At 33.6% G+C, this 126,981-nt stretch overlaps 1 protein-coding gene across 4 annotated transcripts; it reads right to left on the reverse strand.

Annotated features, from left to right (window-relative positions):
* Positions 1–928: 928 nt before the first annotated feature.
* On the reverse strand, positions 929–85,891 carry LOC105218572 (gamma-aminobutyric acid receptor subunit beta). 4 transcript variants are annotated; one of them, XM_054229471.1, is made up of 11 exons: positions 85,688–85,891; positions 78,609–79,244; positions 76,707–78,093; positions 57,330–57,427; positions 52,942–53,009; positions 39,999–40,225; positions 36,903–36,985; positions 26,193–26,330; positions 18,689–18,973; positions 11,640–12,151; positions 929–11,475 (listed from the first exon to the last, which is right to left on the reverse strand). In XM_054229471.1, the coding sequence occupies exons 3-11, from the start codon at positions 76,907–76,909 to the stop codon at positions 11,311–11,313; spliced, it is 1,779 nt and encodes a 592-aa protein (XP_054085446.1). In that variant the 5' UTR covers positions 76,910–78,093; positions 78,609–79,244; positions 85,688–85,891; the 3' UTR covers positions 929–11,310. The 4 variants fall into 4 exon arrangements, with proteins under 4 accessions (XP_054085446.1, XP_054085447.1, XP_054085444.1 ...); XM_054229472.1 differs by lacking the exon at positions 26,193–26,330 and adding an exon at positions 31,799–31,936; XM_054229469.1 differs by lacking the exon at positions 52,942–53,009 and adding an exon at positions 56,422–56,489.
* Between the last annotated feature and the right edge of the window lie 41,090 nt (positions 85,892–126,981).

A 126,981-nucleotide genomic window follows, 5' to 3' on the forward strand; every position in this document is an offset into this window, starting at 1 on the left:
TTGCATGCACACGGTATACCTACAATCCAAGCTTTGTGTAAGCGCTTTCCTCACAGATTAAAAAACCAAAGATTTTGAATTTTAACATAAGTTTTATTTCATTCATACTCATGTCACTTGACTTACGAAATAATTACGTTTTTTTTTCGTTTTGACATAAAGTTTTCTGCTGTTCTCATTAGAAATACGAATATTACGGTTTACTTTTGTTCCATTATTTTTGCAGTGTGTGTGAGTTTCTGTGTGACTCATTTATCAATCAGTTTACGTTAAGTTAATTAATTTATTTTCTTTTTTAATTCTTATCTTATGCATTTATTTCTTATTAATTCATATCTCACAATTTTGCAAAAATTATATATTTCCCATTATCAACTTATATTGTATGTATGTATATAATATGTATGTAGTTAGTTAACTGCATTCATTAATGCAAAATCGACAAATGAACAATTATATTAAGTTTGCAGTAATTTGTTATTTACTCAATTCAATTGCATTATATTCGCAATGCCTTGCAAACTTTGCAATATTTCCTTTAACATACATATATAACTATGTATATGCATGCGTATATATGTAGATATATGCATTTGCCAAAATAATTGCATGCACTAAAGTATTTGGTGCAATCTTTTAGAGTATTCTTTTAAATATTTTGCTAAATTGTTTTAAGTTTGTTATGAAATTAACACAGTCGAAAATTGTGATCCATGATCAAATATTTGCTAACAAGCACATACATATAACAAATGTACTTTTACATATGTATATATGTACATACATATGTCAGATGGTTTTGGTTTTTAATCGGTTGTATTTGATTTTGTATACGTGAAATAATATTATAATCAATAATTTAAAGAAACGATTTTTCAAAAAAAGGAATTTTCAAAAATTGTGTACTCAAGTTGTTTCCGTATTAGAAATTTTAATCTATAGCAAGAACGGTGTTTCAAAAGTACATAACCCATGCTATTCGAATACAGTTTGTATAGCGTCGAAGTGCCTATATATTCGAAACATTGCGCTCTTATCTGTACTTAGCAGACCTTCAGGGTTTATATGTACAAGAATTTTCCTCGAACAATATAAAAATAAGTTTTAAAGTACGCTAGATATCAGCTTTTTTACGAGTATGTCCCAAAAGGATACTACTTGAGATAAACTCAGCTAAAAGCCTTTTTCGTCATGAGTAATTGATAGGCCTAATCATTGAATCCGCAGCGAAATCGATTTCGATACGATAACGATTTTCGATCGAAAATGTTCATGCAATCATTGATTCCGTCGATAAACTACTTTACCACAAAGTGAGAACATAAAACCGTTATCGACCTTTATCGAATAATGCGACAAATTTAATAGTGTCTGTGCTTTTTGCTTTGTTCAAAAAAAATTAAAACTGACCTTTAACTGTTGTGAGATTTCTTCCATAAAAATATTTAATACGCCTGAGGCTCTTTGAGAAAATTCTTTCGCTTTTTCAAGGGTATTTCTTTTCTCTAAAATACAAATTTAAAACATAATTTAGTCCGTCATCAGTAATTATTTACATAAAAACTTCCAAATGGTTTATTTCTTTTACATTTCCGCAACTCATTCACCAACGGATAGATTTCGACCAAAATTTTCGATTTTGCGGACTCAATGATTTCGTAATTAGCGACATCTATTTGTAGCGGAATGTATTTTTTCGAGTCGGTAAGTGAGTTCAATCTGATCGTAAATTTTATTTTCGATACGGTTTCAATGATTCCGATGTAAAATTTTTCGATCGAAATGCATTTATTGATTAGGCCCAATATTCGTATATTCAATGCCTTGATTGTTGTTAGGGAACAATACTTCATGAATTAAATTAATCATCCATGGAAATGGAACACGATATTGAGTTCTCAAAATAGATTGAGTACAATTAACTAATTTTGTTAAAAATTAAGTAACGCAAAATTTAATTTTTTTAATATAATATTTTAAAATATTAAAAAAAAATCATGGATTTCAAAAAAAATTAACTCTTCAAAATTAGTTTATAAAATTCTTAAACTATATACCAGAAACTAACTTATACCATAAACACTGGTTTTGTGTAGATTTATTTACTTTTTGTTTAATATTTACACACATGTGCGTTATGTTTTAATTATATTAACTGCTGGTCTATTGTGTAATGCTAATCAATTCAAATATTGTATATTTATGTTTGGTATGAACTCAATTAATTTGCTTAATATTTATTGTATTTAAATAAATAGCAAGCGGACTTGAGTGTGTGTGCCTTATGTACTCTTATTTACTTAAATTGTTGTAATTTGCATATAAAAAGAAATAAATTACATATAATAACATACAACCATAATGTTTATCTGTTTGCTGACCTAAACTTGCCTGTGTGTGTGTGTGTTTAATTGTATTAGTTAAGCAATTAGATCATGTCCACTTACTTTTTACTATTTTCTGCATTCATTAAATTCATTTGAAAGTGTTTTGGTTTTTTTTTTTGCTAATTTCTTTATATATTTTATACTCATTATAATTCGTTATATCGTTACTTCTCGCTTATCATCACCCCATCTCCCCTTCTCAGTTAATCCTCAACCTCAACTTTAACAAATGTACCTACGCAATGACCGTAAACTCAGTTTTCACTCCTCATAATCGCTGCAAGTATTACTTCTATTTGTTTCTCTGCTAATTATGTAATTGCATTTAAATTGTTATTCTTTTCGTGTTTTTTTTTTTGTAGTTTTATTAAAACGTTCGTGCATTTTAAAACATTTAACATTAATTATATTTATTTATATTTCTGGTTTTAATTGTTTTAATTTTAGTTTATGCTTAGTTTTACTCTCACATAGGTTTTACTTAATAGCTGACTTAAACCTCTAGGTTCTTTAGAATTTCATTGTGTCTGTAATAATATTAATAATAATCATTAATTCTAGTATAACATACAACTAAGTATGTGATTTCATTAGTTATTTGGTTTTTCAACTCACATAATTTATATATGTACACATGTACGTATATATGTGTGTGTCTTATATACTTGACGATATACTCGCATAATTTGTATTATTTATTTATATATGTATGTATATATAGATTTGTTTGTAAAACCGTTGGAGCTTTTGTCTAAAACAAGTCCCCAGAAATGCTTTAATATCCTTTTTTCTTACATTAAATTTTGTAAACTTTTGGAAGAAAAAAACTATACCAAGAACTTAGCTATGAAGATTGTTACGTTATTTATATTAAAACTTAAAGTGACTCAATTAAGGTCATTAATGAAAGAAATTCATATTAAAATATATTTAAATTCAAAATATAATAATAACAAATAATTTAATCGGATTTTAATATACAATAAATTATTATAAATCACTATGTCAGAAATACCACAACTTAAAAAAAAATTTCTTAAGAACATATTGCAAACCATACTAACTAATTGAGAATAATTACTATAGAGTCATGCTATTCAACTTGAAACAGTCACATATTCTATTAAATTTCATTCCAGCATATGACTTTCAACTATAAGTTCAACATGAAGTGCATTTTTTACTGATAGTAGTCTGGACCCGACTCTACCGTGAATTACTCCAAATTGCTATAAACAACTTATGTAACCCAACTTTAAAGCAATTCAGCACTACAAATCTTTCCTGGAACACTTAATTTTCGTATTTCAGATCCCGATACTTGTTGTATTAATACAAATTGCATGAAATTGGTCTCAGCTTACTCGACTCCCCCCTGTATGCGTTAAACATCCATATTACGAGGGTTGGTTTAGTTGTAATAGAATTGAGGTTTTATGGCAGATATTATATTCAAAAGTGAAATGCAAGTTCTAATATATAATATATAAGGGATATTAAACATGTTTTTAGGAAATTGGTTATATTGGTAAAGAACTGTAAAAAAAATCAATTTATGAAAATAAGCATATTTGTAATAAACTAATTGACGAAATAATATATCGTTTTAATAGAAAACCAAAAGGATGCTTAAAAAGTTAAAAATAAGTATTTTTATTTCCCTAAATAAAGTGCTTCTAAAAAATATGAAAAATGCTTTAGAAACAGGGCTCCGAAACCGATGAGCTGTTTATTTTGTTCTTGTATCAATTGTTTTTTTTTTTGTAATTTTCCGCTTTTTGTCTTTTACTAAAAAGTTTTTTCACAGTGTTTTTTTATTTTTTTGTCGAAATTTCTAAGCGCTTATTTGTTTCATATTTTTTTCACCTCATTGCAACTAAAAATATTCATGTTGTTATACTCTTAATTGATTTTTAATTACCATTTACTATATTAACTTATGTATTATTTTCTATATAATAAACAATTTTTATCACCGATTTTTTCATTTTCATAACTTTTTTACGTTAGTAATGCTTTTTCGTTCGTTTTATTATTATTTATATATGCTTTTTGTATTAACAACTGTATTCCCTTTTCAATAATATTGGTTACATTGTGAAACGTCACGCATACTATTGAGTAATATATCTTATATGTTTTTTTTTTTAATTAAGTGGCTTCAATTACACGTGTTGGGTTACAGGTGTGTGTGTGTATTAGTAATGCTCCAGTCATTCAATTACTGGTAAGCTAAAGTATTTCCTTTTCAATTTTTAGGGTGTATATCTTGTTGTTGTGCCAATAACTGGGTGGTTAAGTAGAAGTTTTTGTGACTTTGCCTGATCAGATGTGAAACTCTCTTCTCCACTATAAATTAATTGAACTGTTTTTTTTTTTTTTCTTAATACTTCCTGTAGTGAGGTTTATAAACATACGTTTCTCCTTGTGTGATTCAAAAAGTTAAAATAATTTCTTTTAGCTGTGGAGTAAGGTTCAGAGTTAAGAAAATATTTGCTTTTATTCATATAATAATCATGTGAATGTAATGCAATGTGCTCTTCATTTTCGAATTTAGAATTAAGATTTCATTATTCATTTAATATTAACAAACTAAATATAAAATATAAAAATATGAGACCTCACTAAAGTGGCATTCTTCAATGGTACCAACAGTTTCAGAATAGTCTCAAATAAAATATAAATATTTATAAGAAACCGGGGCTATTAAAAGGATCTCCAACATTTAGCGAATCGAAGACAATAATAAAATATAAATACATAAATAAATTACTAGCTTACGATGTACTCAAATCTATCGCTACCAAATGTAAAAAAATATTGCTTTCTGTTCTCAACATTGATCGTTTTTCTTTAGAATTTCAAGATTAAAAAAAGGTTTGACTATACAATTGATAAAATAGAATTGAATAAACAAAAATATTATTAAAAGCACAGTCTTCATAGAAACATTTTATAACAAAATTCTTTGCTTTCAAATTATAAACACAGATTTACACACACCGATACAGGTTCCCCTTCAATATCTTAAATAATTCAGCTTTTTTTATAACATTGCTGCATATAATCCATAAATTATTATATGTAACCATATGTATTTGTGCAAACCGACCGCTATTAAATTCAAATTAGTAAACCTTATGAAATAAGTATACCACTACCTTGACAGTATACGTATTTATATGTATATTTACAAACCAAAAATATATAGTTAGTTACCTACTATTTTAAAATATTTTATAACTATTTTATGCACTTAACAATAACTTTAGTTTTATACATAATTTCTGCTTTGCGTTTAACGCTTTTTGAGCGTTAACACTACTATTTTTGACTAAGCATATATAAAAACTGTTTATTTACAACTTACCTATGACTACATATGTAATATGTACGAGCAAATATTTTAAGTTATGTATATATTTAAATAAAGGAACAAAAATGTAAGAAAAAATGTGAAAAATAATATATTAAAAGCAAGTTGTTTGGTTGAATTTTGTAATGTGTGGACTGCAAATTTTTTGACCAGAAACAACAATTTTTTTTACAAATGAAGGGATTTCATCTTTGAACATCAACCAGTACTCACCGTCTCCCCAGGGACTATTCTTTCCCAGTTTCAAAAACTGCCTCGCTCAAATGAAAAGGTCACAATGGAAACAAACGAATATTTTGCAGGCATTCAAAAAAGAAAGAATCGGAATCGAAAAATTTAAGAACCATTATCAATATTTTGATTAGCCTAAAGCTATATTTCAAAGCTATATTACAAGGTCGAAAACATGAAAAATCATTTCGTCCTCTAATTCATAATAATTGGTGTATGGCATATCCCTTATATTATCCTTAGGTGAAAATAAAATAAAAAGTTGACTTCAGTTTGCAGTATTTAATCCATTAGACAGATTGCTTTAAGAAAATCTTTAGCGATGTTTCCATAAAATGATTAAAATTGATGAAATTGCAGAATAAATAGAATTAGAAACTCTCATGAGTCAATGTATCCTGTACAAACTAAGAAATTGTCGAGCTAGCATTACAGAGATTCCAGATCAATCATAATCTCCTCTGGTCGTTTTCTTCTACAATATAGTAGGTGTCAAAAATAAGGTTTTGCTGAGAAATCAGATGATAAGTCATCGCTTGGTTGGGTGGTTGGGAGACGAAGAGAGCCTGACCGCAAGCGGCCGCACTTAAGCCATTATTAGGCCCATTGTGCTCCCTAAGGGTACCCTGATAAGCATCACCTGAACAACTCGGTCGATTAAACGAAGCTTTTGATTTTTTTCCATCCCAGCTGCCCAATTTCTCTCAGATTAGAGTAATGGGAACCAAGGAAGGTATCTCTTCTTAACCGACAGAAGGCTGGGCATTCGCAGAGATAATGCCCTAGTGTCTCGTCATCTTCCGCCGATCTACTATACCAAGTCTCTGCAGGTGGCCTCTTAGAGGTAGGTGCCCAGTGATGACCCCTGTGATACAGCTTATTTCTCTTATGCTTAAAGTAAAATGTTTTTTGGTCTGTCCAGTGTCAACACTACCCCATAGTAGTTTTGTGGTACAACCCGTGTTGCACATGTTCCAGGACCTGAGATGTTCCCCTAGCAACAATTGCTTTAGGCAGCGCTTGAGAGAACTGAAAGGTTCATATTGATCTATGTTGAAAGCGAAAACTTTATTTGAATTTCAAAAAATTATTAAAAAATGTTAAACATTTCCATCCCGATGGACTTGTTTTGCAAATAGAGGGTTCCTTGCCTGGCCTTGGTTATCGAGCAGTGGAATAATAATAATGTCAGATTTTAAAGTAAACAAAATAGACTAAACGCTTGCTTAATGAAACCAAAATCGAAATACATAGAATAAAAGATATATACAACTACTTGCTGTGAATGAGTATAAGTCTAAGTAAGTGTACACACTATAACTATTTTATAGTAAAACTTATAGTTTTACATTAAATTACATATGTATTTAGTTGCGAAGTTTTGCTCCTACTCAAGTTTTGTCTGTATTTATATTTATTTCTTCGTTTTGTTTTTGTTTTAATTTCTGTTTGGTTTTAAGTTATTTAAGATGTGCCAGTTGGTGTACGCTGCAACGGATGATGTACATACTGTAATTGCAATAATCATTAACGGCATAGCTGGAATTAGTAGTGAAAGCGCCGGTACTGTTATGCGTTCTGCTTAGTGATATTTAGGTTTTCTTGCTGATCCATAGATTATGGGCATATAATATACCCTTCAGCTATTGCATATTGCACCAATTGCCTCGCCAGCAGTTATTGTTGTTGTTGATAGTGATTCCATTATTTTGTGTGCAGTTGTAAGTTTTTATGTTTGTCCTTTAGCAATTCAATTTGCTGTACACACACACTACTATTTAATATACTATATATAGTATATTGTATATAAGTTTGTTTTGAGTATAATTTGCTTTTCGTTTAATTCTTTAAATATTTACTTGTAGTTTTTATTTCATTTTATATACATATATATGTTGCTATTTTTGTTTACTTGTTTGGTAAATATATGTGTAGGCAGTTTTATTTAGTCCAGAATTTCTTTTTTTAGCGGACCTTGTTGTTCATATATTCAAATTATTCTCAACTTATGTATCTCGAAAATGCTGTTTGCATTCGGATTTTGCATTTTAAACCTTTCAGTGTTTTTATTTTACTTTTTACAACATAATAAATTAGTTTGTTTAACATTTCACTACTTCATGTTGCTACTGCAATTTTTATCTTGTTTTTTCATGTTTTTATTTTTTGTTTCTTTTATGTTTTTTCTTTATATAAAATAGTATATGTACATACATTCAAGCCGTGTTTGGTGCTATAAAAGTGATTGAAATCATTCATATATGTATATCTAATGTGTGTGCAGAGATATTGTTTCACATAAAACCATTTACAGTTACAGCATGGAAACGTATTTAATTTCAACCACCGTAACTGCTACGGCATTTACGTGTACAAGTATTGAAAAAAATAAGAGTATTAGTTAGCGAGTTTTATATTTATTTTTTAGGATTGTTTGGTTAATATATACAAACTGGCATATCTAGTTAGTAGATATATGGTGTTTACACAAAAACCTATACATACTCATTGTCAGTTGGTTTTTTAAAGTAATTGGTTTAGTACACTGTCACTTGCAATGTTTGCAAATATTTTTGTATATATATATATATATTTTATTTTAGTTTTATTTTTCTATTTTTTTCAACACGTAAATATTACGAGTATATTGGGATATTGTTCATTTGCGTTTGGGTGTACATACAAATACATACATATATAGGTTGGGGGGGTTATGTCAAGTTTCATGTTAATTAGTCTAACACTGGTGCTGTTTATTACGTTGCAATTTACTAAAATACAGTTATTATTTAACAGTTCACTGTTATTTCTAATGGATTTTCGCTTCATTATTTCATCGAATTTCAATGATTTGTTTTTTTTTTTTTTCATCAATTCGTAGTTAAAGGGTGCATATGTTTGCTTGTGTTTTATTAACAAATTAAATAAATAAAATAAAAAAAAAAATAATTTTCTAACAAATTATTATTTTTATTATAGCTATTGCTTCAGATAACACTAAGTTACACTAACTTAAATATATTGCATAAGTATGTAAATGCTGAGCTTAACTACGCATACACATACTTCCGTCTATGTGTATGTGTGTATGTGCGCCTTCCGCCGTGACGACAACTCGTTTTGTGCTAATTTAAGGAGTTTCTTTCTTTGCAATTTTAAAAAATTTGGCAAATAGTTTTGGAAGCGCTAAAGTGTAGAAATTTATAAGTATGTATGTACATAAGTTTTTAATATTATAAATAAGTTAGCTAATTGTTTCAAAAATGTATTAACAACACTAACGAAAACAACAACAAAAAATTACAACTAGAAGCAATTGAATATAAATGAGTTACTAATTAACAATAAAGTTATGCTTTCGTGTTTTAAAAGTGTTTTCGAACTTGTGTTTGTATGTATTAACGAAGTTTACACTAAACAATTGAGCTTATTCTCCAATGCACATATTTTGTACTTAATTAATGAGTGAATTTCAAATAATTTAACGAGTTTTTTAACTTAATTATTATTATTTGCCAGCTAATTAAAAAAAATATTACTTTTGATCTTTCGCTTAAACTTTGTCAGCCTTTTTATTGACTGCTTGAAAGGGGAGCTCGGAGATCTGACCATATATGGCAGTACTTACACTATCATTACGCTGATTATGCTCCCAAGTAATTTCCAACTAAACACATTTCGCGCTAGATTTGAAAAAGTTACTAAATGTGTTCAACCCTTATTTGCACTAGACTGGTAATGGTAGAAAGTATTGTGTCTCAATTGGCAGAGGGTATTCGGACAAAAAATGTTCTACTGTTTCATCATACTCTCCTCCTCTCCCCCTCTGTTTTTTTCGCTTTACCAAGTTTCTGTAGATGAGATTGCATACATACATAAGTGCTCGGTTGGAAAAATACTACTTTGTTTCATACTCCCAGAGATCTCTTCTTCCCGTTCGCATTGCCATCCAAGTCTGAGCTTTGAGGTTTGGAGGTTTGTCATGTGAAACACACGCTCTATTCTTACTAAAAACCCATCGCAGGGATGCAGAATTTATGTGTGGATAATGTGAAAACTGTTAAATTTTCGGAGCATTTGCAAATACTTTTTGATAAGCCCCTTGCACGTTCATTACATCAGTAAGCCGAATATATCTTTTACACCAAAATTATTAGGTTTTCTAAGTCAAACATTGAAGAATCTGCGATGTGTATTTCTCCTAATATTTGAATGTGAATAGAAAGTGCTTACTTAATTAAAAATTGATACAGAATGGAACTAGTAGTAGTCAATACCTCCAATACCTCTCTTTCAGAGAGTGTAACTACATGGAAGTGTGCGTGCTTAGAAAAAGGATTCGGACCACGAAAGAGCTCTAAACCAACTATAATGGCTTGTAGTTGCAATTTTCCAAGGATTTATCGCGATAAAGCCGAAAAGTATTGAAAATCAAAATGGAAAGGGTTTCACATACCTTCGACAATCACTTTTGTAGCTAATGCAGGTGTAGATTGTTATTTTTATTGTAATATGAATGTGTGCTGAATTTATTTTTGCTTTTTCAAATTTGTTTAGTTAATTTATTTGTAAATTATTTTACGCATTTCACTGGCATTTCGTTAACTACTTATAATGCTTTCATTATTATGTGCACCGCTATTTTGTTATCATTTTTTGTTGTAAGTACTTTGAGCTTTCACCGCTTACAATAACAATATTTTGTTCCATTCTTCTACTTCATTTCTATTTAATTCATTTCTATTAATGAGCTTTAGCGCAACGCCGATTAATTACTCGTTAGTGAACTGTTATATACCTATAAAGTATTTAAGTTTTTTCCAGTGTATGTGCATGACTTTACTGTGTACGAACGTTGACATGCTTTCATTTAGAATTTAACAGAGTTTAATTTTGATTTTCTTTCCGTGTTTCCCCTTTTCTATTTTCCTATTTATTCATTTTTTTAATTGTAATTATTTTTAATAATTTTTTTGCTTTGCACAGTATAAATTATTATTAATTGTTTAACTAATACCATCGTCGTCTCTTGACTGTTTTCTAATGCTTTTACTAACTTTTTTTATACTAACTTCACGTGCGTGTATTATACTTTTGTTTTAATAATTATGCTAGTTTTGTTTTTGTTTTTCTGTTTTTGCTATGCTGTGTTGACTTAAAATATAAACTTAACTAAACTATTGCGATTCGCCATCGGTTATACTCCCTGCCTCCGTTTCTCTGCTGCGCTGCTACACGCCTAGCGTGTCTACAAGCCGCCAATGCTACATAAATCCGTTGCTTAGTAATAAGCTTGTGTGCTAGCCGTCGATTGCTTTACTTCTCCTCGCCCAGCAGCACCAGATCATCGGCGACCACATCGCTCACATGCAAATAGATGATCCAGTACATTAGATTGAAGCAAACGAAGCACACGGGGAACACTATACGCGAATATTTGTCAATGTCTGATGGCGTGATGCCCAACAGCTTGTTGATATCCTGTTGGATTGTGTTTAATTTATTTTGCAACAAATTGTAAATACATATTAGGCAAAAGGTGAATGAACAGAAAAAACGGAAAAAAAGAGTGTGGAAGAGAGAGAAATTATCGGTTAGTATGATCACACAATTCTTAATGTGTACATGTTTGGGTTGGAAATTACTTTTTTTACCTTGCCCGGGTGTAATAAATGGGATGGTACTGCCGCTTCGGCGTCCCCACCTTCGGGCGCTCCACCTCCACCGCCGCCGCCGCCTCCTCCGCCACCGCCTTGGGGTCCGGGTCCGGGTGGTCCAACCGGCGGTCCGCCACGTCCACCGTTCACAGTATTCTCCAGTGTACCGCCCTTGGAGTGTGCCTTCGGGTCATGCACCTTGAATCTCACCTCCTGGAACAAGGGTCCCACTATCGAGCAACCGCGCGAGCCAATGTTTTGTTGTATATTTGAAAAGCCAATTGGTCGGTTACTCACTGTTTGTTTAGGCCCATGAGGATGACCATGGCTATGGCCATGACCATGCCCATGTCCATGATCGCCCGCACTTGGATTCGGATTGGGCGGTGGTTGCACCCCATCCAGTTGCTGCTTTTTTTGTTCAGCTATCTTTTGGATCGCCATAAATCTTTGTTTTCGCATTTGAATTCGTTTTGCCATATAGCCGACGGTGGCGTATTCTATAGATTTTGTATTTTTTTTTAATTTTTCAATTTTTGTTTTAATTTATTTGAGAATTCATCGATCATCAAATAGTATATCAATTATAGTTTATGACATCAATAAGTATTGAAGACAATTAATTTGTAGTAAATATCAATTGATCAATGAAATGGTAGGTAGATAAGCAAGCATTTGAAATTGGTTGGTAATTTTGAGCAGATTTCGATTGCAGCAGTTTTTCGATTCGTTTGGCATTTGAAATTTTGATTTCAATTAATGGAAAATATAATTTGTTCAATTTGTTTAAATTCGAATTGTGTTTTTTCGGATTGTGCGGGGAGCAGGAGCATAAAATGGAAAATAGAAAAATAGAAAATTAAATATAATAACAAATAATCTGGCAAAATTTATATTAGCTAATTATGCAAAATTAAAACAGGGCGCACTAAAGTATTCGTGTTTATGTATAGTATATACAAGTACTGGTTTAGTAAAGTTATTTGAGGACTGGACAATTTACAATGTTTATATTTTTGCAAGAGGGTACTACTTTGTCTGTGTATGAGAAAAAACTAAGTATTGCATATACATATGAAATGATGAGATAGCATTTAATTATTACTTTTAAATAAACTATTTTTTAGATATTTTAAATAGTTCATAAATCTAGTTGTTGTTTCAATGCTGAACTAACTAACGAAACAAAAGTATTTTGAGAACTCGAGTCTGTAAAAAACAAAAGTTTAGGATACAGTAATACATGAACTATAGGAATTGTTTATATACTACCAAACCAAGACTAAATTAGTCTTATTCCGAGAGGTTCATTTAGAGTATAATAGGAATAGGATAGTTAAAACGAAAGTAGATCAAGCATGGAAAGGATAAATAGTTCTCAAATCTTTGTAACAACACCATAGGTTAGGTTAGGTTACTCTGGCAAGCTACAACGCCACACATAGACCAGTTTTGGTCCTTTGTGAAACCTGATGGAGTGCCGTCACTTTGTTGCGAATTTCAAAATGCTTTGTGGCTTTACCAACGAAATCTCTTCTAGATTGACGTAGTGTGTAGCCCCCAAATGCTGAAGCCTAACAACTCCATAACAACAGTAAAATTTATTCAACTTTCACTATATAATTTCAATTATTTGAACCTCTGTAATATAGTTCAGGTGGAAGAAATATTTGTATTATCTTCAAATTACTTAGAACTGCAAACAAAAAACAAAGCATGAACAGATTATAGAGTTATTAATTGCAAACTTTTCGAAACTCTTTTAGACATACTACCAAACTACTAATTTTTAAGAAATATGGTTAAAAGTTTAATTAATAAAGTGTCAGAGTGATACCACCAGTCCTGTCCATTAAAGTCATCAGAAAAACCGAAATAGTGTATTTTTCTAAGAAATTAATATCAACCCTCCATTACTAACCTTAGGGTCGAATCGACCCAGACACGCAACCTTTTTAAATTAACAAAAAATAAAGAATATTTTTTAACGCAAGATATATGTGTAATCTAAATTTGTACATATTTAAACGTTTATAAACAATAAGAATAAGAAACATGTAAAATATTATGCATAAAAAATTGTTTTAAAAAATAGCCTGGGTCGATTAGACATACATAATTGAAATATTTTTGCATTAGTCATTCCAATTTTTCTTTTTAACATTTTACTTTTATATTTCAGGTTTCAAATGCACTTTATTTGAAGTCAATATCTTTAAAACATATCATTTTATGCGGAATCCGACTGGATAACTTTTTTTTTAACTTTTTTAGCTATGTTGTAATGAATACAAACTTAATTTCAATTTAAGTATATAAATTAATTTTTTAACACATCATTTTATAAATTTAACAATAAAATACTACAATATACTAAAAGACGTATACGTTTTAGCAATTTATAAGTTTAAACGATTTTAATAGATAATACAAATGAGGGTCGATAAGACCCATGGTTAGTAACCATGCGACATGATTTGAGGTTAGTAATGCAGGGTTAAGAACTAGACAAAATAATAAACTACAGAGACATCAACGAAATATTTAGAACACATTTAGTGAGGGAACTTGTCCAGGCATATTGAAAACTGTTTCCTCGACCAATCAAAACAGGAAAGAAATAAAAAATTATTTAGAGCAGTTAATTTTTATTTATTGAATCATTGAAATTTAATATGAACCATATATTTTACCAAACATAACATGATATTTGGGGGACTTAGCCATATGAAAGATAGATTGGTAGCGAACCTAGCGTCACCAGGAGCGCGACAATCCAATGAGATCCCATGAGTGGAGGCTACTTTTCTGCAATTCCTCTATAATTTCTGGTGTTGTAGTTTATAGTGTTATTAACTACATTTTCTAGTTGAGTCGGCATAATTACTTCAAGGAGAAAATTGGAGGCGACCTTAACTTTAATTAGCGTATATAATTTCACGTTTTAAAAAAAGGGAATAATTTGCCTATATATATATGTATTAGGGATTATCACTAACAAAACTGATTTAAAGGAATAAAACAGTAACTCTCTATATTTTGAAATTATGTAAACTGTTTATAATAAAAAACTAATATGTTGCTTGTATTCGGCTTATTTAACTATGATTTTCTAAAAAAAGAAGAAACAATTAATATTTAAAACATTGATTATAAACAGCCTATGTGCAAATCTACTTTAACTAGCGTCCTTAACTTAAATGAAAAGATATACTTAATTACAATTTAATTCAATTTCTGAAACAAAACTTTAATATTCGGAACTATCCGAACAAATATAATGATCAATTTAAAATAAAAGACCTATCTCATCATTTACATATTTGAAATGGTGCATAGTTCTATTGGATTTTTAATGCTACTTAGTATTCTATTTACAACATTAAAAGCATAAATTAAGCAATCGAAATTTTATTGATATACAATTGTCAAATGTAGATAAGGCAGCAAAGAGTGTAATTATATATAAAACAATACATTTATAAAGAGTTGTGTATGTGTTATTAAATAAAAATTGGAAGCCAAATAAATATTACAAACTATAAATAATTTATTTCATAAAATACTTTAATCATTAAATATGAGAAGTATATTTTTATAAATATGAAGCAAAATTTATATTGTTTTCATTTTAAATTTTTGTTGTGTGTGAATTCAGTAGTGATTCTTCTCTCTTAAACATTATCATTTTGAGAAAATGCATTGTTATGTTTGCTCAGCTACACTGCGCTGAAGTGTGCTTTGCCTACATCACAATTTAAATGCACTTTTATCGAACAGACGCTTTTGTAAAGGGACGTAAAGCATAAAGGGATTTAATAATGCATTTTGAGGTATGACAGGAATGAATTTATGTCAATGCAAAAATAAACAAATTAGTGAATATTGTACTCTATATTATATGTGACGTTGTAAACCAGTCATTCATTATATATACTTATGAGAAGTATGGCCAATTAAATATATAAATTTCTCTTACATTTTTGGTATCAAAATATATTATTAGACAATATTTTTTTTTAAGTACTACTTACCTGTGGAAACGGCACATAAGTAAATGCAACAGGTACGTAAACTAACATTGAATAATATTATAATGTATATAACGTCGTACTTTCTGGTTATGGTCTGAGCTGATAAACTCGCTACTACTAAAAATAAAACGGAGTGTTAACTATAACAGTTATAAACCCGGGCCAAACGTAAATCGATAAGATGGGATACATAACGCTCAGTTTACTTAGTCAAAGTCCAAAATTATTCTGTAAACACTGTACCACATAAAGTACCACCAGTAAATGATTGCCGACTATTTTTAGCCTGAAATTGAAGGTCGTGATCTCGGCGACATTAAGTTTCAATAAGTTAGCGCCACTTCCCACACGTCGCATGAATCAATGTATTTATGGAAAGAACACTTCGGTGGGAAATAATTTCACATTTTGGACCGGTCGATTGGCCACCAAGATCGTGTGATATCACACTGTTAGTTTTATTCCTGTGGGAATATGAAAAGTCTAAAGTCTATGCGGACAATCTCGCTTCGATTAAGGTATTAGAACAAAACATCACGCGTGTCATTCGCCAGTTACCAGTTTTAATGCTCGAACGAGTCATCGAAAACTCAACCATCTGAGCGTAACCCCGGCAAATACTTGAAAGAGATAATCTTTAAAAAATAAATGTCAAAGAATGTTCTTTCGAATGATAAAAAGCTTTTCCCATTAAATTTGAATTTTTGTGTTTTTTTCTTTAAAAAAGTGAACCTCGAAATGGATTATCCTTCACAATGTAATTTGGTGTCAAAAACTTTAACATAGAATTAAGGAAATTCAAATATGTATATATTCATATTTATAGCGACACTTATGCAACCTTACTTATTAATTTTATATGGAATATGGACTAAATGCGCTAATTAAACTTCGAAACCTATTTTAAGTTTTACAATTTTTGTAACTCAAATGGTCGTTATGTTGTTGAAATATTCTTGAACGATTAAAACATATTGATACTAAGGCTGAGAGCTTCATTTTAGCTATCTAAATTTAATTTGTATAGAAATCCCTAACGGAATATAATATATTACACTTACCTGTATATTCGCTACAATTTATTCACACTTTTCGGGATCTGTAAAAAATTAAACTTTTAGATCAACATACTAAAACATGAGCTTTCATCCAATGAAAGCTTAAACTTTCAGCATTAAAGTAATAACTTCAAAGCTTATCGTGTGTCATGAACTGACTTGTGCTTTGTGGCTTAATCAGTTCTTAACACAGAAAAGCTTACTAAAAGCACAACAGCAAGCTAGCGTTATTAAGTGATATTCGTTGATGTGCGTAAATTCATATTTATGTAGAACACACTGTGACAGGTGTGTTACGTAGTGCTCCGTATTGTTTGCTTTGCTGTACAACTGTTGTTAAACTGAAGCTGGGCGTATATTAATATCTGGGTACCATTTAGGTGTTTGCTGGTGTCATTAAATATATATGCAGATAGATGCATTATTAGCAGTGCCGTTGGTCTATATTTTTTAATTAATCTGTAGTAGTGGTCTTTGCGATTGGAGAGTGCTAATGTGCTTTGAAAGTATCTCCATTTATAAGCGGAGCTTTCTTAATACTGTTATTATTACATATTGATGTATGTATATAATAAAATATATATATTTGAGGTGAGTGTGAATGAAATATGTTCGAGATATTTGAAAAATGCAACAACACAAAATATATAAAAAGTTTCATTTCATATATGTATGTATGTATATAAATATATGTGTTATGTGTATATAAGGTCAGTGGGGAAGGGAAAAGATTTACGAATGCTTTACGTTGACCTTACATTGGGAAGCGCGTATCAATGAACCTGCATTTACTTTCTTTCAAAATGATAATATTAGCCATTCAATGTATAATTTGCATTGAAAATTAACAATAACTAACAAATACGAAAAAAGAGATTTTTGTTTGGATTGGGTTTTGTTTGTTTAATTTTGTTTGAGCTGTTGTGTTTTCTTTTGTTTTAATATTATATTTTTTTGAAGGTGTTTCAATAGTTGGTAATAAAGTATTTTTTTATTTGTTAATATTTCTGTTAGTTTGAGCTTAAGAAATATGCATGTTTGTTTATCTGTTTGGTAAAGAATATCTTGTAACGGTAAATAAGTAAGGATAAGTTTTCAAAGTTATTAAAATATTCATATAATAAACTAAATTGTGTGAAGAAGTTGAAAAGTTGGTGATTAAAAGTTTTAAAACGGACAAAAGCGAAAAGCATTTTTGTAATAGTTGTTAGGTTTTGTAAACATAATTTTAATATTCGGCACATTTCATATAGAAAAATCATTAAAAAAAATTTATTTTTTGCAATTTGTGGTATAAATTTAATTTTCAAAATTGTTTTCATTATTATAGATTTTGAATAAATTATGAAGAAAATTAAAGATTTTATTTTATAAATTTATAATTTAATTCCGGCTAAACAGAACAATTTATATGTTTTTGGCACGCTAGGGGGAAAAATGTAGAGTTACGAATCTACATATCTTCGCCCATAGCTTTATAAATGGTGTTTTTAGACAAGAAGAAATAAAACGCATATGGTATACCCAAGAATTTAGCTTTTTTGTAAAGGAAAGGTTTTTAAAATGAGTTCAAGCTTTGCTCTGTAATGCAACAGCTTTTTGTATGTCTAACATTACTATTAACAATCTATTTAATAGCGTCAGATATATTTTCATCTATCCAAATCCAGCCATTTTACCGGTCGTACCAAAAACATATAACTTTTAAAATTTTTCTTTACGCAAGTACTAAAACATAGTACCGCTAGAACCTGTAATATCTTGTAGAATGTGGTAAAAACTAAAAACCCAAATTAAAGACATGTATGTATTGTAAAAATATGTACATATGCAAATACGAGTATAATCGAACACAAAAGTAATATACACACTGAGAACATTGTAATAGCTGTATGTGTCATAGTTTTTTTCTTTGTTTTGGTTTTTTATCGTTAAATTAGTTTACCCAAAAGACTGGCAAAGACCATAACGAAGCATGTTCCTAGATATACGTCAATCGATTTGACATAAGAAATCTTTGGCAATGCTGCATTTGTTGACGACATCAGTGTGGTCATTGTCAACACGGTGGTAACACCGAGCGCCACACGAGCTGGTGTGGCATTACGATTTAGCCAAAATGATACCCATGATATAATAACGATCAGTCCAGAGGGTATATATATTTGAATTAGATAGTAACCCATCGAACGCACGAACTGTATCTCACATGCGAGTCGTGAGTAATTTCCTGTTGACGAACGTGTAATATTGTAGACAACGGCATTAGCGTAGAGCAGTGCACAGTAGGCGCGCATGAAGAGAAAGAGAAATATATTAGTAAACTAGTATTGGCAATTGTTTATATTGTAGTTTTTGTACTTTTTGTATTTTTTGAAAATTCTAAGAAAGTTTCTTTGAGAATAACAAAAAATGAATAATTTACTGGAAGTATTGCATATCACATGGTTAGTAGTTAAAAATATTTCAATAAATGATAGCAAATAACATTTCAGAAAACTAAGAAAAATACTGTGTAATTCATCAAAATTAACAAAAACTTTTATTTTATGTATGTATTTTTACTTGCATAGAGAATTAATTAACAAAAAAATTCTTTGGCACTAATATATGAAAGTATATGTTGGAAAAAAGCAGCTGGTTTACTTTCAGATGGCAAATATTTCAATAAACTTTTGTGAGAATTTACTAGCTCACCTGTTGTTGCATGCAAACAGAATTGTGAATATTTGTATACTTAGTTCATCAGATAATTAACCCATTATGGTAAATAGCCTCGGAATTTTGAATTATTATTTTGGCTCATGGAACTTAAGCCTTGCTTTGATGTTATACAGAATAAACTACTCATATAAAACATGCTCTAAAACTTATTTTCACTTTGATTCTCAATTTTACATATTTATTAAACAATCTTATGTTGTCATGTCGTAATTCACGAAGGTACAATAATAAAAAAAAACACAATTTTAAGTATATATATATATTCTTTGATTCAGAATTAAGACCTTAACTGGGGGGGTGGGTTTAAAATTTTGGAAAAAAAATATATTTTGTCATATTAACAATATGTTTAAAATACTATTCAAAAATATTAAATCACAGTTCTATCCATTCTAAGCGATATACGCTTTGGAAGCTCCGCCCATCAGGCCACGGTAGTATGAATGTAAAACTTTAATCTCGTTTATTTTAAAACACGATTTTCAGGTCGGTGAACACGATTCCTCTTAGATCTGTCTCAGATCTCTCTTAGAAATACCTTATCTAGTGCTCATTTATCTAGAAATTCTAGTCAATTCAATTCAAATTTCTAAGATTTTCTTTTTTCTTCGTGCATTAACTAGATTTATCCATGTACTATCGAAATATTTTTGGTTTATTGTTTTTAGATCAACTAATCGTGAGTTATAATGTCCACCGCAAGTCCTGTTTTTGAGCACGTCAGGGGAGATCAAGTGCCAACATCTGAGTTTTCGGAATTTGTAAATTTCACAAAATATTGTTTAAATATGTATCTCTGATATTCTGAATTGTTTATATGAAATATATGTTTGTATATATTAAAAAAAAATTGTAAAAATACTCTTGTTGTTAACCTTTGGAACCCACCTAATCCCTTAAGTAGAACTATTAGATAATGTTCAGCATGTTATTTACTGTCGGTTATATTAAAGTAAACGCAGCAAATTATTGAATCAATTATTTATTCTAACAAATGAATCAAATATTATGATTCGATGGTTATCTTAAGTTTTAACAAAATATGTTTCATAAAGAAGGAATTTCACTTAATTTTATATGAAGTAGTATCCTCTTATAACAGAGAGTTACGAATGGCGTGATTTATGTCTCATGAGGGCATCGTATAATGTATGTACTTAAAAATGTCGACGATATGTAAATCGAAAGATATTTTTGAAAAAAATAAAATAAAATCTTCGAGTTAAATTCCTTCTGCAAATGCAGCTGCTTTATTTTATTAATCCATACTCGTTTTTTTTTTGGTTTTTGTTATAAATACATATTAAAATATTTGCCATACGGAAAGCGTTTCTACAAATATATATCAAGCATACAAAAAACGAATAAAGCTTGCATATAGATTAATATATAGAATAAATGAACTCATAGAGATAATTAAAAAAGTACTTAAAACTGTGATAGTGAAATATATTAAGTAAATAAACCAAAATACAAATAATTTGTAAATCAAAATTATAATTAATTTAAACACTGTAAAACTCTGCTGCCTAAGGGTATAAAATAAGTATAAAGGTCAAAAATTCTTATCACTTACTAATGAATGGTTAATGCTGTAGAAGTACAAAATAATATTGATGGAATAAAATAACAAAATAACTATTTATCATAACAAAAATGCCAAAAATTGGAGAAAGAAAACTTTTTTTGCTGTTTATTAAAATTATATTTTTATTTTCGTTAACGGACATAGGCAAATAAGCATTTAGTTTATGCTAAATGTATAGTTGCTGACAAAAGTACTCATCATTAATTTGTTATTAAAAATTTAAATAAAATATATAGTGAATGTGAGAAAACTTTAAGGAGCTCAAACTAAAAGCACAACCTAAGGGTTAATGATTGTTGTAAGTTGTAGTACGAGTAGTAGTAGAAGAAACTTGCAAGTTGCTTCAATTATATATAGTTTTATGATATTGGTTTGCTGTTGTGTTAACTTTATTAGATACTATTTTCGTAAGCCTTTTCTTTCGTACTTCGAATTAGAGCGAACGAGAGAGAGAGCATGCTTGGGAGGGCGTTTTTATACTAAATTACTTTTTATAGTATTCTTCATATTTATGCGAATATTTTATTATAAAATTTTAAATGTAATATTTTTCATGTTTCTGAATTGTCGATTATTTCTTTTTTATTTGACTCTGATTTCGATTGCTTATTTTGTGTTTGAGAAAAAACTAAACTAGTTTGCATTATTTTAGTTGTAGTTAAATTTAAATATTTCTTTACGCTAACATTGAAATAAAATCGTAAATAAAATCACATAATTTAGTTTGATGCAATGCGATACGTTTTGATTCGAATCAAAGCGATTGGAGCACAAATCGATTCGTTTGCGTGATAGGATATGGTGAACTACAACGGCAGCTTTGGGTTGCTTTAGCGTGGAATATAGCCTAACTAATTATCAAAGTGTGTGAGCATGTGTGAGAGGAGAATTCAATATAAATATATATATCTACCATTTATATATAAATATATAAAGCAGGCTATCGTTTCGTTGGACTATATTTTGCTTTTGCTTTAATTGTGAGTGCACAAAGAAAGTGTGAAAAATATATTTTTTATGAATTAATTATTTAGTTGGTTAGTATAGTTTGACTTTAGGCTTTTAGGCTAACTATGATACAATTTTCGATTTTAATACGCTGATTGGTTGACTGCATATTTAGCTCGGTTGTTAACTATATATATATAAATATGTCGGTATGTATATGTATGTTTAAACTTCATTTTATTGCAATTTTGGGTTAATTGCCGACTAATTTAATTTAATTAAAGTTATTAGTTGTCTTAGTGATATTGGAGACGGCTGTGATTGTGGAGTACATACATACAATTAGTATATATATTATATATGTATGCAGTTGGCGAATGGTTACTAAACGAAAAAGTATTATATTTTTACAGTCAAAACATACTGAATTATATTTAAAAATTAAACAAAGTAGAAATAAAAAATAAATAATAAAAAAAATAAAACAAACAATAAACTAAATATTTAAATTAATTAATTGAAAGTTAAGCACAAAATTTATAAAAATATAAAAAATAAAAAATAAAAATATTTTCATAACTAGTTGTGAAATTATGCTAGCGAAACATGCATTGGATATATTAATATGTCCACTAGTTATTCAAACTATTTCTTTTTTGTTTTGTTTGAGTTGCTTGAGGAAAAACGCATTGAACTCTTTTCAGTATTCGTATTTTAGTTGTGTATTTCGAATGTCAGGCCAAGAAAAAATTTCGAAACAAAAAATATTTTAACAAAAACTTAAAAAGAGCACGTGTCAATTGCAATTTTAAGACATATCAGCTTCAATTTTTGTATGAGGAATTTTAGTTGTATACCTTAAACAAAGACAAACGTATTTCAAGATTTTTTAATTTTAAATTAAATTATTAAGAAATCGCAAATAAACTTTAATTGAAAACAAAATCGCTAATTAATTGTTTTTTTTTGTTTTTTTTTTGAAATAGTAGTTCACTAGTAAGTTACATATTTATGCATGTTATTTAAAGCTTTAAGTACATGTAAATAGTACATAGTATGTATGTATTGAGCAATGCGTTGTGAAAGATAGAGATGCAAAATCCAATCGTTTTCTCGTAATTTTTGATTTTTTCTTTTCGATATCCTATATTCATTTATATTTTAATTGCTTAATTTTCGGTATATTTATTTATCAACTAAATGATTACACTTGTATAGCATATAGTAAAATCGAACAAGTAATTGCATAAGAGTACGAGTATTTATGATTATTTGTTATTAAGGAAAAAAACATGCGATAAGTTGGGTATAAATACAACTGCACGTTAAAGTTATGTAAGTTTATTAGGAAAAATGCAATTATTTTCTCCAAGTTTGATTATTATTTTTTTGCGCAAACTATTTACATATTATCTATAATAAATGTTGCATTATCAGCACAGGTTAAATTTTCTAATTTTCTAAATTTTTCTTTTTTTTTTGTAATTTGTAATATTTCTGCATGTATCAATAGGTCTCAATCGACATCCAATTGCTTTCAAGCTGCGAATGTAAACAACTTTATATTCAATCGATATAAAATATTACATAAGAAACCAAAAATATATTAGTAATATTATGTATAGCTTTATATTGACATTGTTTGTATTTTATAAACTAACAATTTTTAAATTAAAATTTTAATGGCTTTGGCTATGCCGAAGCATGAATACCTTGCATGAAATCATTTGTTTACCAATGGAAGTTATGTTTTGAGACCTTTGAGATTAGGCTCTTTCTACTTATGAATATCCGAGAATTTATTTAAATAAGAAGTAAGCCCTTTCGAAATGACAGCCATTGAAGAATACTTGAGATATTAACAAAAAGTCAAATATTCGAAACATATTTTTTGTACCATTTTCCATTCATTTCAATTTATTAATTTTAGTTGAAAATTAATTATCCAATTTGTTTTCTCGATAATAAATGAATACACTACATTCTTGATTTCATGTAAGGTATTTTTAAAGGCACTTACATAACCCGACGTTGGTGTTACGAAAAAAACAAAACTACCTCTACTATATACTAAACGATCTTACATCCGAAAACTCTTAATATCGCTTAAATACTATTTTTATTTAATAAAAAAAAAAATGATTTATAAGAAATGCTAAATTTTATGTACTTTGTTTCCTTATTTGAACTTTAAACTTAAACGCTTTTTACCTTTAAATTTATGTACAACTTGCGCGCATTTGAAAAAAGCTGATTCTCTACCTAAATGAATCGTATTCTGCGTATTACTAATCAGAAACCGAAGCTTTCAACTCTACGAAGTTGAGATGCTTAGTCATAAATACCACTACTCTTTAATTCCACGAACCAACGTCAGGGTTTAAAAACTAACAAGAGCAAAACGTAACCTATTTTTTTACTCTCGCAATAACTTTATTAAATTAGAGTTTAAAAAGTGTGTCTCTAAGCCGATTACTTAGCATTAAGCTCTGTTTATTTTACTCGCAGATTCTATTTGTATGCCACGGTATATCCAATACATTGTCTTGTAGATTACGGTTGGTTTCCAGTTTTAGCTGGGCTACCACACTCAATTCCTACTCTCATGCTCTTTGTTCAACAATGCATGAGTGAGTTGCGGTAACCCAGCCATAAGCCATGAGGAGCTCTGGGTCACGCCATTAACTGTGAGAAGAAGCCTTCTTGAGGGCACCTTGTCGGATCGGGTAAAACGATTCAGGGTTGCTATAAAACCCTGTGTTGTTTTTGTTTTTTTTTTTTTTTTTTGGATGAGTGACAAACATTATACAACGATGTATGATATGAAGGTATGCATTTGGAGCATATTTTGTTTGTGTCTTACTTTCCGGTAAGCAAAGCATTGTTTTAAAGCAGTTTAAAGCACAATTTGTTCATGAGTTAAATATGTAACTACGGGTAGATTTCAATGGCCGAGTTTCAATATAAATTCTACAAGCCAATTTTTGTGGACTTTTATGAATAGTGTTTTATATATTTTTGTTTAATAAGGCAGGAAGGTGAAATTAGCCAATTGTGTATTTGAAAAAAAAAATCTTCAAGATTCTCTTCTCGGATGAATTTAAGCTTATAACTTATGTTTTAATATGTGTGCATTTTAAGAAATTTCGTGAATAATTTTACTAAAAGTATAAGTGGATTATAAAGGAAGTTTCAACTAGTAATTCATAAGAACCATTATATTAATACGATGAACGATCCTTAGAAAAAGTTTAAGGCAATTAAGTATAATTTGTTCATTGCACACATTAGTGAATTTAAATTAACTTTATTTGTCGTTTTCGATGAAAGAGAAGAGTTGACATGAAAGATCCATAATTTAATAAATCTCAGGACATGCTATGAATACTTCTCGAATTTGCCGATTAACAAGTTCGTGAGAAAAATTGCAGAAACTACAGTTTTTGTGAGATTGCTTAGTTTGAGCTTAATTTGTGTTGGAATTTTGGATTGAAATTGCCAGTGAAAGCGAAGATACATGAAAACTGTGACGTATCAAATAATAAAAAATAAAAAGAAATAATTTCGAATACGACCGTAAATATTACGAATTTAACGGGGATTACTACAAATTGTACAATTTATATTTTCACTTCGTTTCGATCACTACTACTTAATTTGAGGTAAAACATGGTAAATGTATTTGGCGTGGACGAAATAAATTTCATAGATGGCAGATGGTGGTATGTCTTTCCTCTACCAGGATGCTGTTGACTATTATTTGTTTACACTCGCAGATGAAGTGGAACTATATATGCATACATATTAAATTGAAATTTAGTTGTTTAATGACTTTTTGTTTTTATAAAAAATTTTGAATAACCAAAAAACGTTTTTTCATATTTTTGTATTCTCTAATTTGTCTCAATTGTATTTTGTTTACTTTTATACTCAATTTGCATCGTATATGTTTCATATTAAAATTTTATATATATTTTTCTTTTCAATCGCATGTATAAATTTCAATAAAAAATTATGACAATCGAATCGAAATCACAACTAAAATATAACTGTATGCTTTAAGTCATGGAATCTAACTGTAGAAAATAGTAGTATGTAATAAAAGAAATGTATGAATTTAAAGTAAAATTGGATTTGAAATAAAAATATAGCTGGAATAAAGGAAAAATCGGTATCCGTCTACAGGTACCTGTTGTAAGACTGATTTCCATAGCCCTCTGACGATGACCCAAGACCTTAAATTGGGGCAGAGATACCTCACTCGAAACACCAACCGAGTTTGGACCTTCATTCCACTTATAACGAATGTCACGCATTGTATAGCCGACTGTTTGTTTATTTATTTTAATTTTTTTGTTTTTTTTTTTTGGTATATGTCATGCGAGTAAGTCGTGTGTCATGTCGCCGTACGAATGAATGCAGAATACGCATGTTTTATGAGATTTGTATTTTGTACGAAACCGTCCAATAGTTTGTGTGTATGTACATTAGCATTGCGTAGATGAGAGGGGCATAAATTTATATGAGTTGTGACACAAAAAATTATATTTCATTATTTAAATATGAAAGTGAAATAAGTATTAAGTGATTTATAAATATTATAATATTTCATACATCAAGTATCAAATAAATATGTTTTTAATATAAAAATTAATTTGCAAAAAAAAAAAAAATATTAATGTAATTTAAAGTTATAATGTACGAATGATTTTTTATTGTTCGTTAAGTCATAGTTCCAACGTTAATGTAGTCGAAATGTTTTTAGGTTTTGGATTTTGTTTGTTCGTTTCAGTGGTCATTGTTATTTGGTAAAGATCGAAAAAATATGCATAAACAAAGAATAAATTGGTGAGACTATTAACAAGTTCATAGCATGTTTTCATACTATGTATATTATTTATATATAGATATTTATTAAAATAAAAAACGCCTTGTAATGCCCTCAGTAAGCATAAACAGGAAATATCATAATATAATTTTTTCAGCACTAACACACCATTTGAAATTATCATCTGTCTATTATTCACGAACTCCGCTAAGGCAATCTCTTTCATTTGCTATTAAAATGTTTGCTATAATAAATAGTAATCCATTAGCGTTTTGATATGAGCTAATTATTCTAAACTTTGTGCTTGCGTTTTTTTAACTTAGTAAAAAAAAAATATTTTTATAGCTATATTATTAAAGATATGTACACTTTCTATTATATTGCCTATGTGATCAAAAACACACTAAGCAACAATCCTAAAACCTATACAGGACATGATTTAGATCTTATTTTGCGACCAACAGCAAATTACTTCTCAAACAGTATAGAAGCGGATTGAAATTTGTTCGATTAATCAAGGGGAAACTTATAAGACAAAAAAATTCAACTTATTAGAAGGTCATTGAATAAGTAACATTAATGAACTATTATTACTACTGTCTCATTTTTAGCTCAGTAGGGTAATCAAGTACAATAAAATTTTCCTTAACAGATGACCAAAGAATTCAAAGTAAACCTCAAAAAAGTAGAAAGTTTCATTTGAATTTAGAGATATTGGAACAGAAATTAATTGTTTGTAATATTGTGAAACAATATTATTCATCGAATCAGCAAATATTCCCAATCGATAGAGCGTTAAAGGTACGCCACATACTTCTTTTCGCCAGATCTCACAGGCTGTCAACTGTCACTTAATGATCCAATTTAGAGACATATATAGATCATCTATTTTCCATACCATCAAATTCTGATCCGCACACGTTTTTTAAACATTTAAGAACAAAGATCTAATGTTATATTTCAGTAGCATTTGGTCTAGTGTGGTCCCTGCAGACTTAGAACATCAACATAGCTAAGTTTGCCTACACCAAGGATTGTTTCTAAATTGAAAAAAATGTCCCTTCAAATTTACATAACTTCGAATACAAATTTGTTGTTGCTTAGTGTGAATAAAAGTTTAGAAAAATGACAACCGCCTGATCTCCATTTCTGAAGAATGAACTACAAATGTATATTATAAGCGGTGTATTTGAGCGGTGTTCAGCAAGGGAATATTATTTTCAAATATTCTTAAAATGACATTTAATTAACATTTAATTTAAACATTTAAAATAACGTTTTATATCGTACATATTGATGACCCCTGACATCTGTTTGATATTATAAGTAGCAATATATTTGGTAACCCTACATAACTCTCTTGATTTACAATTAAATAATAATATGCATAGAGTCTTATAAATATGATAAATACATATAATAGTTTTATAAATACAGTGCGCTATACGCAAATGCTAAAGAGAATATCACTTTTTACAAATATATTTATAAAAAATTATTTACTCATGATTTGTCATACCTGGCCTGTAATTAATTAGTAATCAGATAATATATATGTACAAATATTCGCAGCGAAAAATTCAATTGCATTGAGTTTTAAGGCAGTCGAAAATATTCAGCAAAAATATACACTTCAATGAATATTTGTTAGAGGCGATAGTAGAGGCGATAGATTACGCAGAAAATTTGTTGTAGGCGCTTAGGAAGGTAAGTATTTATATACTAGCATATATGTATATGTAGGTTGGTGTTCGCATATTTCATATTTTCAAGATCCAGCTGTGTACTTTAATACAAGTTTAACCTGATCGTGAGCGTGGTAGTAGTTAGTGTGTGTGCCTATGCTTAGAGAGTGTGTGTGTGTATTTGTGCACTGAATGGGAGCGTTAGCTTCAAGAGTTTAAATTTGTAAGCGATTTTTCGTTGGTGTTATTTTTCGGCTCTTAATTACTCATATACATTATATTATAAACATATATTTTTATTATTTTAGCGGTTGCATTTAATAAAATAAATTGGCGAGCGGCAGCACTACTTGCTTTTTACATTTTTGAATTTTTGCAAATAGATTTCTTCCTTTTTGTGGATGACATATTCACAGTTTGGTTGTTTCGCTTATTTATTTACAAACCAAAAAAAAAACTGATACCAAGCCTACCCAAGCAATTGCGAATCCATAGTTTTATTTTTGTACTAAATATTTAGTTTTTGACAGTTTATAAGTTTTCAATTAATAAGGCAGTATAATGGTGGGTTTTGAAATAAAAAGCTTAGTCGCTTCTATTTCGGCGCACCAAATTTATCATTTTATAGACTTGAGCTTATTGAAAATAAAAGATAACAACCTATCTTCGTTGATTGCTTTACTTTGCTATTGGTCAATTTTATCCTGCTGCAATTTGCACCTATTCCGAACAAATTAAACACAAAAATATACTAATAAAGAAAAAACAAGTGCAATACCGACAAAAAATCAATTACGAATTCTCAAATTACACTAAACAAAATGATCGACAACAATTGATAATTTATAATTTATAATTTTTATTAATGAAAAGAAAATTAAACAAATAGAATAAATGGGACAACACACTGTTTATTTAAATTTGGTTAGTAATACGAAAATAAATATTTTTACAAAACTAAATCACATTAAGGAATTTTAAAGAATTCATATTTAGAGTAAGAGAGATAGAGAGACAGTAAGAGAGCGAGAGATAGAATTTGGAGAACGAAGTAAATAGTGTGAGAGTAGATTTGCATTGCGAGTAAACACAAAATTTGGTGATTGACAAAATTGATTATGTGGAATCGAGTAGTAGTCGAGAAGCGGTTGTTATATATGGAATATATTAAATTTTTTTTCATTTTGATTATTTGTTCTTAACGGTTTTTTACTTATTTAACTATTGCGATTTTCTAAATAAGATAATCTTAAACCACTCGAGTACGAGAGTTGTCAAAATTAAAGTTTTTTCTTTACGGCAAAGAGCATTTTCGCTATTCAATACAAAAGATCTTATTTTGAGAGAGCGTGCGCTGAGCTAATAGTAACTTTTCTAATTCTTTGTATTGCATAATCTCAATTTTATATTCTAATTTATATTACGTAAGCCATCTTCGAGCCAACAAAATGTATATCTAAGAGCAACAACAAAGATTTGGACATTCTACTAAAAGCAAGAGAATATGAGAATATCTCTTCAAAGAATAATTTTGAAATAAAATATGGCGGTCTATAGGAAACGTAAAGCTTGAACGTTACTCGAAATAAAGTGGCTATTAAAAGGACATGACTGATCAAGGTACTCCTGTCAGTTTTTTGGAATATATAGTTCGTTCGATTCTCCAAGCATAAATGAGTGGATGCAGCTTATATTAGTAATAATAGTTTTCGATCTATTTATAATGAGAATCTTAGCTCATTGGGGGCCCATTTAATATCAAAAATGGGCAAATAGGGTTCCCACCGCACCCTCTGTTTACTACGAACGAGACTCAGACGGCCGAGTAAAGGCGGTATAAACTTAGCACCTGCGAAGAGGAAACTCCTACGCCACTGCCCGCCTAGAAGCGAAACCGGCAGCCCCGGAACTAGGCTCGGATTCAGAAGGCTAATCATCTTAAACTCATCTTAAACCCTCTGATTAACAAAGTAAACAAAGTGAGGCCCTTTGAAACATAGGATCTCACAACAGCTATTATAAAGCTGTCCAAACTATAAGTAGTAAGGCATACATCTTAGCATAACAATATAATTTTCAGGCTCACTACCTCCACATTGTTGAATATCTTACGTTTAGTAGATGCTAAGCAGCTGATTTTTTTGAGATCTTCTTTATTCGGAAGTGAAAGAAGAAGTTCTTTAAATAATTAAATTTAGTTCAGTCGGAATGGACAAATATCTTAAACCATTTTTGGATCAACCAGGCACCAATTAAGCCACAATTGTTGGCTAACGTCTATTTTATTTATCTATATTTTACTATTAATGTGGTTTAAAAAATATTTAAAATATAACATTATAAGCAAATTACTGTTATTATTATATATTAAAACGAAGCACTGACTCTCCCGATTCCGCACAACAATTTTGCACTGAGCGCCACTTATGTATGTATGTATTTACGTAAATGTATATTAAAACAGCTTATGGATGTATGTGAAATGAGTAACACACATAAATGCAGATATATGTAATGCAATATGCAATATTCATATATGTATATATATAGAAGTTGAAGTGAGAGCAACGAAAAGGTTTACATAAAAATGGAACATAGGAAGAGGTGTTCATGTTGGTGTACATCGAAACCAATAAAAGGGCGCCTGAATAATAAAAATATAAGATTTTTAAGATGTTTAAGTGAATATGCTTAACAATGATTTCGATAAAAATGTAAATGTTCTTAAATGAGTACTGCTTTTGCTTAACTTGTGAACGTACATACACACGATGTATACGTAGGGCATATGACATATGGGCTTGAACAGGTTGATGCATAGAAATAACAAGTGACATGAAGATGCAAAAGTTAATGAATGTGAGCGTGACATGTGTAGGCATGAATAATTTGAAATTATACGATATGTATGTATGTATGTATGTATGAAAGTGATGATATGTGAAATTGTGATGGTGATATGTTAGTGATTTGTGGTGATATTGTACACATATAACATGTTTGTTAAACACTTTATCAACTTAATACGATTAAAAACGAATCGAATAGTTTTGATGTTTCCGTGTATGTGTGTATTGTGACGTAATTGTACAGAAAAAAACGCAATTGTCTAATGATTGCATTGTTTATTTGGAAAAAATTTTGTTACGAACAAAATGAAATTTATACATTAAATTGAATGCTTGAATATTTGAGATTGTATGTTTCATTTAAATGTTTTTTAATTTTTTTTTTTATTTTTTTTTATAATTAGTTTAATATTTGTTGTTTTGTTTGGGGTACCTGTAGTTAGGTTTATTTCGGTCGCCCTCTGCCTGTGTCCCAAAACGCGGAACTGCGGTAGTTCGACCTCACTGCTCATGCCAACACTACTCAGTCCATCTCTCCAGAAGTAACGGATATCTCGCATCGTGTAACCGACTTCATATTACAAAATAATATACATATATATACAAAAAGAGGTCATTTCCCAATTTGTTTTGGTCAATTGAATTTTTTTTAAGTGTATTTGTTTATAACGATTTAACTTTAGTTTTGTGGTTATAATATGAAAATTTGTTTAAATTTCTTCATGATTTCGGTTTGCAAAAATAAAGCTTATCTAGATTTTTTATATGACTTAAGTACTGATTACGAATAAAATGATTGAACGTTTGATAGTGATACTTGAATAATGTTCGAATTGAAAGTGAGAAAAGTAATAAAATATGACAAACTAAACGTAAGCAATAATTAAATATTTGTTTATTTCAAGTAGTGGAGTTGTAAATATACTTGATTAGAATTTCATTTTCATCCTGCGAAGCACAAAATTATAGAAAACTCTAAATAAAGCGAAATCAAATGAAAAAATATTTATCTGATGAAGTGCACTTACATGCGTTGGAAACGTTCAGACACTCAACTTTCATTGGACTGTGAATTGGGTAACGTGTATGACACATTATATGGATATATGCTCTTTTAGTAAATAATACGATAAACCTTTCTTCACATTGCTACGCTAACTTTTTCAAGGACTACATAAAAGCAGTTTTCTTGATTATGACAAATCACTCAAGTAAATTATAAAATTTATTTTCTAAAATTGCTTTTTCTTTCTTTATTTCATTGTACTCCAAAACCTATACCTCAATTAAGCTATGTGTGTTTGAGATATATAAAAGTTTAGAACTTCACATACATTAAATGAACATTTATAATACATTATATTTATACAAATCAATTAACTATATTATAATACAAAACATACACTTAAAATGCTCCTGTTACTTCTCTTATATTAACTTCATTTATCATCGAGAAAACTTCCTAGCGAGAACTGCAACGGCCCACTCGATTTTAATTTCAGCAAAAATGATACTAATATAACTATATCAATCTATATGTTAGATTCAACAGATAGCTAAAGACTTTATTTGGCACTTTGAATAAGTTATTCCTTGCATAATGACTAGCACGGTTTTTTAATTCATATAGATATATATGTATATTAATTGAATACCTAAAATATTTGTACATAAAAATACGCAGGAATAAGAAAACATTTAACATTCCATAGAGATCATATGCGCACCAAATATAGAATCGACGCTCAGAATGCAAGAAGTCCATAAAATGATTTCGGGTTACCGTAAAATGTGGTTGAGATGTCAAAAATTTAAATGATATCAGATGAAAGTTGTAGATATACTTTTCATGAACATTTTTACGATCGAAAACCCTATCAGCTTGTCATGTTCGCAAATGCGGAAAGAAATCTAGGACAATGAAGCCGACACGGAGTTCTATATTTAAGGGGTTACATGGGTTTCGTGGAAAAAACCGAAAAAATCGATTTTTTGTTTTTTTGCTTATTAATTTCTACAATATCTCAGAATATTGTCCTAAATTTTCAAGTCGATCCGAATAATAGTTACGGAGCTACATTCTTTCGAAGGTATTGATGAACTTTTGCACAGGTGTTCGTGATGCAATTTACTCGTGCTTGAATGAAGGATTTTTTTCTTATTCAAATGACAACTATTGTAAAAAAAACACAAAATGTAAAGCAAATTTGACCGAAATTTTTATTTTTTTTTTGGAAAAATGTCTGCCAAAACTCCAATTTTCACTTTTTTTTGTCTTTCCTTCGTTCAAGCACGAGTTTATGGTCTTACCTAACACACTTATTTTTGCTTTTTAATTTTGGACGATCCTGTCTGGAGTTATGCTGACAACGCGGACGCACCTTTTTTCCGAGGGGTCACTGGAAATGACGTCGCAATGGAGGTGTTTTAATTGTTTTCTTTTTGAAAATTTAAGGTAAAAGGCCTAAGACAACAATAGTATCGAAATGTTGGAAGGTATATATATTGTATTAATAAATCGAATTGTTCCAAAAATATGTTTCAATAAAACATTTTAAGGCTGCCTGAAACTAAGTTGCCGGGGTTCTCAGTGCTCGTAATATTTTTTTTTTTTGGGAAAAGATATTCCTATAATATATAAATAGTTCACGTAGTACGGCTACGCCACTTGTTACTTTTGAAGTTCGAACATACATAAATATAAAACGAAGACGCAATAAATAAGAAATGATCGCAATGATGATTAAATGGCCTAGCAAATACCGATTCTTAATAACTAGTAAGTTTTCCGTAAGTTTTCCATTTCATATATACTATTTTGCCATTTAATATTCATATTAGGTTAGCAAATACTACCTCCCTTCCGCCTTTTTGTCTTTTAAATTTTTCGGCTATGTATAGAGCGCTACATAGCTCGTATCTGGCAATACTTTGAAAGTCTTGACATAACCTACAAAACGACGCTATGCATGATTAGTTTGGTTTTGATATTGCATTCAAGAGTTATAAGCGTGTAAACATGGAGTTCACTAACGGCGAAATTCGCTATATTTTAAAGTTTTCCTTCGTTAAATGCATATTCGCTAGAGAAACGTTCCGTGAGATTAATGGTGTTTTGGGGGATGGTACTCTATCACTTCGAGCTGCGGATGAATGGTTTCGATGATTCAGAGCGGGTGACAAAGACACCATGGATAAGCCAGCCGGCGGAAGACCTGTGACGACGAATACCGATCAAATCATGGAAAACATCGAGTTAGACCAGCATGTGACATCTCGTGACATCGCCAGGAAATGGGAGTTAGTCACCAAACCATTTTAAACCATCTGCAGAAGGCTGGATACACAAGAAAGCTTGATGGCGACGAAAAATGGATCACATACGACAATATCAAGTGAAAACGGTCGTGGTTGAATGCCCTTGAATTTTCCCAATTCAAGGGGGGTTTTATGAAGAAGTAATGGATAATGGATGATTATCGAACGAAACGGCGCATATTTAAACTAAATCCGATCACTGTAACACTTTTTATAAAGCATTGAATAAAGAGCTAAAAAGCGAAAGGGAGATATTTGCCAACCTAATATTATACGAGTGTATGACAAAAATGTGTTTGTTGAAAATCTAACCAAGTAATTGTTACATATGGCTTTATTGGTGCTATCTAAGTTTTGGACTATATTCTACTCTTATAATTTATGTACTAACACAATCACAAAAAATTTCAAAAAATTGTCTTTATCTATAGTAAAGGCACTGGACTGTTATCGACTAAATCACTTTCTGTCATCAGAATTGAAGGAAAGAAGGCGACCGAAACCCAACCAATTTCAATACGTTTTCTTTCTCTTCTTGTTGTTTTTGTTTATATTTACTATCTCTACTAAGCACTGTAAGATATTTTCATGTGACTGAGAATTCTAAGAATATGTATTTTATGCTAAAAATAATTTAAATAAAATGCAAAATTGGCTAAAAGAGCTTTGTAATGAATTTGAAGACTGCGATTGGTTGTTGGATAGTTGCTAAAGTGAAGATGGCAGTTTCTAAAAGAGCGCTGATTTTGAATGTATTTGTAATTAAACTGTTTCAAGTGAGGAATATTTGTACTAACTCAATTAAACGCTGATGATTTAGGTTTGGGTAATTGAAAAAATAAAAAATTTTAATTAATACAAATAAGTAAAAAGAGAAAAAATTAAAAAAAAATTACTTATTTTGCCTAAAAATAAAATATAAAATTTTTTGAACGAAAACCTGCCGTAATATGAACACAAGTTGTGCTATTTTTTGTAGTCCACTATGGGGAGACTGTAATCCGCATTTTCTTTTTTACTGCTTTGATATTATAAAACACTAATAATTAATGTAATTTAAAAATAAAACGTTCATTACTTAGTAAATTGATAGTATAGTTTTGAATTATTTAAGTAGCTTCATTAAAAAATCGTTTTTCTATAAAATAGGTTCGATCATCGTTTTAGAAAGTAAGTATATTACAGATAACATACCCAACAAAAGTGCTATCTGTTCTTTAGATTTTTTATTTACTAAGATAAACGTTATAAAAAACAATAATTACCCTTTGTATATATATTTTTTTTATAAATGAAAAAATTAATCTAGATTTCGAAAAAATATAAATCTTTCCAAAGTTTTCCGACAAAACATTTTGATAGAAGCTTTAAAAAAAATGTATTGTCTTTATGGAGTTTTTGTAAAATTTGTGCTTTTCCTTAGTCAATAGGAGCTACCACAAATATTGATAATCTATTTAGAGCTTTCATAAAGCTTGTGTTTCCCCTTTTTAGGCGAAACTCGTAGATGGCATCTTTACGACGAATAACGCTCATTGTTTTAACATTGTTATTAAACCAATGTTGGTTATTTTAATCGTAGTTATTTTAAAAGCTTAAAAGTTTAACAGATTTCATTTTATCACAATAAATAAACCCATTTATACATAAAAATACAATAATTGTGTAACGTTTTTCGAGCAATACGTATATATTCAGTGTGCTGTTGATATAAATAAGTTTACAACTGGATATAAAGCGCAAAAGCTTTCACTAAAAGCTTGTCTAGGTATAAGTTTTCTGTTTTTTTTTCTAACTTAAATTTAAAAAACAAAAACCCTTACTCATACATATAATCTGTTGGAAATTATAGGTCTACATATATTCACATAACACTTCCTAAAATTTGTTTGGCTTATAAAGAATTCCTTATACATATAACAAAAAAATAAAGCGCGAGGTCCGTATGTAGACAAAATTGTATAATATTTTTCACAGCTGATTAGATTATTCTAGCTTTTTGCAATAATTAGAACCCATGTTTAAACAATCATTAATCTTTAAAAACGCGATTATATCGTTGCACATTATTCTAACTAATATAGAAGTGTTAGTCTATATATATTGTTACTATCACCACTAGCCACATACACTTAAATATAAGCAAATAACCTTAATGGAATAAGCTTTATGTATTAATATACATATTATATATGAGTAAAAATTGAAGAATTACTTACAGCTTTCGATTTCTATGTGACACAACTGTCGATCCATAGGAAAGTATTGTAGATTCATTGGACATGATGCGGTAATTGTTAATCTGTAAGCAAATATCCGACAAGGAAATTTTCAAAAAATATATTGTATTAGTTAACTGTATAAAGATGTTTTTTTCACATTAAGTTTTGTTATAGCAAATCTATTACGTAAATATTTGAAATAATAAAAATTTAAAGCATAATTATTTGTAAGCATTTTAACATACAAACAATCTACCAAAAGGGTATTCAGATCTCTGCGTATTTTCAACTGTTGCTTTAAGTTTTGACTTAAACTTTATTTAGTAAATCGCATGATTAAAAGTGAAAGTTGTATTTTTTATAATTGAAAATCATATCCCATGTCATTTTTTTTTACTTTTAGTAGATATGCAATACATATTTTTCGATGAATTCGAATATGTTTCATAGAGAACAAATGCCGATCTGAATATCATTTTTCTTATTTAAAGCATATACATTTTTTTCCTTAATATTAATATTAATTAATGCTTTCATTTACAAACATAAAGGTGAGTTGTAAAGTCAGCGAGTTCAATTGGTTTGTTCAAAGGAGTATTTTACTGTTTACAATAAGTTTATAAATATGTGTGTTTCTCATCTTTAATAGATTTGTGGCATATAAGTAATGTATTGATAATCTAATGGGCACTAATTCGTAACTAATTACATATTTGAATATTTTCCAATATATTTGTGAGTTATGCTGGCAAGCTGCACTAAGCTAAGAATGAGTTTAAATGAAAATATAAATTAAGTTTGGCAAATATGTAGCTACTTTTCATTAAATAATGCAGTCTGCTATAGTCATTTTTATGTATACATATATAAACTTTATATAATATAAAATTTCTTGCGTGCTTATTTTAGCATACTTTATACATTGGTAAGGGTATATATTTATATATAGTATTATATATTAATATATATTATAAGTAATGCTTTTATAGGCAAATAAAACTAAATAATGCATAATTACACCTACTTTTCCAACACACAGCAGTGTATGCACGTATGCACGCATATTGCATTGACAATACTTTTTTACTGTTACGTCTTGCTTTGTATATTCATTTTGGGTGGCTATGTATATTTACATAAGATTATATTATATGAGCATAGAGTATGTGTCAAGCATTTATTAACGAACGACTTACTTACACGCCATTACCTCTTCGCTTTATAACACTAGCGCACGCTCACTTCATGCTTACTGCATATCCTCTTTGCATTTGCCAAGTCATGCAATCTTCAATGCATGTCCTTTGTTGTGGCGAATTCCTTCAAATTTGCATTTTGCTCTTTGCTTCTGTGCATTTTAATTATTTCACTTTTGTTTTGTTTATTTCTTTTTTTCTTATCTTTTGGACAGATTCTTGTTTAAAGGTAGTAGAAAATATTTCTCCAGAGAGTGCAAACCTTTTTACGGTGTAAAATACACTGCACACTGTGGTTTTTCCTTCTAGGTTTCAGTTAACCGTTTTCTTCATTATTACATATTTTTGTTGTACAAAGTATTTTTGTTGTACAAAGTATTTGTGCATATTCAATTTTTGTAATGAGTAAGTGTAATGTGTGATAGTTTTTTCAGTACGATATTAAAAATTCAATCCAAATATTTCATGCGCTATGTCTCTTTCGAAAGAGCCTTGTGAAAGCAAGAAAATTTACTGAATTTTATAATTCGATTATTTTTGGCTTATTAAAAAAAATACATTGAAAAGTAGTCCCTCACCAAACAGGTTAGGTCCCAGAGATTCCTAAACTAATAATGTAGCTTGCTCACGTTCACTCAAATGAATACGTCTATTTTGAAGTTTCGAAAATTTGTAGAACTTATTTCTGGCATTAAACTTTTTTATTTATCCACCATACACTCTACCGGTAAAATATATTGTGGTTTGATCTGTATTGGTGTGGCTAGACCTTAATTGCTCATCTAACAGATATTGTTTGAAGTATACTGTGAGATTTGAAAGCCACATCGATTGTACTACATATTCACAATAAAGTTATAGCCTTTTCACACAGGAGCTAATTGATTAATTAACTGGCATCTGCTCGATTAAAGCGCTGATTAAGATCGATTTACTATAGAAATCTACATTAATTTTTAATTGAATTTTAATCGTCTTGAAAATGAAATGTAACTATGCGACAAACACAGTATTTGTAATTATATACAAACGTACACTTTGTCTGCGAATTATTGTTCACGCTACACTACGGTAGATATCGCTGCTAAAAGTAAACAGCTGATCGGTTATCGCGTAGCCGGTAGTGTGAAGGACAAAAACTGGTTTCTCAATCAAAATTGATTGGTTGATCAATTAAGTTGGCTGTGTGAAAGGACTATTAGACTGCATTTATTAATATTATTAAATGTCCAGAATTTAGAATAGCTTATGTATGGATTGAATAAGGGTACTGAGTAGAGACTTTACTTGGCTTTATGGGAATTAAACTGTTATAAGCTCTGGAATGGTTGTTTCAAAAGTCATAGTAAGGGTTCCGCGTTTTATTGTTTTCATTATAAATTCAAATGACTGGCTCAACATCTCTTTAGAGACACAGCGCATGAAAATAATATTTACAATTGTTTCAAAATTTTAACCATATAGATCACATCTATTGTTTGTTATATCTATACCTTAGTCAGTATAAACACATGGTAGTATATAAGAAGTTATACTTTTTGCCAATTGAACTCACTTCAAATGAAATTATGTGCCCATTTTGATCATATACAACAGTAAATGAAGTGAAATTATAAAGAAAACACATAGAACGACATTTAGTAAGTATTAATACACTTATATGTATACATAGATATATACAAAGGAAAACAAAAATTTGAACACCGAACAAGACAGCAATAAAATAATTTAATATTTTCATTTTTTTCGCTTCAGTTTTTTCAGTTTTATGAAAATCACACGACATTTAGTTAAAATGAAAAATTATTGATATTTTAATTGTTTTTTTTTAGAAAGGTGAATCATAAAAATTCGCTTTCTGTAAGAAATAGTTAAAAATTTAATTTGTTTTTGTTACCTAATACTTCGTGTTATTGATCCAGAATGATGAACACGTATGAATTCATTACTTGTTGTTGCAATATGAAAATATGATTGTTTTTCATTTACAAAAAAGGTGTCAGGTACCCAAATATTTTTTATGAACTCAGATCCAACCGATAGTGTTTCTACACCAGGCCGTTTTCTATACGCTAAACGAGGATCGGTCCAAAATTGACGAAAGTAAAAATCCAATGTAAAGTCCTGATAAAATTTCATAGAATTTTCATTTGCGAATATCCAATTTGCAATTTGCAAGCGTTTTGTTTTTATTTTTGTGATTTAGATTGATTGCCATTTCAGATACAGTGAATATTACGACAGTTGTGGTTGTTGTTTTACATTGGCGTCGCCAAGTTGACATAGCGGTAGTAGTTTATGTGCCGATTTCGCGTAGAGCCAGTTAGATTTGAGAGAGAGGGAAGAAGTTTTTGCAAATTTGCAAAAATATGAATAAAGAAAATTTTAATTAGTATAATATGCATAAGGCTAAAATAGTTTTTAAGTTTATTTCTGTATTAAGAGTAGTAAAAGTAAAATTGTTCTAATAAAAATTGTGTGAAATATCGAAGTAAAACATAATAGAAATTGTAAATCATACACACAAAGGCTACACGTTGCAAAAAACATACGAAAATTTCAAGCCAAATAAACAATAAGTCAAATCTAAATCCAGCGTAACCATAGAAAGTGAAAATCAACAACAAAAAGCATGCCTCTATCTGCAAACTATTTAACATTTATATGAATAAAATTTTAACATCTATTTTATAAAATGAGGTCATCTCTTTCTTATAAACAATTTTAAACGTTTTAACCTTTTTATTTTTATTTGAAAATGAACGACTTTATGAAATTACGTGCAACGGCGCATGCATGATATCATATAAGCATAAAAGAGTACGAAATGGAAAAGCTCAAAGAAGCTCAAGCAAGCATAATTAGTGAATTAGTTAGTGTTCCTTAATTCAATATGAATATGAAACAAATAATTGCCTAACTGGGAATAGTTTAACTTTGAATTAAATTAATTGTCATGACATCTGTACATTTTGTGCTCGTATGCTTCGCAAAAATCTACAAATAAAATTTTCTAATCAAAAAACGCTAACTCTTCTTCATTATTTGAAGTTTACATGATACGATATATTTTTTACATACTAAAAATCCAAATTGACTTATCAAACTTTCAAAATACCCCATTTGCATTTATGGTTAACAATATATTTTTATTTTTATATAAAATCATGAATGTATGTAATAATAACTGTGTGGAGTTTATGTAAAAATATACTACAAATAGTCAGAATGCAGGTAAGTGTCTGTAACCCTAACCAAACTTCGTACTCAAATTCCTTCGTTACACATATTGGTAATATTTTTCTCTAAATCACCATTATATTCTGAAATTGTGTGTGTAAGACTTGAAATCATCAAACAGTTTCAAAAAAAAAAAACAAGAACGTTTATATGAGTATTGGAGCGATGCAAAACATTCCGCGGTTCTCTAAATAGTTGTTTTAGAGCTGTATCATTATATCGATTTCACTGAAAATTATTTAAATTATTACATAAAAACAGAATTGTAACTTAAGGCCCTTGGAGACGATCAAATAAACTCATCAGATTCTTAAGTGTATGTAACTTACACCATTACATAATTCGATTTATTGAACGCAGCAATGCGAAAATAAAAATTAAGCATATAATAATCGGAATAAGAAGAGGAAGCAATACTAATTTATTTTAAAGATTTTCTTTTGAAAATTTATCTTTTTTTTAATAAAATTGCAGCAAATCCAACGAAAGTATATCACCGCCCGTTTGTTTACATGACAACCGAACGCACTCGTAGCAAATAAAAAATGATGCTTGACGTGTTTATTTCAACGTCTCCAAGGGCCTTTATTGCCTCGAAAGTTTTATATAATTAAAGTATTATACTTAATTAAACTCTCTATTAAACTCTCATTGTTAGAGAGGTTGAAATCCAAAAAAAATAATTCGAATCCTGGCCTGAAACGTGCTCATAATGAATATCTGAAGAAAAATATGCGTAAAAACTGAAAAATCTATATGCAAATACACTTCCTATTAAACACTTACTTATCCTAGTAGATAGGTCAGGATATCAAAAAAACCTTAAGGTAGATAGTGCATATATAGCTAGTATAAGAGAATATCCGCCCTAAAGCTGACATTATGCAGAACATAATTATTAATGTGCAGAATATCTTTTTGAATTTAAATTAGAAATTTTATTGATAAAAATCATAAAATTAGACATTCTTCTGGCCACCTTTTTCACTCGATTTTCCGTCTCTCTATGTTCTATATACGGTTTAGATCTGTATGTGTTATGTGTTTAATGAGATTAATTGAGGACAGTCTAGTTTTCTACATATACATTGTACCATGCAAATTCATTGGTACGCAGCAATTTTTTTATAATAAAGAAAATATATGTAAACAAATATCGAATTAATAAGAGTTCTGCAGTGCCTCATCTGCCAGGTAACCACTGCGTATACGCATTTTTTGATTAATATTGGATTGGCATATGCTACTTTACAGATGATTGCAGACTTCGATGATTTAACTAAATATGGGTAAAATTTATTTCATAAAGATAAGCTGTTGATGAGTACAAACTTATATACTGCAGTTATTTACGGAATTTTGTTAATAAAATATTATTTAATGCACAAAACTATTTGAAATGTTTAATATGTGTAGCGTTATTTATATTGCATTATGTAAAGGTATTGTTACAATTTTTTTTATTTTATTTTATTAATATTTATTACACTTTCTCTTCATTGTTTATAGGCATATTTATGTATGTACATAATATACATTAAATGAATTATTACAATATACTATGTATATGGTAATCGCAAATACAAGAAATTGATTTGGTTTCCACTCGAGTTCCTTAATAATAGCGAAATGTAGGTAAAATCAAATCGAACGAAAAAATAATTGCCTACGAAATAATAAATAATTTCCCTATCAAATTAAGGCATGTAAGCAGTAAGAGGAGCAGTGTACGCACTATTTGGCTTGATAAAATTATTACGTTAACTAAAAGAGAAATACAATTTTGGATTTTGTGGTGAATGGCAGGATATATTTATAAGGCAAGTGGGAGGGAATTGTATGATTTTTATGGCACAGTTTGATATCTCGCCACAAGGATATCCGCAAGTAATTTTTAAGGTACATATATCTGTGTGTTTATGCTTGAATTTTAAATTATAAAATAATTATTCTACGGAAATTCATAAAACCAAGGGTGATAGCATTAAATATTTTCTTTAATACGAGTATATTTTGCGTATTTCCTTTTGAATGTATTCATAATCGTTAGTATTTATATATAAGTACAGCTTATACACCGTGAAATTCTAAATTGTGTGTATTTATAAAACTTCTCCGACAATATATACATTTTGCAATTGCGCACAGCAAGCAGGGGTAGAATAAAGCCCCTAACTAATAGCATGAGAATGTATGTATACACGCTGCTATTATTTTGCATACTAGACTTCTAAATATATCAATTTAAATCTGTATTTATGAGTATATATATTTTTGAAATGGCAATAGCGTTAATAGAAACAAAGTGGTAGGTGCATAGGGAGGGATATGATAAAATAAAAGCTCAAATGAGGACAGGATTTATTTGACGCAATGGGTTTAGTTTAAATGTATGTATATATCTATGCTGTGTATTTAAAAAGTAATATATTTAGTGTATATTGGCATACACAAATGTATCTGTATATAAACATGAAGTTTATAATTAAATGAGGAAAAGATGAGTGTATTTTTAAAACCTTTCAATTTCAAATACAAAATCACTCGATTTTCAAAAGCCTGGATTCAGAAGTGACTCATGAGAGTCAGGAAAACTGTTTGTAATCAAATATGCTAATATAAAGTGTCTTTAATATATTTTATGTATTAAATAGCAGACCCGGCCACACGTTTTTGTGGCTAGGGTATACATTAAATTAAGTTGGTCCAATCTTGGTTTCGGCAACGATATTGATTACTCGAAGTTGATTTATGTTACGCAGCATGATGACAACTCACACTACTTTTAATTGCAAAGTGAGTGGTGATAGTACAGGCAATTTTAAATAGTTTGGAATAATTGACTACGTCATCCTGGTTTGTAGCTGTGTCAACTCTCTTGGACCGAAATTCTAAATTGTCGCATTAAGATCATCGATATCTTTTTTTTAACACCAATATATGTAGGTCATTCAATCAGTCATTTATGGTTATCATTTAGAGGTTTCATGTCAGGAAAACTTCTCTTTCGAGTCAATGAAGTGACAGAAATCTGTTGGAAATGCTATTAATCCATCAAGGTGTCAACTGCCAACTGCTTCTACAATCACAATTTGATATTATTGCAAAAACACTCATATGTTAGTTTTTAATTGGCGATTCTTTATGTGTCGCCACAAATTAAATGATTTTAGGCATGCGATCAGCCCGTTAGTAACAGTTGATCCAGGAATAATTGGAAGAGTCTGGCGTAAATCACCTGCTAACAGAATCCTGGCTCCACCAAAAACGTTCATCGACAATCAAGATCTTTTAAAGTCCTGTGCAGTACCTCCAGCGACTTCTTGAATATTTGGAAAATCTTCGTTATAGCGCTATTTTTGGCGATTTTGCCGACTGGTGTTTCGTTCATTTGCAATTTAGGAGTAATTTCAAGGCCGAATGTGCCGTTTGTTTGCCTACTAACAGGTGCCAAGTAGCCCCTATTCCCGTTAACCTTGGTGGTGAAAATGAGTGAAATTGGTTCTGGAATTACATCAGCCCTCATACACTATATATGATGATTTTCTATATAGGTCAAATTGTGTGTTATCTTAATAAAAAAAGAGCAATAAATTGCGAGAGTATAAAATGTTGGGTTGGACACGAACTTAGCCTTTCCTTATTTGTTACAAATTGTTTTGGGCTATCGACACAACCTTATACAATTGAACAATAACAAAAATATTTTAACAAAGCAACAATGATAACCTTCAAAATATTATTTTTTTGTTTTCTCTTTTTATATTTTTCTTGTCAAGTCGAATAAAATTCTCTTACTATTATCTTCCTCGCAATTTTTCCATATTTACTAACTTTCTAATCTTTTTCTGGCCTTCCACAAATATTTCAAGACTAAAATTAGCCAGATCGGTTTGGCCGTTCTCGACTTTTTGCGGCACAAACGAACAGTAATTCATTTTTATATTATATTATTATCAAGCGACAATTTTTTTTAATTCCGCACAGGACCATTCAGTAGAGAATCGACCGCGCGAGTGATCTTAACACCCCTCCCGTACCACCGTGCCCGAGTGACGCCTACAACTCTACAACGCATAGTTAGCCGCCGAGCGGCTTTTCAAAATTTTTAACTCGTGATATCTTTTGAATGGAATGTCAGAATCTAATAATTCAAAAAGTTATATAAAGGTTTTGAAGCGATCTTAAATAATAAATCATTTATTTCGATAAGGATTAATACTAAGGTATAAATAAAGAGCCTTTTCAAGTATTGGTATTTTATTTAATTTTTTTTATATAAAATCGCTTATTGTGACAAAACTATAATAGTTAGAGATATGATGTCGCGACGTTTTTTGTAGATAATGATACGTTTAATTGTAGTAAATCACTTTGTTATATCTTCAATCGTTTTCGCAGCATTCGCCATTAAAGAAAGGTTTTTGGTATTTTTTTTACATTATCGGAGTTTTGGTAAGAAACCCTATTTTTTTAAACTAAATATAGCCTATGTCACTCAGGATAGCTTTCCAACGGTGAAAAAATTTTTTAAATTGGTTCAGTAGTTTCGGAGCCTATTCGAGACAAACAAACAAAAAAACAACAAACGGGTGTAACCGAACATTTTAACTCTCGCAATTTATTCATTTAATTTTATTATTATAAAACACAATTTGACTCACATATTCGGCATATATTCGGTATAAAGTCCATTGTATTTGAAAACCATAACAAATATATGGGAACTAGGGGAAGTTATGGCCCGATTTCACTCATTTTTGGCACGGAGACATATTATTAAAAAAAAAACATTCCCTCTAAATTTCTTCAAAATATCTGAGAGACTTACCTATATTTTCGCTATAAAATTTATTACAGGCATTGAGGTCTACATGGTCGCTATATGGGGTCTCGACATCTTATTATCCGATTTCGACGAATTTTAGAAAGGCGATCCCACTCTATAAATGCAGTATTTGTGCAAAGTTTTGTTCCGATATCTTCACTAGGCTTACTTTATATATTGTAAAGTAAACGATTCAGACGGACTTCAAAGTTCAGGTATATGGAAAGTAGGTGTGGTTGTGAACCAATTTGGACTATTTTCATTGGGATGCCAAGAGAATGTTATGAACCGAATTTCATTGTTTTTTGTTTGACCGATACAAAAAACAATGAAATTCGGTTCATAAAATTCTCTTGCTTTCCCTTAGTGAATTAAAACATTTTGGACTATATAATGTAGTACCTAAAAGAAACGGCTCTTGAAAGTTTCCTTGCCCGGACAGACGGACGGACAGACATCCGAATTTAAAATCCACTCGTCATTCTGATCATTTATATATATAACCATATATCTTTTATTTCTGGGTGACACAAACAACCGTTACGTGAACAAAACTATAATACTCTGTGCGAGAGTATAAAAACTGGTAGTGAGAATGGTAACTATAATATGTATTGACAGTAGACGGGCTGGGAGTAATTGTTAGCAATCTGTTTATTGCATTTAGGTAATGCAAATTGGGTAATTAAAAATTGTACTAAAAGTAAAGTAATGTAATATTAAAAAATAATAGTAATGGGAATGAAGCCTTGTTAGTAATGAGTATATCAAAATCGTAATAGTACAGTGAGAGTAATGAATGATGGAATGCCAATATTGAATTTCAAATATCTGTAACAGAACTGTTCTATATATATTTTATTATTGCAGTTTCTTACGAAAGAATATTGTACTACTGAGAATGCACACCATTTTGTCATCTATATCGCATTTTAATTTTAAGATTTAAACCTTCAAATAAATTTAATTTGACTTTTGACTAACCAGTACAGTAATTAAGTTTAATATAAGCAGGAAAGTGCACTACTCTTTTCATTTACTTCGCTGGAACGCTCCTACGTCAGAATATGTGCAGCGTAATTGCGTGTAAGCGTTGTCCACTTTTGATTTATCCTATATATGTGTGGGTATTGTTTTGCATATAAATTTAAAAATGCCACTTATATGTAAATTATCTTATGCATGAGCTCCGCCGTATGCTAATATTAAGCAATGCATGAAATGCAAAGACTTTCGCAAATGAATTACATTAGAGCATGAAAGTCGTAGCAAGTGGTGTAAGAGTTAATGATGGCGCTAATCTTCGTGTCTTTTATGTAAATATTTTCCACAACTACTTCACATTTATATGGGCTACATATTATATTATGTAAATATGTATGAAATAGTTTGTGTTGCCTACATACATTTGTCGTTCTGAATATAAATACTTGTTCCAGCTTGTAGTTTATGATTTAATGCCTAACTACAAATGCATAAATTAAATATTAAACAGTTTCTGTGCCTGTCCTTGCCTGGCAGCGCAACGACTACACGTGCTCATGTTAATATCTATGTGTGTGTAAGTGTTTTAGTTGGTGTAAGCTTGCACGCTCGACAACATATGGGTAAATATGCGAATGTTGATATGTGCAAGCGTGCGAGTATTCGTGCGTACTTGTTGTCTTACACAGCTGGCGGCGCCTTTTACCCGTCATTACACAAAAAATGCAAACAAATAAAAGCAAAAATTAAATAACAACTCAAGGCCAAGCAAAATATACAGCATAATCATAACTTTGCATTTAAGCAAAAATGACTGACAGCATGTTAGTAGACTTACGTGGTGTGAGCCACCAGTTGATTGGGCTATTAGAAACTAATGTAAGAAAATGTTTAGAAGACCAATTTGATATGAGCTAGGCATTTTTGTGTGTTCTAGAGTGTATGGCGGTATGAAAATGTATATACAAGGGGAGTATTGAAAATATTATCGTGATTATATGTTTTTATTGTTTTGAAGAAAGCAGAACTATTATAAAATTTCATGTCCCTACAAATAAATGGTTCATCCGATTATTACGGTTATTATAAGCTTTACAAACAAATTTCCTACTTGCTCCATACAAAGCTCATACAAAGCTTGAAATTTTTTTGAGTTCCAGTTTCAAAATTAAAATACCGTTAATGATAGAGATAAGACTGTGACATGACAGAATGAGAACAAGCAACATAGAAAATATATCAATAATAACAATATTCATATGTGAAAATAAAGTTAAAAGTAGAGAAGTCGAGGGAAGTGTATTAATGTATGTGATATACGGAGAGGAATTGTCGTAATCCTAAAATATCCTTTGCTTGACGATGCTATCCGCAGAGAGTCTTGATAAATTATAACGATAATTGTGGGCAGATGGAAAAAAATTTATCAGAAGCACCGAAGTCCTCATGCTCGATATATAGGTTCTTGAAAATTTATGGACCGATTTGGACGATTTTTAGAATGGCGATGCGACAAATGCAGTATTTTTGCAAAGTTCTGTTTCGATACCTTCACTAGTGTTTACTTTATATATTGTAAAGTAAACGATTCAGAACAACTTCAAAGTTCTGGTATATGGGAAGTAGACGTGGTTGTGAACCGATTTGAACTATTTTCATAACAAATCATTGGGAAGCCAAACAGATATTATGAACCGAATTTCATTGAAATTGGTCGAATAGTACCAGATATACTGTTTCTGACCCATAAGTGGGCGGAAACACGCCCATTTGAAATTTTTTATTTCATTTTGAGTGCAGTACTTCTGTACCATCTTTATAATGAAATTTAAGGTTTCTGGTGTTTTTCCTCACTGAATTAAAGCATTTTTAGTAGTTTTCTACATAACCTTTGTATGAGAGGTGAGCGTGGTACAATCCGATTTCTTCTATTTTTGGACTGTATAAGGTAGTACCTAACAGAAACGACTCTAGAAAGTTTCCTTGATATAGTATTTTACGAGATATGCACAAAAAACTGGTTAGAGGCGGGGCCACACCCACTTCCCCAAAAAAAATACCTCCCCATATGCCCCTTCATAGTGCGACCCTTCATACCAAATTTTACTTAAAGAGCTTAATTTGTGGCTTAGTTAGAGTTTTTTTATATGTTTTCTGTTATTGCCCTTTTGTGGGCTTGGCAGTGGTCCGATTACGCATCCCATCTTCGAACTTAACCTTCTTATGGTATCAAGAAATACGTCTACCAAGTTTCATCAAGATATCTCAATTTTTACTGAAGTTACAGCTTGCACGGACGGACAAAGTATAATACTCTCTTAGCAACTTTGCTCCGAGAGTATAATAAATACCAAAAAATATTCTTTCGAATGATAATAAACCCCATTAAATGTGAATTTTCTGTGCTTGTTTTTTTTTTAAGTATGCAGCCTCGATATTCACTATAACTATTGAAATGGTTGATATATTGTTACTGGGACTTCTTGAAGTACCATGAGAGTAGTTTCTAAAAAATGTTGAGCCTCCATACATATTTATTTTTCCTCAATATCTTGAATATATATTTTGATTACAACTATGAAATCGTTGACATATTTTGGCTAATTACGAACTATTTCGTATCAAAATTATTCTTTTAGTGCAGCATTAATTGCTCAGAACGGTGTTTCTCAATCGTTTGTATATGTATAGCATAAGAATAAGAAATCTATTTGTGTATCGACATATAGTATTAAGGTTGTAAGGTTAGTCGGTAACTGACAACGAGGCTAGGTACTGTTGAAGATTAGTTCGCGATCTTAACGTCTGACCCGTATACCGATTATTATCTAGGTATTATAAAGTTTGAGGTATAACAGTGAATTCTGAATATAATACTATTTTACTTTGCCGATTAATAAATTATAAAATAATAAAATATTTAAAAGCTATCGCTTAAATAAAATGTAACTAAAAACGTCTAAAATGAAATATATTAGAAAATATGAGTTTATAGAAAAGTATGGATATATCAGTTCTTTCAAATTTGTCCTGTATCGATTCCTCAATCATTTGCAGTGTAAAAATGTAAACATTACTCCGATGCATAATGGATAATACCATAAATGTGTATCAGTTGAGTAAAAATCATGCGCAAAATTAAGTAATAATTTCTTCTTCGTCTTCTCATTTTCTTTAAATATATATAAATGTATTTAGTACATTATTATGTACATATGTTGTAATTTATATCTGACACTAAACAGACGCACATACACATACAAATATGGAAAACACTTAAAATACACAATTTTTTAAGTAAATAAATTTAGATTTTTTGAATAAATCAATATTCACAAACACACACAAATATTTATATGTAAATTTGCTATTTTTATTCTGTTTGGTATACGAAATATCAAAACACTTAATAAAAAATATATGGAAATAATAATTGCAACAGCATCGTATTTGATATGAGTGTATGTTCATTTGAGATATGTGGCAAATATTATTGAGTTATGTAATGAAAAAGTAATGCGAATAATGGTGTTAATGTTGTTTGTAAATGTTTGGTGCAAATGTTCTTCGTTGCTTTTCAAATTGCTGCTTTTATGCTTTTCTACGACAGTAGATTATGTAGTTTTAATATTTTTTTATTATTGATTAAACATAAAGATAATTTTTATTTTCTACATAAATTAAAACATTTTTTTCTTTGCATCTAATGTTTTAACGAATATATTTTCAATAGAGTATATGTCAATTATGCTGGAAAACATACGAAAAATCAACAACAAACAATATTCGTAAATGCGAGTATTTATGTATTGAGTATTGAGAGTATATAAAATGAATGATTACGCTGATGTTAAAAAATAATTATGCAATATGAAATTATGCAATAAAGCAAAACAGGTAATGCGGTTGCACAAAACATTTCATTTACAAAACCATAAAGTATTGAGATGTCTCAAATTCAATTACACATGAATATAAGAAAATTTCGAATCAAATGTAATAAAATGTGAGTAAAATATTTATATAGACAACCTCATATATGTTAGTATGTATACTTGTAGAAACAGAGCACTGGAACTGGTATAAAAGTGGGAAAGTTGGATAGGTAATCAGTTAGAGTTGGAGTAGAAGAAAGAGCTCAGAGAGTTAGAGAAGGCCAATAGTAAGTCACAGCGTTAGTTAGAAGGATAGTATTATAAATGACATAGATGTATGCTTTTATGTATGTTTAAAGAAGTCACTTATTTAGGCAACAACAACTAGTATGCTTTTATTGCAAATATTCCAAAAAAAACAAGTTCTCATATGCAAAAATGTTTAATTTATTTGTAGTTGTTTACAGACTCACAGCGAGTATGTGTCTTAAATCTTCCATTATCAACATTGTTTCAGTGAATTAATGTATGTAATTATGTTTTTAATATATTTGTTTATTTAAACTTGCGCTTGCTCGCAAAGCAATGGTGAAAAAACTATATATATATATATATATATTTATACACATAAATATACATCAATTAAGGAAACTCGAAATGAAGCAGCTAATTGAAATTAATAAATATTTATTGTAAATTACAACAGTGTAAATTGCAAAGAGCAGCAAAGGGCTCCATTGCTTAGTAAAGAAAATGCAAGTTAAGAGCGAGAAGTGAGCAAAGTAAGTATTTAAAGAAAACAATAAAAAATAAACACAATAAAAAAATTATTATTTGTATAACTGTTAATACCTAAACTTTGTAATGGAAATATTAAAATTAAAAATTTAATTGACTTTTTAGAAATTTATTTTATGTGATATTATATTTGTTATTGTTTGATTCATTGTTTGATACGAATTATGATTTGCTATTATTTTCGAAAACAATCAAATATTAAGCATAATTTTTTTTATATATATTGTATTTTTCAAACTGTAGAGTGAAGACTGGACTTTTATTTATGATAATCTAGTTTTAATAACTCATAGATCGACTACACTGACAAATTACTTGAAAATTTGCTTGAAATTGAGTTCGAAAAATATTTACATTAAATTAGAATCTTTGATTCTCGAATTAACCTCATTGGAGGTATATGAAAATGAGAAAATTAAAAACTCTGACGCGGACACCTATTTATTGTGTACCAGAAAAATACTATTTTTGTGCACTACACTACGGACTTATATATCTTTGGTCTCAAGTTCAGATATATTTCATAATTATTTCTAACAATAGAGAGCTTCAAAGTTTATGAGCTATCAGTCTGTTTCAACTGAGAACTATTATTTACAGCAATATAAAGAGCTTTACGCTTTTTTCAAGTTATCTCCTTTAAAAAGTGATTCGGTTTTATTGTTCCTTCAAAATAAAGCTTCCAATTACAAAAACTCATAAATTTTACTTCAAAACTGATATAAAAATATTTAATTTACTTCAAAAAAAATTTAATTTCAAAATTCTTTATATTTTTTGAATTTATTTGATAACCATGAGTTTAGTTTTCACTTTTTATTTAATACCAATTTTTTTATTTAATGGCAATATTTTTTAGTCTCATTTTAAGTGATCTAAATTAAATAATGAAATGAAAATTACTTAATTCAACCAAATCGCAAACAAGACAAACCAAAAAACACAAAACACCTCATTTGACCTGTTGTGTACTGGTTATATGCATATATCTGTAGTTGTATTGTTGTTGTACTGTTTAAGTTTGTTATAATTGCGTACAAAGAGTATGTGGTTACACAAGTATGCATGTACTATGTATGTATGTACGAGTATTAAGTTTATTTTGCGATATGTACCATGAGAACTTCCGAAACCGAACTGATACTGAGGACATACATTGTGACGCCAACCTCCACAGGGGGACCTGGAACATACACACACACGTTTTTTGTTGTAATTGCAGCACATATACATAGAAAGTTATAAAATTGTATAGTTGCTTTTTGTTTTACTTATAGTTGTTATTACAAGTTTTGTTATTATAGTACGATACATTAGTGATTTATGTGTGGGGGGAAAACATATCATTTCCGTTTGCATTATTGGACAAAATTTGCATTCTTCGTTGCTTTTAGTTTTCTGCCGTGGTTAGTGGTAGTGAATTTGGGTATGGACTTGTATTTGACGTTCAAGGATATTGGGGCATAGTATATAAACAACCAAATATATTAAAAACAAAAACAAAATATTTGTTTGCATAAGCCGTTAATTTATAAATCGCATACTGTATTATAGTATAAGCATATTTTCTTGTTACTATTTGAAAGCAGCGAGGACGAAGACTATGTCGAGGCGAGAAGAGCATTATAAATAAAACAAAAAAGAATAACCGTCATCAACAGAATATTAGTGAAAGCAAGGGACAGTTATGAGTTCAAAAGTTAAATGTTTTAATTATCACTACATTCAATCGGATTTAAATATATATCAGTTCAAGGTTTGTTGGCTTAAACTTTAAAGAAAACAATCAATTCATATATTAACAGATAAATGTTACTCATACGCACCGTACACCGCTTTCACTAACAATATACAGCCCTAACTATTTATATAAGACACACATTACGACTGGTTGTCGCAGCTGTGTTGTTTCTAACACATGTTTAACTGTCATACGAATGGCAATGTGTCGAATGAAAACCAAATCAATCAAAATTCTCTTCATACTTTGATGAAAATATTATTTTTATAAGCAAATAATTGCCATTTCATACGTACGTATATATGTATATATTTCTTACTTTTTGCATATACCCTTTGTAAGTTGTAAATGTGTCACATTCGTAGTTATACATATATGTCTATAAATGTTTCTTTGTAATTTTAGAGTTCGAAGTTAGAAAAATACGATATGAGATTTTAGTGTTCAACCAAAATACGAAAATGAATAGAAGACAATTTTAACTTATATTAAACTAAATGTCGGAAAGTGGGTGTATTAAAATATGGCATCATATATTAATAGAGACAATGGTGAACGAAGTGTAAGTGTTTTGATAATACGATAGTTATTCGTGCCGATATATGGTATGCTTTTAATTTTGGTGAGTTTATGTAGCACAATTAGGCTAATTTCAGTGTTTTTGGGCGTGATTTTTGTTTTGTGTAATGCTATTATGACTGTATGAAAACAGTTATTGATACACATTTGGTTGGTGTTTAAAAATGATTAATGAAGTGATGATTATTAATAGTTTGTTTAAATAATGTTATATGTATATCGACCGTATATTTTTTTCCTCATAAAGGGAATCGTGCTCCAAAAATTTGGTTGTATGTAACTTTACCTAATTAAGCGAGATCCGTAAATTTAACTGGTTTTTAAAGTAGATGTCTGAATAAATGGATTTTTTGTAGAAATGCTAGATAATATTTATTAACAACAAGACCTTGAAAGTTTTAATCCCAAATGATTTTGCAGCGAACCTGATAGATAAGTTCCTATGTTATGTATCTCATATTATTTTAAGAAAAAGTAGTGATTATAAGTTGTATTTTGAAATCTAAAGCAAAAATGTGAAGTCTTCTGAAACTAGTTAATGACTTTATCTGATAAGCAATACTCTAATAAGTAAAAATTTATATGAATTAGTTTCAAATTATATTCCTAGCGCCATAACAGTATCAAAAACTATCAAATGTCTCTCATAAATGGTCCATACTAGCCGATATAGTCAAATTTAATTCCAACCCTTATAGTCTATTCGCACCGCTGAATTAATTGATCAATTGAAATGAAAAACCAGTTTTGCCCTTCGCACTGCCGGCTACTCGATAATCAATCAGGTGTTATACATTTTTGTTATTCCTTTTCATAAGAAGTTTATAAGTTTCAACAGCTGATTGCTATTTTATTTATTTATTTTAATATAAATTAAGTGAATATTAAAGCCTGTTTTATACTCCTGCTTTTACTAATTATTTCCATTCCTTGATTTATATTTTAATAAAAGATAATTTAGCCAGTTGTTTGATCATTCTATATAGCAAGGACTTGAACTTAATATGTCATAATGAAAAATACAAAGCTTAGACATTATGGAGCAGGAATTTATAGTTTACTCCATTTCTAATATGGAAATTATATGGTCAGACAGATCATTACAAAGGATACTTATGCGAATATATCCTTGCAAAAGTGAAAAGTCTCACCCTTTTCCTATTGTATCACAAATCTCAGTAGGAATAGGAAAGTTTTTTTTTGACATAGTCCGAGGGATAAAATAAAATTATAATCACTTTTACAAACAATTTATTCTAAGATCTGACTAGTTTTTAATTGTCTAAGTAAATTTTCTTTTTTTTTTTTTTGTTTCTAACACTTCCGAAACTGTAACATCTTCTTTCCTGCTATTGTTTAGTCTATAAGATTTTCCAAAATCGTATATTTTTAGTTGTTTCTCAGTATACGTCTACTAATAAAATTAATTATAACAGTACAATTATAAAATTAAATAATAGTAATTCATTTAAAAGTATATATTTTTCCAATCTCTGTACTAGGGATATTCCAGATATATTAGTCATAACCTAACATAGTTATCACATAACCTAGCAAATAATCACAACCAATAAAAACTTGAACTACATGATAATGAGAGAATCTTTAGAAACACTCACATAGAAGTCTGCCATAATTATGTCAAACTCCCCTTCCACAGTAACACTTAAGTAAACCCGGTTTTATGTCATGTAGAGGATACTAGTGACCTTTGTTTATTTTTTAAAAACTCTATTTCCGATAATAAAAGGTTCACCATGTAGAAGGTCCTATAAAAGTAGGTTTTGTATTTAAATGAAAACGCATCAATAATAAGAAATATTTTAAGAATAGAGCAAATGCTAGCACAACGAAACTAGATAGAGTCGGCAAAGGAGAACGATAGTTAAAGAAAATGAAAGAAATCAATATAGAAAAAAGGAATATGTAGTATGCAAAGGTACAGCGCACAAATGCATGTTTTTTTCATAATATGCAAACCAACAAAATTGATAAAACTCGCACAACAAACGAAGAACTAAAAATAGGTGGAAAATCTGTTAAATGTATAAGAAATTTGTCAACAACTATTAGCAATATTATTCAATGTAACCAAGTAAGAGAAAGTATGTAAAAGAAAGTGTAAAAAATGCAGACGCAAATAGTTAGAAGACAGTACGTTCAAAAACTAAATGCTAATATTACTATGAAACTAAAGTCAACTAATTTGAAAACAAGAAAAGAGACAACTTTTTTGTGTTCTTAGTAAAAGGTACATTTTGGGCGTTTTGTGTACCATTTTAACTTCAGACAGCGAGCTGATCGATAGCACATACATGGTGACTCCGACTTCAACGGGAGGTCCTGAAACATCAATATGTTGAATCAATTTAAAGAAGGCAAATGAAATTATAAAAGTAAAACGCAGACAACTACCAAAGGCGAACAAAAGAGTTGAAAGTTGAAAACAAATTCACATATTCTTATAATAAACAGATCTGGATTTTAGCTTTAGTTTATGATATGATTTAGTATATGATAATTTGTTACAAAAAATTGGTAATATTTCAATAAACGTTTTAGCCTAATTCTTAAGAGTTTTTGTGTTTAGTGTGCAATGATATAGTAATCAGTAACTTGATTATTTCTTAAGATCTCATTTTTTTTTGTGATGATTGTATAGGTGTAAGTGTGTGTGAATATAATTTATTTTGCACATGTATATTATTTAAAGATTTCGAAAAAATTTTTGGTTATGAAAATGATTGAGTAAAGTATATGAGTAGTAAAAGAGAAACTATATTAATTAAGTATTTAATTTTTGAGAGTAGAAAAGTTACGCATTCCTTAAGAAAATCAATGCTTTTACTGCTATAAGTTATTATATATTATAGGTAGAGATTAGGTACTGTATGAGTATTTAGCGTATGTAAGTATTCAAACCACTGTATTCATGTGTGTGTGTGTAGTTATATTATGAGCGCAAAACCAACAGTTATTGTATTTTTTTTTGATGAAAGGCTGCAAATACACTGGCACAACACCGCACCACGCCTAAAGATGCAGTGAAGTATCTGTCTAACCTTAAATGTATTTATGCTTTGGCATATGACACTAACGGCGCACTTCAGCATATATATTGCCATTTTGAAATTATAGTTTTTCTTTTATTTTTGAAAATATTTTTGAAAACATAGAACTCACCTCCATAGTTAGGTCTTACTCTTTTGTCGTAACTAACACTAAATGAATCGAGTATAGCGGATATGTTAACGTCACCCAACATGCTGCCGCCACCAGTCCTGTAGGAAGAAACAAGAAAAAATATACGTTTATAATTTTGTAGGTTTGCCAACTTAGCATAGGAGAATATATACAAAATGGTTTAAAATCGCTATTTTTCCTGCTTTGTTCAAACATAGCATACATATCACTTAACTCAGTGCTTTGACTACTAATTTGAATTCCGTTTTTATAATACATACTGAACTAAGAAACCGCAAAGTGGCATATTTAAAAGTTATTTACCACAAAAGTGCTTTCGCCAAAGCATCTAACTCATTAGTGCTTATCAGTTCAAACACTCATTTCATTTATTGCATTTTTTCCAATTAAAAAGTTTTGCTTTCAAGCCTTTCATCACCAACACACAAATATCCACACACACACACCCACACTACACATGCATTCACACCCACATGTACATTGTGGATAGACAAAACTTCAATAGCAAATAAAAAGTTCATTAGCGCATTACTCATACGCAGTGTAGTACGCAAAAAGACTTTGGAGCGCATACTTGAGAGCACAAAAGTTTTACACTTTAAATGCCAACAAATTGTAACAAGGCAGAAACAAAAAGAACAAAAACAACAACAAAGCGACGCATAGCCTTAAACGAAGCACAAAAAAGTCACAATTGGCAACAAAGTGGCAAGAAAACCGAAAACCAAAAAAGTGACAACAACTAAAACAACCGAAATCCGGATACCAGAATAGAAGACACATGAGAAGCTGCGCACTGGAATTGTGCAAAACTGAAAGTAAAATGCAAACGCAGATAAAAACTTTTAAATGAAATTTTGTTTGAAAAACAAAAGAAGAATATTTCACAAGGACTTTCAATGCAGGCACACACAACAATGACGTTCTTATATAGCATATGTACGTCGGCCTGCAGTGCTATAGTAGACCTGTCCAGGCATACAATGTAAGACCAAACAACGGTGTCACAATTTAGATTCCAAAATTAGAGCGAAGCAGAGAGATTGCGGTGGAGAGGCCAGCAAAAGTTAGTAGCAACAACAAAAAAACCTTGATTAAATTCAGGCCAAGCCAAGCGGGCTCTATTACGCGCGCTCTGTGTACGTGCACGAGGTTAAATGCCAATGCAAAGGACAAAACCGATGAGAAGGCAAAACCAACACCAAAAGCAAAAAACAAAAACAAATGAAAAAGTAAGCAAATATAAAAACAACAAAAACAAGCCGAAAATGTTTGCAGCAAAAGAAAAAAAACGGCAAGTTGGCAAGGCAGCATAAAATGCCAAAGAGCAAGCATAAAAAGAATACTAAATTAACAGCTGCAACTGAGCAATAATTCTCGGTGTAGCGCCAGCAAAGAAATTTCGTGTCAGGAACTCCCTGGCACCGTCTCTGCGCACCTAACGCCGACGCTTTCATTATGCTGGTTACTTTTTTCGACGTTTGTTAAACACTTCAAAGGATAACAACGTTAGACATGCACAATCGCTGGCGTGTTGAGTAGATGGGTGAGCAGCGCTTGTGTTCGGCTGACAATGTAAGCGAACGACGAAAGCTTTTAACAACAAAATTGTAGCTTTTTCTAAAGTTACACTCATGTGGTGGTGTGCTGTACATATGTATACATGGAAGAAGAAATTGAGCGCATCCAGCGCAAAAATATGAAGAGAAGAGAGTTGTGGTGACTTTGTTATACAACGAAGAGAGTCGCACGACTAAAAAGCCCCGGGACATGTATACATTCCAAAAACTGTGTTTATAAAGCTCAGTCAAAAATACAAAGAAACACTAAAAGGAATCAACGCCGTTTCTCACAATTCTCACATAACTGCAACGGTTTGTTCTCTCACCTTAATTTGTTTGTGCACGAATACACGCCCAGTTCACTTGGTTCAACTGAGTTCAATCTTACTTTGATTGAGCGCAATTATTTTGTATTTGTTTTTTGCTATTTTAATATCTAATTATTTAATTAATAACAATGTCTTAAACAATAACTTAATGATGTAATGATTACAACTATGCGAAATGTAAAAAAGTATTGAATTATGCTAGGTGTTGGAAAGCTAGCCACAAATGAAGATGATAGATGAGCAGTATGTACTTATCATTTTTGAATGAATTCGGAAAATATTGTAATATAACAAATGAGAATGTGTACTATAACTTGAAACTCAAGTAAAGGAATCTTTTAAAAAAGAAAATAGAAGTTGCCTTGAATTCATTCTAGCAGATTAAAAATTATATTTATTTATTTAAAATATGATTAAATACCATTGACATAATTGACCATTACACTTACTGTGGAGATATTGTAAGAAAAGATCTTTATATAACTTATGTCGGCCCTTCAAAGCACACTTCACTTGGTCCAATATTATATAATTTGGTATGAAATGGACAAAGATATGTTGCGTGCCGCTTGCAAATCTTTCTTCAAACACTTGCGTCAAAATATTAAAGAAGAAGGGGAAAGATTTGAACTCACGAACTTATTCACCAATCTTTGAAGTATTCATTATCAAATAAAACAGAATCATGATTTCTATTTGTTTCTTTACCATTTTTATAGAACAATTGCTTGTGCTTTAAAATTTCTCCATCGAGCTATGAAAATCTTCTTCTTCCTTGATAATTGTAGCCTTCAAGATAATTCACAAAAGGTTATCTGACTCAAACATGATGCGATTTGGAGAGCCCTAGTGTGCAATGGAGTTCTGAAAAAATTAATTAACCTAATAAGACAACTGTACACTCGAGCTAGTTGTCTAGTAAGGTGTGAAAATATTGTAAGCAACAGCATCCAAGTCAGGCCTGGTGTCAAGCAAGGGGGCGTGCTATCTCCGTTTTTATTGAAATAAATATTGGAGTTGGTGATGCGTCAAGCATGTGCGACTAACAGAGGAATATCTTGGAGTTTAAGCGGTTACATAGATTATTTGGATAATGCGAATGATATCTGGCTGTTGTTCACAGATCGCTAGCACATGTCTCAGAGAAGTCGATGACTTTTGGTTTTTAGCTGATATACGAAATCGTATATCCAAAGGTCGCATTGCCTTCGGCATGTTGTATAAAGTCTCGAGATCAACACATATATCCTTACGAACGAAGCTAAAAATATTCGATTCAAGCGTGAAATGTGTTGTGTTATATAGCTGCGAGAATATTTCAGTAAATGTATTACCATCGCTACATTCCTTTCTTAATCGATGTCTTCGAAAAATTATGCGGATATTCTGGCCCAACCTTATAAGCTATGCTAGCCTCTGGACCGTTACCAAACAGCTACCACATCGAAATTCGACGTTGTAAATGGAAGTAAATCGGCAAAAAAGCCGGAGATGCGGGAGACCAGCCCACACCTGAAGGCGAGAAGTCGAAGCAGAAGCACACATAAGTGGAGAAAAATTAAATTCCTAGCTTTAAATAAAATTAATTATAATTTGTTTATTGAGACCCTATGTTTCACCTAGAAACTACGGGAAAATATATGTATATATAACCCAAAATATGGGTCCTTTGTGTTTGCATATGACTGTTACGACTATCCACGCTTTTGATTTGGTTCGTTCAAATCCACACAAATAATAATCAATTAGACTCTAATATAAAATGAAGTATCTTTTCAATGTTCAATGTAACTATAATTGGATTTTACGTTTCGTCACAAGCAGTTCGACAGATCGATAAGAATTTAAGGTCATCCAAAATTTCTTTAGTATCAGCATAGTTTTTTCATCAAGAGATTGGATCTCAATGTACCCAACATTATTCAGCTCCAAATCATTTGATGCTTGTTAGCTCATCTCATCATGAAATGCATAAGTTACATACAATAACCTCAGCTTGGTTTCTTCCGATTTACCCGAACACATTTAGCTTAATAATCAAAATTTTTGAGAATCGGTCAGTATTTTCATAGACAATTGGGGGCTATCCGTAACGGTATGCATTAATTGCCCCACACTATTCCAAAAATCATTGTAAACCGAATGCGAAGTTGACAGACGTTAATGTCTAGTACAAGCTGAAAATTCTAAGAAAAAACTAAATAAAATTTGTTCGCATGAAATTCGCTTATGCACTCCAAGGCCCTCAAATGACCAACACAATTCGTACTACTTGTAAATTCAGATACGTTTTATTAAAAGCGGTGCCAGAGTGGCAGGGGCAAATGACAGTTACACGACAGTTGCTCGAAAATTGCTTGGACAATTGCGAAAGTGTTGTCCACTGTTGTTGTTGTTGTTTGTACACTTGCATAAAATGTTGTATCTCTGTTTTGTTGCGCAAACTACATTTTGATGACAGTTTCCTTTTTTGTCATTGCCCAGTTACACGTTTGGCGTTGACACACAACTGACAAACAGCGCACAGAGAAGTGTCACTTGAGTTACCCGCCAGGCTGCCTGACTGCCAACCAGCACGAGCGCCACCAGAAAGCAATGGGTGGGTGTCCAATGCACAGCAGGCAAGAGCTTGATTTGTTTTGATTGGTAATGCATGTCGGTATGAAAGCGTAGCGGGGACTATAGGTGGTAACACTCACATCGCAGCTGGCTTATGTTAGATGGGCTGTGGTGCTGACGCTCAAGAAGCTGACAAGTGGCAACACAATCAACAATCGAGATAATGCTCGAGCATTGTTATAACGTGTGCTTCGCTGGTGCAATGGTTGTGTGTGGGTGTGCGTACTTTTTGATAACATTCGTGTAGGTGGGCGGTTCGAAGTGAATGTGACGCTCATTTATCGTTATAAAGGGTGATTTTTTAAGAGCTTGATAACTTTTTTTAAAAAACGCATAAAATTTGCAAAATCTCATCGGTTCTTTATTTGAAACGTTAGATTGGTTCATGACATTTACTTTTTGAAGATAATTTCATTTAAATGTTGACCGCGGCTGCGTCTTAGGTGGTCCATTCGGAAAGTCCAATTTTGGGCAACTTTTTCGAGCATTTCGGCCGGAATAGCCCGAATTTCTTCGGAAATGTTGTCTTCCAAAGCTGGAATAGTTGCTGGCTTATTTCTGTAGACTTTAGACTTGACGTAGCCCCACAAAAAATAGTCTAAAGGCGTTAAATCGCATGATCTTGGTGGCCAACTTACGGGTCCATTTCTTGAGATGAATTGTTCTCCGAAGTTTTCCCTCAAAATGGCCATAGAATCGCGAGCTGTGTGGCATGTAGCGCCATCTTGTTGAAACCACATGTCAACCAAGTTCAGTTCTTCCATTTTTGGCAACAAAAAGTTTGTTAGCATCGAACGATAGCGATCGCCATTCACCGTAACGTTGCGTCCAACAGCATCTTTGAAAAAATACGGTCCAATGATTCCACCAGCGTACAAACCACACCAAACAGTGCATTTTTCGGGATGCATGGGCAGTTCTTGAACGGCTTCTGGTTGCTCTTCACCCCAAATGCGGCAATTTTGCTTATTTACGTAGCCATTCAACCAGAAATGAGCCTCATCGCTGAACAAAATTTGTCGATAAACACATTTCGAACCGAACACTGATTTTGGTAATAAAATTCAATGATTTGCAAGCGTTGCTCGTTAGTAAGTCTATTCATGATGAAATGTCAAAGCATACTGAGCATCTTTCTCTTTGACACCATGTCTGAAATCCCACGTGATCTGTCAAATACTAATGCATGAAAATCCTAACCTCAAAAAAATCACCCGTTATATTAGAGAAGATTGTGCATTATTTATTGCGATAGAAGAATCACAAATTAAATAGTTATTAAAGAATAATAATGCAGTAGTGAAACTCTGAAGATGTGGCTCTAGCCACGCCCACAAAAAGCTAATATTATATAAAAATCATGAGCCGAAAAGATTACGGAATTAAGTTTTGCAGAAATAGTGCCTCACCTAAAAACCAATAGCTACCTTGGATTAACAAAATATTGCTCAAATTGTAAGATGTCTTATGTAGATTCAGAAGACGTCTTTTACTGATCATATCAATAGCAAAGTTATGTGAACAATGGTTCTTATATATGTTATAATATGGTGTCGAATATGGATGTAATCGGTCCATGAACTATCTAAGTCCCACATACTATATTTAATGCTTTTCGTTATTCGAATAGACTTAATGCGCAAAATATCATACAATATATGAATATCTCCATAGAATTGAGAATGAAAAATTCCTCAAGCATATTTTATAAAGTAAATTTTGTTAGTAGTGATATGTTCCTAGCATGTCTATAGCAATATCAATGTCCAATGTTTCGTTGCAGTCCAACTAGGTCCTTCCTTATTTGTTCAAATCGCATTTGAGAGAAATACAAGTTTTTCAAGCGCTTTGACTTGGCAATTTTTGTGGCAATTGTAACAAAAACCAGAAAAACAAGTATAACACAATAACAACGTGACCACACCCAGGCCCGAAAATTTTTGGCGTCGTGTGCCAAGTTTTTCCGTGTAATAAAATTTTTTGGTCAAATATTATCGCTTGCACTAGCAGTTGTAGCCAACTTTCTACAAATTTGATAAGTGCTAAACTGTGCTAAAAATATGGCTGCTATTTTTGGCAACCAATATATTTGGTAGCTGCTCGACCAAAGCCAACAACTGACCAAACGTTTTCTCCAAATTTTGTTTTATTTTTGTGCTTCGAAGAAAATAATTTTGACTTTAATGAAACCATTAACCTATATCTCGTAAAGATACATTTCGGATAATTTTGGATATTTGTACTGTTGTTGTAATAGAACTTTTGCATAGTTCTGTTGGAAATTCACGTACATATATATGTATTTATGTGAATTAATTTTAATGTAATACAGTTATAGCTGGAAAATCTGCACTAAACGCTTACACTGACAGAAACATTAATGGGCAAATTATGTGGTAAGCGAAATGTTTTCATTAACATTGACAATAATTCACTTTGACGGCTTTGACAAATTCATAGAATATGTAAATATTTGCCAGTAATATCAGCAAGAATGTATGTAAATGCGCTCTATAATATTGGAAGGAGCAATCGCATTATTCGCAACAACAACGCCTACTTGACATTTGGCAAAGACAGCGTTGAAAGCAAACGCAAACAAATCAATTCAAAGACATACAGACATAAGTAAATGTAATCATACAGATTTACTGTATATGTAGATGCTCATACTTATAGATAGATCACTTAAGTGTAGATATGTATGTCGCTATGGCCGCGTTAAAGCTGGGAGAAATATATGGGTATATACGAGTATATGTTCGTATCTGTATGCGCAAATAAGCTTAGGCAACCAGCCACAGTTTAATTCCATAAATCTATTTATAAAGCATGTACAGAATAGGCTATGTAAGTACAGTTATGCTAATTATGAGCTCTGGTTTCGATACTACGATCGATATTTCGAAAACATTCAAACTTCCTATGAGTCAAAGAAGCTGGGAGGGGCAAAATATTTTATGCTGAATAAAAGAAAGAAGCAAATATGGAAATTTGAATTTTGGAAAAATCGTGCGCCCGCAAAGAACGGCAGTGCGTACAATTATAACGATTTTCACTAAGTACCGACTGATTTGCATGAACTCATGTGCACTAACGGCGTGTGTGTGTGGGGGTGTGCTTAACTTCGATTATATTTAGAATAACAAACTTTATGGCTGTTCAGTCGTTGAATTATGTAAGTACATGCGGTGGATGAAGGCATACTTGTTTGCGCTTGTGCTGCATAAATTATAGTATTCGCATAATACTTGTTTCACTCAATCGCGACCTCAACTCAGACCCAGCACTTCAACTGCAGCACTCAATATGCACACACGCACACATGTATATGTATATACAGATATGTTCATTTGTATGGACTCGTAGTCAAAATCAGTTTCAATGGAAGTACGCGCGCGTTCATTTGCATAAAGTACACTTCAGTACACACTTCTGTACGCATTTATCTAGCATACAAGTGAATATGTGAATATATATTTATAAAGTGAATGCATATGAGTATATATGTGCTATAACAAGTATGTTGTGTAAGTGCACTTAAGTGTGGGTACAATCAAAACATGCAAAACAAAACTTATTCTTATGCAAATATATGAGTATGTGTGTCACGCAGTGAAGTGATTTCAGCTTCGATCCCAGTTCGTGCTCAACAACACAACATATACATATACACACATGCACGTACACTTCTGATATATTTGTAGATGTACATGCAAGAGGAAACGTGCTTTCTCACATTTTAACTCTGTTGCCCCAACTAATGCATGTGTGGGGAAAACAGTAAAGATTTTCAATCGAACAAACAATCTTCGACGTCAATTTAACCCCATTCATTTCTCTTCCACACGCCGTCTCTCCGTTCGCCTGGCACCAGATTTTGCTTTATAAATTACTTGCACTGCTGTTTTTGTTTTATTGTTTACGCCAAGCGGCTGTATACGGGTGTCCGTGTGTGTGCCGGCACATGGGTAAGTAAATGCAAAGTCAATGGGTGCCCGGTGGCGTATGAGTGATTTTTTTCTTTTCAAAACCAGAAGCACATGGAAAAGAACAGTTTGTCTTGATAGAAGCCGTCAATGTGTGTGCATACCAAACAAAACTTATTGGCACTTTGCATTTGCTTGCAAGTAATGAGAATTATGTAAGTTTTAAAGAGTTTGTGCGCTAACTCTGCCGCAGAGAGGAAGGCATGTATTAAACCAGCATTTGTTAATTAAAAAATAAATATAACAATCATAATTTCTATTATTACTTATAACATTAGCTTTTGAAATATTTATAATTATTCCAAAAACAATATCAAACAATTATGTTTTGCTCTATCAACTGACAAAGAAACATTCATTTAGAATATCTTAACCAGGAGCCTTATTACATATGTTCTCCGTTTTTCGAAGTTAGCCTCCAAAATCGAAAGTTAGCTTATTGGAAACGCCATTATTAATTATTCAATTCAAAGATACATTATTTTTCATTTAAGTGTTTTTTCTGGAAGGTCTATACTGAAATTTAATAAGTAAGAATACCAAGAGGAAAATCGCTTTATCACATTCACAGCCCTGTGAAATTTTCAAAAATTGGACCAGTATTTTTCGAAATATAAACGGCTGTTTGTAAGTCATAAAACTAAAAGAATTAGATAAAGGGTTATGTATATAAAAATGTGCAGTGCGACGAAACGAATCAAAATACGAATGTCTGTATGCTCGTCCGTCCGTGAGGATAGCGAAATAAAACTTTACACAAAAACTGTATATGATCCGTGGCATCACTTGTGAAAATCGAATATGAAGAACTCAGTGCCTTATAGTAATTTTTCACCGAAAATATCGGCAAATCTCTCAGATATCTCAATTAAATTCAGAGGAAATCGTTTTCTTCTAATAGTGTGCCAGAAATGGTTAAAATCGGGTCATAACTTTCCCTAGCTCTCATATAGCTAATTATAGGATTTTCAAAAATATGATGGGCTTAATAGTGAAATCGGTTTAGGAATTACATCAGCTCTCATATACCATATATGATGATTTTAGTTATTCTATTGGACTTTATACCGAATATATGGGTCAAATAATGTGTGATCTTAATAAAAATATAGCACTAAATTGCGAGAGTATAAAATGTGCGGTTGCACCCGAACTTAGCCTATTCTTACTTGTTTTTTATTGAACCCTAAGCATGAGAGCAATATCGATCAGGTGCAAACAGATTTTATAGCGCATTCAAGCGCACAGAGCCATAGAATAATATGAACAGTTCTGAATATTTGGCTGCAGTATAAGATTTACTAGGAATCATTATTATTGCTTGGCTGGATTCGTATTACCATTATCATTTTCGCACCATATCAACGGAATTATTACAACATGTGCACCATCTGAGTCAGTAGAATATGAAATTTATATAGAATATTAAATACGATTTAGGTTTATTTAGTCATCAAAGCATTTCAAAAATGTTAATTTTGTTTCAGTATAAATATATTAAAAACCGGCCATCAAAAGTGTTGACACGATTTTCGGCAATTTTTTTCAGTCGACTTTCCTTTCAAATAAACCAGTCTTATTGGATTAAATAATAATTTTCTATCTTGACCTTTTGGTGTCATAGCAACTTTTACCATATGCCAGCTATTCAAAAGTATATTTAAGATTTCATTTAAGTAACCTCGCTCACATGTATTCGTTGCACAGGTAACGAAAATTTTTCCAAATCCTTGACCTGAATGCCTCTAAATACCGTACCAAATGGCGTAGCAAAAGATATAAGAAAATGGTGCACATTCTACCTCTTCAGCTCAAAGAAATATTCCTATCGACATAAATAGCACACTTGATTCTCAATGACAGCTCGCAGCAGCCGTCAAGTTGCAACTTCAATTTTTCAATCATACTTGAAATGGAATAACAATTTGTGCTCAAAGACACTCAGCTCTGGCGAAGATATGAGCGCAACCATAGGCACATGACCACAGCTGTGGCAGTAAAGTTCATAGGGTTAAGGTACATTAGCAAGCAGGCAATTGACATTATCATCGATATTGTCGTAGATTGAGGCTGAATTGCAACATCATTTATGGGTTCGCGCAAGTTGAGTGCAGAAAACGATGAAAAAATTGAAATAGGGACAAACTGCACAAAAATAGATAATAGGGGAATTATATCTGATGGAAATTAAGATGAATTTTTCAAATCGCGGCCAACAGAAAGTGGTAGTACGAAAGAGTTGCTGTTAAATATTTATATATTATAAGCTGGGTGGAAGAGATTACGTTGTATAATGAAGAAAAAGAAAAACTTGTAAAATATTATTGCAATTTATTTAAAATTTTACAGGTCGATGTTTAAGTTGTTCAATAGCTTTTGCTGTACTTGCTATACCAGAAATATTTAAATTGAAGCAATGTATAATTATCCAACACTTGGCTTGGTATCGAACCAAATTGTTTTCTCCCAAATAAATTTGTAATAAGTAAAAAAAAGTATATCCTCCTCACTCGTATTTTCGAATTTGGCTTCCAAAATCGAAATATTCACCATTGAATTCCGAAAATAGAAATATTGAAAAGTATTATTATTAATTAATGAGGCCTACTATACTTGCAAGAGAATACTCAGCAGAAACTGGCACCTTAAACCAAATATAGCCATGTGGATGTACACGGCCGTGATTAAATCAATTCTAACAATGGAGCTCTGGTCTGGTGGCCAACACTAAATAAACAATATAACATCAAGAAGTTAAATGGAATGGAATACAGAGAGCAGCCTGTGTAGGGGTAACTGGGGCATTTAAGTTATGTCCATCTAAGGCACTTAATGTACTCCTACACCAACTGCCCATAGACCCATTCATACGAAAGTTAGCAACATGTTCTGCTACAGGTACTAGGTGGTTGGCACCGAAAGAATTACGAACTTAGCGCTAACATGAACCAGTTTTTAAACAAATTAAACAAAACAGCCCATATCCTCCCAAGGTTAGACTTCAATAGTAGCTTTCTGGTGAGGATGGAGAAGAGGTTTAGTAAAAGACTCTTTCTATATCAATTTATACCGACGGGTCCAAAATGGACTACGGAGTAGGAAATGGGGGGGGGGGGCTATTCTTCTAGGTTCGTGACATATCTCTCTCTACAGAAAGCACAGGAAAAGTATACACAGACTTACAGCCACCATAACAAGGCATTGGCCATTCGGAGAACATACGTTGAAAATGGGGCATTCCTGCAAACTAGAAGGGAACAAGGAAACTGTTTTCCACTTTAGCAGAAATAAGTATTTTCATAAACTACTACTTTTTTAATGATGTGTAAAGATTTATTTAGTATAATACATAGAAAAAATTTTAAAATTAAAATATTGTAAAATCTTCATATACATAAAATACAATATATATATATATCTACCTCAAACAACTTATAAATATTATAAACTTCATTGCAAGTTTTTCTTTATATTTTCAACTTTCAACTTGACAACGCAACTCTAGTGTCGGCCGCGCCTCTCGTCGCCGCGCACACGTGATTTTGACTGCTGATATAATATTATGTAATATTATTTGTGATATATGATTACAACTAAGTAATGCAAGGCATCCAAGTATTTTGTGACCGCTTCGTGCAAGTATATAGTGTACAGTTATAGAACGGTGAATGTGTAACGGCACTGCGGATGTCTTTTGTAGCACGCGATCGTGTAATCCAGTGGAAGTGAATTAGTGCTGCCTTATTTTACACAGTGTGTCCTCGACTGCTGTTTTGTTTCCTTTATTTTGACTACAGTAAGCCATTTAATAGGCCTGCATTGGCAGTGTCACTGACAATTACTGCCCGGCCAAAGGAAACAAAGAACACACGACAGCAACAGCATGTGACACATTTTACAAGCATTTCGTTTTTTGGCACTCAAGAAGAACGCCAGTTACGGAGATCTTACACAAGTGAAATAAAAAAGAAGAAGAGAAGAAAAAGGACTGTTGTCGTGCGAACATGCAAATGTATGATTTAATTGCGTGTACTTCCATTGCAGTAGAGTGCTTTCTTGTTATTTTTTGCTCTGTTTCACCGCCTTTAAAACTGAACTTTTTGTACATCTACTCACGAGTTCAGATTTGAATATCTTTATGTATGTAACTCCTTTAAGTATATTAATTTTTTAATGCTGAGGAATCATGGGATATTTTATAGCATTGAATTTAATCATTATATAGCATTAAAATTTACAAAAAAATATACCTATTTATGCCTATAAATTGTATAAATAATCAAAATCCACACCATAAAATCTCACCTCTATTCATCTGCAGCACTCATAAATTTCCACGCGCTTAAATATTTACTTTTAGTATCAAGAGGAGACAAAAAATTTAAATATGAAAATTTATTACTTCCACGAACCACAATTTCAGCCGCAAGCAATTCTCCGAGTTTTATCGTTCAATATCGTCCAATGTGCCACCACTTTATTCCCCGACTTTCGCTTTGCGAGCTAACGGCTTAATAAGGTTCATTCCGTAACTCATTGAAGCATGAAATTTCCGACCACTGCAGAAAAATATTTATAAGACTACATGCGTACACATACTCGTACATATAAAATCGTATTTATATTTCATAAATTGCTCTGCATGACCAGCCAAGCAACTGCAAATACAAGCCAGCCGCACACATATGAACGAGTGTATGTGTGTCCACTTTGGGTCATGTGACTTTCACACACGAACGTCCCTTGCCACAGTGTATGCGCTAATAATGCGACAAAAGCCAGGTCAAAAGGGCTAAACTGAAAACGCATTAACTCTATGCAGCGGATTGGAGAGGTCGGTGCGGCGAAAATGAACACAAATAAAATAAACAATAAAAAATAAATCAGTATTAAAATACTGATTGCAGTGCAAGACACAAAGCCAGTTATTAACAATGTAAGCATTTATACCGAATATACTATATGCGTGTAAGTAAGCAGCAGTGCTTGTAGTGGAAACAAATTCTTGAAAGCTCACAATTTGAATTTTTCGTTTGACATAAAATATGCAAATAAATTTTCGTGCTAAGCTAATTCATAGTTAGTGTTGATTAATGGGCACTCGACAATTTTAATGTCAAATTTGGTACTAAGTGTTCACGCAATAGTACACTCCATTCAAATTATGTATATCCTTGATATAAATAGTGGAAAAAAACAAAAGTTACACATGTTTCTTCACAGATCAGGGCCATGATTTCTAACAAAAAATTAGTATTTACAAAAATTTCTACTTTTGCTCAAAATAATATTGGAACCTTTCATATATAATTTTCTTTAATGTCGTCATCAATCTCATCCGTAGTTATGAAAAAAAAAGCTTTATAAAGACATTTTCATTTATTATTATTGTTTTTTGATGACTACAACACGACGGCGAATACCGCAGACGACGGAACGATGAGCTGTACGAGTTATACGACGATATTGACATAGTTCAGCGAATAAAAAGACAGCGGTTACGATGGCTAGGTCATCTTTTCCGAATGGGCGAAAACACTCCAGCTCTCAAAGTGTTCGATGCAGTATCCGCCGGAGGAAGCCGAGGAAGGGGAAGGCCTCCACTCCGTTGGAGGACCAGGTTGGTTACACTTGGGATCTCCAACTGGCGCTGAACTGTTTATTTATTTAATTTTATTATGATAGCACACAATGCGGCGCGTATGTTCGGAATAAAGTTCACTAGAATAAAGAGAATCATTATATACAGTATATGGGGGCTGAGGTAATTCCTGGATCGATTTGAACCATTATTGCCACAAAGCAACATTATATTCAATGAATCAATATTAACCGATATATACAGAATAAAGTCTATTAGAAGTTTGAAAATCCGTATATGAGGTACATATATGCGGGGAAGAAGTATTGACCAGTTTCAATATTTGTGCAAGGCTTTGTTCCGATATTTTAATTTAAATATTGTAAAGTAAACGAATCAGATGGACTTCAAAATTGTTTTATCGGGAAAGTAGGCGTGATTGTATACCGATTTCGCCCATCTTTCAACTAATTTGTGTAATGCTTTGCTTTGAGATGCAAAAATAATTACAATGAACTGAATTTCGTTGAAAATGACTTCGACAACTCCTGAGATATTGTTTTTGACACATTGGTGCGCGGGTACTCTTAGTGCAGCTTTTCAGTTGTTTTTCCTTACTGAATTAAAGCACTTTTAATAGTTTTCAACATAACATTTGTATGGGAGGTGGGCGTGGTAACAATCCGATTTCATGATACATAATGAAGAGCCTAAAGGAAATTAATGCAGAAAGTTTGTATAGCTTTCTTAGCTTATGAGATGTATACAAAAAACTTAATGGGGGCCAAGTTCACACCCACTTTCTGAAAAAACAAAATCAGCCAAATATGTCCTTTCCTAGTTCATCCTCTCTACCAAATTGAGGGTAAGACTGTATTCACATAGTTTATAGATAGAAACGCAATTTGAGGAATTAAAGGAGTGTGAAAATGAAGTCTACGAGTATGAATGATTCCTATATGACCCATCTATACAACTATTATAAAGAGGAAATATTTGTATGTATGTTTGTAATGAATATCTCCTGTCATCAAGCAAACAGACGGCGCATTCGCGTCTTGGCTCCCACGTCACTGTTGACAGTCATAACTTCGAGGTCGTAGATAATTTCGTATACCTGGGAACCAGCATCAACAACACGAACATTGGCACCGGCGAATACCGCAGACGATTGAACGATGAGCTTTACGAGTTATATAACGACATTGACATAGTTCAGCGAATAAAAAGACAGCGGCTACGCTGGCTAGGTCATGTTGTCCGAATGCGCGAAAACACTCCAGCCCTGAAAGTGTTCGATGCAGTACCCGCCGGAGGAAGCCGAGGAAGGGGAAGGCCTTCACTCCGTTGGAGGGACCAGGTGGAGAGCGACCTGGTTACACTTGGGATCTTCAACTGGCGCCGAACTGCGAAGAAGAGAGAGAGGTGGCGCCCTATCGTCGATTCGGCTATAACCGGCTAAACGGTTGCAACGCCAATCACATACATACATGTTTGTAATGAATAAACATGAGCGTAATCGAGAACTTCTGTGCCGATTTCTAAAATTCTTTTACCTTTGGAAAGCTACATACACCCCGAGTAACATAGGCTATATTTATTGATACAATCTCAACTTTCTGGAAATAGTTTCCAGGTGAGGGTATCAAAAAGACTCCGTAATGGAGAATCTTAATCTGAAACTGAAAATCCTCTTGCAAAACATTCTCTTCGCATCGCAATCGCGTGCCAGAAACTCGAGGAACGAGCGCTCGTAGCTGCTTGCTGAACAAAATTTCGAAACTTATAACTTATAACTTTGTTTGTTTATAAGAAATTTTTGTTAAAACCCGCGCGAAGCCAGAGCGGTCTGCTAGTAATATATATGTAAATAAATAAAGGAATATTGTTTGAAAAAAAGAATTGATAGCTAGCCTAAACTACTAATACTGAACTTTACATAATCAGAGCCTGAACATATTGCACAAAACTCCATGACGGAGTTTTTAATAAGGACTGGATGACAATTTCAAAACTTCAAAGGCAAAGTTCATATTCAGATTTTAAATGTATTTCGCTTAAGCAACGAATATGGGGATTTTGTCACATTTAGCAATGCCCTAATGAACTTTAAATCCATCATGACCAGCAAAATTACTAGAAAATTCATTAATTCTTTATGTTATTAATGATGTAAAACACATAAAGCCTTTGCCAAATCAACTTTATTTTCATAATTACTCAATTTTAACATTACAAATCATTAATTAACACAAATTATGATACAACAAAAGCATGCCAAATGTCAAAACATCAGTCCGACCAATAATAATAAAGCTGTAATGGCATAAATTTATTACAATGTTAACAGCGTGACTTTTCCGCCATTTTGTATTATTTAACGTGACATATTTATTGTGAATACATGTGGATTTATATGGTTATATGGCACGTGTCTTGTTGTAAGAAGAATAGGAAAATAGAAAAGCAAAAATACTATTCAAGGCGGCCTCAAAATTAGTTTGTTTGGAACGAAATTTATTTATTTTTTATATTTTTGAATATTAAAATTTGAGTTAAAGCATTTTAAATGTGCCTTAAAACCTCTACCACTTTGAAAACCTAATCTAAGCCCTAATCAATCAATCACAAAATAATTGCTTGAAAGCAGCAAATTTATGATTCTCTGACCGGTTTGCGCAATAAAGTTGAGCTTAATTATATTCCTGTATTCTTCACATTCATCTACATGATATTACTTCTATGACGTCAGTCTGTGCTTTGTGTTTTTTTTTATTTGTCACTAACACTTTATAAAGTTGTTAAGTTAATTGATAGCTGTAAATGTGTTCTAATGTGACAACTGCTGCAGTTGTTGTTTATTACCAACAACAACGAAAGTGTCATAAACAAAGAATAAAAAGAAAAGAATACCACAGCCATAATGAAACGCGGCATTAATAACAATAATTACGTTAGAAATGCTTTTGTAGCTGGCACTGACTGGCACCACGTCGGCAGTATGTGGCATTATGTAACAGTTTCAACATATACATATATTCTTCTTCACGTCGACATGCTTTGTTATAATTGTGACAGTGCACTGCAGTGGTAGTGAATATTATATACGAAGACTTAGTGTGAGCAAAATTAATTATTGTGAACAACTTGGTTGAGACTCGTTTTTTAGATTTGATTATAAAGTATAATTTATAACAGATATGCCAGATTTTTCCAAAAGAACTATATTCCTACTACATAACAAGTAACGAAGGGCTAAGTTCGGGTGCAACCGAACATTTTAAACTCTCGCAATTTATTTATTTATTATACTCTCGCAACAAATGTTGCTTCAGAGTATTATAGTTTTGTTCACATAACGGTTGTTTGTAACACCCAAAACTAAACGAGTTAGATATAGGGTTATATATACCAAAGTGATCAGGGTGAATAGTGGAGTTCAAATCCGAATGTCTGTCTGTCCGTCCGTCCGTCCGTCCGTCTGTGCAAGCTGTAACTTGAGTAAAAATTAAGATATCTTGATGAAACTTGGCACACTTATTTCTTGGCACCATAGGAAGTTTGCTTTCGAAAATGAGCAAAATCGGACCACTGCCACGCCCACAAAATGGCGAAAACCGAAAACACATAAAGTGCCATAACTAAGCCATAAATAAAGCTATGGAAATAAAATTTGGTATGAAGTATCGCACTATGAAGGGGCATATTTGGATGTAATTTTTTTGGGGAAGTGGGCGTGGCCCCGCCCCTACTAAATTCTTTGTACATATCTCGCAACCCAATAGAGTTATATAAACCAAACTTTCTGCAGTCGTTTTTTTAGTCAGTTCCTAATACAGTCCAAAAATTAAAGAAATCGGATAATAACCACGTCCACCTCCCATACAAAAGGTAGGTTGAAAATTACTAAAAGTGGGTTAACTTACTAACGAAAAACGTCAGAAACACTAAATTTCACATAAGAAATGGCAGATGAAAGCTGCACTTAGATTTTTTTCAAAATGGAAAATGGGCGTGGTGTCGCCCACTTATGGGTCAAAAACCATATCTCAGGAACTACTCGACCGATTTCAATGAAACTTGGTTTGTAATAGTTTCCTTACATCCCAATGTGAATATGTTGTGAAAATAGGCCAAATCGCTTCACAACCACGCCCACTTCCTATATACCAGAACTTTGAAGACGATCTGAATCATTTACATTACAATATATAAAGTAAGTACTAGTGAAGATATCGGTGCAGAACTTTGCACAAATACTATGTTAATAGTATTCTAAAAATCGCCGAAATCGGACCATAGGTTTTTAAGGCCATAGGTTTTTATGTCGAACACGAGGACCTCGGGGCTTCTAACCTAATATTATGGTTTCCAACTTTCAATGGAATTTATACAATATACATATATGACGAATATGTGGGTCAAATTGTGTATTAAACAACCGAATGGTGAAAAATTCACCATCTCAATGATATTCTTTTTCTGCGTAACCCAAACGATTTTAGGCATTCTTCCCTCCTTAATAAATCAAATGTGCTAGAATATTAATAACAACTGCCTTTACACATCCTGAAATATGGAAATTTACCTCAGTGCAGAGAAATGATTTGGAAAACGTTGCAACAAATTTTTTTAATAGATATATTTAAATCTTTAGATACTAGAAGATTTAACCTATGATTTTCAAAGTGACATTATTTATGTGAAATACCGGATCACATAATACTAAACGAAATATTGAGACTTATCCGCTATAAACTCAACTTAGACAAAATTTGATTATAATTTCTTACATATTAACCTATATTTTCCGTACAAAGTCAGCCATAATTCCGATGACCTTCATATTTTTATCAGTTTCTTCCTATCTATTCTTATCCTACTTCCTATCAAAATCAAGTATTATCTCTTGCCTATAATTATAGATTTTATAATCATTAAATGAAACAAATTATGTCTTTTAAGTTGCAGTGAAACCATTTATAATTTCACCATCGAATAACCTACATATATTTTCCCAGAGCATGGTTAGCGTCCTTATTATTAAATGACTAACTAGTGCATGTGATTCCCATAAAAAATTGTATAATCTAATAAAGCAAGTATGCAATGGGGACTTAATTATGCTATAAATGCAAAGTAGTTACCCCATAAACGCTTATTAAACTATTTAAAAGCATACATATAACGGTACATAAGCAATATCCATAAAAGAATAAATACATAAATGTTGGTTAGTATATATGAATATACACATGTATTTGATGAGTACTTACGCTGCATCGACTGAGGCGATTTTCTTCATTGGCTCCTGTACGATCAGCGCTAAATTGAAAGCCAGCCACAGGGTGATGAGGCGTGCCCGCGGCAATAGCAACACTGTTGTGCATTTATCCCACGTTGATATGCTGGCACCGCCATATGCGCCGCCACGGCCACTACTACTACTACTGCTGATGCTGCTGCTGCTAAAGGCCATATTGATGTGCGCACAAAGTATTACGACGCTATATTTACCAATATAACCAATAACGAGGGGCCGATATTGCCGTTCTAACGGAATGAAATGGCAATTGCTTGTATTAATAAAGTTAAAGCTGTGGATGATGACGACGTTGCTGGCTTATGTATGTTGATGTCGGGATGGTGGGAGGAGGAGGTGCTTACAATTTACAGCATATTACTCACACACACACATACACGCGCACACACACACTCGCCGTTGATGGATGATGAATTGTTGTGATAGGCGTTTGTTGCCGTTATTCTTGTTGTTCTTATTGTTGTTTGTTGTATGCTTGTTGTTTATTGCTGCTGCTGCTGTGGGCGTTGTGTATTTTATAACTTTTATTATGAATTTTTGTAATATTTTTTTTTGCTGCTCCACTTGCCGTGTGCTGTCGGTTGTCTTTTTGTTGCTCAAGTATTGGTTAGATTTATTGATGATGTCGATGTGTAAGTCTTGTTGTTAGCTTATGTGGTTTTTTATTTAGTCTGTGCGACGGCTGTGACGCTGGCAGCTTCCGTTTACTATTTTTATCACTTTCTTGCTGACGGTGAACTATTTTATCTCTGCTTTACGTTTCTATTATTTCTCACGTTACTGTCGCCGGCGTCAAGCTTTTGCAGCACGTCATACTATAGGAAAAGTATTTTGGTATATCGTCTTCCTATTTATTGATGTGTTTTAGTAAAAATAGGAAATGTTTGCCAATATCTAGATGTAGTGTTAGTAGTAATATTGGTGCTTCTTGCTTAGCAGTTGTTATGATTTTTGGGCGTTACTACGTGTGTTTGTTGCGCGCGCTTTATTTTAATGGCAGGATAACTGATTGGTTTGCTTAGTACTTGCTGGAAAATAGCGCTCGATAAAGTGCTACCTAGCCTTCTTTTTGCCAATGCAAGCGTTGGCGCACGCTGTGTTAACGCTACAGTTGAACTGTTAAACTAGCTAGCTAAAACTATGTCAGACAAATGCATTCGCTGTTCCTTGGTGCGCGTCCTTCGTAGCATATATTCACATCTATTTCATGCACTATTACTTATTTTTACTTTGTCACGGTATTATTTGCGTTACTAAGTGCGTGCTTATTGGCATATTGTTCTATATATATGTTTTTTTCAACTTTGTTCGTGTTCTGCCGGAGTTCGTTATGCTTTACGCTTTATATAGCGAGTCGCATGAAAAGATAACAGAAGAACTAAATAATATGTGTACAAAAAAGAAGAAAATTGTACAAAACTAAATCTAAAACACAACTAAGCGCTCGTTTTGCTTTGTGTCACAACTCGCGTGAGCAAGTCTTCCGACCACCAATTGTCTTTGGCGCACGCAGCAAGCTGAATGTGCGTGCCAAGACAAAACGTTTTTAGGCTACAGCAATAAAATTAATAACACAACAACAACAAGCGCAAAAGTAACTACACGCAGTCAAGCTTCAATGCTTTTAATGTTAATTGTTGTTTGTGTTATGCAAGTTTTCCGGCATGGGTTGACATTAGCAGCCCGCTGGCTAGCTGCGCATAATTCGCTTGTGGTTGTGTATACGCCACCGCCACCGCCAACGGCAATGTCACAGTGTCGCGTAAGAATTGCAGTTAATTCAAATATTTTTATTCTTTTGTTTGCCCACTTTTTCGCATTTAGGCTGTTTATGCTACAGATTCTTATCAAATACCTCAGTTCACAGTTCCAGTCGACTTTTCCTGCTTCATTTCCATTTAATTACTCTTTTCGCAGGTTTTTCTTTGTTGTTGTGCAATTTCTTTGCTGCTCCACGCCTTTTCGCAGTCGCTTATTTTTATTGTAATTACAGGTGCCGCGTGTGCGTGCGTGGTTTTGGGTTAATTTCGTCTTAAAGTATTTGCATGTGTACACTTTTGCACGAGCTGCCAATATTAGGTCCAATTATGTGTATTTTACTTGCATTTATTAATTTTTTTCTTGGTCAACTGCAGAGTTTTACACTTTACTGCAAGTTGTAGTTCTAAGTTATAATTTTTTTTTTACTTTTGCATTTTATTTTGTATTTATTATATTTTATTTTTATTTATTCTCAGTATATACTTCACTTACGCCGCTTCTCTGCACTACTCTGCTTTCGATTTGTTTTGTTTGCTATTTCTCTTTTTCAGTACTTATAAAAGTTCTGCATTCCCCACAGCCTACGGACTCTCTTGATTTTTATTGCATTTCAAACTTCACATTTTTGCTGAAGTTCACATTTTCTATTTTTCACTACTGTCTTTTTCTTAGTTTTACTTATTGATGACATATTTATGAAATTTTGTTATCTAAAAATCATTTTGAGTTGCTGGAAATAAAAATGTGATGTTAGAAATATTACAAAATAAAAGTTCAATATTTTGTATGAATTTATTAGTGAGCACTGAGCCAATATCATTTTTGTCTTTTTTTATTTCACAGTGAATTTAGTATATTCTTCTTTCTTAAATACTTTTTCAATCCAGACAAATCTTTGTTTATTTTTGTTCATTATTCAACCAATTTTTAGAATTGATATTATAGATTTTGGTCTTCTTCATTATTAAAATAAAATGCACAATACACAATTTATATCAAGAACAATTTATGTTGGTCTGAGTTAGCCATTTTTGTTTTCACTTATAGCTACATATGAGAATACCGAAATTTATAGATTCTAAAGTATAATTTAACAGTTATTATAAATCCTCCACTGCAGTATTTTAATATTTTCCTCTAATGCATGTCTCTAGTAAAAAGCCATAAGTCACTGTCGAGTTTCCTACAGTTCGAATAATAAGAAGTCAATTTTGAGATCTTTACTAATTGCCTGCAGTTGAGTGAGGTTTTTAGAATGATGAAAACATTGGTCTTTTGTGGTGACAACAACTGCTAAATATAGTCCAATAGGCCTTTTATCACCACGCTTCGAGCACAAATAAATTTATTGAGGCGATTATATCATCGAGTCATCAATTAAGACCGGTTCAATATGAGGTTGAAAATATTTAAAAAATTGGTCGAAATTATATATTAATATTTATGGACAAAGAATTAAACATACTTAAAGCCCTTATAAAAATGCTTGTGATCTTTCCACCACGTTTATATACGAACAGTTACATTTCTGAATCTCTAAAAATGCAGAAGCTTATCCTACTAGAAATATAAATTATTCTTATTTTTTTAACTTTGTTATTTTAATGATTGGAAACTCTGCAAACTTAGCCTTTCAGTTGATTTTAAAGAATATCCAACCGGAGATAAGAAGAGCTAAATCAAAAAGAATAACAGTTTTCTCATAAAATAATTGCATTGTAGGAAATTTTTCATGGTAAGTCTAATGGGTTTATATGTATACGAAGTTCAGTTATAAATTGATATTAATTTTTTGCCGAAATTTAAAATTCCTGGAATTTTTTTTGGTTTTAATTAATCGCCTGACTTTCACTTCAAGTTCATGTTTCAATTTTGAAGCCTAGCAACAAAATTTCTTGTGTTAATTAATTTAATCAAACAATTTCGAATATTATCTTCTTTCTCAATTTTGGATTTCTGATTTACAATTTTTTAAACAAATTATTTTTTAGCAAATTGTTTAACGTTTATAATGTTTGCAATTGAAAAATTGTCTTATAATTCTCACAAGCCTATAACCAAATTTTATGTATGCATATGTTTATTGAGCAATTGTGATTTTAATTCAATCACAACATACCAAAGCAAAGTTTATTTTCATTTACGATTATTTAATTAAAAACTCACACACAATATTATTTATATTATTTATTTTATTCACTTTTTATACCATATAATCTGGGCGCGTCTTATACAAATAAATACCACTTTGTACATATACACATATGATTTCTTCGTGTTTTTATTATATCCGAATTTTAACATTTATTTAATTTAGTTTTCCCAATTCGATTAAATTTATATTATATTTGTGCACATAATCTTAATCCCTTCATTGAATGTTTTTCACCGTTGCACAGGCACTAATAAAAATGCAGCACATTTGTGAAGTATACTTTTGCGCGCAGGATTTCCACCGTATCGCACAGCAAGTAGTACGTTCAGCAGCGCGCACTATAACAATATGCTTGGCGAGGTCGTCGCCGTCATCGTCAACCAGTGCGATTTGCTTTAGCACAAAACAACTTGAGGCAGTTCAATGGGAGTGTAAGTACACACTCGTATATTTGGTTAAAGAGAGTATAAATATGGAAGAGAAATACAGTAATCGAAAAGAATTTGATTTTGCAATGTATCCTTTTAATACTCGTTACTGTTTTCACTCTCTTAGCTAAAGCTCAATTTCTAACATTCTCTCTCATATTTTCTTCGCAGTGCTCTTCAATTTCTCTGTGTTTTGTTACTTTTTGTTATGTAGTTGCAAAGGTGTGAGTAAATCTCTTTTGCTGGTACACCTTTAGTGTGTCAAACAAATATATTAACACAAAATGAATTCGGTAAGTCACACACGCAAAGGACAGCAGGTATGACGCAGTAAATTATGCAAGTGTGCACTGTGACACGATATTTTGACAATATGGCAACTCCAAAGTATTGCTAAGCAATCAAGTATGACATACTATGAGGCGGACGAGGCACTGTTTACTATGTTGAACAGATGTGCAATATATGCAGTCAATTAATAACATTCATATAAGCTACAATATCGTTTGAAATATATTTCGTTGTATTCTTAACATAATAAAATTAATATAGGAACACATGTTCACATACACGTGTAGCCAAGATTTACTTTTAATCAGTTTTTGGTTGCTACGTTGCCAAGTAATCATTGCAGAAAAGACATCGAAGGCATTATGACAATTGAGAAGTAAATAAAGAAAGTATTCGATAACTATTGGCATTTTTAATTATTCATATGAGAGAGTACTTTCCATTTTGCTAACATTCTACTCTACATCGTAAAAATTGATAGTCTAACAAGTAAGGAAAGACTAAGTTCGAGTGTAACCGAATAGTTTATACTCTCGCAATTTATTGCTGTATTTTTATTAAGTGATCTCACAAATTGACCCACACATACATATAGTCAATGGGGACTCGGATAATTCCTGAACCGATTTCAACTATTTTTGTCATCAAGCTACATTATCCATATCCAAGATTTTATTTTTATTTACTTTTTTTTTGTAAGATATCTCTCATACTAACCGATATATATGTACACTATAAAGTTCACCAGAACTTTGAAAATCCGAATATGTGGTATATGGGGGCTAGAAGAAATATTGGCCTGATTTTTGGAACAGACGTGGAATCTTGAAAGGAACACATCTCCTTTGAATTTCTTTAGAATATCTGAGAAATTTACCGATATTTTCAATAAAAAATTTACCGCAAACTTCGACGTCCTTATGTACGCTATCTGTGGCATTGAATAGTTATAGTACGTTTCTGTGATTTTTATACGCGTTATGCGACACTAGAAATAAAATTTTTGTTTCAATGTCTTCACTGATGCTTAACTTATTTATATTGTAAAGTGAACGAATCAGATGAACTTCAAAATTGTGGTATATGGAAAGTAGGCGTAGTTGTGAATCGATTCAAACTATAGAATCGAGATGCGAAGAAAATACTATACCGAATTTCGTAGAAATTGTTTAAGTAGTTTCTGAGATATGGTTTTTGTCCCATAAGTGAACGGAGCCAAATGAGCATTTAAAATTTTGTATAGAAATTTAAGTGCAGCCCTTCTCTATCTTTACCATGAAACTTGAGGTTTCAAGTGTTTTTCCTGACTGAATTAAACTTTTTAGTAGTTTTCAAACATATAGGAGGTAGGCGTGGTTATAATCCCATGTCCTTCATTTTTGGACTGTATGACCAAGTGCGTAAAGGAAACGACTCTAGTGCGTTTGGTTGATGGAACTTTAGTAGTTTGCAAGATATTTACAAAGGAACTATTTCGATGCAGGGTCATGCTCACTTTCATTTTCTTTAATATCAAAATAATTTTTATTACTGGTAAAGTGTCTAAGTGTAGGTGTTCAAACATTTAGCATTTAAATTATTATTGGTTCGTTCTAATACCACTTTATCAATATTAAAACACGTTCTGAATAAGTTTAACTACTAGCCAAAATTAGAATACAACCAAAGTTTTATAAACTAAAATAAGAACGACAAGATGGGATACGTAATCATTATTGTTTATCCACTAAAACAAATCAAGAATTGAACTGAAGTAAATCGACATCATTATAAAATCAGGAACTAAGACAATTTTTTTAAGGAAACAGAATAGTAGTATCCAGTATAATGATTTATTCGAACTACTTAATGTAATTATTAAAGATATTTACCGAACAGATACTAATACGAGAACATTGACATGGTTGATTGGCTGGTTTGTTGGTTGAAAAGGGAGGTTTGGCTCATTGTGCTTCCAAGAGTTACCTAATTAAAGCTCGATTGATTTGATGAAACTTCTCAAGATTGTCCATCCTAGCTGCCCAATTTGTAAAAAAATTTAATATAGGGAAGGTAGGGCATTAGCAAAGATATTGGTCTAAAGAATATGTTCTAACTATATTCTGCCATTTCCATTCCAGTTTTTTTGAAGGTGGTATTTGCTATTGACATTACAAAGTTACTCTCCTAAATACTATTGGTTTATTATTAATTGCTAAAATTATTTTCACCTGGTCTTAAAGAACCATTGGAGTGATTCCTGATGAGTACAAACTATTGTCCGAAAAATGTGGATATTATTAATATGACTTGTTTTGTATATAAGGCATGACTGTTCTTCACTTTATGTCGAAGGAATGTTTTATGTGAGAAATCAAATCCCAAATCAAAGCATATTCACGGTGATCTGAGAATGGTGAATTCCTAGTATTAGCATTCTCCGCAAATAATTATTTCTGACTAATAATGAAATTAGTGTACAGACTCCGAAATAAGCAATATATTAACAGCGCTTCTGATAGTAAATTAATAAATAAATTAATTAATCAAATTTATGTATAAAGCTAATATTCAAACAGAACTAAACAGAATATAAACTGAAATCGAAAAATACTCAGAAGTGGTACCAAATTAATAGAGGATTATTTGTTTCTTTTTAAAGAAATTTAAGCCAAATTTCTGCCGAATCAGGCTTGGTCGCTTCAATCATTCTCCATAACAAAGCACTGATGGTAAATCAAGTCGAATAAGAACGAAACAATGTAGATGAAAGGAACACAGGCAATAAGTGAGAAAATTCTTATTTACTTTTCACTACGATTAACTTCCAGACAATTGAGAGTTTGATTGCGCGCCCGAGCTAAATTTCAGCCCATCGAATGCAAAGAGGCCGTCAGCCAAGGCAGCCGATTGCTTTCTGACACGTACAAGAAGAAGAGCAACCGCTCAATGATACACATACGCAAATCCAAAGCTACACAAATACTTATGAACACACATATACACAGCCTGATAGAAAGTGCTGGCTACAAGTTTAACGAACGTTTCCCTGCTAGCGTTGGTATTGGTGCGCGCCCGTATGTGTGTCTATAAACCTGAATGAACCTCAGAAAACATTTAACGTCGCCGCCGATGTAGACAAAAACACAAAAAACGAATAAATCTGCAAACAAAACCAACCCAAAACAACAACGACAAAAATGGAGGCGAGCAAACGTAAAGCAAGAAAATAAACACCAGGCTAAATGCGAAGGAAACAGTGCAAAAGCAACTGCTGTGACCCGAATGAGTACCTGCTGAGTGTGAATTTGGAGAGCTATGATTTGCTTGTGCTCCCGTTGAGTGTAACGTGCTTTTTTGTGATTGCCAAACGAACTGCTTGTAGATAGATACGTACGCAGCCGACTGTCTGTGTGTGCAAAATGGTTGTCTGGCAAAGGTGTGCACTGCTTTTGTGATTTGGAAAATATTTACACACACACATACAAACAGTGAATGCACGAAGAGGTTTATGTGCATATGTATGCATATAGCCTCAATCTGGAACGCTTTGCCAAACCGATCGACAATGCACTAAAATGTGTCCTTTATCACAAATAAACTTACAGACAATTGGGTAACTAAAAGCAAATATGTATATACATACATACATATAAAGATAGTATCGAAGCTTTGTTATACGCTTTCAATCAAATCAACAACAAAAATCAGTTTCGACGGCCCGAGTAGGCTACAAGGAGTTCACAAATTCGTATGCCCCTGCAAAAAATATATGCGTGCAGATGAATGTGATTATGTACATAGGCTTTTCAGATGAATATTTCTGATATACTTATAAGTATATACACAGGCAGTTTTATAAATAAGCTGTTTTTAAAAATAAAATATTTTAAATACTTTAACTTTTTACAAATTTAGTTTTTGCATAAGACACGCCCGATTTTCATGACATGCTCCAAATGTAATTTTTTTTCAATTTTGCATTAACATTTTATATTTTTTTATTCCTGTGAGCTGAGCTAAGGCTCTAGTGGCACTTTAATAAATTAGAAATGCATACACTTTTGTTCGATATGCCAGTTATTAAATTGATCTGTAGTCACTAAATACATATCAAGTGGTCACTTGTATAAAAAATTTTATTAATTTTCCTCGGATACTATTTTGCATTTAAGCACACCAATTTTACAATAATTTTTTCACAGTTTTCCACAAGCAGTACACTATTCATGTTAACTCCAAATCAATGATTTTGCACAGTGTGTATATGTAGTACATATATAGCTATATAAACTGGTAGTTTAACACAATTTGATTTACTTTTTTTATTGCCGTAGTAGAAAATTTAACTAATTTTGAAACTGTTGCTTTGTTTGCAATTAGAATTTTCCATATTTTTGCATTGTAAAATCAATTTTCATAGCAAAATGTACAATTTTTCCATGAAACTTTTTTCTACACTTAATTCGAGCGCACGACCAGCCGTTAGTGTTTTATACAAGCGAATATGCAAAGACCGACTGCCCCAGAACTTACATCACGAAGAAAATTCAGGGTGCGTCCAGCTGCTGCCGTAGCAGCAATAACGATTGCTGGCGATTTGGTTCGTGTGTGCCTAGTCGTATCCTGGTCGGCTCACAAAATATACTACGTTACAACAATAGCAACAAAGAGCGTTTTCAAGTAGGCAGTAAAGCTTAAGAGGAGCCAAATTTATAAATGGCATACGGGAATGCGCTCGGTTGTATGTGTGCGTATGAGTGTGCGTGTGTTTATCACGAAGTAGTCTGCTAGCGCTCAGAAAGTGTGCTCTCTCTTTGCTTTGCTATAAGACTCTTTGTGTGTATTAGTGTGAACGATTTTATCTCCTGGACTTATGCTCGCTGTTTTCAATATGTGAATTACAGCTGAGTTGTTGAGATAACAACCGAATTGCCAACCATTTGCAACTTTTGAATTGAAACTTAGTTCACATTTTTGAAAGTTTTTCAGACTTTTGATTTGTTTGTTTTTTTTTATAGTTGGGGGAAGCATCGAAAGCCGGGGTGCGGAACTTTAATCCGCTAAATCTAACCTACTCTCAGCAGAAGACTCTCCCACGGAACTACCGGATTAAGTATTACTTCGTGAGACTGACTAGACTTTTTAGGACTCCTCTATAGCACGTACTGACTAACGCCTAATCTGTTGAAAAGTCGCAGTTCTGTCATTTATCGGAGGACTGACACATAAGTGCAGTCAAATTTTCCACCGTTAAACTACCTCCTAGGCCAATTTGCAGTATATCCCTTGTACTTAAAAATGGAGGGCCATTGAAAAAATATGGATATTGTTCGGAAATCAACCTGGAATATGCTTTTATGTCTACCGAATCGAGCCGCATACAGGATTACAGAGCTCACCGCTTTTGCAATTAGAAATATCCAGTTGTAACGCACACAGTATTTATTTGCCATCATTCTGGATAAGGCGTTATACACTTTTGCTCTACGATAAGTGTTTCTTAAATTTGAGTTTAGACTCCAATATTACCCCTAGGTACCTCAGCTGTGGCTCTGAGGTAATCTCACACTCGCCTGTAATGAGGGTTATTCTTTTTTCAATTTTTCCTATGAGCAACATCTCTGTTTTGTGCTCAGCCATTTTCAAACTCATGGAATATAACCATTGGCGCAGACCAATTATACACTCATTACATTTTTTCTGAAGGTCACCAATGTGTTTAGCTACTGCTACAACTACATGAACGAGATTCTATAAAAGGGAACCTAAAACCGATCCACTCGATACTCAATAGAGTAGCTCTTTGTGTCTTCGTCCATGTCGAAATCAGCCTTTCGTTCTCAAAATCATTGTTATTTTTATGAAGTATTAGGGGAGCATATATCATATAGGGCTTTGATTATGTTTACCTATTTCGCTGAGTTGAATGCATTTTTCACATCCAGAGTAATCAGCGCTCAATATTTTTGATTATGCACTTTTGATTGTGAAGTTAAAGTTAGGACGTTAAGGCAGCCTAGGATTGTAAAATTTTGTTTTTTTTTTTCAGGTGAGGCACGTAATACTTTAAACTCGTTTTTCTTCGGTCAAGTTTTGTAATGTACGATGCTAGTCGGAGACGAACGCTGTACCCACTGTCCGGTATTATGAATGTATGTATGTTATAATCACGTTTTTTATTCCACGAAAATTATGATTCCAAGAATTGAGGCAGCAACAATCAACAATCCACTTAAAAGAATTTCATCCGCCCAATAAACCGTAGGCTTTGCCTTATTCTCAGAATAAGTAGTTAAAGTAAAACTGTTTTTGACCTAATCCCTTAAGTTCCGTCTTTATAAAATGTTTTCCATATTCCTCATCGTATGGAAGAATATGATATCAGAATAAAATACTGGATTAAGAGAACGGTGGAAAATGTATGACAGGTCATCCAGATGATTCATCAACGACTATTGATTTCAAATTTAATTGAATTGAAAATTTAAATAAACGATATTAAATAAAACGACCACCTCCGTCAGAACCGAGATCGTTTGTTATATTGGTCGATGCTGTAGAAATAAAACATTTACTGACTTGTATCAGTAAAGTAACTTATTGCAGAAAACAATTAGGAAAAATAAGAACAACCTTGAATAAGAAAATATGAAAAAGTCTAATGTGACGCTGCAAAAGTATAGAAATAGAGTAGAGCTCGGTTCTACATGGTGTTTAAAATTAGCGCCAACTTTCGAAATAGCAAAGTTGAAATTAAAGTTCAAAAGTGTTTAAAATAAGAACTATTCAAGAACAAAGAAATTGAATGTAATAGAAAGAGCTGTGAATATCAATAGTTCACAATTATTGTTCTAGTTTCTACTCATTCATTATTGTCAATATTTACTGTATTGATGGCGGCAAGTCAAAGCAATCTTGAAGCATCAATGAAACGCTTTGTGGTAAGAAAGAATATACCTAGCTGTGTACAATAATAGCATTTTGACTTTTAAAGTAATATGACAGTAAGGTCTTTTTGCTCAATAAGTGTACATTATTGCTCAGTGTTATTGTTTTTTTAATATTTATTGTGTCTATCTCATACTTCAACCACTACAGATTTTATCTCAACTAAACTACAAACACACTATTTATTTGTTGTTAGCGCAGGTCCTCGTAAAGAGAGACTTATACCGTGCATTCAACGAACGAGCTCCTTTACCAGCGTACTGAGTGCGCCACACTCGACTGTATCGAAATCCTCTGCTTCGTTGTATACAGAGCGTACACATTTATGTTTCGTGACGATGTGCAACACGATGCGAGCCATTGTACGAGCGTAGGGTTGATAACAATCAAAAGTGGCCAGCCAACGCAGGAGTCTAAGAAAAAGGATAATAAACGCTGCCACACTGCTGATGACAGCGACAAACGATGGCAACGATGCCATTCCGGCAGTTAGTGGTAGAGCTGAGAGAAGTCAAGGCATAACGAAGGCGACGATGAAGCTGCCTTGTGTGTGGACCAATTGTCGAGCTGCCAATCGGCTGTTGGTTCGTGCGGACGCTCGGTCAGCCGGTCGTTAGGTCAGTTCGGTTTGTTTGTGCTAAGTGCAGAGCCATCTGTTTGACCTACCAACTCACTGCACGCCCGACTGACCAACTAACTAACGGTGCTTTCATGGTGTGCATTGCGTACACATGTGGGAACCATTTTCCTCCGCTCAAACTCTTACACTTAACATAAATCAGCAAAAATTGTCCACGTTACAACAATGGCAACAAAAGCAAATAATGAAAAGAAACGAATGGCAGGAAGTGTGGCAACAGCAAAGGCAACGACAATGGCCACCGCTTTATATGTATACGTACATACATGCAGTTGGAAGAAGCATGCGATAGTGTAAGGCTGAGAAAACGTTAGCGACACGAATAAAAAAACAACAAAAATGTCCATAAAACAGCTTCAACCACAGGAACAAATGGACATTTGCGCTTTTATGCATTTTCAACTTAACAGCCACATACATACCGTTATACATTCACACGTGTCCATGTAATATATATATAGTATAGATGTATACATATGTATATACTACATTGGTGACCTGCAAAGTGGCAGGATTACCATGTTCTTGCCAACTGCTTTCCGCAGCAATTAAATTCGCCATTGAAGCATAAATGTGCAACGGCAGCGAAATGCTCTCAAATACATTTGCACAAACGCAAGGTCCTTAACGGTGAATTGTACACACAAAGCTGTGAATTTCCAATAAATTTACGGAACAGCGTTTTCAATTAAATTAATTCGTTTATACATTCTTCAAGTAGCAGCATTGCAATCATTTTCTTTAGAAATCACGCAAGCTGACCAGAGTCATAGTATAAATGTATTTTAGATTTGTGATATATACAATTCGTAATTCGAACTTACATAGTAATCTAATGCAATTATTTTGATTAAAATAAGTTAATTTATTATTTATAATGACAAGCAATATGAAGAGCTGCGCGCTTTTATATTTTGACTATGATGATATATTTTAGTCAGGCTTTCTTTATGAAATCAGCCAAAACTAAATACAATGGGGCTAGAGCTTATTTCAAGTAACTAATGGGACGTGAATAATTATTTATTTAAATGACTCTGCTCCCTTCCTGTTTAATTTGCCTAAACTAACTGTGCGAAGATGTTACCATTATTGAGATGACCTTGGTGTTTTGGTTGCTCCTTCAAAAAGCACTCCATATAAGTCAATGAAGCTCTCCGATTAGCATTTGTAAAAAACAAGGTATTCTGGAACGATTCGCTTCATACTCCTAACATTAAACGAAATATGTTACGGCTTCCCCTTATGGAAAGAAACTAGAAAGTCAAAGGTCAACTTTCGAGTACAACGAGAGATATTAAATATGGCAACTTAACGACTTTTTAATATCGAACAAAATATTTACCGATCTCGCACGACTTAGAAATATATGTGCAGTACGTACAACAAGAAAGCAATCGTCTCTTTCGCATGAAATAATTTGAAAATTAAGTAGGACTCGATTTTCTAAAAACGTGATTCTATTGTCAATTGCGAAAATTTTGAAGCAGTATTTCTTTGTTCTCATCCAAAAGATCCCAAAATGTCCCACTTGAGTACTGCAATGTTCTTAAAAAGTCGAAGGCGTTTGACCTAGATTGGATTCAATACTTTTGGTGCACATAAATGTGAACGACATGCCGAATCGTGTCATTTGCAGAGCTACTTCAGAAATTGACGATTTTGTTATATAAAACATTTTCGAAAATAATCCAGCATCCTTGAAAGTAGCTAAATAAAAATTTGCCCGAAAGAAGATGGAATGATGAGCTGTATGTGTTGTTCGACGACATAAACATAGTCCAGCGAATAAAAAGACAACTGCTACACTGGCTAGGTCATGTTGTTCGAATGGAGGAAAGTGCCCCAGCTCTGAAAGTGTTTGATTCAATACCCGCTGGTGGAAGCCGAGGAAAAGGGAGACCTCCACTCCGATAGAAGGAGCAGGTGGAGAAGGACTTCACTTGGTATTACCAATTGGCGCCAAACTGCCAAAAGGAGAGATGCATGGGGCGCTGTTGTGGACTAGGCTATAACCGCGTAAGCGGTGTTTACGCCAGTCAAGAAGAAGAAGGAATACAATAAGAAACCGCTTGAGGGAATTTCAGATCAAATTTCGTGCCACGGCGGTAAAACCTTTACTAACTGTCAAATGAATAAAAAATGTCAAGAGTGGACACCTGAATATGTGGATGATAATTGGAGCCAAGTAGTTTACACAGATGGGTCCTTATTTTAGATGACGAACACAATTGAGTGTGCTTGGTCCACTAACAGCTGTAAAGCGATCAGTGACAAATCCGTAGAATGGTCATGTTTAGGATGCTGCACAAAACAAGGACTTGTTAAACTAATCATGTTTACGAAAGCTTTGGATACCAAATCCGTGACAACGACTTACCGTTGTGTACTTCTGTCATCAACAGATATATTGTTTAAGGCTCGCGATTGGTTCTTTAAGAGGACAACGACCCAAAACATCGGAGTCGGTTGTGCAGCAGCTGGAAAGAAGAAAACGGGATAGCTTCATCCGATTGACCCTCACAGTCGCCAGATGCCGGAGCGATCAAAAACGATTGGGGATATTAAGGCAATATGGCGAAATTTATATTACAGTCATATGCTGAAGAATTAGTCGTAAACATGCATTCCGTCGTAATCAATTTATAAAATAGGTGGTGACTGCAAGCCTTAGCGCATTGAATAAATAATTATTCTAAAATTGTGTGAACTTTTCAGTGACTTAAGATTGCTTTCTTGTTGGAGACATAAGTCTTGAACTCTGAATTATCATCGTTAGTCCGATGGTTGGTTGTTGCCCGGTGAAAACCACCCGAAAACACCGATTATATTTTCAAATTCATATTCTCCCACAAGCACAAAACAAAGGCTCAAATTTCTATTTGGCAATGGTGGTTTCTTAGTAAATGTTGTTATTTTTCTTTTCCATTGCGTATTCATATTAAATTTGCATGCGTTCATTTTAAATTCCATAAACGCGCACCGCACAGCGTCGGCTCTATGCTGAAAATATGGCACTGCTCAGCAAATGTCACATTCACGCTAAATGCACTTGCCAGAATCGACAAAGAGCAACTTCTAAATTTTGCAAGTGATGCATAAAAAATTCACAAGAAACTAACGGAATAAAAGCATGTTTAAATAGAACGAAAGCTAGAAAAACTAGAGCAAAAAGAAAAGCGAAAGATATAACCGAATAAAAGACGTGTAACGTTGATTGCAGAAAATATTCGATTTATCTGTGTTTGTGATTTGTTTTTTTGGCTCCCACGCCTACCTACACAGAATTTATAGTAGCGGAAGTGTTTTATATGTTTTGTTCCAAGTACACTCTATTGAGAGGTTGGTACTATATTTGGAATTTATTTAAGCGAATAGTCTTAAGTATTGTTATGTCGGAAACCTGAAAGCGCTAGTATTACAGAAATGGAAAAGGAAACTAGAAGTTTATTTAGATATGAGTCAATCTTAGTTTTACTATACGTTATTACTGGAGATTATTTGTATTCCATCTTCCTTAAAAATGGGTAGTATCTAAGCTGCTAAGATTTCACCAGTGTTCCTAAAACAAGTGAATTGCGTATGACTTGAACTTTCTTTTGGTACTCGCCTGATAGAAAAAAATCAACGATGGCTCCCATTTTTTATACTCTACTGGAATAATCCTGAATTCAATCAGAGATTTCTTTCCTATCTTCATCGAGTGGTGTCATATTTCTTAAAACCGACATATCACTTTCAATAACAAAAAAGATCTATAGGCAACCAAATGTAAATTCATTATGAGGAAAGACAACTAACAAAACCGGAAGAGCATATATAATATTATGACAATATTAAGACAAATCAGGCTCATTTTATATCATATAGATATCCATAAGAGGACACTTCTACCTGCGACAACCCCATAAATCTAACAGTAACATTTTGTGTACCACTCCAGTGAACCCAATCCGCTTCGCAGATGCAGCTTACACCAATCCGTGTTCCAATATTTGAATCGGTAGTCAAGCACGTGGGATTCACCGCATTTATTATGGAAAGCATCTCCATCAGACCAGAAAGCCAACACCCACAACACTGGGTAACAAAGGCTTTGTAGCGCCTCGTTGAACCTAACCTTTGTTTCATATTAAACATTTACGTAGGACGTCCTACTACTAATACAAAAATATTTTCACTACATGGCGTACAACTTAGCTGTTTCGGGCCAAAAACACAGCGCTGGTCACACGGATCCTACAATTGATCCCAATGGCACGATGCGATGCTGTGATGTTGGACATTCATTCACATTGTTGACTGAAAAGTCCCTAATGCTGTTTTACGTGTTGTTGTAAATGTTCAGTGTAATGTGTTTTTTTAATTTGTCATGTTTTTGTTGTTATTCAGGACGCGCGTGGCAGAGGAACTCAGACAGCAAGGCGGGTAATGCGATGAACAAGCGGACAGATAAGAAAACATCACGACAGCAAATTCGTATTACACCATTTCACATACATACATACATATGTAAGTGTGGGTGTATGTCTGTGTGTGTGTGTGTGTGTAAATAATACATATATATATGGGCACGTTTTTGTATTCCACACAAACATTCAAAGTGGAGATGCAGCAACATTGGTCGATGTGGACCAAGCAGTGCCAAGCAACCCAGACGCAGAGCAACATTACGCTGCTGCTTTACATATTAATCGTACACTCATACATACAAATAAGCGCATTTAAGTGTGTGCGTGCGTAGACTTGATAAGTGTGGGCGTTTTGTTTAACCAAACTTTACTGTGTCATTTCGGATGCGGAACACATCGTCATCCACTTTTGGCAGCAAAACAAGACTTAAGTATTGGAATAGCTCGTGACTGTGCAACTTGATTTTCAACTTAACTTACAACTTTATGATTTTTCTTCCATTCTTTAGAATTAACAATTTTTAAATATTTTCATTTTGGTACTTATGCAAGGAGATAGATATATAACGTTGAAGTTATATCAAAAATGTATGTACCGTTTTAGTAAATGTGGGAAGAGAGACAAATATTTTTAATTTTGTATATTATAAATACGAGAGTCCGACCGATTAATCGGCCTTGGCATCGCTATCGGCCATTAAATTCAGCATCGGTATCGGTCATAAATATTTGGCCGATTCTTTGTACTTTATTCGAGTATCACTTGAATCAATATTTTGTTTTTACGTTTTTGATTTCTTTAAAGCTTAAAATATGAATTCATTAATTTGTTTCATGTTCACCTTATAAAACACAATTTGATTCATATTTGCCCGAACCAATCCCCACTTTGGTATTAGCAAAAAAATGGGACAAGAGCATTATTCGCTATAGAAAGGAACTGGCAATAATCCCTTGGTGTCCGGTCGACCGGATAAGATGGATGCAAAAGAACCTCTCAAACAAGCTCCCGAAGCTCCTATTGAGTCACAATAAGTATATGTGGCCTCTCGTTGTATTGGGTCAAAACTCCTCTCCTATTGGCTGACCGCATTGGGCGATTCATGTGACAGCCATACTTCAAGCCGATACCGATCGAACTTATACAACCCGAGGTTGAACTTAAAAAAGGCATCTCTTACAAAAATAATTTAATATATTTCTTCTTTAATAATTATTTCTTTTTACTAGACATACTATTTTGGAATATTGGCCTCAAAGTTTCTATATGAAAGAAGCTTCTATTTCCATGAATTCACGAAAAAGCAACGAAGTGTAAACTTTTAACAAACGAAAATCGCCAAGCTCATAAAAGACGTCTATCCTTCATCATTACTCTGGAGCTCTGTAAAATGGACCTTCGTAGTGACCATAACCGACTTATTGGACTCAAATATCTCGATTCACACCACCAATTTTGAGGATTTAATTTCTTTTAAAATAGTCTAAAACAGCGCGCCACGTATCTCTCCTTCTGGCAGTTTGGCTCCAATTGGTTATACCAAGCGGAGCCAGGTCCCTCTCCACCTGGTCCTTCCATCGGAGTGGAGGTCTCCCTCTTCCTCGGCTTCCACCAGCGGGTACTGCATCGAAAACTTTCAGAGCTGGGGCACTTTCGTCCTGTCGAACAATATGACCAGCCAGCGTAGTCGCTGCCTTTTTATTCGATGAACTATGTCTATGTCGTCGAACAACACATACAGCTATTCGCCGTTGCCACTGTTTAAGGGACCATAAATCTTCCGCAAAACCTTTCTCTCGAAAACTCCTAGTGCCGTCTCATCGGATGTTGATATCGTCCACGCTTCTGCACCATAAAGTAGGAAGGGAATGATGAGGGACTTGTAGAGTTTTGTTTTTGTTCGTCGAGAGAGGAATTTACTTTTAATTGTCTACTCAGTCCATAGTAGCACCTGTTGGCAAGAGTGATTCTACGTTGGATTTCGAGGCTGACATTGTTGGTGTTGTTAACCCTGGTTTCCAAGTAGACGAAAGTATCTACAACTTCAATGTTATGACGATTGTCAAATTTTGCGTTATCCAACGAGAACAAACCTTTTTTACGGCCAGGTGTTCATGCAATATCGAATGTATGCTGGTGGGAGAAATGCATAGGCATGCCTCTATCTGAAGGTATGTTACATGACGGTCTTGCATTATCAGTTCACGTACGGCACCGATGTTTTCTGGCACAACGGCTGTTTTTGGACGACCTTCACGGAATTCGTCTTTGAGCGAGCGTCGGCCACGATTGAGTTCGTTGTACCAGTTTTTCACAGTGCTATAGGATGGTGCTTCATAACCATACAAAGATTTTAGTTCATCGATGCACTCTTGTCGCGATAATCCACGTCGAAAGTTGTGAAAAATGATCGCACGAAAATGTTCACGAGTTAATTCCCTTTTTTGTCCGAGATGAATTTTTTAATTCCCTGTAAATAAAACAATTCACGATTAAATGACAAAACGTTCTGAGTGATGTTATGCTAAACAAGTAAGGAAGGGCTAAGTTCGGGTGTAACCGAACATTTTATACTCTCGCAATTTATTTATTTAACTTTATTTATATTATATAATACACAATTTGACCCACATATTCGTCATATCTATTGTATAAAGTCCATTGAAAGTTGGAAACCGTAATCTTAGGTTAGAAGCACCGAGGTCCTCGTGTTCGATATATGGGGCCTTAAAAGCCTATGGTCCGATTTCTGCGATTTTTAGAATACTATTAACATAGTATTTGTGCAAAGTTCTGCACCGATATCTTTACTAGTACTTACTTTATATATTGTAAAGTAAACAATTCAGATCGTCTTCAAAGTTCTGGTATATAGGAAGTAGGCGTGGTTGTGAAGCGATTTGGCCTATTTTCACAACATATCATTGGGATGTAAGGAAACTATTACAAACCAAGTTTCATTGAAATCGGTAGAGTAGTTCCTTAGATATGGTTTTTGACCCATAAGTAGGCGACGCCACGCCCATTTTCCATTTTGTAAAAATATCTGAGTGCAGCTTTCATCTGCCATTTCTTATGTGAAATTTAGTGTTTCTGACGTTTTTCGTTAGTGAGTTAACCCACTTTTAGTAATTTTCAACCTAACCTTTGTATGGGAGGTGGGCGTGGTTATGATCCGATTTCTTTCATTTTTGGACTGTATTAGGAAGTGGCTAAAAAAACGACTGCAGAAAGTTTGGTTTATATAGCTCTATTGGTTTGCGAGATATGTACAAAAAACTTAGTAGGGGGCGGGGCCACGCCCACTTCCCCAAAAAAATTACATCCAAATATGCCCCTTAATAGTACGATCCTTCATACCAAATTTTATTTCCATAGCTTTATTTATGGCTTAGTTATGGCGCTTTATGTGTTTTCGGTTTTCGCCATTTTGTGGGCGTGGCAGTGGTCCGATTTTTCTCATTTTCGAAAGCAACCTTCCTATGGTGCCAAGAAATAAGTGTGCCAAGTTTCATCGAGATATCTTAATTTTTACTCAAGTTACAGCTTGCACAGACGGACGGACGGATGGACAGACAGACATTCGGATTTGAATTCCACTCTTCACCCTGATCACTTTGGTATATATAACCCTATATCTAACTCGTTTAGTTTTGGGTGTTACAAACAACCGTTATGTGAACAAAACTATAATACTCTCTTTAGCAACATTTGTTGCGAGAGTATAAAAATGTCAAACTTTCCAATGGAAATGGCACCTGGCAACACTTAGTGTTGCCTAGGCCGGAAATATATATAGCAGCCCTCGTATCATTAAATAGAGAAAATAAATATTCGGACAGTCTTCTTTCCTTACTACGATATGGAAGCTTTTCAAGGAGATGTTATTTTCTCATATTGCTGTTATTTTTAAATAGATACCTTAAATTCAATTGCAGTATACCTTCTGTCGAGGGCCAGAAAAAAATCACGAACCGTTCCGATTACATAGATCAGAGTATCGTAGTAACTGGAAATAAGATATTAAATAAGGATATTACATATAAGAACTAATTTTAGCAATAAAAAGTTTTATTAGACTTTGCCACTTTTTTTGACAACGTATAATAAACACCCCTTTTATTATTTAAATTTGCAGAAATTCTACATCATCTAAATGCGGTAGAAATTAAGTTCACTTTTCATTTGTGTACTACCAGTTTTAATAGGTAGCAGTCACCCCCACAAATTCACTGCGCTGTTTCCACCAACTGTTCGCCAATGGCACAGAATGGGAACCGCGAGACGCGCAAAAGGCTGCGGTTCAATTATGTAAACAAAGTTTATTAATTACTTTTTGTTGGCGTAGCGCAGCATAAACTCAACCGAACTATTTGCTACACACCGCGCTCTGGAGTGTAGTATTGTTCGCCAGCAGCTGCCGCCAATGTCTTCACAGAATCGCTGAATCGCAACTGAATAAATTTCTCTTGTAAAAATGTGCAATTTTCCGACAGTATTTAGTGTTGCAAAAGGAGTCTGTAAATATGTGTGTATCTGTGTGTATTTATGTAGATATGCGGCAGTGAAGGACAAATTAAGTGGTCATTGTGAACTAGGAGCAGAACAAAAAGCGGCTATTACAAATACAAAAATGACAGCAACTATTTTAACTACCGAGTAGAGTTACCAAGTTACACATAAATATGTATTTACGTACATATGTACTTGCTCCGGTACATAGCAATGCACAGCTTCAACCCTGTGTAATGTTGTAATAGAAGAGTAAGAGTACAGCATCACAAAACAGTCGCCGCGCCATGGACACAAATTTTAGCCAAATTTGACCTAAAAAGATAAAAACTTTTTTCAGCGCTTTCTCCTGCACGCCAAAGTACATTACATTACGTGTTTTGCATTGTTATTGTTGCCAATTTTCCCATTTCAGTTTATGTTTTATTGCTGCTCAGCTTCTGGGTTTATTTTTGGTTTTTTGCTTTTGTTGTGAGTGTGCCTGTTAAGCACACTGTAGACCCAATGGACCTGCACCACACTCAAAGCAGGTTCAGTAAGCTCGAGTAAAAAACATTTTACGCTTTGCCAATTTTTAAGCGCTCATAATTTACCTTTTCAATGCAATTTTATACATTTTTTAGCATTCTCCTTTCCTTCATGCATATTTATTTTGTTCACAATTTACTTTAACTTAAATTAATTTCACTGCTGCTCAACGCCAAATTCATACAGTTATTTGCTTTGCCAAAAACAATATATTACCGTAAAATGAAATAATACTTCGGTTATAAAATTTATTAAAAACTTACTTATATCTCAATTTGGAGTTTACCATGCAAGAATTACGTAAATCATCTGAAACAAAGTTGTGTAATGTGAAGTAGGTATTAACGAATGAATTAAAGAATCGGCATCGATCATAAATTGGTAATCGATCGAACTCTAAAATATACCATCCTTAGACTAATTAGACCGGACAATATCTATCACGTCGGATACCTTACAAAATTGAATGTACCGAAAATTAACGGTGACCAGAACAAATGGCAGTAAGAACAGACAAGGTCTTGAAAATAACAAGGGCGAGGCAAAACTTCTCCAATTTTCCAAATAGTTTTTAACTTATCTTACAAACAGGTGGAGCATTGAAATTGCCTCCGGCAACACGCCCTTCCGATCGCTCCAACTTGTTTGGTTGGTTGATCAAGTTTTACATACGTTTTTTTGCGTTTACAGTTGTGGTAATGGAACCAATTTTCATCTTTAGTCACAATCCACTGCAAAATCCACTTCTTTTCATATCGATTATCGATTAAGCAATGCTTCAATTTTTAATGGTTTCATTTCACATGACACCCAATATCCTAGATTTTGAATGTTTCCAGCTGTTTTTAAACATTTGGAAATGACTGCTTGAGTGACTCTCAAAGAATCGGCGAGCACTTCTTGAGTTTCACAATAATCTTTATTGAGATTTTTAGAATCCCAGGACCTTCTTTATCGTCCCAGTCAAAATTAACACTTTTGGCACATACGCTTATCTGAGGCTTGTTCAACATAAACTTCCATCAGATACGATGACTTTCGACTGAGGTTTTCTTCATAAAAAAGTAAAGTAATCAAGAAGAGTCCCATTAAAAACAAAAAGCTTGACATATTTGAGTGAAAAAATTATTGTTGCATACGATTCGAATGAACGTCATAAACTGAAAAAGGGTCATAAGGACAGAACTTTCCAATGTATGTTCGGAATATTGAAACAATAGAATAATAATCAAGTTACATTATATATTGGTAAACCGCACGAATGGACTCGATCTCTCAATTTTGTTGTATATTTATTGAGCCATGTAAACGCGTTCCAGTAATAGATCACAAAACACCATGTTAACTAATATCTCGATAAAAGAAGTAGTTGAGTTGAAAAGCCATTGATAATAGCCGAGACACATATGTAGTAACAATACTATTGTTCGTATGAATACCAGATGTGTGTCACCAAATACCAGCACTTTACCATCTGAGCAATGTGGTAGCTGAGACAGACATGTAGTACATATTGTAGTATGCTTTAGAAACCATATGTTTTCTGACATTTTGACATACAGAAAATAAATTAAATTCAAAATTAATTCTTCTTCTTCTTAACTGGCGTAGAAACCGCTTACGCGGTTATAGCCGGATCCACAACAGTGCGCCACGCATCTCTCCTTTTGGCGGTTTGGCGCCAATTGGTAATACCAAGTGAAGACAGGTCCTTCTCCACCTGGTCCTTCCACCGGAGTGGAGGTCTCCCTCTTCCTCGGCTTCCACCAGCGGGTACTGCATCGAAAACTTTCAGAGCTGGGGCACTTTCATCCATTCGAACAACATGACCCAGCCAGCGTAGCCGCTGTTTTTTTATTCGCTGGACTATGTCTATGTCGTCGAACAACACATACAGCTCATCATTCCATCTTCTGCGGTATTCGCCGTTGCCAATGTTTAAGGGACCGTAAATCTTCCGCAAAACCTTTCTCTCGAAAACTCCTAGTGCCGTCTCATCGGATGTTGACACCGTCCACGCTTCTGCACCATAAAGTAGGACGGGAATGATGAGGGACTTGTAGAGTTTAGTTTTTGTTCGTCGAGAGAGGACTTTACTTTTCAATTGCCTACTCAGTCCATAGTAGCACCTGTTGGCAAGAGTGATTCTGCGTTGGATTTCAAGGCTGACATTATTATCGGTGTTAATGTTGGTTCCTAGGTATACGAAATTATCTACAACTTCGAAGTTATGACTGTCAACAGTGACGTGGGAGCCAAGACGCGAATGCGCTGACTGTTTGTTTGATGACAGGAGATATTTCGTCTTGTCCTCGTTCACCACCAGACCCATTCGCTTCGCTTCCTTATCCAGGCGGGAAAAAGCAGAACTAACGGCGCGGGTGTTGTTTCCGATGATATCAATATCATCGGCGAACGCCAGGAGCTGTACACTCTTGTAGAAGATTGTACCATCTCTATTTAGCTCTGCAGCTCTTATAATTTTCTCCAGCATCAAGTTAAAGAAGTCGCACGATAGCGAGTCACCTTGTCTGAAACCTCGTTTGGTATCGAACGGCTCGGAGAGGTCCTTCCCGATCCTGACGGAGCTTTTGGTGTTGCTCAACGTCAACTTACACAGCCGTATTAGTTTTGCGGGGATACCAAATTCAGACATCGCGGCATAAAGGCAGCTCCTTTTCGTGCTGTCGAAAGCAGCTTTAAAGTCGACAAATAGATGGTGTGTGTCGATCCTTTTTTCACGGGTCTTCTCCAAGATTTGGCGCATGGTGAATATCTGGTCAGTTGTTGATTTTCCAGGTCTAAAGCCACACTGATAAGGTCCAATCAGTTTGTTGACGGTGGGCTTTAGTCTTTCACACAGTACGCTCGATAGAACCTTATAAGCGATGTTAAGGAGGCTTATCCCACGATAGTTGGCGCAGATTGTGGGGTCTCCCTTTTTGTGGATTGGGCAGAGTACACTGAGATTCCAATCGTCGGGCATGCTTTCTTCCGACCATATTTCGCAAAGAAGCTGATGCATGCACCTTATCAGCTCTTCGCCGCCGTATTTGAACAGCTCGGCCGGCAATCCATCGGCCCCCGCCGCCTTGTTGTTCTTCAAGCGGGTAATTGCTATTCTAATTTCTTCACGGTCGGGCAATGGAACATCTGTTCCATCGTCGTCGATTGGGGAATCGGGTTCGCCATCTCCTGGTGTTGTACTTTCACTGCCATTCAGCAGGCTGGAGAAGTGTTCCCTCCACAAACACAGTATACTCTGGTCATCAACCACTAGATCACCGCTGGGGGTCCTACAGGAGTGTGCTCCGGTCTTGAAACCTTCAGTTAGTCGCCGGATCTTTTCGTAAAATTTTCGAGCATTACCCCTGTCGGCCAGCTTGTCAAGCTCTTCATACTCACGCATTTCTGCCTCTTTCTTTCTTTTTCTGCAAATGCGTCTCGCTTCCCTCTTCAGCTCTCGGTATCTTTCCCATCCCGCTCGTGTTGCGGTCGATCGCAACATTGCGAGGTAGGCAGTCTGTTTTCTCTCCACTGCGAGACGACAATCCTCATCATACCAGCTGTTTTTTTGGCTTTTCCGAAAGCCAATGGTTTCGGTTGCAGCTGTACGTAAGGAGTTTGATATGCCGTCCCACAGCTCCCTTATACCGAGATGCTGATGAGTGCTCTCAGAGAGCAGGAGTGCAAGTCGAGTAGAAAATCGTTCGGCTGTCGGTTGTGATTGCAGCTTCTCGATGTCGAACCTTCCTTGTGTTTGTTGACGTGTGCGCTTTTCTACACAGAGGCGGGTGCGTATCTTAGCTGCTACAAGATAGTGGTCCGAGTCGATGTTGGGACCACGAAGCGTACGCACATCAAAAACACTGGAGACATGTCGTCCATCTATCACAACATGATCGATCTGGTTGCGAGTGATTCGATCCGGGGACAGCCAAGTAGCTTGATGGATTTTCTTATGCTGGAATCTAGTGCTACAGATGACCATATTTCGGGCCCCGGCGAAGTCGATCAGCCTCAGACCGTTTGGTGATGTTTCGTCATGGAGGCTGAATTTTCCGACTGTTGTGCCAAAGACACCTTCTTTACCCACCCTAGCGTTGAAATCGCCAAGCACGATTTTGACATCGTGGCGGGGGCAGCGCTCATAGGTACGTTCTAGGCGCTCATAGAAGGTATCTTTGGTCACATCGTCCTTCTCTTCCGTCGGGGCGTGGGCGCAAATCAGCGATATGTTGAAGAACCTCGCTTTGATGCGGATTGTGGCTAGACGTTCATCCACCGGAGTGAATGCCAGGACTCGACGACGGAGTCTCTCTCCCACCACGAATCCCACACCGAATTTGCGCTCCTTTATATGGCCGCTGTAGTAGATGTCACAAGGACCCACCTTCTTCCGTCCTTGTCCCGTCCATCGCATTTCTTGGATTGCGGTGATGTCAGCCTTTACTCTTACGAGGACATCAACCAGCTGGGCAGAGGCACCTTCCCAATTAAGGGTCCGGACATTCCAGGTGCATGCCCTTAAATCATAGTCCTTTATACGTTTGCCGTGGTCGTCATCAAAAGGGGGGTTTCTCATCCGAGGCCTGTGTTTCTTATTCACTGGTTATTCGTTTTTATGTGGTGGGTCCCAAGCCCTACGCACAACCGCATAAGCGGGATTCGCCTTCTCACTTTAGCTCGCTTCCAGACGGATGTCTGTTGGCTACCCAGAGGATACTTGGTCTAAGACCGGAAGTTGTGAGCTGCTTGAGCCACATGTAAAAGAATCGTTCCTGGCCACTCCCAACTGAATGGCAGTCAGAAACTTTCCTCACTTACGTGAACTTCTACATATGACTCCATCCTCCTGAAATCAAAAAAACAAAATTTGAAAAAAGTATGTGAAAAATATGTATTATGTATGTAATAGTATGTAATATGTAATAATTATATTGGACAATAATATTTTAAGATTGCTTGAAGTTATAACTAAGTCAGGATCAATTTTCCTGTCTGTTATTCATAATTATATTTTGCTTGAATTTATTTGTATCAGCTGATGGATGTAAACATAGTAAAATACTACATGTGTGTCACTATGCTGGTATATGGTTTCTTTAGCTATTATTGTAGTACACATCGTAATACAGAAACCATATATCGGTCTTAGGCATTAGGCATAGTATTTTGCTGGTAACAATATCAGCAATTTTTTGTGGTATTTCACTGAACACAGCTAAAAATAGGTAAGAAAAGCTAGGTGAGAGCTTGTATACAAAAGCTTTTTAAAATTTTTTGACAAAATGACTTTTCAAAAAAAAAAATTAATAAAATGGAAAATAAAAATTTTATAAATTAATAATTTTTTTTTCAAAACTCTAGGGTCATGTATCGCCGTATTTTGATGGCCGTGTGTGACTTTTTTAAGATACATTTCAACTACTTCTGGTTTTTGTGCAGAAAATACATATTTTCACCATTATTTTGTAATTTTAAAAAATTGCTTTCTCCATTACACATACATATGTAAATATTTATTGTTTACATGTTTTGAAATATCTGATGTCTGTGCAACCAAAGTGTATTCAACAAAGTGAACTAAGTATTTGACATACCCGTTTTTGACTATGAAATAGTAAACAATTCATGTATTTGTTTACATTAACCCGTCTTTTTTATCTAGAACAATATAATAAATATTGATAAAATTTGTTAGTTGGAGCACAAAACATTGGTAAATTGCTTCCATGAGTTGTTTTGCACAACCCGAAAGTATTCGACATTTTCTTTTATTCATTTAAAAATATCTCTTTTGATTTGAAATTTTTTTACTTTTGAATTTCAAAATATGAATTTTTGAATAAATGTATGGATTAAGTCAATGGCAACATACATGTCAAATTCGAGCAAAGAAAAATTAAATGTCATATACTTAGTTCACTTTGTTGAATACACTTTGAAACAAAGTTGGTATTTCAGTTTACTACATATCAATGTGTGTCAATGTACGTAGTAAACACAATACCATAATACTTTTATCATGGTATTTTTACCACATGTGAAAATTACTAAAAGTGGGTTAACTCACTAACGAAAAACGACAGAAACAGTAAATTTCACATAAGAAATGGCAGATGAAAGCTGCACTCAGATTTTTCATCTGATGATATGTTGTCCCAATGATATGTTGTGAAAATATGCCAAATCGCTTCACAACCACGCCTACTTCCTATATACCAGAAAAACAATCTGAATCGTTAATTTTACAATATATAAAGTAAGCACTAGTGAAGATATCGGTGCAGAACTTTGCACAAATACTATGTTTATAGTGTGGCAACCCCATTCTAAAAATCGCAGAAATCGGACCATAGGCTTTTAAGGCCCCATATATCGAACACGAGGACCTCGGTGCTTCTAACCTAATATTATGGTTTTCAACTTTCAATGGACTTTATGCAATATATATGACGAATATGTGGGTCAAATTGTGTATTATATAATATAAATAAAGTTAAATATATAAATTGCGAGAGTATAAAATGTTCGGTTACACCCGAACTTAGCCCTTCCTTGTTTTTTTTTTTTTTCAAATCATAATATGAATGAAAAAAGCCAGTTTTTGTACCTTGTTCTGATGTGAACCTTAATCCAGTGAAGGTGTTCTGCATTGACCAGAACAAATGGCAGTAAGAACAGACCTTGAAAATAACATGGGTGAGGCAGAACTTCTCCAATTTTCCAAATAGTTTTTAACCTATCTTGCAAACAGGTGGAGCACTGTTATTGCCTCGGCAACGACAAAGGTTAATGGTTTCACTCGATTTAAGAAACTCATTATACAACACGCCCTTCCGATCGCTCCAATTTGTTTGGTTGGTTGATCAAGTTTTACATAAGATTTTTTGCGTTTACAGTTGTAGTAATGGAACCAATTTTCATCTTTAGTCACAATCCACTGCAAAATCCACTTCTTTTCATATCGATTATCGATTAAGCAATACTTCTATTTTTAATGGTTTCATTTCACATTGCACCCAATTTCCTAGATTTTGAATGTTTCCAGCTGTTTTTAAACGTTTTGAAATGACTGCTTGAGTGATTTCCAAAGAATTGGCGAGCACTTCTTGAGTTGCATTGAGATTTTTGGAATCCCAGAACCTTCTTTATCTCCCCAGTCAAAATTACCACTTTTAGCACATACGCTTATCTGGAGCTTGTTCAACATAAACTTACATCAGATACGATGACTTTAGACTGAAGTATTCTTCACAAAAATGTAATGTAATCAAGAAGAATTTCCGCAAAAACACAAAGCTCAACATATTTGCGTGAAAAAATTATTGTTGCATACGATTCGAATGAACGTCATAAACTGAAAAAGGGTCATAAGGACAGAAGCTTTCCAATGCATGTTCGGAATATTGGAACAATAGAATAATAATCAAGTTACACTATCTTGGTAAACCGCACGAATGGACTCGATCTCTCAATATTGTTGTACATTTATTGAGGCTTGTACACGAGTTCCAGTAATAGATCACAGAACACCATGTTAACTTCGATCTCGATAAAAGAAGTATGTATGTGATTGGCGTTGGAACCGTTTAGCAGGTTATAGCCGCGACGATAGCGTGCCACTCCTCTCTTTCCCTCGCAGTTCGGTGCCAGTTAGAGATCCCTTATGTAGAGACCAAGGTGGTAATCTTGTAACCGATGTCCAGGGCATACTCGACCTGCTGAATGGCAGGAAAGTACAACACCAGGAGATGGCGAACCCGATTCACCAATCGATGACGATGGATCAGATGTTCCATTATTCCATAATAGAAGTAGTTAAGCTTAAATGCCCTTAATAAGGGATTTTCCAGCTTTTATAACTTTCGACCAAACCTTATTTTATACATGAGACAAATGATATCAGTATCCGCACTGATTTAGATTTTAAATTACTCTTTTATTTACAATTAGGTTAGTGACGTTACTCATAAAGTATCACTCTCAGAATACTACTTTTAAATTTATTTTATCTAAATAATAAATAAACTGAGTGCAATCAGAATGTATAATTTGAAATTTATGTTGATAAGCACAAAAGTTTAAATTAAGGGGCTATACCAGTGTAACCCTTGAAAAATTAAGAAATTTCCGTGATTTTTTTTAAATGAAAGTACTTGATCTAATGTTTCGAAGTTTTTTGGACATAATAAGGTAAATTTTTAGCTATATTTTAAGTTTTTTTTTTTCACAAAAATATTAAAAAATAACGGAGTTATGTGCTGTCTTTGGAGGTGCCAAAAAAAGTTCCCCAACTGCAGACATGATGACGGCCGAATGAATAGCTGAAATACATTTAAAAAGGTGATTAAATCTGGAAAAATTAACAAATTGGCGTAGCACTGAAAAAAAGTTTCGTTTTTTTAGGTAAAAAAAATGGTAGTTTTTAATGCCAAATTGAGAATTCAATCAATCAACCAATCAAAAAATCATAACATATATATTCAAGAATACTCAGTTTCAATTTGAACTCGATCGGTCAATTTCTTATTGAGTTATAATGTCAGCAATTTTGAAAAATGTCGTTTCGAGACAAAAGCGTTTAAAGTTTCAACTCTGGAGGTTTATACCTACGAGCGGTAGCTCTTTAGAACGATGCCGATTTCACAGGATATATGAAAGTATAAACAATCGAATAAGCAAATAAAAAAAATCGATTTTCACAACTGGTATGACCCCTTAAAGAGTGTTGGATTGTATCTCATTCTCCAGTCAAAATTTAACATAAAAGGACTTAAACAATAGTTTCTTTAAATAGGGTATTCCTTATTTTAATATAATTCCGAGTTTCCAATATTTCCATATAATCTAACAGTTTCACATAATTATATTGGAATGTTGCGTATACGCCCCAGCCAACCCATGGATTAATAAACGCATATGCTTATGGTATTTATTCCATAAAAGTCATGAAGACGTCGCAATGAGATCAATATTATACGCATTTGTATATAAGTTTGTAAGCTAGTTTGGGCTACTTTTATCTTCCTGTATGAAGGAAATCTAAAAAATCCTAATGAAAGCAGACAATCGAAAGTATTTGCTCACTCAAAGTATGTGAGCACATATACTTCTTCATAATATGAAACATAATATATTTGCTAAAGTTTTCTTATTATTATTCAAACAATTAGTTATTCTCGCTGGATATAGAAAAATCTATATATGTGTTTATTATAAAAATTAATTAGTATATTTTCTCGTCCATTTCATAGATTTCATAAACATCGGAACAATTATTACACAAATATGGCAAATAGCCAAAGACAAATTACTTCACATATCAGCTCAAAGAAACTCTACAAAGATGTGACGGAAATGGATATAATCAAAGCTTTGTTCGGTAATGAGCCTGAAACATGCACATAAGCGCGTTACATATTTATGTAAATGCAAATTTTTGACGTTGAAAAATGTTTTTGGCATGGAAGTAACGTGAATATAATTATTTTCGAATAGAGTGAAATATATAAGTATGCGTATGTTAAGCCCACTTGTGCTCACAGAAGCCTATTAGCTGCTTCATTAAGATTTGTAATAACTTGCCTTGGGGCTCATAGAAATTTATACGAAGGCAACAACAATATAGGCTGCTCATTAACATTTCTGAGTAAAATGTGGTTTAATGAATTTCTTGGAATGAACAAGGCTATTTGATGAGTGAAGAGAAATTTTGTGGAAATAAATAGAGCAGAAATAGAGAACAATTAAAGCATTACTTTTTACCAATAAATGCTGTATGTTCTATTAATGAATCAAATGATTTGCTTGAATTTTGATATGAATTCATGGAAATTACACGCAAAATTTAGTAATTCGCTATTGAAACCAAAATGAATATGATACTTAAATATTTGAGTTAATTTTGACCTATTTTTTAATTTATTGAAATTCGAAGTAGATGCCATAAAAATGTTCAATTATACTTTAAATAAAGTTAAATTTATAAATTACTTTGCAATAGAATAAAATTTTAATAAATTATCCATACATTTACACCACATATGGAAGACTCAAACAGCATCACAAACGTCCACATTTTATTCGGGAGAAAATTCTTGACAAAAAGCCGTGTAATATTTTTATTTTGCAACATTTAGAGACTAGCGAAAATTGCTCATTTGAACCACATAATTACCTCCACATTTAACCCCCTTTTGTGTGAAATTTATAACACAAACACGCGCGAGGGGACTTACAGCAATAAAAATGTATGAGCATAAAATGTAACTACAAACAAACAAACACACACACACCTACTCATTTATTTTTGCATATGTAAGTATTTCAATCTAAATACCCCGAGCCTTCGTCGAGCATATGTATGTACTATATGTGAATATTATGTAGATATGTATGTACGAGCACACATTTATTAAAGTTGTCTTTGCTGTAGGCGCAATTTAACATTTCGCTTGGCAGAGCCACGCAGTCTCGAAAGCATGGCACACACACACACATATGAAAGCAACAACAAGGAAAATTTATAAAATATGAAACACAACAGGCAGTCTGGCGAGCATAGTCCACAAAGAATGTCTGCCTAAAAAATTGTAGGCCAGGAATGGAAAAATGAGTTTACACATATTTACAAAGCTTATACAATATGTTTATATGTATATATTTATGCATGCTTATAGAAGTCGGTATTTTATTATGTATGTATGTATTATACATGAAAACAAACAAAATAGTTTTTGAAAACGAAATTGCGAACCTATTGCAAGAGCTTAGAATAAAATAAATGTTTAAATACAAATTTTTATTGAATAATTCGCGCTGAATTCGTTGTTTCGCTAACAGCTTTCCATTTATCGGAGGACTGACACATAAGTGCAGTAAAATTTTCCACCACATTCCACATTCCAAATACGTGTTCACAGTCTTCTATGGACCCTGTACACATCGGACAATACGGACTAGTGTCATGACGGAATTTATTTCGGTAGCTTCTGAATCATCCGTGACCACTTAATAATTGGGTCAAGTGGAAATCAAGGTCCCATACTGTCTATTTATCCACGAATGGATGTCAGGTATGAGTCTGTGAGTCCACCGTCCTTTGGTTGAGATTTCCCACCGCTGCTGCCACATTGTTATGCTCTTATTTCTCTCGTCTCTCTTTTTGGTTTCTGTTATTTCTGAGAGTTCGTTTAATCTTGCGAATTCGTCACCCTGGATGTCTATGGGCGGCATACTTGCCAGTACTTCAGCCGCTTCGCTAGATACGCTTTAATGTCTAGCGCCTGGACCCATATTGGGGCCGCATACAATATTACCGAGCTCATAGCTTTTGCAATTAAAAATCGCCGGCTGGAACGCACACAGCCTCTATTTGCCATCATTCTTGATAAGGCGTTATAAATTTTAATTGCTTTATTTGCCGTGTACGCCAAGTGTTCCTTGAATTTAAGATTAGAGTCTAATATTACCCCTAAATACTTCAACTTTGGCTGTGAAATAATTGCACACTTTCCAATAGTTCGGGTTATGTTTTGCTCAAGTTTCCTGGTACTTATAAGCAATACTTCTGTTTTGAAGAGAACCATTGGCGCATACCATTTATACACTCATTACATTTGTTCTGAAGGTCACCGAGCTGTTTAGATACTGCTAAAAAACGTGAATTCAGAGAAATGGTGGATTATCCAATATTTGATCGAAGATTAAGTGGTAGCATTCCCGATATATCAAGAGAATTTAAAAAATTAATTGGAAAATTTAAAATTTTATTTTCATCAACAACAGTATCGATTGATTTAGATCCTGGCAACATCTGTTGATCTTGAGGCTAGTATCGTCAACGTAGATATGCTTTGCTGCCATAGAATGTACTTTCACAGGAATAAAGAATTTCATTGATATCCCAAATCGTTTTAGTTTTATTTAAATTTTTTTTAATGTCATAAGAATGTCAATATAAAACTAGTATGCAACCTTTTTAAAACCAATAGATCAAACAGTAGGGCGTACCCTAAGCCTAACCACTGAAAATTTTGTCATGTAAGGGTAGTAGTCCCGTTTTCGGCCCAGCCAGAATAAAACGACTTCTATAAAATGTTATGCTTCAAATGTAATTCAAATTGGTTGCTGACCTAATAGTGGGCTCAAGTACTATAATGAACTGTGCATATTTGGCGATTTAGATATTAGAATTTCCTAATTAAGTAGAGGGAAAGTGTAAAAACAAATTTTCGCATGCATCAAGTAAGCTTAGTCGAAAAGATTAAAGGGAGTATCACATATGAGTGTTGTGTATGTAATATTGTGAAGCAGAATTTTTGACTTATCCTATCTTAACCGAATATGAGAATTGTTTACAGCGAAATGTCAAACTGTTGCAACGACAAATTTAGTAAATTCATATGTGCTCAATTGAAATATAACTACATGGCAATCATTTAAATGCATGTGTCACAACTCAAAAAAGTCGATTTTTCAGGAGAGCGCTTAGTTAGCAAATATAGAAAAACCCCATAAGTTTATTGAATAAAATGAAAACAATTTTCTTTTCAATAGTATAGTATGTGATCATACATGTATGAAACTATTATTATAGACATGCACGTGCATTAAACCATTTTAAAAACTTGTGGTGGAATGTTCAATTCTCCATTGATATGAAGCGAAAGCTATTGCTTTTTGCAAGTCACAACAAGCGCTGGCACTTCCAACAACATGTTGTTCCTGTCGCTGCTTTTCCTGCTTTACTCGTGTTTCCTACTTTAGTTTACTCCTGCCTTTTCAACTGAATATTCTTCATATATGAACGCGCTTACTCTCAATGCTCCATCCAATGCTTTTGCCATTGTTTACGTTATGCGTCGCAGAAAACAGCAACGCAAAGTATAGCGGAGACATAATGTAAATAAAAGCAACGCTGCCACGAGCACATTTCACCTACAAGCAGCCAACACAAATAAGACACAAATATGTACACATCTTGTATATATGTAGATACTCATTTCACATATTTTCTCTTGTATGTCCAGCTTTCCCGCCCACGTATAAATCGCTTGTCGGCAAAGGCGGTAGGAAAAACTTCAATGACGCTTACAGAGCAGCTGCTACAGAAGTGAAAAGTTGTAAGCGCTGCAGTAAATGCAACAACAGTGACGACAAACCAAAACTAGGAAGTAAATTTTTTAATGTTTCGCAGCTTCATAAAAAGTAAACATGCCGCTCACACACAAGTGCATAAGTATTGGTGCATTCAAACTCTCATATACGAATATATATTTGTATATTTGTATGTGATATATCTACAGAAGGCAACTTTACTTGAATGAAAGCGTGGTTGTTGTTGTTGTTGCTCTTTGTCGTTAGCACCGTCATAAATTTTATATCGCAGCGTGAAAGTGTCGCTCGCTATATTTGCCATCATTTCCATCAGCACCGCCGGCTCTAGGTGCGTCTGTATGCGTTTGTGTGCATGTGCGTCAGTGTGCGCGCCTTTTAGATGCTTTAATTATTAGTATTGCTTGAAATGTTGCTGCTGCTGTCGCAAAGTGCTTCTAAAGTATGAATATTTACCCACTTGTAGTAGCTGGAAAATTGTTGTTGTTATTATTCTTATAGCCTTCAGAGTTGCAGCATTAGAACTCACTTGTAGACCCCTTTGTTATTGTGCCTTATGCAGACCTACGTATAAACGTAGATTTCTAGATATAGATACTTGGAAGCATTTTATGTTAGTGTTACACTTTCGTTGCTTGCTGAATTTTTAATTTATTTACATACCTATTTGGCTGCCGGGGCTTTCCGGTATACTTGTAGCCTACAGAAAGCGTCATGGAAAGCAAAAGCATAAATACTTCAAGCAAAAGTAGGTGCATCATCGTGTTGTTTAAAGTGAGATGACGGCTTGAAAAATTAATTTCTGACGCACAGCACTTCCCCGACTTAACAAGGTAATACTGAATTTTTAGTGGCACATTTCTTGGGGGAATGCTGACTGATTTTCATTTACACATTTATATACATTGCTATTTAGTAACTAACATGGCAATACAGTTAGTCACACAAGTCTTGAATACAAATTTAACTTTTATGAAGGTGCATTTGAATTTTGGGCTTAATTTATATATTTCTCTAGGAATAATCGAAATATGGAAGATCGCTATAATCGGTATGCCAACCGCTGACAAGTATATTAAATAATACAATCGACATTTGTCTAGTTAAATTTTCCAAATTGTTTCCAAAAAACTGTTCAATTAAGCCGATGCGCTTCCAAGGGGAATATTAAAATTTTCAATTGTCCATAAGCCCAATTATCAAAATTTTTTATATTTTTTATTATGTTGATATACATGCCCCTGAAATAAGATACAATTTTCAGCTACATTCTTTGCTCACTTTGTCTGTAGCAGCCGGAAAGGTTAAACGTATTTTTTATGAGCTTGGCGATTTTCATTTGTTAAAAGCTGACACTTCGTTGTGTGTTCGTGAATTCTTGGCCAGGCTTAATTCCATGTGACTTTTTCCTATTTCCAAAAATTAAAGAAAACTTTAAAGGGCCTAACGAATTCATTGACGAAACACTCATTTTGCTTTGTTAACTAAATTTCAATAAGAGAAAATTATTAAGGTTGGCAAATATCTCGTCCCCCCTTCATCGTTTTTGTCTTTTGAATTTCGCGGCTATGAAGCGCTACAGAGCTCGTATCTGGCAATACTATACATCTTTCAAAGGTCTTGACATAACCTATAAAACGACGCTATCTAATCATGCATAGCATGGATATTGGATATTGCGTTCAACAGTTATAGATGTGTAAACATGGAGTTCACTAACGCCGAAATTCGCGCTTTTTTTAAGTTTTCCTTCGTTAAAGGCAAATCCGCTAGAAAAACGTTCCGTGAGATTAATGGTGTTTTGGGGGATGGTACTCTATCAATTCGAACTGCAGAGGAATGGTTTCGACGATTGAGTGCGGTTGAAAACGACACCATGGATAAGCCAGCCGGCGGAAGACCTCTATCAATTCGAACTGCAGAGGAATGGTTTCGACGATTGAGTGCGGTTGAAAACGACACCATGGATAAGCCAGCCGGCGGAAGACCTGTGATGACGAATACCTATCAAATCATGGAAAACAACGAGTTGGACATGTGCCATGTGTGCTATCTCGTGACATCGCCCACGAGATGTGAGTTAGTCTTCAAACAATTTTAAACCATCTGCAGAAGGCTGGATACACAAAAAAGCTTGATGTTTGGGTGCCGCATGATTTCACGAAAAAAAACCTTCTGGACCGAATCAACGCCTGCGATATGCTGCTGAAACGGAACGAACTCGACCCATTTTTGAAGCGGATGGTGACTGGCGAAGAAAAATGGATCACTTACGACAATATCAAGCGAAAACGGTCGTGGTCGAAGGCCGGTGAATCGTCCCAAACAGTGATCAAGCCGGGATTGACGGCCAGGAAGGTTTTGCTGTGTGTTTATTGGGATTGGAAGGGAATCATCCACTATTAGCAGAACAACTATAGCCGAACAACTGGACCGCTTGAAGAAGGCGATCGACCAGAAGAGTCCAGAATTGGCCAACAGGAAGGGACCAGGACAACGCCAGACCACGCACTTTGTTGATGACTCGTTAGAAGCTACGGGGGCTCGGATGGGAGGTTTTATCGCATCCATCATATAGCCCGGACATAGCGCCAAGTGATTACCACCTGTTCCTGTCCATGGCGAACGCTCTTATTGGTACGAGTATAAAGTTGAACTCAAATGGGGGTATTATGAATTTGCCATCTAGATGGAAACAGATTATCGAACGAAATGGCGCATATCTGAACTAAATCACTGTAACACATTTTAAAAAGGATTGAATAAAGAGCAAAAAAGCGGAAGGAAGATATTTGTGACGATTAGAATTACGATTGGCAACCATTTACTGTCATTTAATATAATTTCATTTGAACGGGTTTCAAATTCAATTAGCGTCATAGACATTTCAACGATACTACAAATAACTTTGAACAGAATTATAAACTTACGGTTGTTGTCCCATACATAATACCAAATAATTTGATGGTAGTCATGGCTACATGCCATTAACTATATGGTTAGTATTAATACACTCAAATACTGCGAAAGTAATTTCGAGGCTGTTAATTATGAGCCCTTACTAAAAGAAAATCAATTTCAGTATTGTCGTTGTTTGATTAGTTTAGAAAAGTATCGTGATACCGGCTATTTATCGATTGGCAATACAAATGTTTAATATTACATAACTTTTTCTCTTATAAATATATTTTGAAATTTAAATGGCATTCGTTACAAACACATCTTAAACCCTATTTAAGTGCAATATCCTGATTTTGTAAAACAAAATGGTATTAAGTTGTTTAAAAGCACCTTTTTTCCTAAATTCGTCTTCAAACAAGTCCTCCACTCCTTCTAAATGCGTAATTTAAAATTAATTGAAATATTAAATATTTGCCTGAAAAATATAAAATTCCACACTCGTAGAATTTTACACGTATGTATATATGTACGAGTATATATATAAATGTCGATGCACTGCAATTGAAAGTGGTGATAATGTAGCAGTTTTATTCAACGAATATCCTCGCAATATTAACATCACACAAAAGAGCGATTAACAGCAGTGACCCACATGCATATTTATAACGGTCACATGTGCGCGCATTGAACGGGGCTAAAAATATATAGAAACAGTTAACAGAATCTATTCAAAACAGAAAAGGAGAAACGCAATAGTCTATGGTAAATTGATAAAGGACGGCGCATATGCACACGTGTATACATACTTAAACACATGAACAAGTTGCCAACCTGAATGCCAATTACGTGGAAAGGCGAGTTGAGTTACATGCATATATACAAATTTGAATATTGTAGCTACAGTTTCACAATTGTCTATACGCATACGAGCCCAGAATAATATTTTGTTTTGCTGTTTAATGAAGGTGAGCTCACGCAATGAGAGACAATGGAGGTTTTTTTGTTAGTTTCTCCTAGTATTCACGTGCCGATTCAACTTTGACCCATGATAAGGTAAAATTGGTTAAGGATCCATTAAAAATTAAAATATTTGTTAACCAAAGCGTTCAACAAATTGGAAAATGTCAGCAATCAAATAACAACTTTAAATTAATTGAAATGCTATGGAACTAAATTAATTTATTTGAGAATATTATAGTAATGTATTGTCAATAGCTGATCGTAATAATATCATTAATTTGTGATTCGATTGCTCGAAAAAGTCAAAAAATTAGGAATTAAGTGTATACGAATATTTGCAACGTCGATTTTTAAACAGGGCATACAAAGGAGACAGCAAATATTATTTATAATAAGACTATCTACTTTCAGATCAGTAAACAAAATTATTGGCACAATCAATATCAAACAATATAATAAAGCAAATAAACGAAGTATGATAAAGAGTTGATTAGTGAACTTTGACCAAACTATGGACGAGTTAAAGGACCTCAACCCGAGTCATTGGCCATGAAAGATCTTATGGACTCTCTCAGTTAAGTCATAAAACACGCTGGTGAGACAAACAAAAGACAATATATTAAAAAATGTGGAGCTGTAGGAAGGCAGAAGAAAACATGATTGGTGAAACAAGATGCTAAAACAAGTAAAGAAAGGCTAAGTTCTGCAGCCGAACATTTTAAACTCTCGCAATTTATTGATATAGTTTTATTAAGATACCACACAATTTGGTCCATATATTCGGAATAAAGTCCAATAGAATAACGAAAATCATCATAAATAGTATATAGGGACTGAGGTAATTCCGGAACCCATTTTACTCATTTTCACCACCAAGCTACACTATATCCAAGACGTTCACTTAAAATATCCGAGAGATTTGCCTATATTTTCGGTGAAAAGTACCCTTAGGAACATATTTCTTCATGTTCGATATCAGGGGCCTTGAAAAGTCATGGTCCGATTTTGACAATTTTTCCACAAGTGATGTCACACTGTATTTGAGGTATTTGTGTAAAGTTTTATTCCGCTATCTTCATTGGTTCCTAATGTATATATTATAAAGTGTACGAATCAGTGTAATTCAAAATTGAGTTATATGGGAAGTAGGCGCTCTTGTGAACCGATTTCGCCGATATTCTATCCGTGCCATCCGTGCGGGTGTCAAAAAATTGTTATATACCGATTTTCATTGAAATCGGTCGAGTAGTTCCTGAGATATGGTTTTTGACCCATACGTGGGCGACGCCACTTAGTTATGAGACTGTATAGGTTTTCGGTTTTCGCCATTTTGTGGGCGTGGCAATGGTCCGATTTCGCCCATTTCCAATACCAACCTCCGGGTGCCAAGGAATATGTGTTCCAAGTTTCATTAAGATGTCTCAATTTTTACTCAAATTATCGCTTGCATGGACTGCGGATGTCTGCATTTCAACTCCACCCGTCATCCTGATCATTTATATATAATATAATCCCATATCTAATATCTTTTATTTCTTGGTGACTCAAACAACCGTTAAATGAACAAAACTATTATACTCTCTTTAGTAACTTTGTTGCGAGAGTATAAAAAGTTACACAAATTCTTACCAAAGAATTTTGAATTAGTTCAATAAGGGCTTCTCAAGATAAGTCGATACTATATAAGCCTCTGTTAATACTCATAAATTCGAAATTGTTGTCCGACTCATTTATACAATGACTCATTTATAACGGCAACTGCGATATTCAATAATTATAGTATTATCAGTAAACAAAATTAGAGTAATATATTCTTCACATAAAGTATAATAAAAATAGCTACAAAGCACTAATCAGGCGTGGTTTTAGTTTCCGCATACTATATGCCATATACATAATTAATTGAGTATACAAGCGTTATACGATGGCCTTAAAGTGGATGACGGGGGTTACAACTTTACCATATTTTAATTATCCAAGGACCTATTTCCTATGCTCTACACAATCTAAACCACTAATACACTACACGTTTCCCACTTGATTAGTTTTGATAATCTCAAGATGCACAAGTTTACCAAATTCATTTTTGAAGCGCATGAATACTTAACGTTTTGCCAGCTGCATGAATTATTAAAGCTAAAACGCTAAAACGGCACAAAATCAAAAATTGAGAGAAAGCGAATGCCAGCCACACAGCTGCACTACTAGTCAGGCAGTCTGCCAGCAAGCCAGAAGCTAGCAAACGAACCGGATGTGTACTTAGTTAGATAATAAATATATATGTGTGCGCGTGTGTGTGTGTGCCACTATATAAAGTTCCGTCCATTACGTTTAGTTTATAAAAGTGTATGGTATATGTATGTGTACGTTATGCTTGTGTGCACTTCGGAATATGATGGACCTGTGAAACAAAACTAAAAGCAACCACAACAAATGCCCATAACAACACAGCATCCATATTTTAGCCCACAACGGGCAGGAAGCATATCTCTTCATACCTCATGTTGCTCAGCGCCCATCTGTTGATTATGTTGTTATTGTTGTTTATTATTTACCAACTCTCTTTCACTCTCTACATCTCCAACACCAACACATCTACATATATGTGTAGGCATATACTCCCGAAGCTGTGTTAGTTAGCGCTTTGGGCGACAGTGTTTGTCTCCTTATATTGACTTTCACATTTGAGGACAAAGCCAGCACGCAAGCGTATGCTTGGCCCGGGAATTTACTTGTTTTGAGCCGAGCTGCTCGCACACCAACTCTCGGGTTAACTAACACCGCTCTGAAAAGGAGAGACAATAGAAGTCAGCTCTTTTGGGTGGCTCTCTGCACGGTTTTCTTGGCAGTCTTTCAACTAGACGAGAGGGCGGTCTGTCAGTTAGTCAAATAACATTTGGTCCGTGCTATTATCAGCGCCAGCATCGCTGTCGACGTCGGCACACTGTCAACGGTATGTTGATGTTTGCGGTCGCTTCGTTCGTTAGCAGCATTGTGGCTAACACTTTGGTTAATGTTGCTTTTGTTAAGGCTTTTCCTTGGGTCCTACGCTTTGTACTTGCTTCGTATTCCTTGTTTGTTCATCGTACTCCGGGACATACTATATTTCTTTGCCGATTGTTTGCGTTGAATGCTGCTTTGTATGGCCACCGTTTTGCCACAATTTCGTGTGAACATCAGCATCATAGCCGCAAATTTCGCCCGCGTTGTCGCGGCTGCTCCCAACGTCACCGACACCGTCATTGTACTGCGTATGTATTAAAAACCGTTAGTATGTCATTTTGGTTCGTTTTTTCTTCGACAGTAGCATGATATGGCAACGCTCTCATTTTGATAACTACAAATATAAGAGAGATTGAAAGGCAACATTATAATTTTTTTAGGTATTTCGTAAGCTAAAACTAGAAACAGGTCCCGATCTCACAATGCCCGATTTGGTTAGTCTTTTGCTACTTTTACCTTTATTTGTCACTAATCGGTTGCTGGTCAGCTATCATCATAAACTTATTGTGAATATTATAGAAAAAGGTTTTAGTCGATTAAATTCTATCGATAATTAAATTCAATCGATTTCTTTTACTTAGCTTTCTTGATTTGTTTTATTCGTGGTTATAAATTTTCGAAAACAAGTAATGAAAGGCAAAGTTCGGATGTAACCTAATATTTTATACTCTCGCAATTTATTGATATAGTTTTATTACGGTAACATACAATTTGGCGCAGATATTTGACATAAAGTCCAATAGAATAACGAAAATCAATAGTATATGAGGGCTGCGGTAATTCCGGAACCGATTTAACTCGTTATAACCAGCAAATTCGAATAGCAATTACCCGCTTGAAGAACAACAAGGCGGCGGGGGCCGAGGATTCCGGCCGAGCTATTCAAATACGGCGGCGAAGAGAAAATCGGTCGGAAGAAAGCATGTCCGACGATTGGAATCTCAGTGTACTCTGCCCAATCCACAAAAAGGGAGACCCCATAATCTGCTCCAATTACCGTGGGATAGCTTCCTCAACATCGCACACCGTCAACAAACTGATTGGACCTTATCAGTGTGGCTTTAGACAGGGTCTACATCTGACCAGATATTCACCATGCGCCAAATCTTGCAGAAGACCCGTTAAAAAGGGATCGACACACGACCTTTTTGTCGATTTTAAAGCTGCTTTCGACAGCATGAAAAGGAGCTGCCTCTATGTCGCGATGTCTGAATTTGGTATCCTCGCAAAACTAATACGGCTGTGTTAGCTGACGTTAAACAAAACCAAAGGCTTCGTCAGGATCGGGAAGGACCTTTCCGAGCCGTTCGATTCCAAACGAGGTTGAACCTAATGCTGGAAAAAATAATACGATCTGCAAAGCTAAATAGAGAAGGTACAAAATTCTGCAAGAGTGTACAGCTGCTGGCGTACGCCGATGATATCGATATCATTGGAAGTAACAACTGCGCCATTAGTTCTGCTTTTTCCAGACTGTATAAGGTGCGAAGCGTATGGGTCTGGTGGTGAACGAGGACAAAACGAAATATCTCCTTTCATCAACAAACAGTCAGAGCATTCGCGTGTTGGCTCCCACGTCATTATTGACAGTCATAACTTTAAAGTTGTAGATAATTTCGTATATCTAGGCACCAGCATCAACATCAATAATAATGTCAGCCTTGAAATCCAACGCAGAATCACTCTTGCCAACAGGTGCTACTTTGGACTGAGTAGACAATTGAAAAGTAAAGGCCACTCTCGACGAACAAAATCCAAACTCTAAAGTCCCTCATCATTTCCGTTCTACTTTATGGTGAAGAAGCGTGGACAATGTCAACATCCGATGAGACGGCACTAAAAGTTTTTGAGAAAAAGTTTTTTCGGAAGATTTACGGTCCTTTAAACATTGGTAACGGCGAATACCGCAGACTATGGAATGATGAGCTGTATGTGTTATACGAAGACATTGACATAGTTCAGCGAATAAAAAGACAGCGGCTACGCTGGCTAGGTCATGTTGTTCGAATGGACGAAAACACTCCAGCCCTGAAAGTGTTCGATGCAGTACCCGCCGGAGGAAGCCGAGGAAGGGGAAGGCCTCCACTCCGTTGGAGGGACCAGGTGGAGAGCGACCTGGTTACACTTGGGATCTCCAACTGGCGCCGAACTGCGAAGGAGAGAGAGAGATGGCGCACTATCGTCGATTCAGCTATAACCGGCTAAACGGTTGCAACGCCAATCACATACACATTATCAATTGGCGCCAAACTGCCTAAAGGAGAGATGTGTGGCGCGCTGTTGTGGACTCGGCTATAACCGCGTAAACGGTTACGATAATTATAATGAAACAGTACAAGAAGAAGGAAATATTTAATATCATGGACTCCTCTAAAACAGGTACTTAATGCCTTTCACCACGTTAAAACAACAAAATTCGATTAAGAAAAACGAAGTTTCAGACCGTTTCTACAAGAGACTAATACATTAGGCCAAGGGAAATCTTTTTAAAACGTTCAAACGATTTGCAATTGAATCATTCCATGAAAATTTAGCATTTTTAGGTAAATTCAATATGAAACGAAGACTGAAATTTGACATCGCCAAGTATCAGAAGGAACGTGCTTTGGCTGATTGAAACCAACCAAACTTGTTTGGATCTGGCTGAAATCGTTGTTATAGGCGTCCTGATAGACAAACATGTAACATTAAATACATTATTAGAATAGTTAGGCATGGCGGCGGTTCGATCAATGTGTGTAGTAGGCTATCTGAACATTCTCAGAACGACTATGAAACCATACCCTAATCACTCTTCGAATCTCATCAAGAATTGGTTATATAACGAATTGGTTAGCGCTATTGAGTGGTCCTCACAGTCTTCGAATTTTAACTCCATAGAACACCTTTGAGATATCCGAGGAGTCTTTAGGAGTTTATAAGTCCACAAATAAGTATAAAGTGTAACATTTTGAATAAAAATGGTGCTAAATTTCGTTCATCTAAAAAATACCAAACCATAAATATCGTCATGCTTACCCCTTAATAAATCAATTCATTAAATTATTTCTCATAGTTAGGCTAGCTTAAAAATTTGATCACTGAAATCGCTTAAAAGTTTTTTTATTTGCAAATAATATATAAGTATTATCCTCTATGCAAACGTAATAATAAATCTTAGATGCTGATATCATCGAAGCAGAATATAAGTGTTCATAGGATTCTTAAAATGTTAACAAAAGTCAAAATTCTCATCGAAATCACTTAATTTTTTCATTCAATTGTACACAAATATACGTAAAATACTTGGCTGTTAACCACAATAGCTAGAAACAACATAAACCAAAAAACTTGGTAAACACTAGGGATTTGGACATATTAATGTAAGGTGCAAGAACTTTAAGGAATTTAAAACAACTTCACGACTAGACTAAGAAGTTTTTAATTTCATAATCTTAACAAAAAATTTTGTCGAGGAATTACGAATTACGAATACGATAGAATTAGATCAGCCAGTACTCAATTAGCTTAACCAATTCTTTTCTTATAAACATAAATGTGTATAATAAAAATGCTAAAAAATTAATAAAATATCGAATATTTTTGAAAATTGATGCGATCCACCATTAATATATGAATACTTAATATTTACATGATCGAATGTATAGGGTATTTGCATATTACAAGAGTATTTGCTAAGAGTTATTTGTACCTCTCCATGAAGAAAACTTTCAGCTCCGTTTTGTTGCGATCATTTTTGTACATGTCAGAGACCACGAACTCGGCCCTTGCATTTTCTTTAAGTTTTCGCATTTCGTGTGGCTTTTGCGGTAACCTTTGTTGTCATCCCTTTTGTTATGTTTTTCTTTTTTTCTTTGTAAACATACTTAAAGTTACGATGACTCTCGCTTTTTTTCAATGAGTTGTCTTTATAAAGGGTTGTTCGATAGAGAGAGTAACATGAATAAATTTCTATACTGCGTATTTATTAATAATATTATTTGTCCTCAAAATAAAGATGTTTAAAAATTAATTTTATTCAGGCTTTCGAAAAAAAGGGACAATTGATGAGTGAGGTCAGAGGATGAATAAAATGTTTGAAGATAAATGTTTGATGATAATTATATATTTATTATAATACAATTCAATCAAACTGCTTTAGAACCACCTAATAGTCGCGCAGTCTTTCACTACAAAATATTGATGAGCATTCTGAATATGGCGTTCATTTACTCACAAATGGGGCGTGAGTGCGTCTGTTAGTATACACTATGGGATATTCCCCTGACTGTCCATTGTTTTGTTTGCTATACTTTTCTCTTTTTTTGCGCATCAACAATCATCTCTGGGTGTGCTTTTATGTAGATATACAAGTACATTTGTACTCGCACTGGTACTACCATACGCATATATGTCTGTATATGCGAGTCTCTTTGTGGAAGTTATCATTGTTATTATGATTACACTGTATGTCGCTCCGTCATTAACACCGCCCAAGACGCACTTCCTCTTCTGCGACCCACACCACACTGAATGCCAGCACACAATATTCCATCTTTCCTTTTACACTGAATTAACCTAAATAATTTGCCACACTCTCACACACAGACACAAACACACATGCGAATGCTTACGCATACCAACTCAACGTAAGTGCGTGACCTTAACGGCCCATCAAATTTGATATTCACGCTGTCCAGATGCTTGACAGCCAACAGATATCCACATGAATGCCGAATTATACTCGTATACTCCTATATTTAGTTGTAGTTGCATGTCTGTCTGCGCGTAAACTATATTGCTTTGTAACGTTATGTCTGCTGCCTCGCCAGTGCCTCGGGCTCAGTGCAGTGCCTGCATTTCGAACTTTTGAAGAAGATCCCTTTGAATGATGCCATCAGTTAAGATAATTGTCTAAGTAACGAAATTAGCGTAATGGACCTGCATTGATATTCACATACTCGCACAACTCACATTAGCTTTCAACACGACATTCACTTTTTATGTACAATAACATTTTATTAGACTTGTACATACCTTTTATGTGCGAGTATATGAGTTATGTATTTATTCATGATAACCACGAATTTGGCTGCGGGAAAGAAGGGAAGTACATCGCAACTGACTTAATAAAACACTCGATGAATTTTCAGCTCTTTAGCCGATATTTTGATACTTCTTTGAATTTCAACTAAAGTGTATTAACGGCACTGCGATTTTGTTTAAAATATATAACCATCTTATAGCTACCTTGAAATCCAGCGAAGAATCACTTTTGCCAACAGGTGCTACTGACTGAGAACAGAGTATTCAATTTAAAAGTAAAATACTCTCTCGTCAAAGAAAAACCAAACTTTAAAAGTCACTCATTATTCCCGTCCTAATGTATGGTGCAGAAGTATGGGCGATGACAACATCTGATGAAATGGCCTAGAAGTTTTCGAGAAAAAGGTTTTGCAGAAGATTTATGGTCCTTTGAACATTGGCAATGGCGAATACCGCAGACACTGGCATAGTTCAGCGAATAAAAAGACAGCGGCTACGCTTGATAGGTTATGTGGTTCGAATGGACGAAAGTTCTCCAGCTCTGAAAGTGTTCGATGCAGCACCCGCCGGAGGAAGCCGAGAAAGAGGAAGACCTCCACTCCGTTGGAAAGAACAGAGAAGGACCTATCTGCACTTGGTCTCATCATTTGGCGCCAAACAGCCAAAAGGAACAAGTAAAGAAGGGCTATGTTCGGGTGTAACCGAACATTTTATACTTTCGCAATTTTTATACTCTCGCAACAAAGTTTGCTAGCAACAAAGTTGCTAAAGAGGGTATTATAGTTTTGTTCACATAACGGTTGTTTGTAACACCCAAAACTAAACGAGTGAGATATAGGGTTATATATGTGGCGATACCCACATTTAACATTTCATTAAATTTGTATAAAGCGATCACTTACAGGTTAATATTAAAATCATTTATATTAGCACAACTAAAGGTTAAGTTATCCTACATTTCACTTCACCTTGTTATCCTACATTCTACTTTACCGTGTTATCCTAAGAGTTATGCTATTGCTATCTCTCTTACGCATAGTAATTAAGCAATTACATTAATACATTATAAGTAAGCATATTAACAGCATCATCACCTGATGCTTGCCAATCACCGTTACCTTTACTATAAGTTAACTAACGCTAAGCTATTCAACAATCAGTTGGATTTCGGTTATCACGTCGCCCAGACGTGTAGTAATAAAGAACCATTTACCACAATTGGTGACCCCGACGTGATGACTTTAGCAGTCACCTTGGACTTACAGTGGAACAACAGTAAGCAGCCCGTTACCGACAACCGGCCACGCCACTAAAGGTGAACCTAATCTGAAGTCACATCACCCAACCAACATTTCGCAGCGTTTTTCATCAACCATCGGAATTTTGTAACTATCGTTCGCATATTTTCTTTATTTAACAATAAAACGTTTGTATTGGAAGCGAATCAATATGCCTTCCGACGATGACACACCACGTCTGCCGAAAGCATCAATATTCATGGGAAACAACCCCGCAGCAACAATTTGTGTTCCAAATTTCAACCAAGACAGACCAGGTCTCTGGTTCGCGCAGTTGGAATCACAGTTCCGGAATCATAACGTCACACACGAGGTGGACAAATTCCATCATACGATTCCACTGATTGACACGCGCATAGCAGCTGACGCTGAAGACATCATTCTCAATCCACCAGCCGACAAGCCATATCAACGATTGAAAGCCGCACTAATCGCGTACTATTCGAAATCCAGAGAAGCAAAACTCCTCCAACTACTGGATGGTGAGTATCTTGGCGACAAAACGCCATCTCAACACCTTCGACACCTCCGAAGTTTAGTGCCAGACATAGATGAGGAGATAATACGTGTAAGGTGGCTCTCACACCTGCCCGACCAAATGCGCACGTGTTTGGTTACGCAACACACGGCCGAGCTACAGGACTTAAGCGAAGCCGCAGATCGCCTACATGAAGTACTCAAACCTTCTCAAGGGACTCACATGGCTGCAACATCACTTGCAAACAATCACGGCTCCGATTCTACAGATGTGGAACAACAACTCGCTCACATTACAAAATGTCTTCAGAAGCTTCTGGACAACCAACAAACTACTGGGCGAAAACGCTTTCGCTCACAACACAGCAACAGAAGAAGATCAATTTCTCCTGCTAATTCAACCAACAACACGTGTTGGTACCACAAAACGTTTGGCAACCTCGCTCAAAAATGCACACCAGGTTGCAAACAAGCGGGAAACGCATCAGAGAGACGTTAGCGGCGGAAAGCGCCTCTCTACCACCATCGTACCGCCTCTTCATCACGGACCGCCAGTCTCGCACACAATTTCTAGTGGACACAGGCTCCGAAGTCTCAGTCTTCCCACACAAACAACAACCAAATTCGAAGATGGCGACCGGCTACCAACTCATCGCAGTTAACGGAACACCCGTTAATACATTCGGTGTCGCAACAATCGTTCTCAACATCGGCCTTCGCAGATCGTTAACATGGCGCTTCATACTGGCAGATGTCTCGAACCCGATCATTGGCGCCGATTTACTTTCGCACTACGGTCTACTCGTCGATCTCAAAAATCAACAACTCATCGACGAAACCACTCGACTGTGCACCTCAGGTACAACCAGAAGCGTGAATGTACAGTCGATCAAATTTCAACAGCCGGATCAATCATCAAGATTTTGGCAACTGCTAGCCGAATTTCCTAAAATCACTCGTCCCGATGGTGCACCAACACAAGTTACACATACAACGCAACATCACATCAAGACAACACCTGGTACTCCAGTCAGCAGTCGAGCTCGGCGATTAGCTCCCGATCGACTTAAAATTGCAAAAGCAGAGTTCCAGAAGATGATCAAGCTGGGCATAGCGAGACCATCAGACAGTCCATGGTCATCTCCACTACACCTCGCACCAAAGAAGTGTGGCGAATGGCGCCCATGTGGCGATTACCGTCGCCTCAATGAACGTACTATACCCGATCGATATCCAGTTCGATGCCTAGAAGATTTCACCGCAAATTTACACGGTACATCATGTTACTCAACAATCGACCTGATTCGTGCTTTCAACCAGATCCCAGTAGCCAACAAAGACGTTCATAAAACGGCTATAATCACACCGTTTGGTTTATTCGAGTTTCCATTTATGACATTTGGACTCCGAAACGCAGCTCAGACCTTCCAACGTTTCATCGACGAGGTAACTCGAGATTTACCGTTCGTCTTCGCATACATTGACGATCTTCTAGTCGCATCAGCAAATGAAACCGAGCATCAACAACATTTACGCGTCGTATTTCAGCGCCTTCAACACTACGGCTTAGTTATTAATACAACAAAAACAAAGCTAGGCCTCAAAGAAGTAGAATTCCTTGGGCATACCATTACTGCCCATGGTATAAAACCACTTGAGGAACGAGTCTAAGTCATTGCGGACTACCCTCGTCCTTCAACAATCACCAAGCTACGCAACTTCATTGGTACAATCAACTTCTATCGAAAATTCATCAATCACGCAGCAAGCTTATTAGCCCCACT

Source organism: Zeugodacus cucurbitae, chromosome 4, assembly GCF_028554725.1.
Source record: "Zeugodacus cucurbitae isolate PBARC_wt_2022May chromosome 4, idZeuCucr1.2, whole genome shotgun sequence".
In the NCBI taxonomy this organism is placed as follows: Eukaryota; Metazoa; Arthropoda; class Insecta; order Diptera; family Tephritidae; genus Zeugodacus; species Zeugodacus cucurbitae.

Excerpts from the sequence above, each read along its gene's own strand:
- LOC105218572 (XM_054229471.1), bottom strand. The coding sequence starts at position 76,909 with ATGGCCTTTAGCAGCAGCAGCATCAGCAGTAGTAGTAGTAGTGGCCGT. Across the intron at positions 40,226-52,941 it reads CGGTTTCGGAAGTTCTCATG|GACTTTACATTGGATTTTTA; the intron begins GTACATATCGCA and ends AAATTTTATCAG. Across the intron at positions 12,152-18,688 it reads GGTCTTTGCCAGTCTTTTGG|AATACGCCACCGTCGGCTAT; the intron begins GTAAACTAATTT and ends CAAAATCTATAG.